The following is a 144,179-nucleotide window of genomic DNA, read 5'->3' on the forward strand; positions in this document are numbered from 1 at the left end:
TTAAGATTTGTCAACTCTTTCTATCCTATTAGGTCCGAGACCACAATTGTCGTCCCTTGATTTTCGTTGTTCACGAATATAGTCCCTAGTGTTAACAGTGGGTTACTTGCCAATAATTTTTATACCCCTTCCAAATTTATTTCTCCGAGTTTAATGCCTCAAATTGTAAGTAGGGGGGTGAAATTACACTGTAAAAAAATTTGGGTCCAGAATTTTACAGGAAAGTAGTGATTTGGTCCAGCTGAAAAAGGTTAAAAATTAGCACTTCGGAAGCTGTCAAAAGATTTCAAGACACCCTAAACACAAAATTGTCCATATTTTGAGTTAGAGGCGATGAAGTTTTCTATAATTTTGATATAATTTGTCCCAAAAGTAGTACAACACACTGTAAAAGTTTCATTGGGAAAGCGCAGGTGGGATTTTTTTTATTTTCATTTATGTTCTAAAAGAAATGCACTACGAATTAATTGTGTTCTCGGACCAGCTGACACAGGAACCGGAACCGAAACAAGTCAGCAAATAACTGAAGATCTGAGCATAGTGGAGTGATCCAGCGCTCAGTTACAGACTATGTAAGACTATGTAAGATTCATGTATTTGGATGAGCTTTTATGAATAGAATAGAATAGAATATTTTTATTTACCAAATTAGGGCCCCAGGAGGGCATATGATACAGACAATATTATTATAAACAATAACATATGCAATACACACACAGTAAAAGATATGTAACAAGTGTTATAAAAATAATAAAATAAAATAATATAACACAGAAAATACACTCAACAAATAGTAGCAATGTATTATTATTCAATGAATAGTATGTTGAAAATGACTCAAGTGCACCCGGTAAGTGCATGTATCTTCACTTTGAGAAGACAAACATGAGGCATTAGTAGTTTGTGCGGAGAAATGTCAATATATACAAAAAGAACCCAGTAAAAAACAAAGCAATTAAGCACTCCCACATTTGACTATGAGGTATACTGCAAATAACAAAGTTTATTTAATAAAGGATATTTAATATGACTTATCTGCAGAAAGCACCAAGAGTCGGTGCTTAAAGGGGAGTCCCTACTTGTACTTTATGAATGGGCTGGAAAATCACAAATATGCGGCATTTTCACAAATGAAAACCCCCCAAAATAACTCGGTTGTGTAATTATATGTTTCCTTTAAAATCGTAAGTGTTCTATGCCGTTGAAACATCATCATATATCTTTCCTTTTCTGTAATCTGTAATTGCAAATTGTTTACATTCTTCTTAAACTCTATTTTCCGCCATCTTGGATCTGTATTGGATCGGGGAAATCGACGAATCAGACGAACCGTATGGTACGGCGCGTTCCATTTCCAAGGCCGTAGGGCAGGTCTGTTTAAAGTGAGGCAATTCGCCGAGCGGAGCGACGCGAAAAATTTTTGGGCTTTTTTTCAGGGTGGTTCGGGTGCCTGACATGTACGGGAGAAGCTTTTTCCAGCATTACCATCTATAATAAAAAATAAAAAAAATATAACAGAAATGCGTTTTTTGTTATTAACTAGCCTAGTAAGTAACAAATCAAGTTTCAATATTAAAGTTAATCTCTGTTGGTCAACTAAAACTTTCCTTTTCTCCTGTGACCTCAGTGGCGGATCCAGAGGGGGGGTTCCGGGGGTCCGCACCCCCCCTTTATTTTGGCCGATCAATGCATTTGAATCGGGACATATGTTTTGCACCCCCCTGCACCCCCCCTTTGCCCTGGGCTAGCACCCCCCCTTTCGAAAATTCCTGCATCCGCCACTGGACCTGTACTGCTTCAACACACGTTCTTGACTTATGTATATATATATATATATATATATTATGTATATATATATATGTATGTCCAACATCAAGTTATAAGCTTCTATAAGACGAGCATCAATAAGAATATATTTATTATACATAATCATTAACCATAAGAATAGGTACAGAGAAAAATAGACCAAAATTGTTACTTAACCGGATTTTTGACGTTCTAATGTCACAAGTGATCACAAGTTATCTGTAAACATTCCGCTGGAAGACCTATCTGAACACATTATTCTGATGGAAGACCTTTACTTGGACACATTATTCTATCATTTTTTAAGTCATTGGTTTGACCATGGAAGTATTATATTGACAGGAACTCCAACGAAAAATTAGCACATTCGCACCCCACTGATTTCTTTAGGAAAATAAAAGGTTCCGACTCAGTATGTCAAGTATGTGATAACTCCTTTGTGGGGTATCTGCGATGCCGCCCTCGCGTGTGTAGTTTACAGAAACTGATCTTATCACGTGATCTGTTATCGAGGGTCTAATCTACCTACCAATGTAAATAAACACGGAAACTCCCGTGGCTAATTGCGAATCGCTACATGAATAACGACACCTGTTTCTATTCAATAATTAAAGACTACAGCTGAAACAATCTTAAAAATCGGTCCATATTTAACAGAATGACAAAAGAAAAATAACTGTATTTGGAAAGAAGATAAGATTATTTTTAGTTTTGTCTAATATGTTTTTATCACTAGAACTAGGAAATCGGGAAATATCGGATTATGCAGATTACATGACTCTGAAGTAGAGTGTTTGCAGAAAATAATTTGATGTCCGTGTAGTGTGCCTGATGGCGCCTGATAACTCAAATTTTAAGTTAAAGATTGTAAATTTTAATCGAGTGTAACACAAATATTAATAGTTTCTCGATCGTAAAATGTAACTTAACATATTTATAGAAATTGTTTTAAGCACTAAGAGGTGGATAATTATACGCCCGTGATTGTCTCTAGTATGTATCAAGTTAAAACACAGATTACATGTACACCTTCTTTTTTTTTTTTAAATTCAACCTGGTCCGAGATTGCTCTGGCGTCTGACGGATTTGCTTTGGGAAATTTATAAAATTTTCTTTTTGTTGAAATGAATGAAACATTTGACACCGGACTTTCAGTAAACAATTCAACAAGTGATTTGTTAGCAGTAAACCTCAATTATACATGCAGATTACAACTATTTGTTTCCTTACACAAGACATTTATTATAATTCAATATAAAAATAAGAAGATGTGATTGCCAATAAGACTACTCTCCACCAGAGATCAAATGAAACAGAAGTTTTCAACTATAGGTCACCTTACAGCCTTAAACATATTTTAGCAAATCCATTTCATATATGAAAAAAATTCTATTGGCCTGATTATGCACAAAACAAATAACAGAGAAACAAATAAGCGAATATAAAGAATAAATAGATATTTGCGATTGAAAATGATGTCCATGCAAACGATTATGTTTTTTTTTCTGTTTTGTTTTTTTTTTTGGGGGGGGGGGGGGGGGGGGATCATATGGCATCTGTTTGAAATTAATCAGTTAGTTGTCAGTAATGATTTTGTTTCACATTGGTAGCGCAAAAGGGGGATGGTTAATTTTTCACTACAACTGAATCAAATGAAGAATAGCATTACTTTTTTTTTTCAGTAAACTGATATGGCGGAACTGTGGTGGAAAAATTTTGTTTTCCAGTCGGGTCCTTCACACGGAATCATCTTTTCTATTGAACATGTTTCAGATTTACAAAAGCAATAAAACTCTTCAATTTCTTCTCCGATAATTTTGTCAAATTCTTCATCATCAAAATCGTGCATGTCCATATTGATTAGTGAAATATTTGTAAATGTTGATAGTTTATTAACATAGAAAACCTAAAAACTATAAATTGTCAACTGTCAATTATTGGCATGGTCGTTAAATGTCATATCCTTGACATTTATGTATACATCCGGTTACTTCGGTAAATTCCGTAATTACGAGTATCCCGAAAACGTCGTTGAACCCATGCATCGATACAACGAATTGAAAGATGTCAAATTAATTAACAGATACTTAACGATTTTGCGGCATCGCACTATAAACGTTTGAAGTCGGTTTGTTGGAGTTCCTGTCAATATAATACTTCCATGGTTTGACCTACCGCGGTTCGAACCCACGACCTACCGCACTAGAAGCAATGGAACACGCTTGCATACAACCAGACAATGCTGATCATAAACAGAAAAAGAAACACGAAAAAAATTATTTTCAAACAATACCAAAAATATAGCATTCCTACTTTTACTAAAGATAAATAAAAATCAAGAATTGCCTTATACATTTTTAAGACTTCCATAGAAAAGGCGCTTCATGATTTTGTTTAAATTAATTATGAATAATTATTATATTTTTGGCCAATGAATTATTTTACTGTAAAGATTAATAACTATAATCGATTTAAAAATAAACCAAGGAAAGTATTAAGCCAGCATATTTATAGGGGTGTTTTTATACTCATGAGTTACCTTTTTCATATTTTTTCTCTTTAAAATACCCATCTTCAACCAGTTTTGTAACGACATTAAGATTTGTTTCAATTTTTTTTTATTTTGATTTGTATTCGGAACACTTATTTTTTTACCGTCATCGATTCGCTATGGTAAAAGCTGCAATCGCTGCTGCAGATTGAACATATTGGATGTAGTTAAGTGTGCTGGTAGATAATTTGAAACGCGAAACTTGCATATTGATAATGTAAAATCTATAATTAAAAAAAAATGACACTTTAAAAGTTTGGTCGTCGTTTCAAAAGTGAGGCATTTGCCTCCATTACGCTACGGCCCTGATTTCAGGTTCGAGGGGTTCAGCTGGTACGTACCGCATAATGGAAAGCACCCCAGGTTCAACCCACTATTTTTTTTCTTAAAATGTCCTACACCAAGTCAGGAAAATGGCCATTTTTATCATGTTTATATTATATATATATATATATAATTCGTTTCTGTGTGTGTTACTTTTTAGCGTTGTGTTTCTGTTGTGTCAAAGTTTTCCTCTTATATTAATTTGATGTGTTTCCCTCAGTTTTAGCTTGTAACCCGGATTTGTTTTTTTCTCAATCGATTTACGAATTTCAAATAGCGGTATATTGGCTACTGTTGCCTTTATTTAAGACACGGCTAGTGGATGCATGATAGATGCAACTGAAGAGGTGATACAGCAATTGCAAAACGGGTAGATACGATCTGTAATTAAATAATTTCAAAAGTTTATTTAAAGTAACCATATGCCGGATGATCAAAAAGTGTGCCATTTATTCATTTATTGAAAAACATACAGTATGGTTTGGTAAACTGACAAGAAAACTTCTCTTGTGTTCAAAAACATTTCGTATGAATTTTCAATGCTCCACTTTACATGACTTGTTCATAGGCGGATCCAGGAGACCTGGAATGCCCGGACCCCTTTCGTGGGAAAAGTTTGGTTGATTAGATAGGGAATCACTGAAGCATGCTGGAGCACACCCCCCTCCCCCACCTTTTATGAAAATTTCTCGGGATCCGCAGAGATCTAAACCCCATCATTTGAAACCTTATTTCTCCAAATAAGATCTTTTAACTGTGGACACGATTTCATATTAACATTATTCGGTGGACACAATTTACTGTGAAATAATGTCCGGTGGACAACAATGAATCATATTACTATTAGATAATTAAATTGGTCAGAATAAATTCGGGGCAATTTTTTAAACCCTTGAAATTGAATTTTACATTTTTTCTAATATCTGTCAAAATGTTAGCATGTTGCTTATTCCGAATGCAAAGAAAATCCATCTCGAATAAAAAAATGTTTTCCTATCGGTCGGGACGTTAGTCAGGGGATTGGTCACGGCTTTACGGTCTCACTAATTAGCGACAACAAGAATTTTAGCGACAACAAGCGACAAGAAGCGACAAGAAGCGACAACAAGAATTATTTTAGCGACAACAAGCGACAAGAAACTATTTAGCGACAAGAAAACATATTTTTTTTAATTAAAGTTAATTATTGCAATAAATATTAAAAGAATGTGCAAAAGAAAATAATTTTAGCGACAAGAAAGCTAAAATTGATAGAAAAAAAATATTTTAATATGTATAACAGCCAGTATTACGTTTATTTATTGTGTTATGAGATTACTTTTCCTTGTGTTTTAGAACATATTATTTATCTTATAATTTTTTTTTAATTTTCTTTTCGTGCAATATATATTAAGCTCGCAAAATGAATTATTTGTGCATCATTGTCCTGAAAATATTGACACAAATTGTGACTGAAATCAAACAAGAGGAAAAGAAAATTGAAATGTGAATGTTTTCATCTTTTTATTTGCTTAATTATTGCCTCATTAAACGATATTTATCATGTTTATGCATATTGATTAAAGATGAAAGGAAATTAATGACAATCTTGAGTTTTCACAAATATTTAATTTCTTCATCTACCAATATACTAATATAAACTTTACAATCTCTTTCTTCCTCACAAATGTTTCCTTTCTTCGTCTATCTATATAATAAAACATTTTAATTAGACATATCTGCTCATATATTTAAAAAAAAAACATTAAATACAAATTTCTTTATATCTAATAAAAAAAATGTTTTCTTGTCGCTAAATAGTCTTCTTGTCGCTTGTTGTCGCTAAAATAATTCTTGTTGTCGCTTGTTGTCGCTTCTTGACGCTTGTTGTCGCTAATTAGTGAGACCCCGGCTTTAGGATAACCCAAATTTATTTCCCCGCCAAATTGAAACGTAAACAAGAAATTTTATCACGGACCCCGATTGTTATTTTGCGATTTTAAACAGCACACGTAAGTATTTCTTTCTCTTATGTAGTTAGGCTGTATCATTTCTTATGTGGAAGGCTTTCAAGATTTGTCCCACGGCCCCAGCTTGTCTGGCAATACAGCCGTTGGTCGTCAGAGACGGTCAGAGTACAGTGGCGGATCCAGAGGGGGGGTGGGGGGGGGGGGTTCCGTGGGTTGGAACCCCCCTTTTTTTGGCCGATCTATGCATTTGAATTGGGACATATAGTTGGAACCCCCCCCCCCCCTTTATCCTGGGTTGGGAACCCCCCCCCCCCCTTTTTTAAATGGCTGGATCCGCACCTGGAGTAATCTCTGACTAGTTTTGGCCATGTACTAGCGCACACTTGGTTGTTTCGGCCATATACATTAACATTTACATTGAATTAAAAGACTTTTTCTTATCGTATATTTTTGTATCTTTTAACAGTCGAAAAAAATTTGTTTCTAACACTTTTAGAATAGACAAATTATTATGATAGAAATGATGTTTTATTTTTTGTCGAGCCTTCGACTTTTGTCGAAAAAGCGAGACGAAGCGATCCTACATTCCGGCGGCACAATATTCCCTCCGTGGTTAAAGTTTTTGAAATTTTACTAACTTTCTTAAAATATACTGAATTACTTCCAAACGTGGACAGAAGCTTGTTTATGATCACAAGATAGTATCCAGAAGTTAATTTTGTAAAAATGAAATTCCATTTTTTCCGTATTTTACTTATAAATGGACTTAGTTTTTCTGCGTGGAAACATTACATTCACTCTGTGGTTAAAGTTTTTGAAATTTTAATAACTTTCTTAAATCATACTGGATTTTTACCAAACTTGGACAGAAGCTTGTTTATGATCATAAGATAGTATCTAGAAGTAAATTTTGTAAATATGAAATTCCATTTTTTCGGTATTTTACTTATAAATGGACTTAGTTTTCTGCGTGGAAACATTACATTCACTCTGTGGTTAAAGTTTTTGAAATTTTAATAACTTTCTTAAACCATACTGGATTTTTACCAAACTTGGACAGAAGCTTGTTTATGATCATAAGATAGTATCCAGAAGTAAATTTTGCTAAAATAAAATTCCATTTTTTCCGTATTTTACATATGAATGGACTTTGTTTTTCTACGGGGAAACATTACATTCACTCTGTGGTCAAAGTTTTTGAAATTTTAATAACTTTTAAACTATCCTGGGTTTGTACCAAACTTGGACAGAAGCTTGTTTTTGATCAAAAGCTAGTAACTAGATCAAATTTTTATTCAAATTTTGTACCGGTTTATCTGTTTTTTACTTATAAATGGACTTAGTTTTTCTTCCAGTTAACATTACATACAGTCTGCAGTTAAAGTTTTTAAAACATTTATTAGATTCATAAACTATCCTGGATGTTTAAACTTGGACAGAAGCTTCTTACAATTAAAAGATAGTATCAAGCGGAATATTTTTATTGATTTTTACCCTCATTTTTGTTGAGCCTGCAATTCACAGCAAAAGTAGGCGAGACACTGGGTTCCGCGGAACCCTTACGAATTTTTGTTTAAAATAGATTGTTATTTTTATCATTTTATAACATGAATATACATGATATATGGTCAAATCATATGATTTCGTATGAATATATGATCAAATCATATGATTTCGTATGAATATATGGTCAGATTATATATTTTTGTCCAGCCTTCGACTTTAGTCGAAAAAGCATACTAAGCGATCCTACATTCTGTCGTCGTCGGCGGTGTCCACAAATATGGACCATAATTTGCTATTTGGCTCCGTTTCCTATAACTATAGAAAAGTGATAAAATGTGAATTACTGTAAGAAAAGTTGTAACTACATCTAAAGATGCCATTATTTTTATCAACATACAAGTGTGTGCTACTCTTCCCTAGAAAAATAATTGAAATTAACAAATTTCAAAGATTATACGACCGTATTTGTGTGTCGTTTCTCGCGTTACTTTTCGCGTCCGAAGTGCATAACGCTGACTAATTTATAGATAATCGTCACCGACAAATTCGTAATTTTTGCTTTAAAATAACTAAGAACATCGACCAATAAGAATAGTGAGAAGAAAATGACGAGATTTATAAGTATTTCTGTAGCAGGTGTAAGAACACTGTCGTTATTTTGGTTTCCCATTTCGTAACGCACATTTTAGATGGTTTAATCTGCTTTGTTGTAAAAGAATTCTTTGCAACAATATGCAAATACGAACTCTCGCGAGATGTTCAAACAGGTAAATCAGAGATGATTTACATTCTTGTTTTGTCCTTCGTAATAATTAAGTTAGAAAATGACGTTATCGTTATGCGTTACATTTCACACGAAACAGAAGTCCATTTATTTATTAAAATTGTTTTTGTCGTTAAGTTCTAATCATTTCCGGTCATACGTGAAACATGTGACTAACATGTGATCACGCCCTTACAGCCGGATATACCAAATACTAGGTCTAAACATTGTATTTGTTTCCAACGGGATGTAAGCAAACATAATCTGTAGGCTTGTTTCCTCTGGTTTAAAAAAGGAAAATACAATTTTCAAAGAGATTGCGGCGGGGGTCTATTATTTTTCCTACATGTATGTGCATAATGTTACATACGATCTTGTGTGAAAATAAATGCCCAATGACTTGACAAAATCGATTTCAGATTTGACCGACGTTTTAACACACTTCGTTTCCCAATAATGATGTAAAGGGTCCTTGGAAAATTCAATCGAAATTATGTCTCCTATCATGGTGCCGATGTTCGTTGGATTGATTTAGCTTCAGCAGTAAATATTACTGGATATTTTAGGTGAATAAAGATAATTTAATAAAAAATACATGTTAATGTACCGTTACACTTGGAATGAACAAAGTTGGTATCTTTGTCACAATTTTTAATTAATTTTTTTTATTCATGTTCTGCAAACACTTATCAGAAACGCAATAAACTTGTCAAAGGAAAAGTAAACTTTTACCATGCATGACTTGAAAGGAAGTACTTTATTGATTTTAGCCCACTAAAGTAGGTTAAAATGTGGAAACCATGTAGATGGTGTACAGGTCACAAATATCACATGGTGCCTATTTTAAAGATGCTAATTCCAAGTTAAAAGTTGTTTTCTTTACTGGATTTAAAGAATTTTACATTACCAATGATTTGGAATAAATTGTATATAACTGGAATTTCAAAACCAAATATAAATACATTTTTTTGGCTAAAACATCAAGATACAACGATTATGGTATCCTGTATCAATGAAGAAAATACGGAAATTCCTGAATAAATTGTACTAATTCTTTTCAAAACAAGCACATATTTAGGAGTTTTATAATACTGTTACATTTAAGATGGATTTTAAGAAAAAGTATACTGTTCAGATCATTTTAAGCAGATTTTGCAATAAAATAAAACTAAAAAAATGCTTTCGGTTTCTTATGGTTTCCTGTCGCGTTTAAAAAAAACTTTAATTTAACATTGAAAATAGATTTTAAATATTAACATGAAGCAAGTAACACTAGTAATGGTGTTCATTTATGTCTTTTGAAATATATTGTGCAAAATAAAGAAAATATAGATTGGTTTCCTGTTTTGTTTCCTGTCACCTAAACGGTGAATCAAAATGTATTAATTTTTTCTCGAAAAACTCAATTGTTCCATTAATACTATTCTAACATCAACACAACCCACAGAATAAAAGTTAAAGTTTTAGAACTTATAAAAAAGGATAAAAAAAGAAACCAAAGGCCGAATACCAAATTATGGTCCATATTCACTCTGTGGTTAAAGTTTTTGAAATTTTAATAACTTTCTTAAACCATACTGGATTTCTACCAAACTTGGACACAAGCTTGTTTATGATCATAAGATAGTATCCAGAAGTAAATTTTGTGAAAATAAAATTCTATTTTTTCCGTATTTTACTTATAAATGGACTTAGTTTTTCTTCGGGAAAACATTACATTCACTCTGTGGTTAAAGTTTTTAGAATTTAGTAACATTCTTAAACTATCCTTGGTTTGTACCAAAGTTGGACAGAAGCTTGTTTATGATCATAAGATAGTATCCAGAAATAAATTTTGTAAAACAATAAATCCATTTTTCCGTATTCTACTTTAAATGGACTTAGATTTTCTGCCAGCAACACATTCACTCTGTGGTTATACTATTTTTAATTTGTACCAAACTTAGACAGAAGCTCAAAAGCTAGTATCTAGAAGGAAATTTTGTTAATATTTTGTACCTGTGTATCTGTATTTTACTTATAAATGGACTTAGTTTTTCTTCCAGTTAACATTTAATACATCCAGTCTGCATTTAAAGTTTTTAAAACATTTATTAGATTCTGGAAACTAGCCTGGATTTTTACCAAACTTGGACAGAAGCTTCTTACAATCAAAAGATAGTATCAAGCGGAATATTTTTATTGATTTTTTCCCTCGATTTTGTTGAGCCTGCAATTTACAGCAAAAGTAGGTGACACTGGGTTCCGCGGAACCCTTACAAATTTTTATACTAGAAAATGAATTTGTTCTATGCATGCTTTTCCAATGGAAATTGGGATGTCATGATAGTGGGTCTCATTGGGGTCTAAGCGTGAAGCGGGGTTCAGATATTTTTGTAAGCGTGACATGTGAAAGTCAAATTATTGTGCTGTGAAAACGGGAAATGAAGTATAGCGTGACACGAGAAATAACAAAAAAAAAAAGAATTGCTGACATACTTGATACTGGAATCTGACAAAACAATGTATCAACATCTACAACATAGAGCTATGTAGTCACTTGAAAAGGGTACTTCAACCTATCACTCAAGTATAAAGTTTTACTTTGACATCTTCCAACATGACAAAACTTTGTTAATAACATTTAATACAAAAAGTTCCAAATTGTGCTCATAATTTATGTACAGGTGCTGGTTAAAACATCATCTACATGTATCTTTTGATTGCGTTGGTTAGCCACTACAGAGGAGCTTGATTACAATGTACATGTAGCTTGGTCTTGAATTCCTCACTGCTCTCAATCTGTAATACATGTAGCTCGTCTGGTAGTTTATTCCAGTCTCTGATGGTCCGATAAATAAAGCTGTAAAAATCTTTGTTTGGCCTGATTTGAACATATCTTTTAGTATTTGGTTGATGGAGTCTCGAAGTTCTTCTTAGTTTTAAAATGTTTGATAGCAACCTTTTCATGGATGGCTTTGTTTTTCTGGTTTCTAAAGGTGTCAGGTTCAATTCTTCTAGAAGAGTTGTAACTGTTCCAGGCTCTCTTGAGTAGTTGCTTTAGATAAAGCTTGCTGCACAGCACTGGACCATCTGATTCTCAATCAGTAAGCAGGATCAGGGATCAGAACCCCCCAATGAGACCCCCATGTCATGCATGATGCATTTTTACAATGTAATGAACAGATTGAAAACCCATGAGACAAGGATACCCAGAACATAATTATAGTCCGCAATTCAAATTTTTTTTAAATGTCACCTGTTCAAATTGTATTTCACATTTGAGTTAAATATCATTTTCTGCGGCCCCAGAATGTTTAGAACATGTAGAAATGCACAAACATTAAATATACCCTTTTTATGGTGTGACATTGCGCTATTGTGATACCATTACATTTTTTGAAAAGAAAGGTGTAATGCAAGATATACATTTTATTTATATCTATAATTATAACGCCTTAGTCAAGCTTACAATCACAATACACAACGCAACCCAAATTAATCTACAGATGTCATCTTTAAAATTTAGAGTTATCTTTCTTTGTTCAGAATTGTAAATGAATCAACTTCAACCAATACAATACTTAATTTTACTTCTGATAAATTAAAGCAATCTTTACCCTTCAGTGCTAACATCTACAAGCACTTTGATTTTCTCAGAGAGCACTCTTAGTGCAATTGACCATGTTGGCAGCACTTGAAGAGGCATCCTTAGGTAAGATAACTCCATGTACACTTTAAACTAAAGGAGCAATTGGCAGCACTTGAAGAGGCACCCTCAGGTAAGATGACAACATGTACACTTTAAAGGTGTGATTGGCAGTACTTGAAGAGGCACCCTCAGGTAAGATGACTCCAGGTACACTTTTAAGACCTGTGATTGGCAGCACTTGAAGAGGCACTCTTAGGTTATGGTACAATGTAAGATGACTACATGTACACTTTAAAGGTACAAATGTACATGTACCTCAATAAGGCACTGCTACTGATAGTGATTTAATCGAGTTATGCATATAAATACTATTTTACATATGGATTAACAGTTTGTTTATATGTTAAATTAAGTATATGTATAATATCAGTCTGCCTTTTGCTTTCAGAATGGCAAGAAAAAGAAGAAAGCCGACTGTTTGCCAAACAAAGAAGTACTCTTACATGAACCAACAAAAGCTAGATATAATCAAAGAAAACCAACTTTCTTGCTCCAAACCAGCAGTTAATAAACATCATAAAGGGAATGAGAGGTTATCTGAGAGTGAAGGTAAAGTTGTCAACTTCCTGTTTACCGAACACTTGCATATTTTTACACTATTAATATTATCCACTTGCGGCGGGGGTATCATCCGTGAGCAGTAGCTCGCAGTTTCACTTGTTTTCTCTGTTATATGGTCGGGTTGTTGTCTCTTTGACACATTTCCCATTTTCATTCTCAATTTTATTTTTAACAATGACTTGACAAAAAAACAAAATACAATGAAAAGATAATTCACTGGCGCACAAAATAGAAAATAAAAAAGTGAAGACTAAACAAGACAATTAGTTGCTCTTTAAGGGTAAACAGATCCTGCTTTACATATGGAGATGCTTTTCGAATTTTATAACTAAAAATGGGTCAATGTATTTGTTTTAATCTTTTCGATATATGAATTTATGATTTTTAGCTCACCTGGCCCGAATGTAAAGTTGGCAATGATATAAGTGGCTTAACACCATCTGTTAATAAATGTAATACATGTATATAGTAGATAATATTCAGTATCAAGAATTTATACAAATGAACAGTCCAAATCAACATGTGCAATATGAGGTTATTAATAATGATTGATTTTCTTAGTATGTTAGTTGAGGACCTAATATAAAATTTAGAAGCTGTGAAACTGATGTCACCATATCTGTGTTCCCGCTCTTATTCCTGATATTCATTAAGGTGGCTCGGGACTATTTGACTGCGCATAATTTCAAGCATGAATTACAAAAGTATTTGTCGTAAATTCGATATAATTTTTTAAAATATTTTGATTGATTAGAAATGTTAAATCATTGTAGTTATGTGACTAATAAAATGTTTTTGTTATTATCCATATTTTTTTAAGGGTCAATATGACATTTCACCCATTTTCACCATTTTCTCGCAAAATTTGGGTTTAAAGGCAAAATATTTATTTTTCCTTATCTGTGACGTATGTTTTTTATTTGCTCATTCTTTGAAGCTATATTTGAGCTTTTTATATTGCAGTTTTGGCCCAAGTGTCATAGAAAGTTTTTTTGATATTCCGATAAAAATATGTCAACACCTCTATTTTTCCTATCATTTCATTGAAAAATGGTCCCTTTTACATACCTGTTTAAAAGTAAAATTATGTGCTTAAATGGTCCTTGACCCCTATTTTTTTTTTTTGACCAATGTAATTCACTTTGTGTAAAGAATAAAATAACAAAAAATACAGCACTTCTGATAGAAACTTCGAATAGGCCCGAGCCACCTTAATCATATTAAATGGGGAGTGTAAGTCACAGTGACTCACATGGGAGATAACTCTGTAAGGGTTAACTTCCACTTAATGTTCAGAACTTCAGAAATTAATGATTATTTGACTTTTTCAGATGAGATGCCTTTAAATTATCCAACACGTCTGATGTGCAGAGGTAAAGTCAATGATAGCGGACTCTGTAATGAGGATGGAGAATACACTTGGAAGAATGGTAGAATTATACTCCAGCTTGTAAATGGATCATGGACAATCAGCGTAGAATATGAAGCTATACAGAAATATGTAGCAGTAGGTAGATTTTATGGCTCATACTATAGATATAAGAAGATGTGTTATGAGTGGCAATGAGACAACTCTCTATTCAAGTCACTTGGCTCACATCATACAGCAAGCGTTAAAGGGCCCCCAAAAAAGACTAGTGTAAAACCATTCAAATGGGTCTAGATCTATATAAAGATAAAAACAAGTTGAGCTTTAGGTAAAGTTTTACAGTACCACCCATAGTCAACTCACTGTAATGCTACCAAACCTTCTCCCTTTTTCTGAAACAGTAGTATAACATCACAACATAGAAAGACACACTATAAAATATCAATTGGAATGACTTAACTCGTTCAAAAAACAAAGTGACACAAATAAACACACACTCATGACAATGAACGAATGAATTTTGTTTTTAAAAATAAGGGATGAATTTTTAAAGTAAAACTAGAAATATAAAAATGCTGTGAAATGTGAAACATCTTTGAAAAATATTATGTCATGCCATGCATATACATGATATAGAGTGTTATTTTCGTGGATGTAAAATTTTGCAATTTTCAGTAAATAATGTATACAAAATATTTTGGCAGTTATTATTTTGGCGAATTCAAAACTTTTATCAATACCTTTGCATGTGCCATTTTATATTGGAGGAATTTATTTTGGCGATTTTGTTCAGTACATAATCTTTACTTAATTACACTGTTCTCGTTTTAGCTATCTTCAAACATTATATGTGACCTCTCCTGTAACTCTGAACTAAAGATACAGTTACGTCCAAATGGAGGCTCTACACAACATTGTATGACCTTCAACTTTAAACCACACGCCAATAAAGGGGAAGGTGATATGAGGAAGGTGTATAAGAAACTGTTACAGATACAAAAGGGGAATGGTAGGTTCACAGATGAAGTATGAATTTATTTCTAGATCAAGCTTTACTACTTAGAAAAATAAGTGCCTGATTTATGTACAAACATTAGAAACAAACAACTAAATTATAGGCTTCTGACTTTGGACAAGTATAAGTCTCACTATTGCAATGTATTGAGAAAAATAAGTGCCTGATTTATGCACAAACAAGAAAGTAACACCAACTAAATTAAAGGGTCCTGACATTGGACAGGCACAAGCTTTACAAATGAGAAAAAACACTGCCGGATTTATGATCAAATAAGCAACAAACGGCCACTAAATAACAGAACCTGACTATGGACAAGCACAAACAGAATGCAGCGTGCTTAAACCTATTTATCAAATACTCAAATATCAGTATGGTCATATCAAATAGATTAAGCAAAAATAAAATCATAAAATGTCAGAAAAAACATGTGTAATGCCTAAAAGAAAAGATAAACAGACATATTCATAGATGTGTAGCTTAAATATTTAGTTCTGTTTTAGTTTATTTATACAAAATTATTTTGTTTTATATATATAAGGAACAGACTTAAGGTAGCACAATAAAAAGATTTTTTTACTTCCAATCTCCAATATAAAAGAGGTATATATAGATAGATAAAAGATTAAACTTTTATTGCGAAAATATACAGTCTATCAGAAATCTGAGACACTCTTTTGTAGATAATGGCTCTAGGAACAAGAATTTATAAAATCAACCCAATGCTAATATTGCATTAAATTGAAAGAGTAATCTGTTAGCTATCCATGAATACCACTTTTATAAATGTTCAAGCGTTATAAAGAAAGTTACAGGCTCTAGGAACAAGAAGTTATAAAATCAACCCTCTCAGGGTAACCATGAAGAAGCTAATTTCAATTGGAACATGTTGAAAGTGGAAATTTCTTGTAAAATTTTGTAGACATAGTTAACATTATAATTGATTACATAATTGTTGTATAATACTAATATTGCATTAAATTTATAGAGTAATCTGTTAGCTATCCATAAATACCACTTTTATAAATGTTCAAGCGTTATAAAGAAAGTTACAGCACTTTAAAACTAGGAAATGGAAGGTATAAACATTGATAAAACCTTTGTATTGTGCTACCTTAGCAAGTCTAATTTTGGAAACAATTCTAGATTTTGTGCTTTTTATGCCCCACCTACGATAGTATGGGGGCATTATGTTTTCTGGTCTGCGTCCGTTCGTTCTTTCATCCTTCTGTCTGTTCCTCCTGCCTCAGGTTAAAGTTTTTGATGAAGGTAGTTTTAGATGAAGTTGAAGTCCAATCAACTTGAAACTTAGTACACATGTTCCCTATGATATGATCTTTCTAATTTTAATGTCAAATTAAAGTATTGACCCCAATTTCATTATCCACTGAACATATAAAATAACAGTGTGAGTGGGGCATCCTTGTACTATGGACACATTGTTATTTTTTTAGGACAGCCAGATCAGAATAAAACCTTGACCAACAAACCACCATTAAAACAGACAGACTTATGCCATGGTAAACCACAAGACAATCAGAATAAAACACTGACCAACAGACCACCATTTAAACAGATTGATGAAAACCGTGATAAACTACGAGACAATCAATATAAACAACTACCATCAAGTACAAGGTAAAATGGCAAATGTACACGGGTGTTTATAGTTCTAATCGTTTTCATTTTTGTTGTCTACAAATACAGTCCCTAGTGTTGACAGAGTAGTACTTGCAAATTTTAGTTACACCACTTCACAATTTATTATATCATAAAATTGAGAGTGGAAATGGGGAATGTGTCAAAGAGACAACAACCCAACCATAGAAAAGACAACAGAAGAAAGTCACCAACAGGTCTTCAATGCAGCGAGAAATGTCTGCACCGGGAGGCGTGCTTCAGCTGGCCCCTAAACAAATATATATACTAGTTCAGTGATAATGAACGCCATACTAAACTCCAAATTGTACACAAGAAACTAAAATTAAAAATAATTCATATTCAGCCTAAAAACTGTAAGATGGGGATCAAAAAGGTAAAAATAGTATGTTTGAAGCTCTCATACTGAATTTGAGACCCTCTTTAACACAAATTTGGCCAATACGTGTTAAGAGCTCATGTATTTTTGATAGTCTTGATATGATTTGTTCCAAAAATAGTACCACACTGGAAATATTATTTAAAAAGCTATTGCACAATGGATGAATTTTAAACCATGTTTTGGCAATTATCTTGAAAACTATAATTTTAGATAGATAAAAACTTTAAAAAGTAAAAATGTTTGGCTGGACATGATTTTCTTATATAAATGTCAACATGGCTAATTGTAAGTTAGCTTTTTATAGAGTTATTGACTGTAATGATGATCATTGTGTACGATAAACACATTCTTGTTTTAGATACTAATTATAACTTTTTATGCCCCACCTACGATAGTAGAGGGGCATTATGTTTTCTGGTCTGTGCGTCCGTTCGTTCGTCCGTCCGTCCGTCTGTCCCGCTTCAGGTTAAAGTTTTTGGTCAAGGTAGTTTTTGATGAAGTTGAAGTCCAATCAACTTGAAACTTAGTACACATGTTCCTTATGATATGATCTTTCTAATTTTAAAGCCAAATTAAACTTTTGACCCCAATTTCACGGTCCACTGAACATAGAAAATGAAAGTGCATGTTTCAGGTTAAAGTTTTTGGTCAAGGTAGTTTTTGATGAAGTTGAAGTCCAATCAACATGAAACTTAGTACACATGTTCCTTATGATATGATCTTTCTAATTTTAAAGCCAAATTAAACTTTTGACCCCTATTTCACGGTCCACTGAACATAGAAAATGAAAGTGCATGTTTCAGGTTAAAGTTTTTGGTCAAGGTAGTTTTTGATGAAGTTGAAGTCCAATCAACTTGAAACTTAGTACACATGTTCCCTATGATAGTATCTTTCTAATTTTAATGCCTAATTATATTTTTATCCAATTTCGTCGTCCATTGAACATGGAAAATGATAGTGCGAGTGGGGCATCCGTGTACTTTGGACACATTCTTGTTTCTTCTTCAGCCAAATGCAAAAACCAAAAAACAATCTATCAGCATTGGCTTGTAGAGGGAAAATTAAATGTTTTAGAAGTGACCCTACCAAGTTACCATGGAGAAGTGGGTCACTCAGTGTAGAACTTTATCAAGGCAAATGGACCTTGACCTTGGACTATGACATCAGACAAAGTATCACACAAAAATGTTATGAGGTAATTTTAATATTTTGCTTTAATAGAAATATTTGCCATTAGTCATACATTAATCTGTCAACCAGTTGTTAAAATCATTCCAAATGTGAAAAAATTATGGCCTTATTAATTTACACACACAAAATATAAATAAACAACAAATATGTAATAAGCAACAAATGACGACATAGATATAGACATTGTCTAGGATAAAGATGTATCTTAAGCTGGGAAAGTGATGTAACTGTACATTATTAATCAGTTGAAAAAGGTTAACTCTTTCGATGGATACAAATAGAAATTTAATACATCTAACAAAAACACAGAGTGGCCAGGTTCCTGTACATCCCAATAATAAAAAGACATTAAGAACAGATCTGAGAGTACTTGCACTTACTGACTGCTAGTTCAAAGCCAATAACAACTAATTAAAAAAAGTATACATCTAACACTAAACTATCAATGATTATGCATCCATACATAACAATATTTAGTTTGCTTTCAATTTTCTGATAACCAAATCAAAAGGATTACCAATGAAAACAAAATTCAAAGACCTATTTACAGTGTTGGATTGATAACCTTTTAGAATAAGTTTATTTAAAGGATCCATAAGTTTAGCAGATTGTTCATGTTGTTCTAAATTTTTGGGCACGGTAAACAATACCTTAAAAAGTAGGATGTGCTATCCTGTTTGAAATAATTTTTCTACAGGTTCAACCAAATTTTGTAGCCAAATTCTTACATCTATTGAAGAAATTTGTAACGGTTTCATGTAATTTATGGTAACGAAATCCTTGATTTAATACTTGACCAGTAATACATAGATTACGTTCATTTAAATAAAAATAGCACAGAAGTCACGGGTACTATACAGTCGGATTATTACAGAAAATAACTTGAGTGTGTAGATACTTTCATGAGTTGTCTACTCTTTATTCTTGGTATATGGAACAAGTTTCCATAATCTATTGATTATTCAATTGTTTTTAAATGTTAATGCCAAATTCGCCATTTCAGACTCTAATGCATCCTGTGTAATATTTCCAAAAGCACTAAATCGTTGTGATTGGTTTAAAACGTTTTAAACAATAGTAATTCAACCAATGACGTAACGATATTTTCATTTTGGTGTACGAACAATGAGATTACCCATAGTCCTTTAGATTCTGAAAAGGTGAATTGTGTACATGATTTAACTTGAATTTAATTTAATAATATAATATGTTTACACTTATGTTATTTTTCTTCTCTTCCAGCTCAGACCAGATACTGTTAAAACAGTTGACTGTTTAACACAACTTAGGTTAACTTTAGAACTTGGCAAAAATTGTTTGTTATATTTCCATTTTATTCCAATGAAATCTGTGGAGGAAGAGAAAATGAAGAATATTTATGAAAAGTTGTTGGAAATTCAGAAGATGAACGCTGTTCCTACAGGTGAGAACTTCATTGTTTCCTTAGAAAAATAAGGATACTGTTAATTCAGAAATTATTGTGAAAAATGAGATAGGGTTATAATTGCATAAATTAAAACTGTATTTTAGTCTTTTTGATGAATTTTTATCCCCCTACTGGAGCCAAATGTTCCTTTTAACTGTCTTTCTTTCTGAATTTTGGTTCCCTGCTCAACTTTATGTTGTCTTAGGAATAGAATTTGAATTCATACACAATATTAGAACCACAACACACAGAGTGAGTTCAAATTAGTGTTACGAGTCATTTACTGTTCAAGAGTTATGCCCCTTTTAATTTAGAAAATTTCAAAGCTTGAATGGGGGCAATTATGTCCTCAGACACTTTCTTTTTAATTTTTATGTGGGAACCCCCTTAAAGACAAATCCTTCTATTTAGATCTACCAATAATATCTCCTTTAAATTTTGTCTACACTTTGGCCTATGTTAAAGCTTCAAAATAAACTAAAAAAAAAATGGGGTCACCGACCTCGTTTTCGATTTGGAACGCCATCTTTTTTAAAGAATTTGAAAATCGTGACTTGTAGTTCTTTGCCATGTAAAATTTTATAAAAAGTCCGAATCACTTGAAATTTTCTTTTTTTGTTAACCTTATTGTTTGCAGAAACTACATTATTCGTATTTTTATTTTCTGAAGAACGAATGATATCGATAATTTGCTATAACTATTTTCCCGCTTTTTTGTGGTGCAATGTTGAGGTTAAATATAGTAATTTAAAAAAAATTGACCAATGTTTTTTTCATAAAAATTCAACACAATATTCATTTTTATCTATTAAACAAAATAAAAAAATAAAAAAGTAGGGTCACCGTACTCTAAAAAAAGATATTCAGACATATTGTAAATAAAATTGAAATGGCGGGAACAAATTGCGGCAATTCTGAAAGCAGTGTTGTTTTAAACAGTTATTTGTTTGATCGTTGTTATTGATATGGTTTTACACACAGCATTAAGTTTTCTCCACAGAAGTGTTATATATATATATATATATATATTAAGGAATATGAAATTGAACCAACCCAGTGTATATATATATATATATATATATATAATACCTCAATGACAGTGTTTTTCTGTTTTTTAATTTATTTTTGGTGCTTTGTGATCATTCGTACACATCGAAAAAAAAAATCATTAAATTACTTTTGAGGGCATATCTACATCAAAAGATAGGGATTTAATAACAAGAGTTTACTATAATCACTTCTAGAGGTCACATATATATAATGATTTCCGACATCTTCTTCTTTTTACTCATAACGCATTGTTTAAAGAATTAGGTTTTATAAAAATAAAGAGATGTGGTCTTGAGTGCAAATGAAAAAAAAAAACTATTGTTTTAATTATTAAGTGTTCAAAATATTTATTTCTTTTAAGAATAAAATCTTAATGTCGATCCAACTGCTAGCAGCTTTTATATCTCTAGATAGATTATAATTGATCATTAAACAAGGAATAATTAACCAGTCAATTAATCCGAACACCTTATTTTCAAAAACTCTTCGTTCGCACAATTTTATTTTGAAAATTGGAACAGTAATTAATTTATTAACGATACTATAATTTAACATTTTACACTATTCAGGTACTTGCTTACTGTGACGTCACTGAAAGCACTCTTTTTGATGACGTCACATACAAAACGTTACATGTTCAAAATAAAATGACATTGTTGCTTATTTAAATACAGTTGTGTTTAATGTTGTTTTTAACATGTAAATATTTATACAAAGAATAAAAGTACATTTCTCGATGAAAACGATTAGAAGTGTTATCATAGATAATATTGCCTACTGCTTTACGTTTGTTGCTTCAACGGTTACATTTTATATAAGAATAAAATATAGCCACATCAAAATGTGCACGCCGTTATTTATTTTTGCAATTCTGAATTCGATGCAGAAACAATATGGTTTTATGTGAATTATATTGGATATGTTATATGTGTGTAGGCATGAACACTATAAACTTACCAATTGCAGCTTTAGAATTAATATCAAAGATGGGTCTGGTTTTAAACTTTGCAGCATCATGATGGACTTTTCCTGATTTGATAGCATTCATACTTCCACATTCGCAAAGAATATACATAATAAAACCTAAACCACAATTTATCTTAGTCACTATGTCTGTAATATGCAAGGTGCTCCCACAGTCGGTGCATCCTGCTTTCAAATCTTTTGAAACTTGGTATGGCTCAAATATCCGTCTTTCTCCTGGTAGCCAGATAGACTGGTATGTGTCCGTAGCATCTGTGTTTTTTGTATGATCGGCAACATTTCTATCGGAAACGAGTTCAGATAACTGTACACGTCTGTCTTTCTCCTGTTGTCGTACAAAGCGACCCTTAAATCGAGCCATCATGGCCGCTATAGTATATCGGCGCCGACGTCTTTTAAAATGTTTCGCGGAAAAATTGACGCACGTCATAGAAAAAAACGAAACAAAGGCGTCGCAAGGCGGAATGTGCAGAAACAATAGAGGGATTTGTCTTTAAGTAGAATTGTTTTTATTTTGGCATTATAGAGAATATGAATACCGGGTAAAACAAGTTGTGAGTTGTACATTTGAAGTCATTATGACAATGAGCAGAGACAAGGGGGAAACTTATTTGTGTAGCCAACTCCTCTACAGTTTTCTATCTTGAAACATGACAGGAAAATTGCACACATGTTGAAATTCAGATTCAGACAAGCACCTTCCATTTTGGAATAGTTTGAGGATTTATTTCTCATTTTTCCAGACTTGGGAAGTTTTTTTTAAATATTCAAATGTTCAGTACTATATACATGATATAAAGCATTCTGCATTGTTTAAGAAACAGTCTTTTAAATCTGATGTATTTGATAATTCTATGTTTTCATTTTCAGTAATAAAGAATATGTCTGATTCTGAAGATGAAAATTTTAAGGAATATGAAATTGAACCAACCCAGTGTAAAGTTCAGCCAGGGAGAATATCTCCAAGACAACCAAAGGTTACACTAATTCCAGGGAGAACATTTCCAAGACAACCAAAAGTTACAACAATGCCAGAAAGAACATCTCCAATGGAAATTACATTAAATCAGAATCTTGATAAAGAAGCACTAGAACATGTTGAAATTCCACCATATGAAACTGAAGTAACAGCTGACACAGAGAGATCTTATATCCCAACATGCCACAATCTCATTACAACGGACACAGAGATATCTTATATCCCAACATGCCAAAATCTCATTTCAACGGACACAGAGATATCTTATATCCCAACATGCCAAAATCTCATTTCAACTGACACAGAATCTAGGTATAATTTATTAATATATGTAAAGATATACATGTCTAAACATGTGACTTCTGTTAATTCAGAAACTATTGCAAGGTTTTTAATGTAGCTGAGTATCCCAATAATAAGAACTGGCATTCTGAAATCTGATATGTACATATCTGTATGCTGATTTTTAGCAATAAGTAATCTCACATTGTTATGCGTTTACTTTTTTCTACATTGGCTAGAGGTATAGGGAGAGGGTTGAGATTTCATAAACATGTTTGTTTTTCGTTCATTTTTTTACATAAATAAGGCCGTTAGTTTTCTCGTTTGAATTGTTTTACATTGTCTTATCGGGCCTATTATAGCTGACTATGCGGTATGGGCTTTGCTCATTGTTGAAGGCCATACGGTGACCTATAGTTGTTAATGTCTGTGTCATTTTGGTCTTTTGTGGATAGTTGTCTCATTGGCAATCCTACCACATCTTCTTTTTTATATTAACCGCCCGCATTTTTGCGCCTGTCCCAAGTCAGGAGCCTCTAGCCTTTGTTGGTCTTGTATTATTTTTAATTTTAGTTTCTTGTGTATACAATTTGGAGTTTAGTATGAGGTTCATTATCACTGAACTAGTATATATATTTGTTTACGGGCCAGCTGAAGGACACTTCGGTGTGGGAATTTCTCGCTGCATTGAAGACCTATTGGTGACCTTCTGCTGTTGTCTGTTCTATGGTCGGGTTGTTGTTTCTTTTGACACATTCCCCATTTCCATTCTCAATTTCATTGTCTCACTTGAAGCAGTCAAAAAGCGAGACATGGATACGCTGTTTCCAGCGTCGGCGATGGCGGCATCAACATAAACAACTTGAAAATTATTCTCAATATCGCAAAAGTCGAAATCGCATTTTAGTCTAAAATAACAAGGTATACATAGTGGCTCTCAGCTGTTATTTTTATGATATCAACATGTAGAAAATCTGAGAATTGACAATAGTAATATTATTTAAGTGTTATGAGTTACACTTTAAGAAAATTGTAGGCAATAGTAACACTAACCATGAAATTGTGGTCATCTGGCATGTTCATTACGATAAATTTGGATTTACATTGACGTTTAATTCTTCATTTGAAATTTTCATTTTCATTACTGTAGCAAGGTGCCCCTTACACAGACAACCCAACTGAAATGTAGTGGAAAGATGAAGCTGGTTGGAGAAGAGTTATGTTTGCCTAAATGGAGGGATGATGTAACGCTAAAAATGAAGTGTGTAGATGGATCATGGGAAATGGATTTAAACTACTATGTTATAGGAGATGGAATGATAACAATGAATTATAATGTAGGTGGTTCAAAAGTGTACCATGTTTTTATTCCACACCTACGATAGTAGAGGGGCATGATGTGTTCTGGTCTGTGCCTCTGTCTGTCTGTTCGTTCGTTCATCCGTCCGTCCATCCCACTTCAGGTTAAAGTTTTTGGTCAAGGTAGTTTTTGATGAAGTTGAAGCCCAATCAACTTGAAACTTAATATACATGTTCTCCATGATATGATCTTTCTAATTTTAATGCCAGGGGTCACCACACTTCAAAATGATAGAGAGAAGTCACTTCTCCCTGGCAGCCAAACAGGGAGAAGTGAAGACCCAACAGGGAGAAGTGAAGGCCCAACAGGGAGACTTCAGGGGAAATCGACAGATCGCGGTTATACTTTTTATGAATAAAATATTCTAAGAATCTACACCTTTTTGTTACTTTTCTAATCATTTTTGCATGACAATTGCTAAGGAAGTTCATTTTGTAAGTCCTTGTCTTGCCATGCTTGTAGTCTGAAATACTTTTTTATTTACATGTACATGTGTACCTATACAAATTGTCAAAAAAATCATGACATAAGGACCATAAGTTAATGGCACAAGAGCTATGTTTATTCTGGTAGGTCTAAATGAATTAAAGATTTGACATGGATCAAATTATGCTGCATTTCAAAGACTTTAACATTAAACCATGATTTCACCAAGTCCAAGAACCTTTTGAAACAAAAATAATAATCAATTAAGAAAAGTTAAAATACGGTTTCACTGTCTTTCAAAGCTAATATCATGATTCAAAAATGTATTTGTTCTTAAAATAATATTTTATAAGAATTCAGAGAGAAAACTGTTTGACATGTGTTGAAAACGTAAAGTAAAACTGTTAATTTCAAATCGTGTACATGTAATCGCACACGTTTGCGGTATTTTCATGGTAATGCTGATTTCCAAAATCAATTTGCCGTTAGAAATGTATGTAATTGATTCTAAAACACTACACGAGTGTTTACATATGACTAAATCACAAAAAGTAACATTGGAAAAGTCGTATTTTTCATAACCGGAATTGAATTGGTACTTGTAAATTAAAAACAAATACGGTGCGATCCGCGTCAAAAATTCTTACTTTATATTTTTCAAAAATATACGACTTTGAAAGTAAATATTGCCGTTCCATTAAATGCCAAATTAAAGTTTTTACCCCAATTTCACGGTCCACTAAACATAGAAAATGATAGTGCTAAGTTCAGGTTAAAGTTTTGGTTAAAGTTTTTGGTCAAGGTAGTTTTTGATGAAGTTGAAGTCCAATCAACTTGAAACTTAGTACACATGTTCTCCATTATATGATCTTTCTAATTGTAATGCCAAATTAAAGTTTTGACCCCAATTCCATGGTCAAAATGATAGTGCAAGTGGGGCATCCGTGTACTATTGACACATTCTTGTTTTATATAGATTCTACCGTTGGTTTACCTGTTTGAATGTTTTAACACTAGTCATTTTGGTACCCTTTACAACTTGCTGTTTGGTGTGAACTAGACTGTTCTTATACCTACAATGGTTAACTTTTATAAATTGTGACTTTGATGGAGAGTTGTCTCATTTGCACTCATGCCACATCTTCTTATATCTATGTATGTGTGATTTAAAAAGTAACATATATTACGGATTCGTTTTTGAGTTCATGGGTACTAATTTTTTGTGGATTAAGGAAATATTAAAATTGAGAATGGAAACGTGGACTGTGTTATATTGGAGGTCATGATTCTTCAAATCCCCAATTCAACAGTTATTGAAATTGTTCACAAATTTTTAAAATCAGGTTCTGTTAAAAATAAACAGAGAAGTGACAGACTATTATTTGTAAAACCATGCGAATACCTCAAAGGAAATCAAGTTGTAGATTGAAGTTCTTTGTGTTATATCACAAACAAGTTTTAACATGAAGAAAATAGTTATCTTTATCTATTAAAACATTCCATTTTATACCATTTACAAAAAATTGGTACCACAGTGGTATTTTTAAGAAAAAAGTTTGTCATCAGAGAGGTCAATCCTTACCAAAAGACTTTCATGGTGCAGAGAAAAAAAGGCGATAGGCTGTTAATGGCAACTGAAAAAGGTCATTTTCTCAAAAATGAGTAAACTATGATTTCAAAGGATGACAACACCTCTGTCCATTTCACTATGATGAAATTTTAGCTGAGACAATCCTTGTTTTCAAAACCGTAGATAATCTGTTATAGTAATGGAGCATTGTTTCTTTTCAGATTTCTACAGGAATTATCATTAAGGTTACATGTAAAAGTCAACTGACAGTACAGTTTAAACCTGCCGACAGCCTGCCTGTTATACTTTATCTGAGGCCTCATACAGTCAATGACAGAAATAATATGATAAAAGTGTTTCATAAACTACTGGAGATTCAGAGGAATGAGAGTGAGTTTTAGGGGGAATTTAGTGTCTGATCCAAAGAAAAAAACTGACAAATTTCAAAACAGGAGTAAGAGAAAACTCTTTATTTAGTAGAGGTGAAAGATAACAAAATCATAAGACGAAAACATGCTAACCATAGCAAAACAATGAAAAATGATGAAAAGATAATCTACCATCTCACACCATTGTAACGTAAGACTGAGCAAGACCATTATGTACTCTTAAAGGGTAAACAGATCCTGCTCCACATTTAGAGATTCTTTCTGGTAAATCAAAAAGAAAAAAAAGGGATCAATGTTCTAGTTATGATCTTTTAAATTTATGAATTTTTCTTAATTATCTCCCCTTCAAAAGCATATTCATTTATTTTCTAATTTTTTTTTGTTGATAGATTGAAAATTTATTTGACCGTTATTTAAACAAAGCTATTTCTGAGAGATAGAAATTTGATATTTTGTTCATTTGGATGTTTGGTTTTAAAACAAATTCATTTCTGCACTAAAATCTACTATCAAATCATTGTAATCCAAGATGGAAAAAAATACCTTATCATTGTTGAGAACTATTTTTTGTGATGAAATGTTTGCTACATATATATTGTACTAAAGTCCACTTTCCTGTAGTGAGTTATGTAAATAACAAGAGTGTTTTGTATTGTTTTAATGTTTTAACTATTATTCGTAGTAAACCAGCCAGCTGTGATCAGTAATAAAAGATCTGTCTCTAATCTTTCACATCAAGAATCCAGGGAGGAGGACACCAGGTAAAGTCTTAAAAATAGTTCTGACTAATAAAAGAGGATGAAATGAAAACCTCAAAATCAAATGTTAAAGAAGCAAGTATTCCTCTATCCATGAAATGGTTTCCAGGGAAAATGTTTTTAATTTTTACAAGAGGCTTTATTTTTTAAACAGAAAATAGTAATTATTTAGTTCTAATTTATATCTTAAGAAAAATGTCTTTATATTATAAATTATTAAGACATACATTGTATATTTATTTATATTCAGTGGGAAAAGAATGAAAATTTTGCCTGATTCAAGTGAGGGCCTGACAGTGATTCAAGCAGGAGGTAAACTGACACTTAAAAACTTATTTTGGGGGGATACAACATGTGTCTGTGCTTCCACGGAGTAAAAGATTAAAAGACAAAAATTGATTTATACTACTACACATTATAGCTGATAAGTTGACCTTTCGGTTGTATGAAAATTTATTTCATGTAATGATGAATCCTACCAAATATGTTTTTATACCTCTTGCAATGTTTGTGGTATATAAAAGAATAAGCCTGTGTGTCTGTTCAACAATTATTTTCATTGCACTTTACTCAGGTATAGTAGAATAACTCGCATAATAGAGTGAATTTGTAAAAGGTTATAGCTTCCAATTTCTATGTCATTTGGTCTCTTGTGGAGAGTTGTCTTTATTGGCAATCATGCCACATCTTCTTTTTTTTTATAACACTTATGATTTGAAATATCTTGAGGAAACTTTGAATTATAGGGATATGCTTAACACAACAGTGCATGCCTTTTTGTTGATATTATTGCCCTTGGACATAACATCTGAACATATGAATGCTGCACTTTTATTTGAATTAAGGTTTGCATTTAAGGAAAGTTTTAATGTCAAATAAAACTTGTGCGCTTTTGACTTTCATGGTTAAAAATAAATAGAAATAACATTCCTATAATGGTTTACTTTTACAAATTATGACTTGGATGTAGTTGTCTCATTGGCACTCATACCACATTTTTTATATCTTTATATTCCAACTTCTTTACAAATAAACCACTGTTTATTGTTACGTCACTTGGTTGCTTGTGGAGAGTTGTCTCATTGTCAATCAAACCAATCTTCTTATTTTTACACATACATAAAAAAGATGAGTTATGATTTCTAATGAGACAACTTTTACTAAAGTTCACACAAAGTAGATGGAAGCAGTTAAAGGTCACTGTATGACCTTCTACAATGAGCCAAAAAACATACATGTATATATTTAACAGCAGATATAAAAACAATGACAACCAGTCAGCTACAAACTTGGGACAGTTACATAAAGAATATGGCGGATTTGAAGCAATTTATACTCTATTTCTAATATTTTAGCAACACTGAATGAGGAATTGATCAGAGTTCTTGAAAGAGCCGCCACAAAACCAACAATAATCCAAGCTTGCAGTCAGAATGCTCAGGACTTAAATGAGAATGATATGTAAGTTTTTAATTTCCTGATGTCCAAATCATATAAAACTTGCTTAGGTTTAGACTTTACAATTCACTAATTTAGTTTTCTTAATTAGATTAATCCAATGATCAATATTTATCGCCAATTTGTAAATTTATTCTTTGATCTTACTGCCTACTATTCTCCGTTCCAATTGTTATATAAACAATTTTAAATTAACCCTGGATTATCAGGCAAACTTTTTTTTCTTTCATGATTAAAAAGAAAGATTTCAATATTTGAATTAATATTTTTAATTGAAAATGTGTCTCTTCCAAGAAAAGTTAACATTAGTTTACTCACATATGTCAAATAATTTGGAAGGGGAAAATTTTAAGTATTATAAGTAAAATTACCCACCTTCCATATATATGCTCAAGTAAACCAATATTTTGAATCAACTCAGTTTGACCCATCACAGTTGGGAATGCATTAAACAAATGGAAATTTTCTCAAGGCTCAATAGAGGTTTGACAGTACATTAAAAAAAGTTGTCATAATATCTGCAATAATTTTGAGGGTACTTACACCATACTCATTTTGTCCAAATATGTTTTTTTGATATTTACATGGTTTATATATTGTTTAATTTCAGGAAGAGCATTGCTGATTTGTGTAGAAACTGTAAACATGATAAAATACTTGTAACACATAGGACTGCTAAAGTGGCAACATTTGCTGAATTTCTTGCCAAACAGGATTTACATAAAACTATCTTACTAGTTCCAGATAACCTTAAACTTACGGCTGATTTTAATGTTGGATTCACACTTGGAGTTTTACAGTGTTTATCTGAAAGAGATATTTATATTATCAAGGATGGACAATTGATTCATTGGTCAAAAGTGTTGCATGATACAACATAAGCAAGGATATAGGTTAAAAGATGATTGTCACATGATATAGGATAAGCAAATTCATTGGTTCAAGGGAAAGTTGATTCATTGGTCAAACGTGTCACTTGATATAGCATAAGCAAGGATATAGGTTAAAAGATGATTGTCACATGATATAGGATAAGCAAATTCATTGGTCAAAAGTGTTGCATGATATAGCCTGAGCATGGCCATTGGATCAAAACTGATTGTCATATGATATAGGATAAACAAATTAGTTGGTTTCAGGCTGAAAATGGAGACTAGTCAATTATGTGTACCATAAAAAAAATTGCAAAGCCACAATAACAGCTGGTATGGAGAGAGTTATAACTTTAATATAGTGTATAGTGCTAAGAACTCACGTCTCACAATTGAAATCCCGAGTATAGTGCTTTCGTTTTGTTTTTATTTTTAGGTTTTATGATCACATTGATTAGTCAGAACTGTTCCAGCAATTTTAAGCATTACTTTTATGGTTTTATGATGACTAATTTCTGGGGTATATGTTTTTTTATGCAATCAGAAACTATTAAAATGTATCTTTAATATTAAAAAAAAATCATATTTTCATAATAATGTTGCGCAGGATGTTCCTACAACATGAAGTTACACAAAAATTCAAGGTTTTTATAGTGGTCAGTGTTTGATAATATTTTTTAAAGATTCTGTTTTAAAACCTAGGGGTAGTAGGAACAGCATGCATAATCTTATTATTTACCTGTATTCACATTTAATATTCGCACAAATGAAAGACTTTATTTTTGGCGCAATAGCAAAGATATTGATAAAAATTAATAATTGCATAATACAAACCATTTATGGTTCTCTGTTGGACATATGAGCAGACACTAAGTAGCAAAAAGTGCCACTAAATATAGATCATTGTAGATCTGTGTGTATGATTCAATGTTGAATAAAATATAACAAGGGTTATTTTCATGCAATGTGTTTTGCCATTTTTATTTCACATGCAGCTGTGCAAAAGGTTCATTATTCACTGTGTTTTGTGAAATCGTTAAAAAAATAGATGTGCAAGAATTTATTAATTGTTCGTTCATCTTGAAATGAAAATTTATTTTTGGTTTTACCATGCAGATACCCTCGTTTACGTCCCTCTATAACTTGCATGATGTGAATGGGTTTATCTATTGGCTTTAATATTATTATTACATTTATAAAATTAACAGTGTCGTGATTTCCTAGTGAAATAAAAACACATAATTTCACACTTCTGACGTCATCAAATGAAAAATAAAAAAAATTTGTCAGTGATGTTACATCGAAACAAAATGGGAACATGCAGAAAAGATAAACTTATGTTTTAATTTTTATTTCAATTTTAAAGCCCATAGCCAATTTAATAAAATGTTACTAACCATGCTAACTAAAATTTAAAAAAAAAATCCACTTGTGACTTAACACTAATAATTAATCCAAGCACTTTACACATTCATCATGTACTTGAACCAATGTGTTGCTCAGTCACTTCTTGTATATTTTTCTATATTTAGAATTTTTTTATTTAATTATTCTATAAATATGTATAAGATATGCCAGTATAGCTGAATTAAATGTGATCAAAGACAAGTAAGAGATCAGTATGTCAGTTTACTATTCTAGTCAAATTGTTAAAAACAAAGTAGTCACTGTAAACCTACTTATTTTTGAGGATACTATATTTTTTGATTAGTCAATTCTTACTGACTTCATCAAGTTCATGTAAATTTTGTTTTTTGCAATTTTCTTCTCCTGATGTACAGCTGTATTTATATAAGTTTAACATATATATTTAGATGATTCATGTCTGTGTAATTTTGCTACTCTTTGAAAGTAGCCAAAAATTCAATGTTTTTAAACAGTGACTGGCAGGACAAAATAAAAAATACAATTATAAACAAAAATGTGCAGTATTTGTCTTTGTGACAGCAACCCAACTTATAGCTTCCGAAATTTTAAAAAGTGCAAAAAGTTGTCAGCAAACCAACACATCAACAAGTAATTCAAGTAATTCAAAATTAACCCAATTGTTAGACAACTCCATATAAGAGTAATAAGACGATGTGGTATGATTGCTAATAAGATGGAGCTTGGTGGGAAGATCTGTTGCATTTTCCTCAAAACTTTGCAAGAATTATAACAAGCCAAATAGAAATTTTTTATAAAGGGTTTTACAGATCTAAAAATAGACCCCTTTTAATTCTGTAACTATCCTTAATTAAACAAAAAATGTTAAAAAAATGTACACTTGCTGAATTTTTTATACGACCTTGGATCGTATAATCATGATTATTGTCGAGCCTGCAACTTTTGTTACAGAAAGCTCGACATAGGGATAGTGATCTGGCGGCGGCGTTAGCTAACTTCTTAAAAGGTTTATATTTTAGAAGGTGAAAGATCGGGATGCTTCATACTTTGTATATAGATGCCTCATGTTACGAAGTTTCCATCAGTAACATGTCCAATGTCCTTGACCTTATTTTCATGGTTCAGTGACCACTTGAAAAAAAAGTTCAGAATTTTTGTAATGTTGAATTCTATCTTATTATAAGTAATAGGATAGCTATATTTGGTATGTGCGTACTTTGCAAGGTCCTCATGCCCGTCAGACAGTTTTCACTTGACCTCGACCTCATTTCATGGATCAGTGAACAAGGTTAAGTTTTGGTGGTCAAGTCCATATCTCAGATACTATAAGCAATAGGGCTAGTATATTTGGTGTATGGAAGGACTGGAAGGTGTACATGTCCAACTGGCAGGTGTCATCTGACCTTGACCTCATTTTCATGGTTCAGTGGTTATAGTTAAGTTTTTGTGTTTTGGTCTGTTTTTCTCATACTTTATGCAATAGGTCTACTATATTTGTTGTATGGAATTATAGTAAGGTGTACATGTCTAGTGGGCAGATGTCATCTGACCTTGACATCATTTTCATGGTTCAGTGGTCAAAGTTAAGTTTTTAAGTTTTGGTCTTTTTGTCGAGCCTTCGACTTTAGTCGAAAAAGCGAGACTAAGCGATCCTACATTCCGTCGTCGTCGGCGTCGTCGTCGTCGGCGGCGTCCACAAATATTCACACTGTGGTTAAAGTTTTTGAAATTTTAATAACTTTCTTAAACTATACTGAATTTCTACCAAACTTGGACAGAAGCTTGTTTATGATCATAAGAAAGTATCCAGAAGTAAATTTTGTAAAAATAAAATTCCATTTTTTTCTGTATTTTACTTATAAATGGACTTAGTTTTTCTGCAAGGAAGCATTACATTCACTCTGTGGTTAAAGTTTTTAAAATTTTAATAACTTTCATAAACTATCCTTGATTTGTACCAAACTTGGACAGAAGCTTGTTTATGATCATAAGATAGTATCAAGAAGAAAATTTTGTAAAAATAAATTTCCACTTTTCCGTATTTTACTTATAAATGGACTTAGTTTTTCTGCGAGGAAACATTACATTCACTCTGTGGTTAAAGTTTTTAAAATTTTAATAACTTTCATAAACTATCCTTGATTTGTACCAAACTTGGACAGAAGCTTGTTTATGATCATATGATAGTATCAAGAAGAAAATTTTGTGAAAATAAATTTCCACTTTTCCGTATTTTACTTATAAATGGACTTAGTTTTTTTGCCAGAAACAAAACATTCACTCTGTGGTTTAAGTTTTTAAAATTTTTATAATGTTCTTAAACTATCCTGGATTTCTACCAAACTTAGACAAAAGCTTGTTTCTGATCATAAGATATTATTCAGAAGTAAATTTTGTAAAAAAAAAAATTCACTTTTTCCGTATTTTACTTATAAATGGACTTAGTTTTTCTTCCAGTTAACATTACATACAGTCTGCAGTTAAAGTTTATAAAACATTTATTAGATTCATAAACTATCCTGGATTTTTTACCAAACTTGAAAGCTTCTTTCAATCAAAAGACAGTATCGAGAGGGAAACTTTTATTGATGTTTTTCCTCATTTTTGTTGAGTCTGCGATTAACAGCAAAAGTAGGCGAGACACTGGGTTCCGTGGAACCCTTACGAATTTTTATCTAATACTATATGCCAAAGGTCAACTATATTTGGTGTATGGAAATATATTATGATCTATATGTCAGTCCCGCAGGTTTTATTTGACCCTGACCTCAATTGCACGGTTCATTGCACAGTGTTAAGTTTTTGTGTTTTGGTCTATTTTTCTTAAACTATAAGTAATAGGTCAACTATATTTGTTGTATGGAAGCTTTGTTAGCTGTACATGTCTGCCTGGCATGGTTCATCTGACCTTGACCTCATTTTCCTGGTTCATTGGTCTTTGTTTAGCTATCTTGGTTAATGTTAAGTTTATGTGACAGTTGTAATAAAGCTTTATACTTAGGACTATCAACATAATATCTATGATTAGTAAAGAAGGCGAGACATTTCAGTGTGTGCACTCTTGTCATGATAATGGTATGATGTTGTCGTCTGTGTTGTCATACAAAGACGCATTTGGTTTCCGGACAATAACTTGAGTTCTCTTTGAATTTTAATAAGAAGGTTCAATACTACAAAAGAAAGGTTTGGATTGATTTTGGGGTTGATAGTCCAAACCATTTAGGATTTAGGGGCCCAAAAGAAACATTTTTCTCTACTTTTAGGATAATAACTTGTGTATAAGTAATGTAATTGCTTTGAAATTGTACCACAATGTTTAATACCACAAGTAGAATGTTTGGATAAATTTTGGGGGTTATAGTGCCAATACTGTAATTGTACTTATTTTCACGGTGTATTTATTTTCACGAATTTCCCAGTTGGTTTAAAATGGGGAAAATAAATACATGCAAATCTATATTAAATCTTTCAACTGAAAGGCAATCATTATAAAATCCTGAATATAAATACCCGCAAACTTGTTTGAAATACACAATTCGCGAAAATAAGTACCCGTGAAAAAAAGTATAAGTACAGTAGTTTAGGAGTTATGGGCCAAAAAGGGGCCAAAAACAAGCATTTTTGTAGTTTCTGGACAATAACTTGTGTGTTAGTGTATGGATCTCTCTGACATTGTACCACAAGGTTCAATGTCACAAAAGGTAGGCTGGGATTAAGTTTGGGGGTTATTGCCCTATCCATGCAAAAAAGGGCCAATAAGCAAGCATTTTTAGCTCACCTGGCCCGAAGGGCCAAGTGAGCTTTTCTCATCACTTGGCATCCGGCGTCCGGCGTCGTTAACTTTTACAAAAATATTCTCCTCTGAAACTGCAGGGCCAAATTTAACCAAACATGGCCAAAATCATTATTAGGGTATCTAGTTTAAAAATTGTGTCCGGTGACCCGCCCAACCAACCAAGATGGCTGCCATGGCTAAAAATAGAACATAGGGGTAAAATGCAGTTTTTGGCTTATAACTCAAAAACCAAAACATTTAGAGCAAATCTGACATGGGGGTAAAATTGTTTATCAGGTCAAGATCTATCTGCCCTGAAATTTTGAGATGAATCGGACAACCCGTTGATAGGTTGCTGCCCCTGAATTGGTAATTTTAAGGAAATTTTGCTGTTTTTGGTTATTATCTTGAATATTATTATAGATAGAGATAAACTGTAAACAGCAAAAATGTTCAGCAAAGTAAGATCTACAAATAAGTCAACATGACCAAAATGGTCTGTTGACCCCTTTAGGAGTTATTGCCCTTTATAGTCAATTTTTAACCATTTTTCGTAAATCTTAGTTATCTTTTACAAAAATCTTCTCCTCTGAAACTACTGGACCAAATTAAACCAAACTTGGCCACAATCTTCATTCAGGTAGCTAGTTTAAAAATTGTGTTCGGTGACCCGCCCAACCGACCAAGATGGCCGCCATGGCTTAAAATAGAACATAGGGGTAAAATGCAGTTTTTGGCTTATCACTCAAAAACAAAAGCATTTAGAGCAAATCTGACGTGTTGTAAAATTGTTTATCAGGTCAAGATCTATCCGCCCTGAAATTTTGAGATGAATCGGACAACCCGTTGATAGGTTGCTGCCCCTGAATTGGTAATTTTAAGGAAATTTTGCTGTTTTTGGTTATTATCTTGAATATTATTATAGATAGAGATAAACTGTAAACAGCAAAAATGTTCAGCAAAGTTAGATCTACAAATAAGTCAACATGACCAAAATGGTCTGTTGACCCCTTTAGGAGTTATTGCCCTTTATAGTCAATTTTTAACCATTTTTCGTAAATCTTAGTTATCTTTTACAAAAATCTTCTCCTCTGAAACTGCTGGGCAAAATTAAACCAAACTTGGCCACAATCATCATTCGGGTATCTAGTTTAAAAATTGTGTCCGGTGACCTGGCCAACCAACCAAGATGGCCGCCATGACTAAAAATAGAACTTAGGGGTAAAATGCAGTTTTTGGCTTATCACTCAAAAACCAAAGCATTTAGAGCAAATCTGACATGTGGTAAAATTGCTTATCAGGTCTAGATCTATCTGCAACAACAAAAGAGAGTTTTTCACGACCTAAGCTGGCTATACAACCCTTGCACAATCAACTGAATTTTGCAGAAATCATTAATAGGATAGATTGCCCTTATATGATAATTTTTTATTACCTTTTTGTTTTTTTTTGGCAAAGGGGGAACGGGGGGGGGGGGGGGGATGCGCAACAACAGAACAACTTCACAACTTTCTCATTACTTTGCATTTCTCGTTAGATAAATTTTACAAAATTCTCCCCTGAAACAACTCAAATTTAAACAAACTTGGTTTAAATCACCACTAGGATATCCAGGGACCACTGTGTATGATGACCCTGCCTGCCCACATGGCTGAAATAAAACATAGGTTTCAAACGCACTTTTTAGTATTATATCTCTGAAACTAAACGACAGTACAACAGTTGCATTTATCATGCATCAATTGTAAATAAAAATATCAGGTGAGCGACACAGGGTCCTTGGACCCTCTAGTTCTTGTTTCCAGACAATTACTTGTGTTTAAGTGTATGCAACTCTCTGAAATTATACTACAAGGTTTGATGCAACATAGGAAAGGCTGTGATAGAGTGTGGGGGTAATTGCTCCAAGGGGGGGATTCAAAAAGTTTGCAGGGGGTCCAATTTTTCAAACATTTTCAAATGTCAAATTTTTGACAAATTTCAAGTAGATATCTAATTGCACAGTATTGTTCAATGCATTTGTAAGCTCTTGACATTTGTTTTGTGTCAGAAGTCTATATTAAGTCAAAAATTTATTCACAATCCAAATTCAGACAGTATCAAGCTTGAATGTTGTGTCAAAATTTGCCCCAATTTTTCAGGGTTCAACCGCTGCAGTCGTATCAGGATGTGCTCAGCGAAGCATTTTATTTCTATATGTTTACAGTGCCTGCTTTGCTTGGCCAAGAAAATATTTTTTTCACAATGCCTTTTAATATTATCTTAAACAATGTTATCTTTGTTGTAAAAATCAATGAGTTATCTCATCACTTGATTTCTGCCTTTGTGGTCAATGTTATAGTTGTTAACTTTTTACTTTTTAAACTTCTTCTAGTGAACCACTTAATGGAATGAAACTGAAAATGGCATGCATATTCCTTATGAAGTGCTGACCAAGTGTTGTTACTTGGAAGCTGATCCATTATCCAAGATAGCTGCCAGCGGGGGGCTTAGTTTAACACAGGACCCTATGAGAAGTACTAGTACATACAAATGTCTTCATAGAGAACTATTGAATGAAAAAGAACCAAACATGGAATGAAGGTTCGTTATGAGGTGGTATTTTCAGCCACAATAACAGAATCCACTCCTTATTGTATATTTATCCAGAAGATAATATGAATTTTGCTAAGTATGTGCCTCTGTAATCACAAATAAAGCATGAAGACTCATTATGTTTAAAACAAATACACAGAGGACTTGTCAGTCGATCCTCTTCACCAATCAGTATCTTACTATTCTGTCCATCTTTTGATATTACTATTATTCTATCACAGTTGTAGTCTGTTGCAATAATGTTACCATATAAACTATCTGTACAAAGTCCTTCTGGTCCTGATAAATCCTGTGTATATTGCCAGATCTGTTTATACCTGATCCATCATAACAGTATACTGCTTTACCATTATAGTCACTATAGATTACTCTGTCATTACAGTAAACAAGGTTAAACAGTCCTGATTTAGTCTCAACTGGTATTGACTTCAGTGTATTTCCTTCCAAGTCTATAATACGGATTTCATTATCATCATCATCGTCATCATCAATCAAATTACACAGAATTATTGTAGAATGATAAACCATAGCATTCTTTGTCTAATGTGATAACTTTGGTAACTGTTTCATTCTCCATATTAAAGATCTTAATGACTTTCTCCTCAGGATAAGTTATGGCTATAGTGTTCTCATTGATCTGTGTAACACTCCAGGCTCCACCAGGTATAGGTAATTGTTTCTGTAGTTTACCATCTGAAGTAAGTAGGTTAACTTTACCCAATATTCGCACTACTATAGCTCTCCCATCCGTCCGACAAATCATGTCACTGATATTCTTCTTCATGTTGATATCTATCTTTGTCTCTATATTCATGGTTATGTTGTTTATGTTGGAATGATCTCGACAAGGTCCACATGGTATAGGTTTAATAGATGCCATGACCTAAACAAAAATGAAACATAATAATTTGACCTAATGGGTATATATAGATTTACTTTTATTACATGTATGTTGTCTTATTAAGGTGATAACTGGTTTAAAAAATTCGTAAGGGTTCCACGGAACCCAGTGTCTCGCCTACTTTTGCTGTTAATCGCAGACTCAACAAAAATGAGGAAAAACATCAATAAAAATGTCCCTCTCGATACTGTCTTTTGATTGAAAGAAGCTTCCAAGTTTAGTAAAAAATCCAGGATAGTTTATGAATCTAATAAATGTTTTATAAACTTTAACTGCAGACTGTATGTAATGTTAACTGGAAGAAAAACTAAGTCCATTTATAAGTAAAATACGGAAAAAGTGATTTTTTTTTTTACAAAATTTACTTCTGAATAATATTTTATGATCAGAAACAAGCTTTTGTCTAAGTTTGGTAGAAATCCAGGATAGTTTAAGAACATTATAAAAATTTTTAAAACTTTAACCACAGAGTGAATGCTTTGTTTCTGGCAAAAAAACTAAGTCCATTTATAAGTAAAATACGGAAAAGTGGAAATTTATTTTTACAAAGTTTTCTTCTTGATACTATCTTATGATCATGAACAAGCTTCTGTCCATGTTTGGTACAAATCAAGGATAGTTTATGAAAGTTATTAAAATTTTAAAAACTTTAACCACAGAGTGAATGTAATGTTTCCTCGCAGAAAAACTAAGTCCATTTATAAGTAAAATACGGAAAAGCGGAAATTTATTTTTTCAAAATTTTCTTCTTGATACTTTCTTATGATCATAAACAAGCTTCTGTCCAAGTTTGGTAGAAATTCAGTATAGTTTAAGAAAGTTATTAAAATTTCAAAAACTTTAACCACAGAGTGAATATTTGTGGACGCTGCCGACGACGACGGAATGTAGAATCGCTTAGTCTCGCTTTTTCGACTAAAGTCGAAGGCTCGACAAAAACTAAAATTGTTTGTTATGCGGACTGATATAAAAAAAAACTAAGGTCAAGGACAGTATTGACTAGTTGTTGCAGTTCATTGCACTTCATTGCTTTAACAATATATATATATAAAAAGATAAGAAAAATTGATAAGGCATAAAATGCACTAAGTACCTTTTTGGGGCCCTCAATAGCTTGCTGTTAAGTGTGACAAAGGCTCTGTGTTAAAGGCCGTGTTTGGACCTAGCTCAGTTTATTTCAATTTTTGTAAGAATAACTTTACAGTTTTTGAGTTTTGTCTCTTTATAGCATTATATGCAAGCGGGGGATTATCGGTGTCCCTATAGACACATTCCCCATTTGTTTTAACTGTTTTTTGAGGGGGTTGAAATTATGAAGTTAAATAAAATAGATTTTAATGCATACATTAGTGAGTCACAGAATAGTCAACTTTAAAAGAAACCGAATGAAAAATGTAAAACAATTTAAGTGAGAAAATGAACGACATGGTTTATACACAAAAAAATTCGTAAGGGTTCCACGGAACCCAGTGTCTCGCCTACTTTTGCTGTTAATCGCAGACTCAACAAAAATGAGGAAAAACATCAATAAAAATTTCCCTCTCGATACTGTCTTTTGATTGAAAGAAGCTTCTAAGTTTGGTAAAAAATCCAGGATAGTTTATGAATCTAATAAATGTTTTATAAACTTTAACTGCAGACTGTACGTAATGTTAACTGGAAGAAAAACTAAGTCCATTTATAAGTAAAATACAGAAAAAGTGAATTTTTTTTTACAAAATTTACTTCTGAATAATATCTTATGATCAGAAACAAGCTTTTGTCTAAGTTTGGTAGAAATCCAGGATAGTTTAAGAACATTATACAAATTTTAAAAACTTAAACCACAGTGTGAATGTTTTGTTTCTGGCAAAAAAACTAAGTCCATTTATAAGTAAAATACGGAAAAGTGAAAATTTATTTTTACAAAATTTTCTTCTTGATACTATCTTATGATCATAAACAAGCTTCTGTCCAAGTTTGGTACAAATCAAGGATAGTTTATGAAAGTTATTAAAATTTTAAAAACTTTTACCACAGAGTGAATGTAATGTTTCCTCGCAGAAAAACTAAGTCCATTTATAAGTAAAATACAGAAAAGTGGAAATTTATTTTTACAAAATTTTCTTCTTGATACTATCTTATGATCATAAACAAGCTTCTGTTCAAGTTTGGTACAAATCAAGGATAGTTTATGAAAGTTATTAAAATTTTTCAAACTTTAACCACAGAGTGAATGTTATGTTTCCTCGCAGAAAAACTAAGTCCATTTATAAGTAAAATACGGAAAAAATGGAATTTTATTTTTACAAAATTTACTCCTGGATACTTTCTTATGATCATAAACAAGCTTCTGTCCAAGTTTGGTAGAAATTCAGTATAGTTTAAGAAAGTTATTAAAATTTCAAAAACTTTAACCACAGAGTGAATATTTGTGGACGCCACCGACGACGACGACGACGGAATGTAGGATCGCTTAGTCTCGCTTTTTCGACTAAAGTCGAAGGCTCGACAAAAATGGAAGAAAGAAAACCGTGAAATATGATATACAGCAAAGAAAGAAAAACAAATATGATATATAGCAACAACTGATAACACCTTTTCAGACACCTGACTTGGAATAGATACAAGAAGATGTGGTATGAGTTTCAATGAGACATCTTTCCATCCACCCAAATCACAATTTGTAAAAGTAAACTATTATAACTCAAATTACGGTCTCCAACACGGAGCCTTGGCTCACAACAAAAAACAAGCAATAAATGGCCCCCAAAACGACAAATGTGAAACCATTAAAACAGGGAAATTAGCAGTCTAATTTATATAAAAAAAAAAACGGGAAATACTTAAGAATTGAATGCTTCTTTTTGTAATTTCATTGGGGTGTAAAAGCGTTGACCGAAGTACATTTTGTATGAAGCGTATCATTTTATTGAGGCTACGGTTACATTGCGTTATTGTTACATGAAAAAAAAACAATGTACGATGGGACTAGTAATATGTACTAAATAATAAAAGTTGAGGACATTTATTACATACATTTATAACATACAATTTATTTACTGTATTTTTTTTATTTACAATGATAATTTCTACAAATCCAGTAAGTTGTTTTTAAAGTCCGACAAATTTTTTGATGAACGAAATTACGTCCTCCACGGATACGTGTACATACAGAATTTCTTAGTATTTAAGTTACAGTTATATATATAGCAAACTTTGCTTTTGATTATCAATTTGCGTCAAGTTATAAAGCTGTATGAAATGTATGTCTTGACATTGTTTCAGTTTCGTTTAAAACGCATCCCAAGTTTTATTTTTTTCACCATAAACAAAATTGGTCCAAAGTATAATGACAGTAATAAGAGTAGGTGTGCAGTTAAATACATAAAAAAGTGAAACCATTGAACTATATTTTTCTCCTTTGACAGTCACACTCCTAATCTTGAGTAGTATCTTTAAGAACATCAAAACCATTAATACGTAGTAAAACAATTCAAGTTGTACACCATTTGTTGAATAATAATATTTTATTATTTATCAGTATTAAATTACAAGTATTGTTTAGTACATATGAAAGAATGAAGCAATACAACTTGTATAGAAGATTTAAGTTTAATCAATCTAGCGTACATTGCTGTTTTTCATGTAACAATAACGTAATGTAAAAGAGGGACGAAAGATACCAAAGGGACAGTCAAACTCATAAATCTAAAACAAACTGACAACGCCATGGCTAAAAATGAAAAAGACAAACAGAAAAACAATAGTACACATGACACAACATAGAAAACTAAAGAATAAACAACACGAACCCCACCAAAAACTAGGGTTGATCTCAGGTGCTCCGGAAGGGTAAGCAGATCCTGCTCCACATGTGGCACCCATCGTGTTGCTTATGTGATTACAAATCCGGTAAATAGTTCGGTAGGTCTCATTCATGAAAGGGAAGGGGATTGTAATTACGACGTAAGGAACATATCCGATATCATTTGTGAAACGGTTATTCCATAACGATCAACCAACTCGTGATGGCGTCCGTAAAATTTACGAAGGGATGATTTCAACTTCACCATTTGGAACTCTTGGTTTAATAGCTTCCTTGTGAGCAGTAACCCTCTATCAAGAAAATCATGATAGGAAATGCAAGCACGGGAATATCGTATCAATTGGGAGATATATACCCCGTATGCAGGTGCTGCTGGAGTGTTGCTACTTAGAAATGGAAAGTTCACAACTGTAACCGTAGCCTCAGTAATTATTGTTACATTTGTAATTAATCGGTTTCTCACCCAACTTTGCATTCCGGCAATTAGTCTCCAATGTAGCAATAATATTTTTGTTATTGTTACATTTCCATGTAACCGTAGCCAGTGCCTTTGATGAAATTGGGTTAAATGCTGTTAAAAGTTCTTTGGCAAATGATATGCATAAAGTGGCCGTGCAATTTTTATGTATTTCCATATTGTCAGGGAAATAGTGGCATTGGAGAAAAGAGGCCATATGTATACGCGTACTGTAAACTTTCCGTTGGGGGAATAATGGCAATGATCAAAAACCATAAACGCTAGTTTTTATGCCCCACCTACGATAGTAGAGGGGCATTATGTTTTCTGGTCTGTGCATCCGTTCGTCTGTCTGTCTGTTCGTTCGTTCGTCCGTCTGTCTGTCCGTTCGTTCGTCCGTCTGTTCGTCCGTCTGTCCTGCTTCAGGTTAACATTTTTGGTCAAGGTAGTTTTTGATGAATTTGAAGTCCAATCAACTTGAAACTTAGTACACATGTTCCTTATGATATGATCTTTCTAATTTTAAAGCCAAAGTTAACTTTTGACCCCAATTTCACGGTCCACTGAACATAGAAAATGAAAGTGCATGTTTCAGGTTAAAGGTTTTGGTCAAGGTAGTTTTTAATGAAGTTGAAGTCCAATCAACTTGAAACTTAGTACACATGTTCCCTATGATATTATCTTTCTAATTTTAATGCCTAATTATATTTTTTATCCAATTTTACGGTCCATTGAACATGGAAAATGATAGTGCGAGTGGGGCATTCATGTACTTTGGACACATTCTTGTTCTTTCATAATTCCTGGAAGGACTTCAATTTAATATCATGTTTTTATTATCGAATTTCATTATCATTTTTAATAACATGCAATCTTGTAATTAAGCAGTTATTATTTATATTTGCATTATTCTGACATTTGAAGTGTTAAACAATCTATTTTTTACTGGTTCACAATGTACACCATGGGAGCTGTTTGTTTCATTGTTGTTGCATTGGTTGTGAGTTGCTATGGTCATAAGACAGATTCTGGGTCGTGTACACCAAAACTTGGTATGTTGTATTCAATGCATGATATTGTTAATTGAAATTTATTTGATTTATGACAAGTACCCCAAGACGTTTGTAAGTGAAAGAAAGAAAGTAATTTATAAAATGATTGATTAACTTATTAAAATTTCATTTTAAAAATGATTTTGATAATTATTGTTAGAAACCTCTATTCAGCGATCTTAGAATAAAAAAGTTTTGCATGAACAGGTGGTATTTCATACATTTTCGCGTATTTTTTAATGAAAAGATTAAAACAACACGCTATAAATTGCGTGCTTTCGATGAAATTTTCTGGATTTACCTTCATTAGAAAACCACGTATGTTATGCAAGAACCGAAATATTCAAAAAGCTATATGGCCGGAAAATATTAATGAAGTAAGACACATTAGACTTAACACTTTCTTTGCTTCCACAAAAAAAGCTATGACTTATATAGTGAGACTCGAATCCTCAAAGTACCGTTCATATAACTCGTCTCAGTTATTTCTTGCTGTGGAGCTTCTACAATTTACATGTTGAATGCCACATGCATACATTTTGTACATGCGCATGCGAAGACAACACGATTTTTTTTTTCTCGTAAAGGTGTACTTTATAGGGATAGAAAGTTGACAAAAATCAGAATTGTTTTACTTCTCCTACCTCCACACACAAAACCACCTTAGGTTTATACGAAATTGTTGAATGCATTGCTTTTGAATTATGTGTACCATTTTTTTCAACCATGTATTTATTTCTTAAACAGAAAACGCCCTTTTCGAAGACCTTCTTAGTATGATGTTAAAGATAAAAGGTACACATAAAGGTAATGATATGGGCTGCATGTAGTTTATAATGTTTTACATAACTTTTAATGTAGATCAACTATTTGTATACCGCCATTTTGGATTGTAAAATAGCAGTTCACAATCGGCCTAATTCTTTGCTTAAATCTGCAAATTATGAGTGATGAGATTGGCCATTATGCGAGAGTGTTTAATGAAATAGAGAAGTGAAGTGAATTATTTTATTCCACTGCATGTTGATTTTGATAGCGAAATCAACATTTGATTGGTTGAAATTTTCACACGTGACGTCGAACAAAACTTCATATCTCCCTCAGGCACGGGAAATAAATGTATAGTGTTATATAACTTGCTTATCATTATTATGGTTGTTAATGCAACAGCTGAACATTATGTGTTAAGTAAAGACCTGGGTTCAATTTGTTTCATTCAATATTTTTCTGCATTTGGGACTATTGAAAGCTTGAGATATTGTTTTCACAAATATCTATGTTGACCCGAAGATGTCTTTGGTGTTTTTCAGTGGTGGTAAGTCACTATCCCGTTTCAGCCAGAAGCTCGATGTATTCATATCTTGATAAGACTGCACATAAAGTTATAATAATATCGTTATTTATTTACAGATTATGTGTTTTCAACTTAAGAGTATGTGTTTGTAATTTAATACATTTTATACATGTTTATACATGAGATTGTCACATGATATAAAAAAAAAAAAACCCATCTCACCATTTGTTATTTCTATTTGAAAACTACTTTTTGTTGAAGACAAGTATTGAGTTACTTTAACTCTTTTTCTATAATTTCTGTACAGGTACGAACCAACATGACGAAACCTTTTCAGCCTTTGCAGCTTCTCTTACTGCGTCAAAAACCCTTGGAACTGGTGAAATTGTTAAGTTTGACAAAGTTTGGACGAACGTCAATAACGATTATGACCCTAGTACTGGTGTATATACAGCTCCAAAACCAGGGGTTTACCAGTTCTTATGCACAGTAATGACGCATAATAATAAAACTCTTCGTGTCCTCCTGTGGAAAAATGACATGAAGACAGTAGCTGTTTATCCAGGCTATTCTGGTTATAATACAGGAACTATAAATATGATATTAGAACTTAAGAAAGGCGACAAGGTCTACATCAAGCAAGCACACACAGATAAATACATCTACAGTGAATCTGCTTACAACTACAGCATGTTTTCTGGGTATCTTATTCGATAAATTAGACGTGTTTCTTTCGAAGTTAAAAATAAAATAATTGTATATAAATGTTGCTTATTTTTCCTCCTTTGAATGTCGTCCATTTTCGGGTAGGCATTGCATCAAATCCTGATTACAACTTGTTGTCAGTTGGAAAGTACATTTGAGTGAACTTTGCCTGTGTATCAACCCCAAATTTTCCATTTAAGAACCACTTCCGAGGTCTGTGCCTTGTGAAAAGAACATTGTCTAGCTATTTTTTATTTTTGAGATCTCAACCCGCTATGTTTTAGTTCACCTTTTCTCATCACGTGGTGTCCGTCGTCGTTAACCTTTACAAATCTTCTCCTCTGAAATTACTGGGCCAAATTTAACCAAACTAATTCACAATCATCATTTGGTCAAGATCTATCTGCCTTGATAATTTCAGACCAATCAGACAACCGGTTGTTGGGTTGCTACCCCTGCATTGGTTATTTTAAGAAGAAAAAATCAGCTTTTTGTTATTATATCTTCAATATTATTATAGATAGAGATAAACTGTAAACAGCAATAATGTACAGCAAAGTAAGACCTACAAATTAGTCAACATGACCAAAATGGTCAATTGACCCCTTAAATATTTTCCCCTTTGACTACTCGGCCAAGTTCATTATAGATAGAGATAATTGTAAGCAGCAAGAATGTTCATTAAAGTAAGATCTACAAACACATCACCGTCACCAAAACACAATTTTGTCATGAATCCATCTGTGTTCTTTGTTTAATATGCACATACATGTAAACCAAGGTGAGCGACACAGGCTCTCAAGAGCCTCTAGTTTTTATATTAGAATTTCACTGGTACTTTATATAAGATGGAAAACTACTAAAGTGTAGAAACATTGTTACGTAATAGAATGACTCTAGTTTGTTATCTCTATCGGTGCATTGTAATTTAAGAACAAAAGGCTACCAAAGATCATACTCTAGAAATGAGTATACAGTTGAAGCAAACTGACAAGATCAACGCTTCTGCAAATTTGCAGATTAAACATTGTTGTGCTGATATTTAGGATAGTTATGAATATAAAATGTGTTTTCAGTCGTGTATCACTTTCACTGGTGGTCAAATGGATGGATCTGTCGTATAGTAGTCACTTTTTTAGATGTACGTATCAAAATGATTATTTCTGTTACTGTATCTTACGAACTTTACGATGTTAGGTTATCTGCAATAAATTTCATTTTCATGCATAATGTATCATGTACTGTGTTACAACTCTAGATTTTACTGACGAGGAAAGGTAACACTATCATATGCAACCGAAAACTGAATCTTGGCGAGGGACGAATTTGCAGATTTAACATTGTTGTGCTGAAATTTAGAGTAGTCAGTCTGTAAACAATATACTGATCAATCTATCTACTGTCAAGTCTGACCGTTCTGTTTAAGCTAAAATGAGATTAACAATGCTGATCGTTTTGTTTAAGCTAAAATGAGATTAACAAGTCATTCCCTTGAAATGTATCCAAATAGAGCGACAAATATTATATGATCAGAATGGTAAAAAATGAAAGATTTTGTAAAGTGTGTACAAACAAAAAAGTTGAAGATGAAGATTACTTCATTTGGCATTGCATTAAATATCAAAAGAAAAGATAAATCCTTGCGACAAAATTGTGTCTACCAAATAAAAAAAAAATACATAATGATAAGATAAAGACAAAACTTTTGTTGAATAGTGGGTCAGTAAAATATCAAATATATGTTCAAATTACATTTCCAAATTGTTGAAAGTTAGAAACAATGTTTTACAAAACCATTACTAATATATATATCATTGTTTAGAAAAGAGGGACGAAAGGTACCAGAGGAATAGTCAAACTCATAGATCAAAAATAAACTGACAACGCCATGGGTAAAAAAAAAAGACAAACAGACAAATAGTAATACAGAAGACACAATATAAAAACTAAAGACTAAGCAACACGATCCTCACCACAAACTGTGGGTGATCTCAGTTTTTCCGAAAGGGTAAGCAGACACTGCTCCACATGTGGGACCCGTGTTGCTTAGTTATTACAAATCCAGTAAATAGTCTAATTCGGTAGGTCACATTCGTGAAAAGGGAAGGGTAGAAAGTACTGATTCTTTAGTTCACGTTATTTTGTATTTAGTAAAACAAAACTATTTTATAATGTAAAACATATGTACTAAATGGGCCTTTTTCAAAAAATGTGGATTTTCTTGTACAATCAATATTTCTAAAAAAGTGTAAATATTTTTATCCAATTTTTAGATACACCATTTAGTTTTTGGTGTGTGTAACAAGTTCCAGCAAATTCAATATGAAATTTAGCTACAGAAATTGCTTCCAGTGGGTTTCAAAGGGTCCAAAAACCCCAAAATTGCTTGTACGAAATTGAAAAACTAGTCTTTTTTAAATCCTGGTTTTAATACCCAGCGGAAATTATTATTTTTCTTTTGTTATTATAAATATATAGGTATCACTGCAGGTATGTATACACAAATACAGGGAATTATTAGATTTTATTAGCATTTTTTTTTACTTTTCATTTCGTACTTAAAAAAAGGTCAACTACATAACACAAATGAAATAATGTTGCCAATAAACAACTGATTATATCCCTTGTAACTAAGGACATTGGTTAAAATAACACTTTTTAGAAACATATTTTAAAGTGAATTTAATTCAGCATTGTCAACTACATAACGCTTTTTGTCACCTACATAACGATTCACTGCGTTATGTAGTTGACCGTTATGTAGTTGACCTATTTGTGGTTTTTATTTGTTACTCTTCATCCTCTGATGACGTGCTTAAAGTTACAGGATGACATCATTGATTTATTTCATTATAGATTAGTTTTGGTGAGTACAAATTACTCCGTAATTTTATTCTATGTCAACTTTGTAACGGCAAAAACATTGATAAATGTTGGCATAAATATTTTTTTTTACATAAATCATTCAAAGTCTATAATACTGACTCTAATTCAATAAAACCCATTTACCTGGTAGTATTAGGGTCAAGAAAAACAAATAAAAACCACAAATAGGTCAACTACATAACGGTCAACTACATAACGCAGTGAATCGTTATGTAGGTGACAATCAAAGAGCTGAAAGCTCTGAAGAAAAATGACGCCACTGTCTCTAATATTGGGATAGTTTTTATGCAAGTCTTGATTTTCACATACCGTAATTAGTTTAACAATGCAACATGTATCGTAAGCATATAATTGATATTCGTATATGTGTGTGTGTGTGAAGTGAAGGTGACAACTGGCTGGTTTTTTAAGACAAATGAATAGGTCAAGACTAGCTGAATTGTACAAATAAATACCGTAGAAAGGCTTGTATATTTCTCACTGGTACATAGTCTGAATCTGAGTCCGTTCGCTTCCATTCACGTTTGCGCCCACTCATTTTCACCCCTTTCACTTTCACACCCTACATGTTCGCACCCAATCTTAATTGGTTTTGTGTTTAATAACTATGTAAGCAAGTGTTTTCTTATAAGTATAATTGTTGTCATTGTCTCAAAATAAAGTGAGACAGCAATTTTTTTTTTGTGTTGAATAAATCTTAATTATGTTTTGGATAAGGTATTGCTAAAAATAATAATAATCCTTTCTAAATAAAGTGGTATTTTGTCAACGTTTTATTTTGTGTTGAATAACTCTTAATCATGTTTTGGTTAGTGTATTGCTATAACTTGTTTCATTGACTTGTTTCAAAATGAAGTGAGATTCTGACTATGTTTGTTTCTGCGTGTTGAATAAATTTTATCATGTTTTGGTTATATTAGTGGATTGCTATATTTTGGTTTCTATGTTTTATTGTTTCGTTGTTTCAGATCAATGGGACCAAGCTGTTAAAAACAATTATCTTTTGTGTTTTTTCCTTTAAAATCTTCAATGTTTTACTCATACCAAGCTATAAATACATTCAGTATTTACACCAAAGCAATTTAAAACAACAACCATAATTATCCAATTATTCAACTTGAATTTGAATTAAAATTGGGCGTGAATGAGTAGAGTGTGAATGTGCGAACGTGTAGGGTGCGAAAATGTATTGGGCACAAACAGACCTGATGCCACACAGTCTGAACCCCCTTCTCCCACAAAATATTAAGTAAATAATCTTTTTGTTACTGCTATCAAAGGTCTAATTAAACTCAGATAGTTTCAAACATTTGTCAAAGAATTCTAGTCAAACTGGCACCTAGTTAAATTGGCACCTGAACGTCGTAGGAAGGCGTCCCAGAAAAATAATAAAATAGCCTTGCCAGACGTCATAATTATTTGGACTAATACATGAGATATTGTGTATTTTTCTGCATTATTTTAACCAGTTGAGCATTTTACAGGATTGTTGGTTTAATGCTGTTTAAACTTTACTGAAAAACAAACACCTTAAATTTGCTAATTATTTGGCATGAAAGTTTGATTTATTGAAAGGGACTCGTAGTTTTCCATTTTATTTTAATAACTGACTTGTTTTTACAATTACACAAATTGTCTAATTGTTAAAACAACAGCTTTGGTAAGGGCTTCGTTGTTTACCTTTATAAACTACATATCCACTTTCGTTTCGTGGTTTACCAAAATACACAACAACATATTCACTATGTACTTGGTAACAGTAATTAATTAATTGAATAGAAAATATTATATCAAATATTATTGGATGCCGAATTGACGTCGAATAGGTGCTGATTTGACTAGATGCAAATTTAACCAGGTGCCGACTTGACTTGTACGTTTCAATTCCTCTGCGATCGTTTGCGGTATTTTCTTGAGAAAACCTATTTTCCATCATCAAAGAGAAGAAGAAACTGCTTTAAAATGATTCTGGAACGCTTCATGATTGTTAAAATAAGTTTAATTCACTCAAAAACAATTTTAAAACTTGCGATTAAACAGGAAGTTTCCAAAGCACGTGTAAAAGAAGAAATTAACCGGTGAGAGTGGAAATCCGTATATGACAGATATCCCTATAGTACGACTTTGAAAGTAAAACAGTTCAATCCTTTTGTAAAACAATCTTTAATATACCTATCACATTAATGTTTGAATGGTCTTAAGCTTATTCAAACCATATAAGTCGGTATGAAACACCAAAACGGAATGAACAATAACCGAATACGTTTTGTAGTTTACAAATTCTAAAACTGGTTCCCGTCAAACTACAACACTTTGTTCGAGTGTAGTGGAATACAAGCAAAAACCAGTGTAAACTGGGTCCTGGCTGGTTTAATACTACACAATGATGCATAATGATAACACAAGCAGATTCCAGTTTGTTTGGAAAATAGGAAATACGAAACCAAGCGCGGTAGGCAGAGCAATGTAATGAAGTTCAGGTCGGCAGTTATGGAACAATGACTGCGTCATTTTCCAAAAAGCGTTATGTAGTTGACAATGCTGAATTAAATTCACTTTAAAATATGTTTCTAAAAAGTGTTATTTTAACCATGTTAACTGTTTTGAAAAAAGTGTGATGATTTTTATGGAAATATATATCAAGCAAAATGTAAATATTATTAAAAAAAAATTAGGGACCGAAACTAAATCCGTTATGTAGTTGACGTATGTCCCATACTTGTTTCTATGTTATTTTTTAAAATATTTTTGAAGTAGCATTTAAGATTGCATATTTTTATTTCAGGTTGTATTGTTGTTAAACTATTCAATTTCATATATTAAAGTTGAAAATTGAATATTTTTTTGTATTGTGTTTTCACAACTGAAATATCCACATTTTTTGAAAATGACCCAAATAAGGGGAGCCTTTTAACAATGCGTGTGTGCTTATAAATATCAAGTAAAATATATTGTCTTTTGTACAAAGTGTACAAAGTCTGTAATCATTTTACTTTAAAGTTACCACCAAGTTTGTGATGATATAACTCCAATTTCATTGTAATTTACCTGAGTACTTTTGACCTTTAACCCATGAACTTGCTACTAATTTTTATCATTTGACAGTAGTATAAACATGTAGGATAAATACACATAAATAATCGATATACTACTAAAACATAATACAGTGTGCTATGTCAGAACAAGGTGTAAATACCGATTTAGCAAAGGAAAGATTGAATGCAACATTTGATGTGGAGAACTTAACAAATTTGATCTATGGTGGACCAGAAAAGGTCGAACGTAGAAGGCAAATTCGTAAGTATCAACATTAAGTTATTAGGTCAAAATGTAGGACGATCTCATTTATTTTGTATGTATATATACAAGTAAATAATAACTAATGGCAATACGTTAAACAGCCGTATCAACAAAAAAAATCATTGATATGTCTTTTATCATAATGAACTGTATCAATTGTATCGTTTACTTTATATATAAATAAGTAAAATTAGGCCAGACTGAGTAAGATCAGACCCTCCCCCCTTTTCCTCGTCGTTTAATTCAAAATCACGTAATTCTTCAAATAAGTAAGACTGAAAAGTCAAACCACCTCTTTTCAAATATATGATATATGTAATCGTCATTTGAACAAATCACAAATGTACTTCGATCGATTAAGGCATAAATGCTCGCGAAAGCATTGCGAATCGTCTATATAAAACTGTTAAATATATCACCATGAACCAACGACAACCACGGAACTACAGGCTCCTGTCTTTGGAAAGGCAAAACAAAGATGTGGTTGGGTTAAACATGTTTGTTATTGCTTAATCCTCCCCTTACCTGGAAGAGTGGTGTAACAGCACAGCATAAGAGAGTCATGAGAACGAACTTTAATCAAAGCACCAAAGGGTGCTATAGGCAGTTAATAAAAACCCAAAGGCAAACTTGGCCAAGTTCAGATAAATAGTGTTAAGAATTAGTCAAAATATTTATCTCAGGCATTGTTCTCAGCTATTTCCAGTGGCGGATCCAGAAATTTTCCTAAGTGGGGCCCACTGACTGACCTAAGAGGGGGCCCGCTCCAGTCACTCTTCAGTGATTCCCTATAATTTTTTCCCAAAAAGGGGGGGGGGCCGGGCCCCCTGGCCCCCCCCTAAATCCGCCTCTGATTTCGAAAGTATCAAATAACATGAATAATGCTTGTACAGTAATGTTTATGTTATGCAATACTACCACTTTCAAAAGTTATTTCCAATTTATATTTCTAAAGATTCAATGTCTGAGATTATACACATACACTGTCCTATGTTAGGAGAGAGTTTTGTGCCAGTTTAGATGTTTAAGCCGCCACATTTTGTATGCACCTGTCCATAGTGAGGACCCACTAATGTGGTGATTGTTGCTGTATATCATATTTATTTTTCATAATTATTTTGTACATTTTTTTTTTAAATTTTAATTTCTTGTATATACTTCTGATTTTAGTGTATGTCCAAGTTATTGTAAATGCTCTTTTGTTCCGACGTTGGAAAGTTCCGGGCGGAAAGAACTCACTAGCCGAAAAGTTCCAGAGGAACTTATTATTATGTGTTACTTTGTTCTTCCTCTGATTTAAAAGTTCCACCGAAACAAAGTGACTAGTTGAAATGGTATACATTTTCGTTATTATGTAAAGGGGCCAGCAAACGCAATCCTTTGGGTGTAGGAGTTTCTCCTTGCATTAAAGATCCATTGGTAACCTTCGATGCCTCTGCTGGTGGACTATTAGTCCCCGAGGGTATCACCAGCACAGTAGCCAGTACTTCGGTACCAGCATGAACATACGGATTTTTTGTGTTATTAAAATTTGCTGTTACAAAATATTAGAAATTATTATAAATTAAGGAATGAATCTCCCTCATGCAAAGCTCTGATTCCTTTCACGGATTTGGCTATACTTTTTGGACCTTTTGGATTATAGCTCTTCATCTTTTATATAAGCTTTGGATTTCAAATATTTTGGCCACGAGCATCACTGAAGAGACATGTATTGTCGAAATGCGCATCTGGTGCAAGAAAATTGGTACCGTTAATTTTATTACTACCACTGGGTCGATGCCTCTGCTGGTGGACTATTAGTCCCCGAGGGTATCACCAGCCCAGTAGCCAATACTTCGGTACTGGCATGAACATACGGATTTTTTGTGTTATTAAAATTTGCTGATACAAAATATTAGAAATTATTATAAATTAAGGAATGTATCTCCCTCATGCAAAGCTCTGATTCCTTTCACGGATTTAGCTATACTTTTTGGACCTTTTGGATTATAGCTCTTCATCTTTTATATAAGCTTTGGATTTCAAATATTTTGGCCACGCGCATCACTGAAGAGACATGTATTGTCGAAATGCGCATCTGGTGCAAGAAAATTGGTACCGTTAATTTTATTCGACTGTTGTCTTCTCTTAGATCAGGTTATTGTCTATATGACACATTCCCCATTTTCATTCTCAATTTTATTAGGCACTTGCTACGGTTACATGGAAATGTAACAACAATAATAGTAATCTCAGCATTACGTTATTGTTACATGAAAAACAGCTATGTACGCTAGATTTATTAAACTTAAATCTTCTATAGTTGTATTGCTTACTTCTTTCATACATTTTGTATATACTAAACAATACTTGTATAATACTCATTGGCAGATCCATGGGGGTGGGGGGTCAGGGGTTTGCCAATCAATGCATTTGAATGGGAGCATATAGTTGGAACCCCCCCCTTTTATCAAATGACTGGATCCGCCCCTGATACTGATAAAAAATAAATATAATTATTCAACAAATGGTGTATAACTTGAATAGTTTTACATATTAATGGTTTTGATGTTCTTAAAGATACTACTCAAGATTAGGAGTGCCAAAGGCGAAAAATATAGTTCAATGGTTTCACTTTTTAAAAGTATTTAACTGCACACCTTCTCTTATTACTGTCATTATACTTTGAACCAATTTGTTTAGGGTGAAAAACATTAAAACTTGGGATGCGTTTTAAACGAAACTAAAACAATATCAAGACATAAATTTCATACAGCTATACAATTTGACGCAAATTGATACATCAAAAGCAAAGTTTGCTAACTGTCACTTAAATACTAAGACTGACTTCTGTATGTACACGTATCAGTGGAGGACGTTATTTCAACGGTTCATCAAAAATGTGTCGGACTTTAAAAAACACATACTGGATTTGTAGAAATTGTCATTGTAAATAAAAAATGACAGTAAATAAATTGTATGTAATAAGTGTATGTATTGTAAATATAAAATAAATGTCTTCAACTTTTATTATTAGTACATACTTCTAGTCCCATCGTACATTACTGTTTTTCATGTAACAATAACGCAATGTATAGCCTCAATAATTCTTGTTACATTCTAACTCGAATAATTCAAGCCCTTTCCGTGTCCGATTTTCTCCCACACGATGTAGCCTTCGTAGATCAGCGGAATATAACGACTGAATTATTCGGGTTAGTTACATTCGTAATTCAACAGGTCCTTACCCAACCATGCATTCCGGCATTTAGTCTCCAATGTAACAATAATATGTCTATTATTGTTACATTTCCATGTAACCGTAGCCAGTGCCATTTTATTAACGTCTCAAATTTAATATAACTGAATTAAAATATCTTGATTACGGTTTAACTGTCTTCCATTACTAATATCATAATAAAAAAAAACATTTATCTAAACTTTAAATAACTGTAATAGTAGGAATTAAGAAAAACTTGTTTGTAGCTTCAGCTTGATGAAAAAAACGTTTCTCTCATAGCCAGAAATTAGTAGTGGTTTTGCTAATTAATATTCATAATATGTAAATGAGAATTGTACCACGTGATAGTACTTTGAACTGGACTGGCTTGATAGGCTTGATATCATTAAAATCTTTAAAACACGGATATTATAAGTTGCCCGTCACAGAGTCCTTATTTACAATCAATTTGATATTTCCGTAAAGTTGTCAGGCGGTCAAAATCAAAACAATGATCGCGAATCTAGTGAATTTTTCGTGCTTTCGTGAGTTTATTCTTCTTGAAATAGTGACATTTTAATTTTACGTGGGAACCTAGAGTTCAACGACTACACATACAAGGTTTGGACTTGCTTATTCTTTGGAAATTCAAGTTTCATATTCCACCCCGGCAACCTGTTTTTGTAATGACCTTGTAAGCCAATTTTCAACACAAAGTTTGCAAATTTGACGTTTCAGCCATTTTAGCCTGTATTTTACACTGCAATGTTAAAAGCCTCTCGCTTCGATTTTTAAAATAGCTCGGGAACCTGTATTTTTGCAACAACAGTCATTATGTTTCGTTTAAATGGTGTATATTGTTGTGTATATTCATTTTCTGCCCCGGCAACCTGTCTATCACTTAAATTAAAATTAAAACAGAAATTTTTTCAAAATTCCCTATCATTTTAATGTAATTTCCGTGACCCGTATCCGATTTCTTTAGTATAATATTCAAATAAGCGAAGTGGCGTTGATTTCTGGATATGTGGCGAGCCTCGGTAGTCGTTATACTTTTTTATCGTATCATGCGATTTCTTTTCACATTATTTTCATGGGGAAATTGTTTACCAGCATAAAGTTGCTGAAGGAACCGCATAGAATTGATTCAAGAACACTTAACGAGTGTTTAAATGTGAAAAATTATAAAAAGAAACATTATAACAAAAAAGTCGTATTTTTCTGTATCGGAAATCAAAAAGTCCGTGTAAATCAAAAACAATTACGGTGTGATACGCGTCACAGATTCTGACTTAATATTTTACAGAATATGCGACTTTGGAAGTTAAATAATGCCGTCCTTTAGAAAACAGTTGTAAAAAGTTTTAATCTCAATATTTATTGAAGCACATTGAGGTAAATCAAAGCACGTGTAGCATTATGTTACATTGTAACACCAAAGCGGAACAATCTTAAAATGACCTTGACATCGACCAATCAGAAAACTACAATAACAACAACTTTATTAGACAAGCATGAAGGAGGTCATTTGCGAGATAACGGAATCTATACTATTAAACGAGAAGACCTCATTTTTGGTGTCGCTTCTCTTCTTTCCACAATAAATTAATCAACACGACTCTGTGTCCTATATATACAGTGCATAGTCGCAATTGTCATCCATTCATATGATTATTCAGATTGAGTTATTTTGGGAGAAAAACGAGAAAAAAGGCATCCGGATATTGTCCCGTCATTGGACGAAATTTTAAGTCAGATTATACTTCCGGTTTGCGTTTTTCTGTATACTTTCAACAAACAAATAGTACGAATAAAGTGTATTTTAATTCTGTTCAGAGTTTATTAAATGGAGAGGGTCTGTATACTATGTCAATTGACCACCATGGATCGATTACTAAACTAAGAATTGAAAGTAAATACACTTTATTTATATAGTAATATACAGATAAGCGCTAAAATTATTCATGTGAACTTTTGATACCTTTTTGAAATTCTCCATTCATTAAATATTTTACAAAATTCATTGATAACAAAAAAAAAAAAAGATGTGGTATGATTGCCATGTTGAGACAACTCTCCACAAGAGACCAAAATGACACAGAAATTTACGACTTTAGGTCACCGTACGGCCTTCAACAACGAGCAAAGCACAAACCGCATACTCAGCTTTAAAAGGCCCCGAAATGACGATGTAAAAAAATTCAAACGAGAAAACTAGCGGCCTTATTTATATACAAAAAAAGGAACGAAAAACAAATATGTAACACACAAACAAACGACAACCACTGAACTACAGGCTCCTTACTTAAATGTTCATAACATACTAAATGTATGTTCATATTGAAATTGATAGAAAACCAAATATTGGGAATTTTGGAAATGAAGGAGGAGGTATAAAACTTCTAACAACACTTTACATACTTTTAACTCCGCTCTGAATGCCCGCGATTTCGCGGGTGTGTTCTAGTAATATTGACAAGAATACAAATGAGCATACATTTAAGATTACTGAATTAAGAGGATTTAAATAATCTCAATCTGAAAAAAACGAATAAAATGATTAATAATAAAGTACCTATGTATCATCAGAATCCTCCCAATTTAAAAGGTACGTAAATTTCGTCTTCTTTATATGTAATTTGAAATTGCCGCCAACTTATATCAGCTGATTAATAGACTACTGACGTATGTAATACGTATCGATGACAAACAATATTCCTACGACTTTTGCCATTTGGGAAATGTAAACGACTCATCTTTATCTGAGATTTTCGGCGATCAAAAATTTCATACAATTGTTCTTTGACATCTTAACCAACAGCACAGGGCATAATAAACTATAGAAGGATTTCTATCGAGCACTACTTCCTATGTGCAACTTCAAAACTTTTGGGAAAATCGACGACCATTTAACGTTTTTATGGTAATATTTTTTATATTCCAGAATAAAAAGTATGAAAAAAGTGTCCAATTAGTTACAATGTATAAATAACATGAAAGCCAGCCAGATAATAAAAGTTGCACATATTTCAGCATTTATTGGGTAGAACATAAATCTAGGGTGCTCGCATAAAGCAGCTTAACTGCTTAAAAATCAGTTGAAAATGGCTTAACTTATCAGATGCCATCCATTGGATACAAATAGAAATACGTCTAACAAAAACACATAGCGGACGTCCACGGGTACTTGTACAGATATGAGTATACGAAGTTACTGACTCCTAGTTCAAAGCCAATAACATTTAATAGAAGTAAATTATCTAAGAATGAAATATGAATCAGTACACAACCAACTTAATGGATTTAGGGTAAACACGTTATTAACTGTAAATAGCAGTCAGAAAAAAAGATTTGATTACAGTAATTAACGTTTCAGAATACGTTTTTTCAAGGGATTGATAAGTAAAACAGGATCACATTTAATTTTCTGGGCTTTGTACAAGCCTTGTATCTACAAAAAAAATGATCTATGATGATTTTTTTTTGAAATATGAAAATAACGAAGAAAACAAAGTATTGTATTCATATTTCGTATTTACATTATGAAAATAAAATAGTATTGTTCAAAAGACTTTAACCTATTTTTGCAGATAAAGTTGCAAGTGAAGATCCGTTTTACAAGACACTAAAGCCATGGTCCTACTGTAGTGTAGAAGAACAATACGAAAACGGTTTAGCCAAACATAATCACATAAAGGAGAGTGTAGACAAGTTAGAGCTCAATGGCTTTGAAGATCTGTATTATTATAAATCGTAAGTTTGTACTAATTCGTTAAAACCATAGAAAGAACATTACGAGAACGGTTTAGCCAAACATAACCATATAAAGGAGAGTGTAGACAAGTTAGAGCTCAATGGCTTTGATGATCTGTTTTATTATAAATCGTAAGTTTGTACTAATTCGTGATAATCACATAAAGGAGAGTATAGACAAGTTAGAACTCAATGATTTTGAAGATCTGCATTATTATAAATCGTAAGTTTGTACGAATTTTATCCCAAAATTTCTATGATCTACGACTCCGGATGTAGTACACGTATTGGGCTTTGAACCAGTTACTGTAAATAGATACCAGGACTAAATTTAGTATATACGCCAAACATGCGTTCCGTCTACAAAAGACTCATCAGTGACGCTCGAATCCAAAAAAGTTGAAAAAGCCAAATAAAGTACGTAGTTGAAGAGCATTGAGGACCAAAATTCCTAAAAGTTTTGCCAAATACAGCTAAGGTAATCTATACCTGAGGTAGAAAAGCCTAAGTATTTCAAAAAAATCAAAATTATATATATCTTTATACACTAAGGTCAGAGATGGGTGAGATGGGTCGAGCAGTTTGTTCGTATGTTGTTTCTCGGCGCCATTGTCGGAGTTTAGGGAAAGGGTTTGACAAATGGTCACACACATATTTAACCTTGCCATATTAATATTATTGTTTGTCTATCTCAATCTAGGAGCCTGTTAGTTTAAACATTTTTATTAATAGTGGATTGGGAAACAAGTTTTGTAACTTATATTAATCCCTTTCCACTTTGCGGGTGCGAGTACTGCCTTGTAGCGGCATTAACCTGCTGTTTTTCGAAATCTACAAGGGTGTCTTTAACGTGCAAGAGATATGTCTCTCTGTTAACACGGGTCAGCCATTTATCGTCCCCTTCCGACGGACTATCATCGTTTCCTCTACAGTACTTATCGTTAATTGCTGTCTGACCTGCAACAAATTAAATTGTGTACATTTTTTAGTACACATTATTTCGCTGTGTTTTAACCTGTCCTAATCTAGGAGCCTGGGATACATTGTTTTTCGTTGATTGCTGCCGTGTTTGCTTGAATTTTTGTTTTTAAAATACAGATCAGGCTTCTGCGGTTCTCTATTTTATGTAATCGAAACATCTTGTGTGCTAATATTTATAAGCCTGATATTTTTTGACGACTTTTTAAAACATTCATTTTTATATGACAGGTGCGTGACACCACACGAACCCGGTCCACTAGACGTACATTATGGAATGTTTATACCAACTATAGAACAACAAGGAACGGCAGAACAAAAGGAAAAATGGCTGGCATCAGCATACTCTGAAGAAATCAAAGGGACATATGCTCAAACAGAAATGGGGCATGGTGGGTAATTTTATAATTAATTATTAAAAACAAACCAAAAAAAAAACGTGTCAACACAAAATCAGATCGAGCTGATGTGTATAATCCTCCCTTGAAAAAAAAGATTAGAGACAAGAATGTTTGTGTGAACCTTTTGATAAGCATAACAAATGAAACAGTAAAATGTTCATTTTATAGATATGGCTACATCAACTTCTAACGTGTTACCCATGTTTGTTTTAATGTAAAAATTATAATTTATATGCAAAATTATGATTTTATCTCTGATTACCACGGTTCACCTAATAGGGAAATTGACATTGTAATCGGGGCATGGTTTTATATAAATACATATTCTTGATTTCATTTATTTTTGATGGGGAGGAGTGCAACTCTACAACCCATTTGATCTCCGACTTTGTTCAAACAACAGTTTGTAAAAGATACACTATAAACGTTTACTAAAGCAAGATTTACAATTTGTTTTCATTATACATTTCGTTCAATTTAACAACATTTATTCACCAGGAACTCCATATTTAACTTATAAAAATTAATAGAAAGAAACAAGCCATCGATGTCAAATGTTTTTTCTCGACCGTGCAAGGGCTGTATAGCCAGTCAAGGTCGTTAAAAACTTCCATTTGTTGTTTTTCACAGCCGATGTGGTTCTAGTTAAAGATACTGGTGCACTCATGCTTTCTGTGTGAAAGGATATCATAATTTATCTTACCTCCTATACACGTCTAGGAATATAATAGGTTAAAAGCAACCGAATGGAGAACATGTAAATTTCATATTAGATTAGTAGGCGGGGCTTATTTCAATACATGTAAAGTAGTGGTGTTACATCTTTTTTAAAGATCATCATGGTTTAAATAATAAAAAAATTAGACAGACACATTAATTGATGATGAACGATTGCAATATATATATTTATGAATTATCGTTGATCATCTCAACGAGATTGATTTTCTCGCTTGAGCCGGACGGCGAAAGCGATAAAGGCAATCGAGTTATGATGACCAATGATAATCTGTTTATCGCTATTTCAACCTTGTTAATTTCATGTCAATTTCGTTAGCAACGCCACTATATAGCCTGCTTAGTTTCTAGCGATAATTTTCAATCTCAAGCGAGTAGCATGATATGTAAAATTATCACAAAACAAGATCAAAGGAAAAAAGCACAAAATAGCGATTAATATATATATATAATTATCTATAAAGTATTGGTCTTGGTTATATGGTAGTTGTTTACACCCTTGTCCTCTGGTCTGTTGTTGATAATCTTATTGACCATCATACCACATTTCTGTATTTTTAATTTATATTGTATATTCACAGGTACATTTCTCAGGGGATTAGAAACAACAGCAACATATGACCAAAAGACAAAAGAGTTCATACTGAACAGTCCAACATTAACATCTATAAAATATTGGCCAGCAGCTTGTAAGTACAATGAAAAAAATCTTATTGAAAAGTATACAAACTCAATAAAGATACAAAGCGTGGTAGTGGTAGTGCTACCTTGGGAATATATAACCTTTTTTGTTGTATTTGGCAACACTTTTAGGAATTTTGGTTCTCAATGCTCTACAACTTTGTACTTTGATATTTGGCCTTTTTATCTATTTTAGATTCGAGCGTTACTGACGAGTCTTTTGTAGACGAAAAGCGAGTCTGGCGTAACTACAAAATTCAATCCTGGTATCTATGATGAGTTTATTTATGTCGGCTAGTCATGCTTCTTGTCTACATACGACTGGTCAGTAGCACTAGAATAAAAAGTTTGAAAAGCCAAATCAAATACAAAGAGGAAGATCTTTGATCAACTACAAATTCTGAAAAGGTGTGACAAATACGTCTAAGGATACCAGATTGTTGAAGGCTGCTTTCGAATTAGCACAATGCATCATATATAATTCTAAATTGGTAACATTTTTCTAATAAAATCATTAGATGTAGTATTAATTTAAACATTTTATTTTAGTAGGAAAAACTACAAACCATTGTGTCGTAGTGGCTCAGTTGTATACTCAAGGAACATGTCATGGTATTCATACTTTTATGCTGCAGACAAGGAGTTTAGAAGACCATTCTGTTCTCCCAGGTAAGTTTTGGAACTTCGCCTGTGATTGTAGTGGCTCCGTTGTATACTCAGGGAACATGCCATGGTATCCATACTTTCATGCTGGAGATAAGAAGTTTAGAGGACCATTCTGTTCTCCCATGTAAGTTTTGGAACTTCGCCAGGTAGGATCATGAACCGTACTTACATTGCATATCTTCATGGCGAAAATCCATTGCTTAAAAGTTCCGGATTTGTTTTTCAAATTGCTTCCTGATGCATCAGTAATCGTTAAATGAACGTGCATCAGTTTTAAATTGATATTAAATAATAAGAATTTCAATTAACATATTTTTACTGAGAATGAATATATTTATAGCCTAAATACTGCTTCAATCATGAATATATATAAATTCGTATATATTTTTTTATTAAATCTAAATAATTGCACAATGTCAAGTGATATGTTCAACACTCATTAATTTAATTTCATTTCTCAGGAATAGAAGTTGGTGTCATCGGTAACAAGTTTGGATTTGGAACAAATGACAATGGATATCTTAAAATAACGAACGTTAGGATCCCAAGAGATAACATGCTAATGAGATATTCAAAGGTACCTGTATACAACATTCGGCAGCGATACTAACATGTACTCGAAAAACCTTCTAATGCAGACAGTAATTAGGAGGGTGTGGATAAGGCCGTCATTTCTTTATTTTTTAAGACCAGTTTTATTTATTATTTATCATTTTGCCCATTTTTTGTCTTGCCTTGACGGAAATGAGGGGTTTAATATCAACCGTAAACATAATAGTTCTAATTAAGCAACAGTGGTATATCACCCAATGAAACCATTGCTACGTCTGATATCATAAAGGACGAGTAGAAAGTTGGTTGATAAGAATGGATGCATTACACAGCCTACTTACTTGGATGTAATTTTGACGCGTTCAAATCTTGCCCAGAAATAGTCATATTTTGCTCAATGTTCTTAATTTTTACGCAAAAGTAATAGGAAATGTATCATGTTAGAACAAATATAAGCAAAAGGCTACTGCGATACAGATTCATTTATAAACCAATAATATGAATTTTACAATGTTATAAATGGTTTATGTTGCAAGAAAAGTGAAAATTGTGAGTTATTGACACTAGTAATATACATGTGGTATGGGTGCCTATGAGACAATTATCCACCAATGAATGCCTATGAGACAATTATCCACCAATGAATGCCTATGAGACAATTATCCACCAATGAATGCCTATGAGACAATTATCCACCAATGAATGCCTATGAGACAATTATCCACCATTGGACAAAGGACTAAGATGTTAAAAATAGTACAGCCGTCGACAATGAACACAACCCATATATATATAAAGGCAAGACCATGTGAAATATAAGGTAAGCAGATATAAATAATTCAAAAAAAAAGGGGGAAACAGCGGCAGCCTGATTTAATCTAATAAATTAAGGCTATAGTAGTATACTGGTGTTCAAAAGTCATAAATCGAGGAGAGAGAAACAAATCATGGTTACAAACTAAAAACGAGTGAAAACACATCAACTGTAAGAGGAAAGCAAAGGAACAACAGGAACATTGAAGTGCAACAAAACAAATAACCCTTTATACATAGAAACTGACTTTTAATAGCAGCACTAGGTTTTTTCTTCTGCATTTTGATAGAAATGTATTCTATCGTTGACAGGTTTTAGAAGATGGTACCTACATCAAACCTAAAAATAGTAAAGTGTCATATGGTGTAATGGTATATATCAGATCTATGATAGTCAAACAGGCATTTCAAGCTTTAGCAGAGGCATGCGTTATATCTATACGATACAGTGCCGTTCGTCGTCAGTCAGAAACAGTTCCAGGGTATGTAACAAGTAATCAGAATCGTCCAAACGTCAATTCAATAAACGTTTTCAGTGTAGGTAATGTTATATGCTGTAATGAGGTAAACATCTTATCTTAGTTGAGAAATAATTTTACTCAATGCATATGAAAGTTCGAAATTTTCTTTCAAGTTTTTAAATTTACTGGATGTGACTTTTGTCTATATGAATATATCTCTTAGAGTATGAAGTATTTTACCTTGCACCTCAATTTTAAGATTCGATAGGTATAAATTTTTATAATATGTATAAAGTAAAATCACAAAAACACTCTGAACTCCGAGGAAAATTCAAAAGGAAAGTCCCTAATAATATGGCAAAATCAAAAGCTTAAACACATTAAACGAATGGATAACAACTGTCATATTCTTGACTTGCTACCGGCATGTTCCTTATGTAGAAAATGATGGATTGAATCTGGTTGTACAGCTAGCTAAACCTCTTACTTGTATGATAGTAGCATCAAATTCAATTATATTGTCAACGATGCGTGAACAAAACTAACCGTCACAATAGGTAGAAATGTCAAAATATGGGGTACAGCAGTCCACATTTTATACACTAAAAAGACGACAGTGGATTCATTTATTATCGTAGGTTACTTAGTTTCCAGATATTTGATTTCATGGTTTTTCAGTGTCTGCATTCATCGTTGAACATTTGAATTCGTAGATGACTTATACCCACAAAATCCACAACATATTGTATCCACGAATTATTGTTAATCTACATTAATCGAAAATGACAATCAGCTGTAATTTAGTGCATTGTTAGATTAAACAAGAATCAACTACAAGGACATATAATGAAATTGAAAATGTAAATCGGGGAAAGTTGAAAATGGAAAATGGAAATCAAAGAGTCATCAACCTGACAAAATAGTAGAAAATAGCCAAAGGTCTCCAATGTGTCTTCAACGCAGTGCGAAAATCCCACACCCGGAGGCTGGACTCAGCTGGCCCCTAAAACAGATTGGTACAAGTTCAGTGAAAATGGACGTCATTCTAAACTCCAAAACATTTAAATGAACTAAAAATGAAAACAAACATACAAAACTAACAAAGGCTATATATATTTTGTTTTCAGTGGTATTGAACCTCAGATATTAGACTACCAAACACAGCAGTATAGGCTATTTCCTTTATTAGCCACATCCTACGCTCTGTACTTTGCTGGGAATTATATGTCTACTGCATACTCAGAGGGTAGTCAGAAAATAGAAAAAGGACAACTAGAGGAATTGCCACAAGTAAACTAATAGATTAATTATAATGTGCATCCATAGTGGTGGTAATATTGAATAAGAGGTCAGAAACAACATAGGGTAATAACAGATAAGGACACTGAACAACTTAATAATAAGTTAAAAAATTGCTGATCAGACGAAAAATGAAAAAGACAATACGGAGAGAATCAAAAGTGGTAAATCAATGAAAACAGACACATTCTTGACCAAAAAAGAAAAAAATTGAATAAAACAAGGAATCATAAAAAACAGAAAATTTAAAAAATTGCATGAGTTACACCTAACCTACATAGATAGGGCATGCATTTATGTGATCTGAAAAGGTAGACCGCTCCTGCAATACTAAATGCATCCGGCGTTTTACTCATTAAGCATAAACATATATTAACTGCACTGAAGAGACATGTATTGTCGAAATGCGCATCTGGTGCAAGAAAATTGGTACCGTTAATTTTATTACTACCACTGGGTCGATGCCTCTGCTGGTGGACTATTAGTCCCCGAGGGTATCACCACCCCAGTAGCCAGTACTTCGGTACTGGCATGAAAATACGGATTTTTTGTGTTATTAAAATTTACTGTTACAAAATGATAGAAATTATTATAAATTAAGGAATGTATCTCCCTCATGCAAAGCTCTGGTTCCTTTCACGGATTTGGCTATACTTTTTGGACCTTTTGGATTATAGCTCTTCATCTTTTATATAAGCTTTGGATTTCAAATATTTTGGCCACGAGCATCACTGAAGAGACATGTATTGTCGAAATGCGCATCTGGTGCAAGAAAATTGGTACCGTTAATTTTATTACTACCACTGGGTCGATGCCTCTGCTGGTGGACTATTAGTCCCCGAGGGTATCACCACCCCAGTAGCCAGTACTTAGGTACTGGCATGAAAATACGGATTTTTTGAGTTATTAAAATTTACGGTTACAAAATGATAGAAATTATTATAAATTAAGGAATGTATCTCCCTCATGCAAAGCTCTGGTTCCTTTCACGGATTTGGCTATACTTTTTGGACCTTTTGGATTATAGCTCTTCATCTTTTATATAAGCTTTGGATTTCAAATATTTTGGCCACGAGCATCACTGAAGAGACATGTATTATCGAAATGCGCATCTGGTGCAAGAAAATTGGTACCGTTAATTTTATTAACGGCAGTCAACACAATATATTTTGAAGTATAGTTGAATTGACTTTAAGAGATGTGTCGATAGAGACCTTTGAAACAATATCACAAACGAAACAAATATTTTCTCCTGAAAATGAAAAATGAAAAATACAAAAATCCGTATCTGGAATGGAGTTATGCATTGTATGCGCATACCTGTATATCATTGTACATGTATCATCGTGATTATCGTTTAACTTTATATATATTTGTAGCTTCATGCATTATCAGCAGGATTAAAAGCATTCACCTCCTATGCTGCATCTGCTGGTGTAGAGGTGTGTCGAATATGTTGTGGTGGTCACGGATATTCACATGCTAGTGGACTTCCGAAAATATACGTTAGCGTAGTACCAGCATGTACATACGAAGGTGAAAACACAGTTATGATGCTACAAGTTGCACGGTAAGGCTGTAAAAGAGAGGCGAAAGATACCAGATGGAGAGTAAAACTCCTAAATCGAAAATAAACTGACGATGTCATGACTGAAAAGAAAAAGACAGACACACAATAGTACACAAAATACAACATAAAAAAAAGACTAAGCAACACGAACCTAAACATAACTGGGGTGATCTCAGGTGCTCTGGAAGTGTAAGCAGATCCTGGTACACATGTGGCACACGTCAAATGTCTTCGATACAAGATATGTTGATTGATTCAGTACGCAAAACATGTCAACCAAGATTGAACATACTGAGTAGCTTAGAGGCTACACATTAAGAGTTAATACCGGGTCACCAAATATTTGATCATTTATTTATCCATGCCAAAATAAATTATGAAAATGATAATTTGGTTATATATATATATATAATACAACTAATAATCAGAAAAAAAGACATTTAAGTGTTAAAAAAAAATTAAACAGTTAATTTATAAAAAAATTAATTTTTCAATAGTCTGGACTTGTCAGTGTATAAATATTTTTGTCAATTTAGTTGTACCACAACTTGATTATTCTATTTATTATATGTTTAGTACAAAATACAGCAATTTTGTATATCTAATAAAGGTTCTTTTTTCCAGTCTGTATCACCTACCCTGTATCGCATACCCCGTATTGCATGGCTAAACCTGTATCGCATACCCCGTATCGCATAGCAAAACCCGTATCGCATACCTGGCATGACGTCACAATTCGAATGACGTCAACGTTTGACCTATGACGTTTAGTTCCTGTATTTCCTGGAGAAAAATGAGTTCCCACAAAAAAAAAATTGTCCTATCATTTCAACTAAAATCGATATTTTTTTTTAAATCATTACCCATAGTCTTTAACATATATTGAGAATGTAATAAGATTATAGGGGGCATTACGATGTGGATATTAAGCAAATCAGGATGTCTATAAAAAAAAAACAAGTCAGCTGGAAAAATACAGGAAAATCATAATAGAATTGAGAATGGTCATGATGGTAATGGGGAATGTGTCAAAGAGACAACAACCCGACCATAGAGCAGACAGCAGCTGATGTCCGCCACTGGGTCTTTGCTAGCTTTTAATTTCAGACGATTTAAAAAAAATGGATATCCCATAAATCTGATTCTTTTAAAATATATGATAAACAGAATAATACATGGCAAAATCCGTATCGCATGCTGTCTCACCACTCGACTGATATTGGTTTCTCGTGGTGATACAGCATGCGATACGGATTTTGCCATGTATTATTCTATATATATAAAACATACTTTTTTAATTATATACGTATAAGATACTTTTTGTACATCTTATAGTGGAATTTGATTTCCACTTTCGTTTTTAATCTAGCAACCACAAGTGCATTTTATATTTAAAGTTATATGACAACACATCACTTAGTAGAATTCTAGAATGAGACCACATCTTCTTTATACTTTTGGTATTGATTCTGTTATATATAAAACATTGTTATACTACAGGTAGTTAATGAAGTGTTATATCAAACATTGTTATACTACAGGTATTTAATGAAGTGTTACAAGGATAAACAACAGGGATCAAAACTTCCTGGATTTGTCAGTTATATTGCAGAGATACCCGAGAAAAGATCATGCATGGATGAACATTTATCATTCAACTGTTTAGTCAAAGCTTATAAACACAGGGCTGCAAGGTAATACACTATTAAAAGATTCAACTCATGATGCCTTTGGCACTTTAATACATTCGTGTGTGATGACTGGACTTTGAAGCTGTTCTACATAACATGTATTATTATAATCTTATCTCCGATGCAGCGATGCAGTAATTACTTTTTTATATTGCCATGTCATAACTGTTCCTTTAAATAAAAGAAAGGCACTTAATAATTAAACATGAATTCCAACACACGTCCAAAGCGCTTTTCTGGATTTACCTTCATCCGAAACGCTCAAAGCCGAATATACAAGTATACCGAAACAGTTGAAAAACTATATGACAATTTATTTGTTATGAAAAGAAATTAGGACTTTATTTGGAGGCTATGAATTATAATGCAATAGGTGTTGTAAAATAGGAGTGTGTTCTTAGAATTACTACACAAATTAAAGTTGACATAAAAACTAAATCTTTTGAACCGAAATTACTTGGTATTATATTTAAGTTCACTTATGTTTTTTTCAGGTTAATAAAAGAAGCAGCCAAACAGATGCAATCATTGATACAGTCTGGTAGCCCTGCACATGAAGCATGGAACAAGAGTTCAGTTCCGCTGTTTTGGGCGGCTAATGTAGGTCTGCGTTTTTGTCGAGCATGCGACTTTTGTCGCAAAAAGATCGACATAGGGATAGTGATCCGGCGACGACGACGGCGTTATCTAACTTCTTAAAAGCTTTATATTTTAGAGGGTGGAAGACCTTGATGCTTTATACTTTGGATGCCTCATGTGACGAAGTTTCCGTCAGTCACATGTCCCAAGTCCTTGACCTCATTTTCATGGTTCAGTGACTACTTGAAAAAAAGTTAAGATTTTTTGTAATGTTAAATTCTCTTTTATTATAAGTAATAGGATAACTATATTTGGTATGTGCGTACCTTGTAAGGTCCTCATGCCCTTCAGACAGTTTTCACTTGACCTCGACCTCACTTCATTGATCAGTGAACAAGGTTAAGTTTTGGTCAAGTCCATATCTCAGATACTATAAGCAATAGGTCTAGTATATTGGGTGTATATAAGGCCTGTAAGGTGTTCATGTCCAACTGGCAGGTGTCATCTGACCTTGACTTCAGTTTCATGGTTCACTGATTATAGTTAAGTTTTTGTGTTTTGCTCTGTTTTTATTGTACTGTATGCAATAGGTCTACTATATTTGTTGTATGGAATGATTGTAAGGTGTACATGTCTAGCTGACAGGTGTCATCTGACCTTGACCTCATTTTCATCGTTCAATGGTCAAAGTTAAGTTTTTGGGTTTTGGTCTTTTTTTCTAATACTATATGCAATAGGTCAACTATATTTGGAAATATTTTATGATCGATATGTCAGTCGCGCAGGTTATATTTGACCTTGAACTCATTTTCACGGTTCAATGCTCAGTGTTAAGTTTTGTGTTTTGGTCTGTTTTTCATAAGCTATAAGCAATAGGTCAACTATATTTGTTGTATGGAAGAATTGTTAGCTGAACATACCCGCCTGACATGGTTCCTCTGACTTTGACCTCATTTTCATGGTTCAGTGGTCAATGTTTGGTTTTCTTGATTAATGTTAAGTTTATGTGACAGTTGTAATAAAGCTTTATATTTAGAACTATCAACATAAGATCAATAACAATTAAAGGAGGCGAGACATTTCACTCTTGTGTGAAAAATCTACAAAATGATTAACAGATAAGGGCAATCCAAAACTCATTATCGGTGAAAGATCGACAATACATACTGCCAAATAAAAACAGGCAATCAGCAACTCACAAAAAAGGAAATTATAAACAAAATTGTTTCAGTGGCAATCATAATACCTCTTCTTTTTTGAAACACAGTTGAACAACGCTAATCTCACTAGAAATGGTGTATATACTCTGGTAACCGGAACGGTTATCATTTACCATGGAGAAAACTTCACAACAGATGCATTAAATTCTGCCTCATATCGTGACTTTATTTCCTATTATGATTTCGATTATAGAGAGTTACTACTCTCAAGGAAGCTATAAAACCAAGAGTTCCAGGTTGTGAAGTGAAAAAAAAAGTAAAATCACACAAATACTGAACTCCGAGGAAATTTCAGAACGGAAAGTCCCTAATCAAGTGGCAAAATCAAAATATAAAACATATTAAACGAATGGACAACAATTGTCATATTTTTGACTTCGTACAGGCATTTTCAAATGTAGAAAATTGTGAAAATTATTCCTTCGAAAAGATAACATTACGAGTTTGTTGACTGTTATGGAATATCTTTTTCACGGATGATGACAGGTATGTTCCAATTATCCTAACCGCAATCCCGATTGAGTCCTATCGAACTATATTTTTTACCGGGACTGCGTGTGAAGTTTTGTGAATTTGTTTGTCCTTTTGTCATCTTTGTTTTTTTACATGAAATGATCAGTTTTCATGACTAATACGATTTGATTGTATCCCTGTTATCTTTGTCTCTCTTTTCATAAAGAAACAGAATGGATCAAAGTTGCAATGAACGAAATAATTTGGCAAAAAATAAGAGGATATTATTAAATTCCCATATTATTTTGGTAAAATACAAAAGAAGGATGTCAAACAGACAAATGATAATGAATAAAGGACAAAACACATAAAACTGAGAATAATTATCAACTGGCCAATCAAAAAAATGGCTAAACTTATGTACTCTAGATAAACTCATCATAGATACTAGCTAAGGACTAAATTTTGTATATACGCCGGACGTTTTGCTACAAAAGACTCATCAGCGACGCTCGAATCCAAAAAGTTAGAAAGGCCAAATAAAGTACGAAGTTGAAGAGCATTAGGGACCAAAATTCCTAAAAGTTATGCCAAATACAGCTAAGGTAAGCTATTCCTGAGGTAGAAAAGCCTTAGTTTTTCAAAAATTCTAAATTTTGTAAACAGTTAATTTATAAATATAACCATATCAATGATAATACATGTCAGCACAAAAAGTGCCGACTACTGGGCTGGTGATACCCTCGGGTAAATAAATCTCCACCAGCAGTGGCATCGACCCAGTGGTTGTAAATAAACTCATCATAGAAGTATAGTTCGGAGATGATAATAGTAAACTAATGTGCATATCTTCTTAATACATTTAGAGATAAATATAACATAAATTGAGGTTAAAAACATAAGTAATGGAAATATCATGATTTCCGAAACAGGGCGAGAGCGGGTTCGTTAATCATGTTAATGGGGTACATATCCTGCTTTTACTATGTGATTATTATTTCAGGCTCATTGTCATCTGTTTTGCGTTCAGAATTTTGTGGAAAATGTTGAAAGAAGTAATGGCGATAGCAAAACAAACGAGGTATTGAAAGCTGTTTGTCAATTGTATAGCGTTCATGGAATTTTAGAGAATTTGGGAGAATTTATACATGTAAGTTTTATTGGCACCTTGACTTAGTATTTACTAAAATTTTCAAACTACGCTCAAGGAAATTTCAGATTGAAATTTAATGATACATATGTTAAGAGTCATTAAAATTAAGAATGAGTTAGATATACGATACTGTTTACTCATTGCATATACAGTTTTAAAACTAACACAAACAAACTAAAAACGTATATTAAATTCTTATTAGATTTTATCTGATCAGACATTTTGATAAAATTGTCGTTTTATTGATAATAATTCGTATTGATACCAGTTTATAAATTATAAAACTTTACTTCGACCAAAACTACTTATGGTTATACTGTATATTTTAAATCTTTACAAGTTGTGTCAAGCATATTGTTTGTGGGAATGAAGGAAAAAGAGGTGCACGTATGAAGAATTACTCGTAGTATTTATGAAATAGTAAATGATTGAAAAGTTTATTTGTTTTAAAGAAAAAAGGAATTGTTGAAAAACTCATATGAGTTTCGCTGTCTGCCTCTTATCTTAAACGGACAGAAAGTCACAGGACAAGAAGTCACAGGACATAAAGTCACATATTTGATAGGACAAAAAGTCACAAATAATTTGTTAACAATTCTGTAAATATATAGGAGAAAGATCTTGAAATATTTTTTTTATTACATACATTCATTTCTAAGTTTAGGAAATTGTTCATAAAGCTTGATAAATGAAAATTTATGAAATTTTAATCATGCAAAGGATATATTTCTTGGCAAAATGAAGCCGTTTAAGTAACAATCCATTTTAACATTTTGTTTTCATAACAATAAGTTGATCATTATAGATATAAATTAAATAAATTTTAATTACAAATAATAGTTCAATTAAAACACCAAAACATTATCTTCAAAATTAGTTTTTTCTTCATCAAAGAAATATATTCTCAAAACTGAATTGTGAATTTTTGTCCTGTGACTTCTTGTCCGTGACTTTTTGTCTGTGACATTTTGTCATGTGACTTTCTGTCCTACATTCTTATCTTGCATGCATTCACTTTTACATTTTCAATAGGATGGATTTTTATCTGCACAACAAGTAGATTATTTACAAAAGGCGATGTTCAAACTATTTGAAGTTATTAGACCAAATGCAGTGGCACTTGTAGATGCCTTTGACATCCCAGACCAAGTACTACAGAGTTGTCTAGGACGATATGATGGACAGGTTTACCAAGCCTTATACGACTATGCTAAGATGGCTCCAATGAACCAAACAGAGGTAAGCATAGTTCCGATGTCTAAATTGTATAAAATGATTCAATCTCAAATTCGTGGATTATCTATATATACACAAGAAATCGACGAAGTTAAGTATTCCACGAATTGTATGAATCAACGGTAAGCAGATTTTGGATTCATGTTTTCAATGATTTTTTTTTTAAATATTCTGAAATCTTGTAAAAGTATATGAAGAAGACTCTTGAGTAGTTTACCGAATAATGTAATGTGTAAAATACTATAATATTATATACACAAACCCTTGTATTGGAGGTTAAAAAACACAAGACTTATTTTGCGTTGTGGAAGATGCATGCATAGCAAAAAGAGCCTACCCTATCTATGCACTGGATCTCACTCTTTGTAGATTTTAATTATTATTTGCCGTGATTTCTCACTATTTAATCGATTTACGAGAATTGAACTGTCGCCTTTATTTAGTCAAGAGATGCGTTTTTCTTCTACACAACTTTTATCAGTTGTACACAAATCAAAAATATTTGAAGGCACATTCACAATGTGACACATGTGTAATAGACAAATACTTGGTGTTTTCTCTCAAAATGAAGTTGCACGTATTAAAAAAAAAATGACGTAATTGTATAAACTATATATATATATATATACAAATGAATAGTTTATTATCAGTACAGCGATTTTCGAATTCACGATGTAGATTAACACATTCCAAAAAAGTAGTAATAATAAATGAGTATTGGTTTATCCTTACTTCATATTTTGGAAAATAGAACTACATTGAGCGCCATTGATTGATATTTTGAATAGGAGAAATGAGAAGGCATCTGGTGTATTTACTGAAAAGCCTGATTTCGTTTGAAAGGTTTGACTGCATGTATAACTTTATTTTTTTCTAATTTCAGATTCACAGTACTTATTATACACACCTTAGACCACTGATGAATCCAGAGACATCAAATTATTCCAAACTATAAATATATATACGTGGATGCTCATAACTTTTGTGTGTACTTGTTATCCGTTACAACACTGTTATTATCGTTTTGTAACTACATTAAAGCCCTCTATGTAGTTGAACATAAGAGAAGATGTGAATTTATAGAACATTTTATTAAATAGTTTGTTTTACAACTGTCACAATGTTTATCTAGCTTTTGTTTGTTTTAGAACTGAAAGGCTCACATTGCACAACGTTGATTTTCTTCTCCTGAAACTATTTCATTGTTTGGTAGATTGATTGGTGTTTCCGGCTTCTTTAATCACTCCTGGCTATTTCGTGGCTTTGAGTTTTTATTGGTTGGAGAAGCCATAGTGCCTGGAAAGAGCCACCGATCTTTGATAGTAAAACTGATATTCTTAGTCAATTAAGATGTGCGTCGAACGCGAGGCCCACTGTATCTTTTACATTTTTCACAACATTAAGATAATTTGATTGAATAGTCACGGAATCCATCAGACAAAATGTTGGCAATCATATTTGTATTAGACTTCACCACTTCATTGTTCGTGTGGCAACTGGAATGAATATGTCATATCTTATATTTATAATTTTACCAGCTTAAAGTGAAAAATATATTGTCACTGATAAAAAAAAACATGTGATCTTTCATTAATAAAACAGACAAGGACACATAATTAAAATATGATGCTTTATCATCCAAACTCTTGTGATGACATCGCTTTTTGAAGCATAGGCTTTTCAAAAAGAGTCCGTGATTGAGCAGTTGGGTTCGCTTGAACAGAATTTCTCAAATGTATCCGCGAGGATTCGCTTGCTAACAGAATTATATTTTTCGGAATCGGACGGAAATGGCTGATTGTATAAGATGCCTCTAAAATAGAATGTAAACCCGTTGAAACTGAAAAGTCTGAAACTTTCTTCCGGCTGCTTCTACAGCATTTCCGGCAAATGAGATGGTGTAATCTTTTATGATAACTCTTGTTAAATATTGCTATTATTACTGGCGTCATAAAACAGCATATCATTGACCAAATCGTCTTAAAATTTACTAATTTTGTCGACAAACAGTCTGTAACGTGTACTTTGACCAGAAACCAAATTGCTTCCGGTATGCAAAATATTAGATACGCAAAAGCAATAAAAAATAGCGATCTCATTGCACGCAAAGTTTTAATTGGATTTTTGGGCTGAACATTAGATAGAACTATTGGTACGGTTGCTAATGCGAAAATACGATGCCGGAATCTAGCTTCTCTCACTATGATGCATAGGGCAACAATGATCACCAGAGTAGGAATAAACGTAGACATGATCGTGAGAATCAGCACGTGAAATGTCCATGACAATCCGGTAAACATGCATAAGGATTCCTGAGCGTCAAAATGATAGCTAATATGTCCCATAAACGGAATACATGCAATCAGAAAACTTATGGTCCATAAGCAAAGAATTACACTTCCGGACGAGAAAGGCGTTATAATACTGGAGTATTGAACAGGTTTATAAATAGCAATACATCTATCAATAGACAGCATCGTAAGAGATAATGTCGCAGATATTCTTCCTGTCGTCATAACATATGCTAGCACGTGACACAATGATGAGTCTGGTACCCAATTCGCATTAAGATTTGCTACAGCAACAAATGGCATTTTTAAACATCCGTGAATAAAGTCACTAACTGCAAGTGATGTCACAAACGCATTTGTACATGTATGAAGACGTTTTGTGCTTTGTATTACGAATATCAGCATAAGATTGCAAACTATTGTAAAAAAAGCCAATAATATGGCAAAAACTGCAATTGTGTAATTTGGTTTAGAACTCAAATGTTCACATGCTGTATTATTCATACCAACCCAGCTGTAAACCTCGCTGTCGCTCTGACGAAATACTTCTATAAAAACTTCTTCATTTTAGGATAATTATTTTAATTATTTTCTAAAACTTCCTTTCTTTACAGTCGAATAATTATATCGTCATTACTTCTGGTAAATCCAATCAACAAATGCATGGCTGTGCATTAGCATTTGATTAAATGATACATTGTAAAGTTCCATGCATTTCGTATTTACTGCAGTTATAGGTCAACAAACATCCTGTTATATCCTTCAGCTGAAATTACAATGATATTATTGATTATTGATAATGATACAATTTACAAAACAATATGAATGACTGAAACACAACCATTATTTAAAGAAAATGTTCATTACTTTTTATTTTCGACTTTGTGAGACACCTAATATGATTATGAGTTGCACGATACAAGCCAATAATAAAAAGATATCTTGAAAATAATATTTTTGTTATTATCGTCCATTTAAACTGTTTTGTTTAGATATGTTTGATAGTGACAGTAGTTTTATAACAAGCAGCCAAAATAGATTTTATATATGCCCGGTTTATGGGTATAAGTGTTTTCGATATGTGCGTCCGCAGTTCGTCCGTCCGTCTGTCCCGCTTCATGTTAAAGTTTATGGTCAAGGTATATTTTGATGAAGTTGAAGATCAATCAACTAGAAACTCAGTACACATGTTCCCTTTGGTATGATCGTTCTAATTGTTATGCCAAATATAAAGTTTTGACCCCAATTTTACAGTACACTGACTATAGAAAATGATAGTGCAATTTGGGTATCCGTGTACGATGGACACATTCTTTTTACAATAAAATTTGTAAACCAAAATACAGGATTTTCATGTTGCCGATATCGATTCTACGATGTGTTTATATCGCTAGACTTATTTATATTTAATCTAACCCTTTTAAAGAATCACAGTTATATTTAATAGAAAAAGAAAAACAAAGGACACCCTTCAACATTGTAGACGAGAATAGAATTCAGGCAAAAATATACAATTTGCTGTAATTCTCATCATCTAGTTTCTCTGTATCGTCCTTAGTTTTTGCTCAAAACACAAAATAGGGTAAAAAAAATCCTAATTTTAGGGCAATGACTCCAATCACTCACAAAAACTTCACACAGAAAGACAGGTACATGTACAAATGCAGACACAAAAAAAAGTCTTAGAAACGAAAATAGCCGACACAAAAATATCATAGATTGCAATAAATTCTCTGGTAATGTCACTGTGCGGTAACAAAAGTATTCTAAAGCAGATATTCTTTTATTCTTTTAGCAAAGCCTGACAATAATTTCTAAAAAAGGAAATGTGATCAATTATGGAAAATCAATGGTGTGTCTTTATTCTGTATACAATATCACTATAGAGATCGATCACGATTCAGAATAATGATCTAGGAATCAAATATCAAAAAAGGGATAATGCAATATCGTTATTTCAGTACTATGTAGTTTATATGACAATAGATCAACAAACATCCTATCGAAGAATACACCATACCGTGACATCCGAACTACGAAGTTTTTATAGTTAATATTAGAATAGATTAACAAACTCTCTTTTCCTCGAATTCAATGCACTAAGCAATCTGAATGTACACTAAGATTGGTCACCTATTTAAATTGTTAAAATAGAAGTCGCCATGATGACTTCTATTGGTTGCTTTTTTCTTGGTGTGTTGATCAGGCATTGACATACATCAGACCCCGTCACACAATAGCGTTACATCTGTACTATGAAATTATTATAGCTCATATGACAATATACCATTGAGGCCTGGACTGAGTCGGGTGTGTCTTTTCTGTATTGGTCTTTGCATTATGTATTCGTGTTTGTAATTAGTTAATACTTCAGTTTCATTATGTATATCTTTTATATTCATTTGATAAAAAATTTACTGTTTTGCAATAGCATAAATTGTTCTAAATAATATAGATGTTCTTATCCCAAGCATAAAAACATAGCCGTATTTGACACAACCTTTTTCAACTTTTGATCTTCAGTGCTGTACAACTTTGTACTTTTTTTTCACTTTCGATCTTTTATATCTGGGCGTCACTGGTGAGTCTTGTGTGGACGAGGCGCGTTTTTGGCGTATTGAATTTTAAACCTAATGCTTTTTGTTATCCATCAATCATGTGTTTCTTTATCTAATACGTTCTTCTATTTATTTGTATTGTAGTCCTGTAATATTATGTTGTCATTTCAATGTTATATTTAACATTGCCATTAAAGTTCGAGGTTTGGCATGCCACAAAACCAGGTTCAACCCACCATTTTGTCCTTTAAAAATGTCCTGTACCAAGTCAGGAATATGGCCATTGTTATAGTATTGTTCGTTTCTGTGTGTGTTACATTTTAACGTTGCGTCGTTTGTTTTCTCCTATTCTTGAGTGTAATTTCACATTGCAATAAGACGTGTCACGGTACTTGTCTATCCCAAATTCATGTATTTGGTTTTGATGTTATATTTGTTATTCTCGTGGGATTTTGTTTGATGCTTGGTCCGTTTCTGTGTGTGTTATATTTTAGTGTTGTGTCGTTGTTCTCCTCTTATATTTAATACGTTTCCCTCGGTTTTAGTTTGTTACCCCGATTTTGTTTTTTGTCCATGGATTTATCAGTTTTGAAAAGCGGTATACTACTGTTGCCTTTATTTATACGTCATATCTAAGATGTAATGTGATTTGTTGTTTGTAATGTCTTTTTATTTTTATGTGTGTAAAGTGATAATTGCAAAACAAACATTGTTTAGATTTAAGGTTTCCATTACTTGTATAGCGTCAGGATGATCAACAGCTTCACGTTATGCATAGACACTTGGTTTTTTGTTAAAAAGTGTAAGTTGTCATCTAAATAAACAAAAGTGTCAGACCACCAATTAAAAATCCCTATCTGTTCAAACAAATTTTGCAATTTTCACAGCTTTCTAAAAAAATTACCTTAAGTTTAACTTCAGCTTTCTACATGCCAATTTACAGCATACCTTTTAAGCCTTCTAACAAAATAACTGACCTTCAAACAGAGATACTCCAAAAATAACCCTGGTTTTCGGGAAATCTTTAATTAGTATACTATGGAGCGCATTAATTCTCAATTTTTAATGCAAACTCATAGACAAGTAAATTTTGGCTCAAAATGGTTTAGATAGATTTCTCTTTCACCAAAAATTTCATTTCTGCAAATTTGTTGGTTATTTTAAGTAAACAAGGACATCAAAAGCACCATTTTGTGTCAGAGTAGGGCTACTTTAAATACGTTCTAAATTGGAGGGAGTAATTAGTAGTCTGACACCTAAAGATCACCGTACGCCCTTTAACGATGGACAAAGCACATACAACATAGTTAGTTATAAAAGACTGTCCTTGTTTATGTTGATGTGACGTTGGCATATACCATACATCAAACACCATTCCGCCATACACCCATTCACGATTTATCAAAAAAAATATGATTACCACCGTTATTTTGAAAGGTTACCACGCTATTTGGTCATTAACAAAAACTCTTGCAAAAACCCTTGAGGGACAAGAAAAAGTCGAAAAGATCCGTACCTATCAAAAGTAAATCCTGAGTTTGTCCATAAATATACGAACCCACCTTAGAAGAAAGTATTGTGTTTTATTAGCCCTATAAAGTGCTACTACATATATTTAGATATATTTAGATTCCATTAATGCACCAAGCGTGTTACGGTATTTTTGCACTCGAGAAAGTAAAATTTGAAAATTTAAAACGTGCAAGACTTGTCGAGCTTTTTTGATATTTAAAATTTAACAGTTTACAGTGACAAAATGTCCCAATACACAAATGTACTGTTGGGATTTGTTTCTGTAATGATTTGTATACGATATTTAACAAAGTTTCCCTTTCCTTTCAAAGATTTTTGGAAAGTTGTGTTTTTTATATATGACGTTATCATACATAGTCACTTATTTTCCTGACGTCACCATAGCAAATTCATTAGAAGTCACGAATAAATTAAATTAACATATTACATTTGCGTCTGTAAACATTTAGGGTTTTTTTTTTTTTTTTTTTTTATTGAATTGTTTCAAATGTTGTTTTTTTATTGTTTTATATATATATAAAAAAAAAGAGAAAACATATTAAAGGAAATATTAATACGATACAAGTATACACAAGTTTTATAATCTGACAGTGATGTTAGTGAAATATATTTCACGCAATATTGTTATGTAAAATGTCGAATGTTATCATTTCAGAGACAAGACAATAATTATATGAATGTTTTCATTTATATGTGTATTTTCAAACTGTGATATGTATTATATGAAGTGTGATCATAATGAAGATAAAAAAAAAAAAAAAAAAAAAAAGAAGTCAAGAAAATCAGACGATATTATTGAATGCTTGACCAATCATTACTGAGAACAAAGTTTACTCTAGAGATGAGTAATATATTGTCGCAATCCGATCAATAAATGTGCTACTGAGAACAAAGTTTACTCTAGAGATGAGTAATAGCTTGACCAATCATTACTGAGAACAAAGTTTACTCTAGAGATGAGTAATAGCTTGACCAATCATTACTGAGAACAAAGTTTACTCTAGAGATGAGTAATATATTGTCGCAATCCGATCAATAAATGTGCAAAAAACATAAAAACGACGGGAAATGATAATAATGAGATACTGATGTTTTTAACTAGAAACACTGTCTCATACACATGTGAAAAAAGAGGTAAATAGTTATCAAAATACAGTCACATCGGATCCTAGAACAACTATAAATTACATTTTAGTATCCTTTTATTACACTTTGCTATTATTTTTTTTGCTGCTGCGCTGAGACATATTACAAAGTACTATGGAATGTCTTGATTTTTAATATTTTACAAATAAAGAATAACATGGAAATAAGTGATTGTTTTTATTACCAATAGTATTCGAACACATATGTCGTACACAGTCTGCTTTGAAATATTGTACCACCTACCTTACATTGACATATTTTATTAAGATAGAATTACATGGGGATAAGTAATTGCATTCATAACCATTTAAACACATATGACAGAATAAAAAAAGACTTCTTTTCGAGACAAAAGTGATTCTCCTACCTTTAATTTGTGTTGGAAGCGATATTTAATCCGTAATACACTTTTTCTTGAATTCTTTTTATTAGAAATAAGAAATAATGTTCAATCCATACAATTCGATAGTCATATATCCTTTTAAATACATGAAGCATTAAAACATATCTTTATAAATCATAATTTGTCGCTTTGAAAATGGCAAAATCGATGAAACATTGACTTACAACTATTAATTTGTAACAGGTAATATAATGTCTTGATGCTATATAATACAAAAGAATTCCCATGTATTGATGGTCTGTATATTTATATTGATTGAAGAATCTGTATGCATTGTACATGATGCTATTAGATTCATTCTACATAAGAGAATGTTCTACATAAGAGAATGCCTGTACTAAGTCAGGAATATTGCAGTTGTTATTCATTCGTTTGATGTGTTTCAGCATTTGATTTTGCCATTCCGTTTTGAATTTTCCATGAAGATCGGGGTTTTGTTATTTTACTTTTGAATATTTCATTATATATAACTTGCATTTAATTAAATAAGAATTGCAAAGATTTGTGTGAATATGCCATCATAGAATCGTCATACATTGCACAAGAATTTGATAGAATCATTTTGAATATGTTATTATTGAATCTCCTTTCATGATACAAAACATCATTAAGATAATTTTACAAGAATTTTAAGGAATTATTTTGATTATATCATTTTGAATTTACAATCATTGAATAATACTTTAATAAAGTTATTTTGAATATTTCCTATAAAAGCGACATATCCTTTTATACGGTTTTAATTATTTTGAATATGTCATAGAGAGTTTTTCCTCATTGTACTGGCATTTCAGAGAGTATAAACATATGGAAAAAAGTTAGCAATATCCTTTAACTTTACTTACCGCTATATAGATGATATTCCCTCACTAAATAATTCAAAAGTTGGTGACTATCTTGAACGAACCTGTCCCATCGAAATTGAGATAAAAAATACTACAGATTCAGTTAAGTCGGCCTCACCACTTGACTTTAAAAAAAAATCGAGATGGGATTGCTGCTCACAAGGAAGCTTTTAAATAAAAATGGTGGAGTTGAACTCATCCCTTCGATAATTTGACGGACACCATCATGAGTTGGTTGACAGTTATGGAAGATTCACAGATGATATCGGACTTGTTCCTTATGTCGTAACTACATTCCCCTTCCCTTTTCACGAATGTGACCTACCGAATTATACTATTGACCGGATTTATAATTACATAAGCAACACGACGGGTGCCATCTGCTTTCATTGTAAAAGAATTTGATAGAATGTCATCATTGAATCTTCTTTCATCGTGCAAGAACTTGATAGGACCTTTTATAATATGTCTTAAATATTATTCCATTAAACAAAAATCTGATAGAGTCAATTTGATTATGGCATCCTTAACTCGTCTTTAATTGTGCAAGACTATTCTCGACTTTGTACATGCATTATCTTATGTAGACAATTGTGGAATATTTTCAACATTCAACCAATCCTGGTTCATTCCGAGGGTTATTACTCTGTCCAACTTGCAGTCATGTTCATCCTCTGGTTCAGTCACTGTGGATGCAAAAATAGTAGAGAAATTCATAGAATAAATTGTTGAAAATTGGCTGCATTTTTAATGTTTTTGTTTAAACAGTTATAATAAGTAAGTGCTATCAAAAAGCTTGTTTGCTTAGTAAGCACGCAAACGATTTCACTAGCTATATATAGTGGAGCAATATCTGTGGAACCTTCCGAAGCTAATGAGTTCAACCCTTGAATTCAATTTTATTCGTATTGCTCAGTTAAAAAGACAGTTTAAAGTTTTCTGTGTTTTGTGTTGTATACAGTTGTTTATAAAAATACGAATGTGTGGTATAGTCTCTTCAAATGAATGCTTTAAAAGTAATGTAACTGTACGTGGAATCACAAAGCTAGAAAGACGTCACAATACAATGTTTAAACAAGAATGTGTCCAAAGAACACGGATGCCCCACTCGCACTATCATTTTCCATGTTCAATGGACCGTGAAAATGGGTAAAAAATATAATTAGGCATTAAAATTAAAAAGATTATATCATAGGGAACATTTGTACTAAGTTTCAAGTTGATTGGACTTCAACTTCATCAAAAACTACCTTGACCAAAAACTTTAACCTGAAACTCGCACTTTCATTTTCTATGTTCAGTGGACCGTGAAATAGGGGTCAAAAGTTTAATTTGTCTTTAAAATTAGAAAGATCATATCATAAGAAACATATGTACTAAGTTTCAAGTTGATTTGACTTCAGCTTCATCAAAAACTACTTTGACCAAAAACTTTAACCTGAAGCGGGACAGACGGACGAACGAACGGACGGACGGATAGACGAACGAACAGACGGACGGATGAACGGACGATCGGACGGACGCAGACCAGAAAACATAATGCCCCTCTACTATCGTAGGTGGGGCATACAAATCCAGCCTTCAGAGTTTATTTTTTCACACACTATTCTTTTCAGTTTCTTATTGCCATCAGCTATGTTCATCTAATTTCACCATTAAAAGAGGGACGGAAGATACCAGAGGGACAGTCAAACTCATAGATCGAAAATAAACTGACAACGCCATGGCTAAAAATTAAAAGACAAACAGACATAATAATAGTTCAGGGAACACAACATAGAAAACTAAAGACTAAGCAACACGAACCCCACCAAAAACCTTGGGGCGATCTCAGGTGATCCGGAAGGGTTAGCAGATCCTGCTCAGCATGTGGCACCTGTCGTGTTGCTTATGTTATTACAAATTCGGTAAATAGTCTAATTTCCTAGGTCACATTCATGAAAAAGAAGGGTATTGTAGTTACGACATAAGGAACATATCCGATATCATCCGTGAAACGGTAATTCCGTAACGGTCAACCAACTCGTGATGGCGTCCGTAAAATATATGAAGGGATGATTTCAACTTCACAATTTGGAACTCTTGGTTTAAAAGCTTCCTTGTGAACAGCAATTCTCTATCAAGGAAATCATGATAGGAAATCCAAGCCCGGGAATATCACGTATTAAACATACATATGTTCATAGGAATATTTTTTGATAATTTGCTGTGATAAAGTTTCGATATTTTTAGAATGTTTTACCTTAGCCTTATTTGGCACATCTTCTTGGAATTTTGGATCTTCAATGCTCTTCAATTTTTACTTGTTTTGCTAAATAACTACATGTATTTTGATATGAGCGTCTCTGACGGGTCTTAAAACGAAATGCGCGTCTGGCGTACTAAATTATAATACCTTTGATAACTAATTAAATAAAGGAAGCCATCTCACTCTTAAATATGTCTGACTCCTCCTCCGGGCCTAGCTTTACTTTTTTTTAACTTTTCGGTTGAGATTTAGGACTTTTAGTTTTGTATCGAGTATCAGTGAAGAATCTTATCTGATACAGTGAAATTGATACCGTTAATGGTATAATGGCATTAACGAAAACATGTTACATGTGAAAGAAGATAATATATGAAATAAAGTGCACTTTTATGAAAAGAATCAATTACAACTCATTTGAATATATTTTCATTATGCATGATAATTAAAGCTGAGTTGTATCATCATTTAAAGTAACATTCTTTACTAGTTTCTTTTTCAAGAGATTTTTCTGTTTCCCATTGAGAAATATCCTCATAGCTTCTCGTTCCTTTCTTGTTAAATGACCAAACTGTCGAAGATTGTCATCATTTTGTTTAATTTTATTGTTCGGACCATCAATCTCATCGTAAACTGGAATAGCCTCTAAACGTTCTCTGACTACTTGATCGAGATGGAGTAATCTCCCTTTATTGTGCCTCTCCTTTGTGATCATACGTTGTATTTCCTTCTTTTTCTTTTCTTCGAATACATATTGATAGTCTTCTGTCCTGGAGGATATTCTGCTATCTACTGAACTTGATCTTTGCAAAACTTCAATCGCTAGAAGCAGATTTGCTGTCTCATCAGATTTTTCTTTAATAGATGTAGTCGCGGTAATATGTATCAATGTCGACATCCGATGGAATAGCATACAAATGAATTGAACACATAGAAGAATTCCAAAGACAATGGTGAAAGTCACAGATATCGGTTCAATTGACATGCATTCGATCTTAATTGATAAAGTATCACTATATGCTGACGTCTGTGTCAAAGCATAAATCAAAGTAACCAAAAAGGCGTTAATTAGAAAGAAAAACAAGCAACATTTGTTTCGGAGTGCTATAAGTTCTTCTTTTATCATCTTCTCCTTTACATCATTCTTCTCTAGTGGTTTTAAATACTTTTCAATTAGCTGTTCCCAAAACCTTTCTTCTTCTTTGGTTAATGGCTTCGCGGTCTTGAAATTTACAGTTTGCGTAACTTCTTTTATTTTGTCACTATGAATTGTTATACTGACGTCAGTGATAGCTACTTTCGTTTCCTCTAAGTGTGTGGCATTTACTACTGTAAAGGGAAGGTTTTATATAAAAAAAGTTGACATTAAACATGAATCAGGTATTTTGATTGGTAAATAGATTTGTGTAATAATGTTTTTTAGCTTGATGAAACTCATATTTGGACCAGACCACATTTACGAGACTACTTTTGATCGATCTCTTTCCTTTTTTATTTATTATTATCTTCATTTATGCTTTAAGATGTTATGGGTATAGCCCTTATAAGAAAACAACGCAATTAACGTGCATTTTGCCTAGAGTTGTAACAAAACCAAAATATGTGCTTGTAGGTTAAGTGATTATTACTCAGCATATTTTTTCTCCTTTACATAAGTTGGTTGAAGAATTGAACTACGTGTAGATATTTGAGAACACAAACCCATTACTGTATTTTTTGCTGATTCACATTTTTCCGTTTTGAAAATATTTAAAGTAGTGCATGGACTTCACACTTATCTATCCCCTTATTTTGTGGGAGTATATCAAGTAGTTGGAATAGAGAAAGCAATTTACTTGGCAGACTGTATAGTCTTATTCGTAACGTGCAACTTCATCTTAGGGATTTACCACTGGACGTTAGGAAGCCATCGATTAATCAACCAATTACTCAAATGTTTTGAAAAAAATGCTTCAATTTTTGGTTATCTGTGATGTGGTTTGTTGACTTTCGTTTGTTTGATTGGTATTTTTCGGAGCGTTTGGGTGTGTGGTTTTTGATGATATGTTTTACTTTAATAGTTCAAGATGTTATGTGTTGTTATTGATTTGTTTGTTTTGGTTCCCCTCCTTTTATCTTCTTTTATCTTCTTTTTCATTTCGATCAAAACGTTAACTTCATCAAATATGAATAAAAATACCGTCTTTATCAATGTTTGATTGCAGCTTATGTTCATTAGCTGAATTCCTTTTGATTTCATGTTCAAGCGACTTTATTCTGTCTAGTATTGTCTGGTACACACTGTCCTGTTTTTGTAATCCCCCAGTTGGACACCAAATACACCTGAAAAATGAACTTCATTCTTTGTTATGTTTTAAAAAAATGAATAAATGGGGATGATGATGCGACACACATTTGTACAATAAAAATGTGTCCATAGTACACGGATGCCCAACTCGCACTATCATTTTCAATGATCATTGGATCGTGAGAATGGGATTCAAACTCTTATTTTTCATTAAAATTAGAAAGATCATATCATCAGAAAATGTGTACTAATTTTCAAGTTGATTGGACTTTAACGTCATTTAAAACAACCATGACATAAAATTTTAACCCGGAGCAGGACAGACGGACGGACAAACGAGCGAACGGACGCGCAGACCAAAATAACATAATGTCCCAAACTATCGTACGCTTGAGAACAACTCACACTCTCTCCAGATGTCAATGTCCGCACGCCACCAATATATAAATTCAATCGTTCAATCGTTTCGAATTTAATAATGTTAAGGTAAATCAAACAGAGTTTTTCAATGAAAAACAACAGGACAATATACCATTTACAAAATGGTGAAAGAAAGACCAGTGTCAAAAACAGGGAATTTGGAATAGTATATTATATCTATTTGTCTTCTTCGTTGAAATCCTAAACCAAATAGGGAATTTTGTAAATTGAGATTGTTTAATAATATCAAGATGCAACTGTTGATAAAGCGTTTAAAATAAATCATATATTAAAAAAAAAATGATAAATAGACCATGGTAGGTAAACAATATAAACATCGTCATACTGAAAAGTAGAAACAGTTGGTACTAGAACAACACTTATATAGGATACAACATCTCTTGTTTTCGCGTAAATGTACCATGGCCATTGACGTGTTAAACATGTTTTATATCTTACAATGTCGTGAAAGTGACCAGTCTTCATGACGAATGCCTATATTTATGACTCCGTATAATGCAGATCTTATCATACCTAAATATTTTCCCAAGAGACAGTGTGTATCCTGATTCTGTGTCTTTTATTTGGTTCGACGCTTTATTTTCTTGTGTCACTGGCTGTTTAACCTCTCTTGTCCCCCAAGAAACCACGTGTAGGTTGCCAAGGGAATATAGAACTAACAACATAGACATTGATGGAATGGAAACAAAATATAAAATTCCATGCATGATGCACGAGAATTCCTGAAAAAAAACAATACTAGAAATCATAAAGCATTACTTGAGATGAGGCTTTATAGATGCCACACAAAGCTTCCTAAAACAAAATGTAACAAAATATCTAATCAAACGAAGGGTAATATATGAAGAAGGAACATAGTAAATTTTATGTTCTACTAGTCTGGATTGTAATTAATATAAATATGGCATAGGTCTAACTGAATGATCAAAAAGCTATGTATGTTTTAACTATGAAGTTTAAATACTTGTATCAACTATTTTTCATTGGTGTTCATTTTGTTTTAAAAAGTAAAAACACAAAAATACTGAACTCCGAGGAAAATTCAAAAAGGAAAATCCAAAATCAAAAGGCAAAATCAACAGTCAAAACACATCAAACGAATGGATAACAACTGTCATATTCCTGACTTGGTACAGGCATTTTCTAATGTAGAAAATGGTGGATTGAACCTGGTTTTATAGCTAGCTAAACCTCTCACTTGTATGACAGTCGCATCAAATTCCATTACATTGTCAACGATGCATGAACAAAACAAACATACTCAAAGAGTAAAAATGTGAAAAATAGGGGTACAGCAGTCAATATTGTGTTATCATCTTAATATCACTATAAAAACAACAAATGTAACGAAGAAGCACAAAAAGGCATACATCAAATTTAACTCATACTCATATTGCTTTTCTTGTACGACTTAATTTATCTATGTAAAGTCTACCCGTAAAGGATTTAAATTGATCTACATTATTTTTCGTCATTTCTTCACTGTTTGATCTTTGGTTTGAATGTCAGTAGGTTACAAGTTTTTAAGATAGTTTTTGTCTATTGTTGCATCTTTATTTTGACCAATGTGTTCTAAAGATCATGTAATGTTTAAGATGATAATACCTTTGGGTGTAAAACTGCAGAGATGATAAATACTCCTGCCACGAAGCATAAGAAAACTGTAGTGACAGAACAGAATTCTTCTTCTGCCGCTTCTTTGATGATTCCTACCAATACCAGCAACATTACAATGGAGTAGATCGCTGACAAAATCCCAGCAAACAGTAACTGAAAATGATATGTTTATCTCAATACAAGTGTGGACACAGATCGGTGTGGATAGGATTTTGTTTAATTTGTGTAAAAATGTTTGACAATTTTATCAAATAATTCGTTTCTATGTTTGTTGCTGTTTGTTTTTGCATTTAACTTCAATGTTTTTGTTGTTGCATTGTTATCCTCTTATAGTTTTCTATAAATCAATAATTGACTTTTGAACAGCGGTATACTACTGTTGCCTTTATTTATCTCCACTGAATTTTTGTATTGGTCTTGCCACATAAACCGTTAGAAACATATGTAGAGTCTCTCTAGAAGATCCTCTGAATAGGAGCATGATTCAACGATTCAATAATAAAAGAATAAAATAATCAGATCAGTTAGCTCATCAAAACATGGAAACCTTAAAGTTAAGACAGGTCCCATTGATTCACACGGAAATGGATGTAAACAAGGCTATAAGGAACCCGATTCTTATTGCTGAGGAACTCTAAACTACGTTAACTCTAATGATCCATTTAGAACAGATTGGGTAAAAACAAGTCTGATTTAATCTTTAACAGCATTTTTTATACAAAAGTCTGACCATAAACACGTTAAATCTTCAGATATTTTTCTATTGTTAATTCTGTATTGTTAAGACATTGTGAGAATAGATAATCCAGTACTGTTAGTAGATTGTAGACAGTTCATTATCATATGTTGTTGTTTTTCACTGATAAACATCTACTGAATAATTTGAAGAAAGAACGCACTGATGTTTTTTTTTTACTGCAAGCAAAGTGTCTAAGCAGTATGGATTAACAGCAATGGGTGTCCGAAAAGTTACTGAAAGATCGGACATAGCTCCTTATTTATCATTCTGTTCTGTCTTTTGTCACATGTTCAGATCAAAATTACTGTTCCGGTTCAAAAACGATTTATAAGTGGTAAGAAATGAAACAAAAACCTTAACTCTAACTTCTGTAGTTTGTTTATCCTTTACCAAGCAAAAAGGCCATTTACAGTAAACACAAATGTGTTTGAATGATCAAGGTGAACTAAACTGCACCAAAATCGAATGCAAACCATACCTAACATAACAACTAAAATAATGTTGTTTTAAAGAAATATAATAAAGTGAAAGTGCCTATATGTATTAATCTATAATCGAGCGTTCCATAATGACTGGCTCTTCTTTGCAAATCATCCTTCTTTTTCGTAATTATATACGAAATTCACGTCTGCAGTAGGAAGATCAAAAGGACATTTTAAACAAAAATTTGATTATACAATCATAAGTTATAATTAACATGTTTGGTCTTGAAAATACACGACAAAAAAAAAAGTCATTTAGATTTATGCATAAACTTACTTGTGTTTCTGATTTTGTGAATATACAAGACAACATAAACAATCCAACAGGAATAAGGTTCAAAGTCAATGACAACCATGGTGGAACAGACGGAAACCCTACTATAATGGCGCCCACGATCATCAAAAATATAGTTCCGGGGGTAAGCAATGATGATATAAATAGAAACAGCTGGTAGGCCATATAAAGGGTTGAGATACTTTGATTCTGTGTCACTGTAGCGCGACAATCTGTTAACAAATCTAAGATGTTGGCCATTGTTGACGGAGTCCAGCGCCGACGTTGGTTATAAAACTCATTGAATCCTTCCGGAGCATAGGTCAGTGCATCACTTTCAGCACAGTATTCAACACGGTGTCCTTGTTTTAATAGTAATGTGCACAGCCATCGGTCTTCACCTGAAAATGATTTTTCAACACGTTTTGATTTTTAAATTGAAATTCATTTCTTGAAAAAAAAAAATTACTTTAGGTTTATAAATACAGATAGAACACTTTATACCAGAATTTAAAGAAGGAGGACAGAACAAAGTCCGCCATTTTGTCAGGTTATGTTGCGTTTGTTTTATACCTTATAGTTGGAAACACGTAAAATCACAAAAATATTGAACTCCAAGGAAGATTCAAAACAGAAAGTCTTTAAACTGCTAAGCATTTATTAATATCTTCCTGCTTCATTTTATCTTTCTTATAGAGTTAATGTAACCGTACCTTGATCGTACTGTATAAAATGCCTAGCTTCAGATGGTTCAGTTGTATACGTTCTCAAGACGTCCATTACTGCAGAGCCTCTGAACAAACTAAAGCATCCAGGACTACATAGTACACACCCAATAACATGTTCTGTCGCCTTTTGAAGCCAGTGGCTAACTGCATACTCAAACTTTTGATACCACACAAGTGGACCTACGTTGGAGAAAAATAAAATATGATGACTGTGGCCTTTTGAAGCCAGTGGCTCACTGCATACTCAAACTTTTGATACCACACAAGTGGACCTACGTTGGAGAAAAATAAAATATGATGACTGTGGCCTTTTGAAGCCAGTGGCTAACTGCATACTCAAACTTTTGATACCACACAAGTGGACCTACGTTGGAGAAAAATAAAATATGATGACTGTGGCCTTTTGAAGCCAGTGGCTCACTGCATACTCAAACTTTTGATACCACACAAGTGGACCTACGTTGGAGAAAAATAAAATATGATGACTGTGGCCTTTTGAAGCCAGTGGCTAACTGCATACTCAAACTTTTGATACCACACAAGTGGACCTACGTTGGAGAAAAATAAAATATGATGACTGTGGCCTTTTGAAGCCAGTGGCTAACTGCATACTCAAACTTTTGATACCACACAAGTGGACCTACGTTGGAGAAAAATAAAATATGATGACTGTGGCCTTTTGAAGCCAGTGGCTAACTGCATACTCAAACTTTTGATACCACACAAGTGGACCTACGTTGGAGAAAAATAAAATATGATGATAAATATTCTTACAGTATACATTCAAATGAGGTATAAGTAGGGATAGCATGTTCTTATCTAAAAAGTATTGTAAATAAAAAAAATGAATTGACAGAACTGAGTAATGTAATATACACGGGGAACTAATGTTAGGATAAAGTATTCAAAATGTAATTTGCATATACATTGAAGAAATTTGAATACTGTGGATTCTTTATTATTCGTAGATACATGTACCTATGAATTTACATAGTGAAATTTGTGGGTATACGTAAACCATGAATTTAAATATTCATTGAAGTACACATTTCTTAAACGTGCGTATAAAGACTTGGTATAAACACGAATCAAATATCCACAAACGTTTTTCTTGATCCACAAAAATTGGTATCCACAAAAACGTACATTAATCTACAGTATATAAATTATAAATCTAACCGTGGCCAATAGGATGAATTCTTCCACATGCAGCGCCAACCATTGGATTCTTTTTCATTCGACGGACAAGATGCATAACCGCTTCCGGTTGAAAATCTACATCGCCATCTAGTGCCAGTAAGAACGTGTTGTAAGAATTATCAACAATTCTGTCGATTTTATTGGGAAGCCGATGACTGAGGAAGTAGTACATATACATCACCTTTAAAATAGTAAATTACAAGTAAAGCTCAGAAAAACATAGCTAAGACAAAATTGCAAGAGCAAAGACTATATATGGGAATACTACAAAAATCACTGTGCTAAAGTGACATAATTGAACTATGAAGTGCAAGCCATTCGAAACTTTAGAAGTATCATAATTATACTATGTATATTATTATTTGTGATTTTTCATGAACAGAAATTCTGTTTTCTGAACATCAGAGAATAAAAACTGCTTTAAAATGTGTGTGTGTGTGTGTTTTTTTTTTTTTTTGTGTTTCTCTTGGACATTTACGATCGATATCACGAAATGCGCTCGTCGCATATTCAATGCCACTTATTTTTGTTATCTCTTATTGCCATTATAGTTGTGATATTTACCATATCTTTATATAATGTTATCCCTGATATATGATTTGTTGTAAGGGTCTATCTCTGCGATGTTGAGAAATTTGTTCCAAAGAGTTATACATCATGCGGACATTTTAACAATTGGTATTAAATAGGTCTCTCTATAATTATGAACTATTGCTCCTGTCAATTTAAATTTATATTCAATGAAAACAAGTAAGAGGTCGTCCATAACATTATATCAAGTGGTCTTAACTTCGTCGGACTATGGTATATGTTGTTGGGTTATCATAATGGTAAGGGAGCTACCATTTGATTTTTAGTGGGGGGGCAAGGATGAAAAATTTTGTCCTGCTTTTTTTTAGTTGTAATATCTGTCCTGCCTTTTATTTTTTACTCTAATCGGTCCTGCCTTTTTTTTTTACTAGTTTCTCATCCTGCCTTTTTGTTTTACTCAAAACTCCTGTCCTGCCTATTTTTTTCAAATTTCATCCTAGCCCCCCCCCCCCCCCATAAAAATCAAATGGTAGCTCCCTAAGCTCTTCTACAAAACATTCTTTGCTGCAATGTGACCAAATGTTTCACAAGTTACCTGACTCCATCGTTTTTTGTGTCGTATTTTCGTTTTGTCTTTCAGATGACAAACAAGAGAATTTCCTCCCAACAATTTCCATGTAAGTCTTCCTCCGTACGGCGTCCTAACCATTTCATAGTCTTCAAGCTGTATAACGGTTCGATGCACGGCACTTCAGGAAATGAAACAAAATTTTATAATTTTAAAATATGATTTGTCAAGGTCTCCATGTATATAGAAAAATGTAATATAAGAAAAGAAGATACAGACTAATCCATGAAATTACTTTAAGCTTACATCTTAACAAAAATGAACAAAGTATCCTATAGTGCATTATGATCATCGTTTTTTTTTATCATTACCTTGTAAAAAGTAAAATCACAAAAATACTGAACTTAGAGGAAAATCGATTCGGAAAGTCCATAATAACATGGCAAAATCAAATAACAAAACACATCAAAAAAGAATGGACAAGAACTGTCATATTTCTGACTTGGTACAGGCATTTTCAAATGTAGAAAATGGTGGATTAAACCTTGTTTTATAGCGCTAACCCTCTCACTTTGATGACAGTCTCATCAAATTCCGTGACTTAATGCAAATAAGGGACGCTTTTGAGGGTCAAACAAAATTGATGATACAAGTTAAATATGTATAAAACAAAAACTATCTTTAAATTTTATAAACAATTAAATTATATCACTGTTTATATAAAGTACCTTCCACATGATACCATGGGTTGATGTATAATCGATCACTAATCGTATACGAGGGTGTGGATGGGGGGGGGGGGGGGGGTCCTTCATTTCTATATTATTTTTTTTTAATTTTTTGGTCGTTTTTGTCCATTCTTTATATTTTTTCCCCATTATTCTACCTTTTAATATCATAGCATCCATCAATTCGCTGTTCTTTATTTTTGGTCCATTTTCAATATTCTTTATTTCTTTTTATCCTTATTCGGAACTTCTTGTCAATTATTCTCTATTCTGTATACCTTATCCAGATCCTCTTGTACTAATATCCAATACATTAATGACACAACCTTCATTACTTTTACCTTTGTTCATTCGTTTGGAGTGTTTTATCATTTGATTTTGTCATGTGATTAGGGACTTTCCGGAGAGAATTTTCCTCGCAGTTCAGTATTTTTGTGATTATACTTTATGCTAAATTAATAACCAATACATTAATGACGCAACCTTCATTACTTTAACCTTTGATATAATAACTTACCTCGCAGCTGTATCCATTACCTTGATCAGAATTTTCACATACTCATTTACATCCGGGAAATCTTCATCTGTCCTCGGGCTCTCAAAGGCGTCGTCAAAAAAGATATGAGCTACAAATACAATAGTGAAAAGTACACATGCATATTACAATAAGTAAGCCAGCTAGTGTAACATCTATCCCCCAGAGTTCACTGAAGTTAAATGGATGATTTACCAAAGCACATGACTATTATTCCTTGTTTTATTGAGAAGAGTAAAATATGTGGTATGATTGTCAACGAGGAAAATAAACTCTCCACTCCGCCAGAGACAAAATGATGTAGAAAATAACAAATAGGTGCTTATCCGAAATTTAGAAAAAAAACATACTAGTTATATAATTTTATTTTTTTCAACATACACGTCGTCTTGATCGTGTCTTATTGTCATATATACTAGTATTGCGCATTATTTCCTAATTTCCCTCCAAGTCGAAGTCTTTGTTGTTGTTTTTTGTATTGCCGATTTTGCTTTGATGTACAAATGTCTTCATGGTTATTATTCATTGGCCCATAGTTGGTGTTTTGGCCTTCGTGTATGCAGTTTTAATGGGTAGGGTTTTCATCTATTTCTTATTTACTAACCTTCAAAATCGTAGTCAAGTAAGTTGCTTTTTTCTACATTGGATTGTCTAGCAGTTTTTATCATGTGATGGTGTTTATCCATTCTACAATACAAATTTTATCTTAAAGGACATTTCATCAGCATATTTGAAAATAAAACACAAAATTTACCTGACATACAAATAACAACAAATATGCCTATTTGATTCGATTCGCAATATGCACCTTCGAAATATTATTTCTTGTCACACTATGTTTCAATTTAAACCTATTTTAAAATAATAGAATTTATGTAATATACATAAATTCGGTTATTCTAGTGGAAAGTTTTAATCTCGGCCGTTGCAGTGCTTTCCTTTATAAATTCATGTGAAGTCGATAAGATGTATAGTGGTGACGTCAATTTGACGTTAGCGTTCTTTTTAACTTTGAGCTGCAAGTGAACAGACGTGTATAATTACAAAGAGAAGTATTTTGAAAATACCCACCCTCCCTCCACTATATATAGTTAAACCATGTAGTTTTGGTTGGGTACTGCTCTTTTGTTCGTTTTATTTTCAGGTACATGTATATACGAGTAGTTAGAGTTCCAGTATGGAAAATTCTTCTCCATTGATGATTTGCCATGTGATGTCAAAAATTGCAGTAGTCAGTTAGATGTTGGTTGTATAGAAACATTTGATCGTTAAAAAGTGAAAAATGTGTTTGGCAACTTCGCTGCGTGTGATAAACTACAGTTACAGTTGTCTATATTTTAGTGATATTAAAAGTACATTTTGTGGATCGCTGTATCCCAGGACCATACATCTATCTATCTATATATATCTATCTAGTTATCTGTAGGTTGCCAGAGGTAACCAAAAAATGATCTATACATCTATGAATCTAGTTATCTATGAATCTATCTAGTTGAACAATATATATCGTTGAATCTATATATGTGTACATATTTAAATTTGTGTTTGATAATAAAAAGCTGTGGTCAATACTGCCAATAAATCTTAGTTTTACAAGCCATCTCGAATAACTATTCCTATAATTTCAAGTGCAGTTCAAAAGCTGAATTAAGGGTGCGGCCTCCAACAATAGAACTTGACATTACGTGCCACTCCTAACATCCCCCCGCCCTATTTCCCCATTGTTATAACCCTGGATTCGCAAATACAGGTTATTCGTCTCAAAGGGAAGGGGATACAAATAGGTAAGATTCTCTTTCTTATCCTTCTTTGATGCGTTAAAAAAGACAGGAAGATACCAAAGAAATATTCAAACTCATAAGTCGAAGACAAACTTACAATGCCATGGGAAAAAACGAAAAAAGAACAAAACACAGTCTACAAAACACAACATACAAAACTAGAGTGAGCGAAACGACCGATACTAAATCGTTGATGATCCAGTCAGGTACTCCGGAAGGATAAACAGGTCCTGCTTCACATTTAGCATCTATATCATATGTCGTGTCGGTCATTAAGTCCAACTTCGGTTATTTTATATTCGAGGTGAGAAAAAAAAAAACGGAAAGTGGTTCATACTGTTTTTATTGTCCAGAACAATACTAACCTGAATATTGATTTCAATAGTTGCGTCATTTCCATTTCAGTTTCATGCCACATTGTGGCACAAGCATAAATCTTTGAACGTTCGTCTACTTTATTGCATTTGTCATGTTTTTGGTTGGTTCTTTTTTTCTCTTTTTCAATTCTTTTGTTTCTCTCCTAAAACAGTCTTATTCTTTAAATAAATGTTTCAATTGATAGATCCTAGATATCATTCGCGTGGCATGACATATTTATAAAATGGAATTAAGAATTAAATTATAAAGAATGACTGTATTTTTTTTCTTTCTATCTATTCGAAATAACCTAACAAATGTGGTACACGCTTTTAAGTAACACGCTACTCAGGTTGTTCGGTGTGTTCCACATTTCTTAGATCATTTCATCATCATGATTAAACAGAAAAACATATTACTGTCATTTCTTAAAATAGAATACATTATTAAAGACTACTCGAGCTCATCATACCAACAAAACATATAGACACAACTGAAAGCTAGATTTAAGTCGTATTCTGATGGTTATGACAAATACAAATCCTAGTATTGAAAACCTCTTTTTTTTAGGTTTTAATTGGATGATTAAGCGTTCATCTTGAGCACATTTTTAGTATGAAGCCCGAATAAATCATCGCTTTTACATCCCAATAAAGGTATGTTTAGCGCTTAATATTGAGTAAGTGAGAACGATCTTAAAGTTTTTATAAAATATAAAAAAAAAAATAGCGTACATTTTTTAAACTAAGGCCACAATTAGAAATATTTTAGTTTGCCCAAACCCTACCCAAAGGTTGAGACAGTGGGTAGGTAGGTAGGCATTTTCTTTTTTTTTCAACAAAAAGAAATTGTAGTATCTATGGTTTATAAGTCTTCATGGCTATCTGATTAAAAAAAAACTTCTTCAAATCAGGACAATAAAAGATTTTGAGTAGGCAGCTTTTTTCTGGGTAGGCAGCGTTTGGGCAAACAAACCTATTTTTTGTTATGGCCTAAAATGACGCGATTAAATCTTTGCTATTATATCCAAGATTAAACAAAATGGGTACGAGTTTTGAACAGCGGTATACTACGGTTGCCTTTATTTATATGCATCATACATTTTTCAATGCAAAACAAATGTGTCTCTGGCATCTCCCGCTTTTACCATATACAATCTAATAAGTGATAGCAATTTTGTTAATATTAACTTGCTTGATAATGAATCGAGTTTGCTAATGGTAGTTTAATATATTATTCAACTTTTTCAATATAATTCTAAATTGGCCCCTTTACTATTATATCCATCGAATCTTGATGCACTCCAAAGCGCTCAAAATAATCATTTACTTGAATATATAACATATAAATTGTGTGTGAACAATGGGTTGAAATTGCATAAAACAATTTAATTGTTTATATTACATACCATGTCTCTGATGAAGTCGAACTCTTTGTCATTTTGACTTCTGTTCAGTAGTAACGACATGTCTGTATGTATACCACAATACATACGTATTATAAACATTCTGTGAAAATATAACGGGCTTTTAGAAAAAAATGCAGGTGTGCTGTATGATTTTTTTCACAACATCCAATACCAAATAAAATGTTATAATTAAGCCTACGTGGTTGATTAAAAATTTCAAATAGTTAAAATACACCTACACCTATATTATTTCACCGTATAAAACGCTACATGCGGATGGTTGCTATGGGTATTACGGGGTGGAGACGTCGACGCGTAGAAAAATACGATTGAGGAAGTAAAAGAATATATATCGAGTTTTTTTTATCATTAGCACCAAAAGGATTTTGCACGGAAGATACAGATCAATTATCTATTTTAAACAAAAAGTAAAATCACAAAAATACAGAACTCCGAGGAAAATTCAAAACGTGAATTCCTTAATCAAGAGGTAGCATACTTTCCGTTTTGATACATCAAATGCTAGTTTTTCGATAAAAATTTTAATTCGGTGAAATGTTTTGCAAGATTCATTTATAAACGAAATCATATCACAGATACCAAGACTAAAATAGTGTACGCAAGACGCGAGTTTGGTAAAAAAAAACTCCTCGAATAAAGAGACAAAAGTACGAAGTTGAAGATCATCGAGTATCCACCGTTTTGAAAATAATAAAGTTTAAGGCCCAGTTGAAGTTCTTGTAGTCTTACCTTTGAGTTTTTCCTAATATAAAGCCATTGGTCGTCCATATGAAGCTTGTAACAAATAGTAAAGATATATACAACAGTAACCCACCAACAACAAGAGGCCAACTATCAGACATATTCTCCATAGATTCAAGGTTCCAGCGGGAGATAAACATATCGCAGTCTTTGAAATCTAAAATATCTGGATATGATACTAGTCCTTGTAGAGCAAATGGTGTTAAGAAAGGCGCCAGTATAAGTGGTATTGAGAAACACAATATTTGACTTCCGGTCACACATGCTGTCTTTGCAGCCTTTGCGCATATGTAACCACTGCATATGTTAACAACAGCAACAACGTATGGAACATATGTCTTACATATGTCAGTCGTACCAAGAAAATGGCCGCCGAAATCATGTTTTAATTTAGTATCGCCCAAATTGAAAATAGCTTTGACACCATCTAAAGCGCTTTCAGCTTGTATTGCGTATACAACAATGATTGTTATAAAAGATATTATGGTTTTCCAGAAGCTAACAATACACATCATTTTTGTACGTCTTGTTTGGTAGATCCATTTCAAATGTGACAGCCAGTTGCTTTTGTCAGCAGACGATTTTACAAAATTTTCCCAGTACTTCAACGAAATGAATAATGCTGATACTGCGAAAATGATAACCAATATAGTGTTGTCTTCATTAAGTTTCTTCCTAAACATGTAAACACATAGTAAAGCAATGCCACCAATCTGTAGTAGCACTCCAAATACTGTTACAAAATACCTACATGTATCGCATTTTCTATCACTATTGACTGATCCACTTCTTGTACTTACTAATTCGATTAATGGTAATATAACTAATACTGCCAAATACACTACAGATGCGGCTGGGGCATTGAAGGTCGGTAAAACTATAAACACCATGCACATCAAACCGATACTGTGAAAACTCTCTAATATCAATATCTGCAAAACAGTGTATATCATTATTTTACTTAAGTGTTAATAATAGAAATGTTTTGGTTTTTAAATACCGTAGTTATAGTACGAATCTTAAAATAACTAGTCTTTTTTAAGATTTGTGCTTTTGATTAAGGAGATAGAAGTAGGTTGACTTGCAAAATGTTTTAATATACAAGACCTTGAAATAAAGGATACCACATATAGTAAAGTTTGCTTTGTATCTTGACTTATATCTATAATTTGAACTAAATTTTACGATGAAAGAAATTATACGATTTTCTCATTGTGAAATTTCCTTTTCTATGTAGGTACATTTCGGCATCATATGCAAGTGGAGTATATATCTCGAGGTTGATACAATATTCCAGGGCTTGTGTTTCCTGTGATGACGTCCTTGATTGAGGGTTATTTACTGCTGACAAGAATGGTTCTAATTGGCAAAGTTAAAGTAGTCCCTTAGAAAGTTTTACGGATGCCATGATGATCTAATTAACCGTTGTAGAATAACTGTGTCACATATTACAACGGATGTATTCCACTTGTTGTAACCACAATCCCTCCGTTTTCCCCTCGATCGGTACATTACAGAATGAAACTTATCACTACATGTCTACTTTCAATAAGCAACACAGCGGGTGTCTATACTGGAGCAGGAACTGCTTACATTTCCGAAGCACCTTAGTTCACCCTGGTTTTGGTTAAATAGGTCGGTGTTGCTCATTATTATATTTTTTCGGTGTAGTTTATTGTAATTGTAAGTTGAATATGAAAATAATGGGTTTTTTTTCTCATGTTTTATTAATGATTTACGATTTGCCATTACAGTGCTAATTAAGATTCCCTCCAATCAATAGATTCCAACACCCTACATCGTTAGATTGCAGAGGTAAGCTGAATTGGAATCCTCTGTATCTTTTGAAATGTGATTTTATACTTACCACAAACAAACTTTTATAATGAATCTTGCGAGTTTTTTTTAAACACATTGTTTTTAGAGATGAACACATAGTAAAGCCATAAGGAGTCACTAATGTGATAAGCAATGCCCATATCCAAGTTTCATCCACAACATGATAGAGAGACTGTTTAGTTTGGAACGTGGCATTGGTATCATTGTTTCGTGGCAGTTCGGGTGGCTTAATGTGCCACACAAGGATATGTATTGTTATACGTGATAATAAGGCTGTACCGAAAACGACAAGGAAAAGAAAACAAACAAAAATCACTGTCAAGATCTTTTCAGAAGTTTTCCAGAATTCTTCAGACTTCACATACTTAGCAGCGCTCCTGTTTTCTTGGAAAATATCCCAATCACTAAAACAAAAAATATCCCAATCACCCAAACAGAAAACGACAATTTTGATATTTGTTTAATTTATTGTAGTATTAATTCTCATTACACTCATTTCAACTTGGTTTATAACGTTCTTTGCCTATTAAATAGATTGTTTATATCCATTAGACCTCGCCGTTTTTGTTGTTTTTGTTGTTTTTTTTTGTAACGGAATTGTTTTCATTTGCCCAATAGGGACAAATGCTATTTTAAATGGTACTTTTTAGTTGACATTATCAAGTCGTGAAATTCGGTTTTGTTCAAGGGTTGCTGTCTATTCGACTACAGTATACCTTTCACATATTAAGACATAAGACATAAGATATAAAGCTTTATTTAAAGTCGGTATATGCAACACAAGTACAAACATAAGCTCTGAAGAGCTTTTAAAACCTATTATATTATTCCAACATATGTTAAAGTTCTTACAGTCTAAATAAAATATAGATGCTCGTAAGACGAGTACATGAGTTACGATATATATACGTATGTATCTGAATTTTAATGCGATTTGTAGCTGTAATTGTCCATCGCCGCTCTCGCCACGGGATATATATAGTAATGGTATTCGTCCGTTCGTCCAAAACACAGCAATACAGAGATTGTTTGATAGAACTAAATAATTAGACTTTTGTATTTGTATTGTGAACTCATCTGACACCTTTTGACAGAAATTAAGTATCCGTATTTGGACGAATTCTTTGCCATCATGTGCATCGGATTATATTGTTCCGTCATTTTGATTCCACCGGAGTTATGGGACTGACTGTTTGGACAATCCTATCACAATGCCACCTTGTGAACGCTACTCTTCTGAGACCTTTTGACAATCCTACCACAATGCCACCTTGTGAACGCTACTCTTCTGAGACCTTTTGACAATTCTACCACAATGCCACCTTGTGAACGCTACTCTTCACAGACCTTTTGAACAATCCTACCACAATGCCACCTTGTGAACGCTACTCTTCTGAGACCTTTTGACAATCCTACCACAATGCCACCTTGTGAACGCTACTCTTCTGAGACCTTTTGACAATCCTACCACAATGCCATCTTGTGAACGCTACTCTTCTGAGACCTCTTGGCAATCCTACCACAATGCCACCTTGTGAACGCTACTCTTCTGAGACCTTTTGACAATCCTACCACAATGCCACCTTGTGAACGCTACTCTTCTGAGACCTTTTGACAATCCTACCACAATGCCACCTTGTAAACGCTACTCTTCTGAAACCTTTTGGACAATCCTACCACAATGCCACCTTGTGAACGCTACTCTTCTGAGACCTTTTGGACAATCCTACCACAATACCACCTTGTAAACGCTACTCTTCTGAGACCTTTTGACAATCCTACCACAATGCCACCTTGTGAACGCTACTCTTCTGAGACCTTTTGACAATCCTACCACAATGCCACCTTGTGAACGCTACTCTTCTCAGACCTTTTGACAATCCTACCACAATGCCACCTTGTGAACGCTACTCTTCTGAGACCTTTTGACAATCCTACCACAATGCCACCTTGTGAACGCTACTCTTCTCAGACCTTTTGACAATCCTACCACAATGCCACCTTGTGAACGCTGCGCTACTCTTCTGAGACCTTTTGACAATCCTACCACAATGCCACCTTGTGAACGCTACTCTTCTGAGACCTTTTGACAATCCTACTACAATGCCACCTTGTGAACGCTACTCTTTTGAGACCTTTTGACAATCGTTCCACAATGCCACCTTGTGAACGCTACTCTTCTGAGACCTTTTGACAATCCTATCACAATGCCACCTTGTGAACGCTACTCTTCTGAGACCTTTTGGACAATCCTACCACAATGCCACCTTGTAAACGCTACTCTTCTGAGACCTTTTTGACAATCCTACCACAATGCCACCTTGTGAACGCTACTCTTCTCAGACCTTTTGACAATCCTATCACAATGCCACCTTGTGAACGCTACTCTTCTGAGACCTTTTGGACAATCCTACCACAATGCCACCTTGTGAACGCTACTCTTCTGAGACCTTTTGACAATCCTACTACAATGCCACCTTGTGAACGCTACTCTTCTGAGACCTTTTGAAAATCCTACCACAATGCCACCTTGTGAACGCTACTCTTCTGAAACCTTTTGGACAATCCTACCACAATGCCACCTTGTGAACGCTACTCTTCTGAGACCTTTTGACAATCCTACCACAATGCCACCTTGTGAACGCTACTCTTCTGAGACCTTTTGGACAATCCTACCACAATGCCACCTTGTGAACGCTACTCTTCTGAGACCTTTTGACAATCCTACCACAATGCCACCTTGTGAACGCTACTCTTCTGAGACCTTTTGGACAATCCTACCACAATGCCAACTTGTGAACGCTACTCTTCTGAGACCTTTTGACAATCCTACCACAATGCCACCTTGTGAACGCTACTCTTCTGAGACCTTTTGACAATCCTACCACAATGCCACCTTGTGAACGCTACTCTTCTGAGACCTTTTGACAATCCTACCACAATGCCACCTTGTGAACGCTACTCTTCTGAGACCTTTTGGACAATCCTACCACAATGCCACCTTGTGAACGCTACTCTTCTGAGACCTTTTGACAATCCTACCACAAAGCCACCTTGTGAACGCTACTCTTCTCAGACCTTTTGACAATCCTACCACAATGCCACCTTGTGAACGCTACTCTTCTCAGACCTTTTGACAATCCTACCACAATGCCACCTTGTGAACGCTACTCTTCTGAGACCTTTTGACAATCCTACCACAATGCCACCTTGTGAACGCTACTCTTCTGAGACCTTTTGACAATCCTACCACAATGCCACCGTGTGAACGCTACTCTTCTGAGACCTTTTGACAATCCTACCACAATGCCACCTTGTGAACGCTACTCTTCTGAGACCTTTTGACATTAAACCCAATGTTTTTCTCATGTTTTTTTTGCTTATTTCCTTTCTTATGTTGTATACAGAAATCAAATATAATAACTATTGTCTAACTTGCAGAAACAACACATTTACCTTGACATGACTCTTTTACATAACTTTTGATTTTATAACCCTGCATACCACCATCTCCATGTGAAATTATAATTGTTTGGATAGACATTGAACGACTAAATTTCTTTTTTGTGACGTTTGTATTTCTGACGCCCAACACGCGAAACAAGAATTTGATAGATGGTTTTTGTGTTTTTTGTATATGTTTGTTTGTCTTGAGATTGTAACACAGTGATTACTGATGTAACTATATTTTGACTATTTTACCGATTATGTCTGTTTTGTTCACGCATCGTTGTAAAAATAACGGAATTTGATGCGACTGTCATAAAAGTGAGAGGTTTAGCGCTATAAAACCAGGTTCAATCCACCATTTTCTACATTTGAAAATGCCTGTAACAAGTCAGGAATATAACAGTTGTTTTCCATTTGTTTTTGATGTGATTTGTCATTTGATTTTGCCATGTGATTAGGGACTTTCCGATTGAATTTTCCTCGGAGTTAAGTATTTTTGTGATTTTACTTTTTGGACGTTTTTTTTTTCGCTTTGACACATTCCCCATTTCCATTCTCAATTTTATGACAATATGATAACAGCAACAAATACAAAAGCTAGGAATACACTTTACAAAATTAAAAAAAGATACATTAATATTGTGAGTAATATTAAACGAGACCCATAAAAATGTGTAGGCCATTAAGATGTGAAATAAGGCACATGTCATTGAATAAGTTGTGTTTTTTAAATGTCAACCCTACCACTTTACTCACATGGTTTCGTGGTCTTGTCTTGGTTCTTCTGTTTCAGTATTACTTGATGCTATGTTGTCCTCATTGTCACGATTGAACCCTTTATTATCATATGTTGCCATCTTAACAAGCTACATCGTTGAAGAAAAATTTAAACCAAAGACTTAGAATCAAAACCGCTACTGGATATTTCTTTTAGTGTCTTTATAACTAGACTGACATTAACATATTTTTTTCTTCAGTTGTATTTGTCTATAGTAAATATTGTGTTTGTCTCTATTTAACCTTTTCGCTGTCACATTTTTCTAAAGGCAAAGCGAGGTTTTGTTTAGGGCGTTGATAAATATACTTGCCATCGTATCAAGCTACACATTATAATGTAAAAAATTAAAACCAAAGACTTAGAATTTAAAGCGCTACTGGATATTTCTTTGCGTCTCTTTATTTATTTATGTTTCGTTCATAATACATAAACTAGGTCGTTATTTTTCTCGTTTGAATTGTTTTATATTTGTCATTTCGGAGCCTATTATAGCTGACTATACGGTATGAGCTTTGCTCATTGTTGAAGGCCTTACGGTGATCTATAGTTGTTAATTTTTGTGTCATATGGTCAATTGTGGAGAGTTGTCTCATTAGCAATCATACCGCATCTTCTTTTTATAATTACTTCTGTTTTGTGTATAACTAGATGAAGCAAAATTCAACATCGCTTGTCTTGGTATAAACTATGTTTGTCTTTTTTTTTTGTAAGAAAAAAAACTTTCTCAAATAGTTTCCTTTTATAATAAAGACTAACCGTCTTTTTTTTTAACACGCGAGAGCTCGAATTAAAGTTACTTTATTTAGTTTATCACTATATAAATTTAGGAGTGAGTTTTCGTGGAAATTAACAAAAGCATTTATCAACTTAAAGAACTTAAATATAAAAGAAATAAATGGTGTTTTTAAAATAATGTGTGTTAACAAAATGACTAAAAGATGAATTGATTTCTAGACAGAACATAACTTTCCCAAATCAGTGCGAAATTTCACCGAAATTTTTATCTATTAAAAGCTACTTCACATGATTATGATCGAGTTTGTAGAATAGAGCATAAACAAAATAGATAATAGAGAAAATTGGACAAATAATAATGAATAAAGAACAATGGGGGTGGTTAAAATATAAAAAGATAAAGAATGCTGGGCCAAAAAATAGAAAATGAAAAACATTTCATTGATCCTACCTATTAGATTTATTGTTAATTTAATATTGTCTTCAATTGGCCGTTTCAGAATCTAAAGCATCATGGGTAATTTCATTGTTCGTACCCCAAAGTGAAAATAACGTTACGTCATTGGTTGAATTTCCATTGTTTATAACGTTTTAAACCAATCAAAACGCTTTGGTGTACGCTTTTGAAAATATTACCCAGGATGCATTAGATTCTGAAACGGCGAATTTGTATGAAATACTTGCCTTGTAAATTAATTAAAACACAGCAAATAATCGATAAATGTGCGGAAAGTGCAGATATACGACATCTGAACGAACCAACAATCGAATATCCTACCAAATACTAGTAGTCAAACGCAATGTGGCAATTGGTTTCAATAAAGATAACAAAACGACTAAGAAGTATTCTGATTTCTATAGACATAACATAACTTTCCCAAATACAAGAAAGTGCATGCGAGACTTCATCGAAAAGGCCATATATCACAGGATGTGGATTGGGTTTACAGAATAGAGCATAAAAGACAAACACAATTAAGAATAGAGGATGTGCTAAATTATACATGTTATATATTTCTACTTTTTTGCTCATTATTCTCTAGCAGTTCTTTGTATTTTTGCACCCCATTATTATCTTTTCCACCTTAGTTCTATATTCTGTAAATCCAATCCCGATCCTCGTATACTAAATTGGAATTTTTGAAACGACCTTAGTTTGTCTATTCTATACAGATAGATTGACCAGTCAAAATCTCCTACATAAAAAAATATAATGGAACAGGGGTAGTTGTCCATTTCACAATTGAATTGTTCTCAGATAATTTTTCTGGTATTTACTTATTAATAAGCAGAAGAAACAAACATAACAATTAAACAAAATTCAAAGGACAAGGCAGACAACACGATAGTAAAAAAGGAAAACTGACAAAATCAAAAAACAAGTCCAGAAAATCACTTTGCATGGATGCAGAAAACTTAGTTTTTAATAACAGGAGCCCCAGAAAAAAATCGGGGTTGAACACATGCGCTTTGGAAGTGTCAGCAGTTCCTGCTCCACTGATGACATCTACCGTGCATGTTACTCCTGTTAAAATACGTTGATGGACCATATCCGTTTATTTATATGAAGAACAGATAATCTAAACTAGGACACCACCATATTATTAAACAAGTAAATTGTCCCTTTAGCCAAATTTTGATGTTAGAAATAAACGCGGAACAAAGGAAATAAAAGAGTGTCACCGGCAGAAACAATAGACATATCAAACTTAGATTGGAAACATACAAATATGGAAATAAAGCAAGAACTACACTACATAAATCATCTTTAAAACTTAGTAAGGTGTAACTCCAGTGCTCCGGGAGGACCTATTATACCAGTAAAAAGTAGGTTATACGTCGAATTCAGTGATGTTACAATCAAGGAAAAGCATAGAATATATCGTATGTCGACACTTGCTTAATATTTATTTTTGAAAATGTTTCACTTTATCATGTTAATTGTGCTACAGATGTGTTTTGGTTTGATTTTGGTATGAAAAGTAAGACAAAAAAGAAACCAAGCTATATTCCAAAACATGTTTTCAAATACCTAGTGTCTCTAACTTTGATTGTCAATCAAAATAAACAATGTTTTCAAATACTTTTCTATGATATTAAAGACTTACCGACTTTGAGTTCACATACGGTTTGAATTATATTGTGTGATTCCAAATTCTGCTGTTATTAATATATAAATTACGGATAATTAGAAATAAAGGCGCGGTTTTACTTAGAAGTTTATAAAACCATTTATTCATGTGTAAATCTATTTATAACTATTGTGGATTTTTTAAAACAATCTGTTAAAACACAATGACCCAGAAGAGTATTGGTTTCACGACAAAATAAAGTATGTTGCATGACCATGACTTTGAATAGAGAAGCTACACAAATGCCTTTGTTAAAGGATTGATAGATAACTTTAGGTTCAAACATTTGATACTACTGTATGAGGGTCTAGATTTGGGAAGGGGGGGTTCTATTCTTTATCTTTATCTGTTTCCTTTATTCTGCACTTTTTGACCATTATTCTCGAATCAATTAACACCACCCAAACCCTCCTGTATACTACAAATGAATCATTTAAATGCCAGATAATAATCCAAAGTATTGTCTTGTTGTATATTGCTCATTTATTAGGTTTTATATATAAATACTTTGCAACGCAAGCGGAATGTCATACATGACGATCAGATATTAATAGAAAATTAATAATGGTAGTAATTAATTTTAAAAAAAGGAGGCGAACTCCAATAGATTCAGAACAAGAGGCTGTCACAACGACAGCAAACCGGATTTATTAATATTTATTTGTGTCCTGGCAATATCACAAGAACCATTACTGATGAATGGTGAAAGTGAAAATCGTCAATATCAAATTTGTCATCAGAATCAACATCTTAAAATTTGAAAAGCTTAGATTGCATGGTTCATGAGTAAATGCAACAAAGTGAATGGAAACGCCATTTCACAATCTTTCAAGAACCATAACTCCTGAACAATAAAAGTCAAAATCGTCATTATTGAACTTGACTTCTAATTTGCCATCAGTAACAACATATTAAAATTTGGGAAGCTTTAATAGAACAGTTCATGCGTAAATGCACGGACACGACTGGAAACACCATTTTTCAATCTTTCCAGAACCATAACTCCTGAACGGTAAGAGTCAACAGGGGCGTAGCTAGGTATCCATTCAACTGTAGGCACAAATCGGCAGGGGGTCTGGGGGCCGCTGAAGGCCTCCAGCAGGTCCAGGACAGAGCCCTGGTAGGGGGTTCAGGGGGAGGGGGGTTCGCCCCCGACGGAAAATGTATTTTAGCGTTTTGGTTGCAAAATTTTATGCACAAAAATATTAAAATTTCTGGTTATTTAATCATGATAATTATAATATACATGATGAAAAGTTCGAAGAATTATGAGTAATTTACCATGACATCTGAATGGTGAATTAAATAACGCAGTACAATTGGAAAATCAAATATTAAAAAAATATATATTTACAATATGTACTGCCCTGCATAGATCCGCGTATACCTTTAATTAAGCAGTACACCCTCTTTGGTATTTGCAAATCTATTTCGTTATGATCAATACATACGTTTAACTTAATAGACAACTTTCGAGTTCGATGCATTTCCGTCAAAAACTCTGGTTTTAGTGAACGTCATTTGTGCGTTTAGGGGCGTCGTCACTTCCATTCCAATGTTGAGCGAGTGGTTGGAAAACTATAATTCTATATTGTACGAATTATTCGGCAAATTGAATTCTCAAAATTGACAATCAGCATTGCTGTCATTAGGGAATTGTCATTAAGTAAATACAGAACAACCATTATTTCTAGTTTATCCTGCACAATGACGATCACTAAGACGCATGATGAACGTAAATAGTGCAGGGATACAGGCGACCCCCTCTATCTGGTAAATAACGTCATAAAGGCGCGTATAATTGACGAGTTTTTTCCGGTGACGGATGAACTCGAAAGTGGTCTATTGATAGTACATATTGACGATCCTTCATTAAAAAAAATAGACACGTGCACGTAAACACTGATATTACCATATAATAAATAACACTCTCCTTTTGGCTAGAAAGACATCAACCATCAATCTTTTGATTCTTAAACTTTCACCATAGCCACACATACACATACATACATAGTCGATGCCAAATGCAAATGTTCTGTTCTGTTCATACTAACGTGACAAAATTCAAGAAATTCGTATTTCTTTATATCCCGCTCTACTGTAAAATCCCTACGTGCTTATGAATTTGAATAATTGTGGTCAATACACGTAGATCTGAGAGTACTCAAAACTACTGGAAGCTAGTTGATAGATTGATTTTTAAACATCCAGTGTAAAATATTTATGCAAGTTTAGAACAACAACAAAAAATTGATTATTTACAATAAACACAACAGGGAGCTTAGTCCTGTAATAGGTGTTATACAGGACGAAGGTCTGGAAATTTGAAAATGCCATGCATGGAAAATGAGGGATTATTGGATAGGAGCAGAAACTTTGCCTTTCAGTAGACCAACTACGAACTCCTCAAAGAGTGGCATTCTCTCTACAACTATACATAAGATTAAATGTCCCCATTCTGACCAGACGTGACTACGTATTCATACATCCTGCACAGCCAAAGCGACGACCAAGCGACGACCAAGTCGGGTGAAGATAAAGTGGAAAGCTAGTTGAAAACTAACAACAACTAATTAAAAATTCATGTGTCTAAGTTGAGGTTCATTCAAGTTTTTGTTGATAGAATTGAAATGATCTAACTGACCAAAGTTCTAGTTTATAGTTTCTATATAAGGTACACACATAAAAAACATTCAATTCTATCCAACATTCCATTCGCTAAGGACGAGAGACGAGTGTACACATGACATTCGATAATTAGAGTTGTGACAACTTCACTAGTGTTCATCTACATATAACTTTGTTTATTATTTTTTTTAACAAAAAAAAACATTTGTGAAAAAATAATGTGTAGGCACGTGCCTATAGTGCCTAACGGCAGCTACGCCCCTGGTCAAAATCGTCATTATTGAACTTGACCTCCGTTTTGTCATCAGTAACAACATATTAAAATTTGGGAAGCATAGGTAGAACAGTTCATGCGTAAATGCACGGACACGACTGGAAACTCCATTTTTCAATCTTTCAAGAACCATAACTCCTGAACGGTAGAAGTCAAAATCGCCATTATTGAACTTGACCTCCATTTTGTCATCAGTAACACCATATTAAAATTTGGGAAGCTTAGGTAGAACAGTTCATGCGTAAATGCACGGACACGACTGGAAACTCCATTTTTCAATCTTTCAAGAACCATAACTCCTGAACGGTAAAAGTCAAAATCGCCATTATTGAACTTGACCTCCATTTAGTTGTCAGTAACAACATATTAAAATTTGGGAAGCTTAGGTAGAACAGTTCATGCGTAAATGCACGGACACGACTGGAAACACCATTTTTCAATCTTTCAAGAACCATAACTCCTGAACGGTAAAAGTCAAAATCGTCATTATTGAACTTGACCTCTATTTTGTCATCAGTAACAACATATTAAAATTTGGGAAGCTTTGGTAGAACAGTTCATGCGTAAATGCACGGACACGACTGGAAACACCATTTTTCAATCTTTCCAGAACCATAACTCCTGAACGGTAAAAGTCAAAATCGTCATTATTGAACTTGACCTCTATTTTGTCATCAGTAACATCATATTAAAATTTGGGAAGCATAGGTAGAACAGTTCATGCGTAAATGCACGGACACGACTGGAAACTCCATTTTTCAATCTTTCAAGAACCATAACTCCTGAACGGTAAAAGTCAAAATCGCCATTATTGAACTTGACCTCCATTTTGTCATCAGTAACACCATATTAAAATTTGGGAAGCTTAGGTAGAACAGTTCATGCGTAAATGCACGGACACGACTGGAACCTCCATTTTTCAATCTTTCAAGAACCATAACTCCTGAACGGTAAAAGTCAAAATCGCCATTATTGAACTTGACCTCCATTTTGTCATCAGTAACACCATATTAAAATTTGGGAAGCTTAGGTAGAACAGTTCATGCGTAAATGCACGGACACGACTGGAAACTCCATTTTTCAATCTTTCAAGAACCATAACTCCTGAACGGTAAAAGTCAAAATCGCCATTATTGAACTTGACCTCCATTTAGTTGTCAGTAACAACATATTAAAATTTGGGAAGCTTAGGTAGAACAGTTCATGCGTAAATGCACGGACACGACTGGAAACTCCATTTTTCAATCTTTCAAGAACCATAACTCCTGAACGGTAAAATTCAAAATCGCCATTATTGAACTTGACCTTCATTTAGTTGTCAGTAACAACATATTAAAATTTTAAAAGCTTTGGTTGAACGGTTCATGAGTTCATGCACGGACAACATTTGATTGCCGCCCGCCCGCCGTACATCCCCAAATCAATAACCGACATTTTTGTCACAAAAATCCGGTTAAAAATGTAGAATTTATAGTCTTCATATTTCAAAAAATAATTCTTGTGAATATCATTCATGTCACCACTGCAAGAGATATTTTGAATCCTGTTTTATTGTTTTCAATTCAATTTTATAATACCATTCTTACAAGCATACATCGAAATGGTCAGAATCAAACTTGCGGTATATATATATGAATTTAGAAAGAATCACGATCTACTCTAAAAACAAGTGATGTGCAGATTCGATGATATCAGATAATCTGTGTTTTTATCCAATTTCCGTTGATACTTACTATCTGTGTATGCCTCATGTGAGTAAAGTAAAATGTCGATGAAAAGAGGAGCACAGTTGGTTCTTATAGGAATGTCGTCTTTTGTTGAAAACAAGACAAATATGTTGTTAAAAATTAAATCAAGCAAGATGTGAGTTTCTCAATAGTTCTGACCCGGTAAAGATGGTTCCAAACATTTGAATGCATGCGACTCTCTATATCATTTCCTGGTCGGATTTTTTCGGAAATTCATTCATGAAGGGCAGAGTGAAATACTATGTCAAACTGTGTTTCGTAAGAAATTCACAATGCATAACTACGTAGAGGGTGACCTAGGGGTCCCTGTATAAAGGACCCCCAAAATGATGGGGTCCCTGTATAAAAGGACCCCCAAAATGACAGGGTTCATATATCATGTATATTAATTATACATACATGGAAGAGTCCAATATAGAGTATTTGGAAGAGTCCAATATAGAGTATTCTGAGCTTAAACTATGGAAGGGTCCAAAATCAAGAATGAGTCAGGCACCCTTAAAAATAAAAAAAACCTAGTATATAGACGTTATTTGGAAGTCAAGTAGGCATGACGCATAGAAGGGGGTCTATTGATATATGAAAGGTATTTTAAAAGAATGGTATGGATGAATAATTTTGAGAATTTCATAATAGCGTCATCGTTATTACATGAGGAATTGATACAAAGGACGTGTCCAATGAATACATTGTGGTACTGTGGCATCTTATGCTACATATATATAAAGTAGAATCCAAGTAAATACTAATATTTATTATACAACTCAAACGATCGAACTACAGTTACAGAATTATTATAATCCTAATAAAAGCCTTATTAAACTATGTGCAGATAATGTACCCGTGTGTGGTCGAAATGATAGATACATAGAAACTGTCACAGTATCAATTATCAGCGGATGTAACTGTTTATATTAATGTCACTAAACACCTCCATCCTTATATTTCACATAACCTTAATGTTTATAGTTCATTTATCACTGAATGAATGAAAACACAATCAGCTGTTTTTACTTTAAATTTATGAATGAAATTCTGCACATATATTTATCTATTGAATTTTAAACTGAATGAACTTTTACAATTATAGTGTATTTCCTAAATCCTACTAGAAATTGAAAATAAGCAATATGTAAATCTATTTTTGCATGCAAAACAAAGAATAGGTAGACTGCCTTATTTCTTTGCATAAAATGGTTATAAGGGATTATTCTGCCCTTTAACATTTTAACCATTGCCTTAACCAAAGTTCGTTCAATTTTAATTATACACAAAATCTCCATATCTATTTGGCGGTTTCCGTGTTCTGGTTAGTCTCGGAGTCTCAACGGTAGGTTTTACAACGGATTTTGAATTGTCACTTGTGTCACTAGAACCAGACGGTGTTTCTACATCTGCTTGATTGTCGGATACGACTGGAATCGGAATATCTGGAATCTCAGATATGTCTGGTAATTTATTGTCACTATACTGATCATATTTGTGTCTGATCTGATTCTGATGTCGTTTAATAGTTCTGCCATCGTTTAATCCAATGACAAACGAAACTGGTCCTGTTCTTTTAATTAAAGTTCCTGTAATCCATTTAGCTTCACGATTGTGACTCAAAATGTACACACTATCTCCTACATTAAAATTTCTCACTTGAGCTGTCTTATCATGAGATTCTTTTTGTCTTTGTTGTTTCTGTTGAACACGACTGTTAATGTTCGGATATGTTAAGTCTAGCAACGATCTTGGTCTCCGTCCCATTAAGATTTCAGCTGGAGCAATAGCGGTTGTGGCATGTTGTGTTAGTCTATACGTAAATAAGAATTTCGCCATTCTTGTTTCTATACTTCCCTCGGTTACCTTCTTCATCCCCTCTTTAAATGTCTGAACAGCACGCTCGGCCAACCCATTTGTGCTAGGTTGATATGGTGAAGCACGAATGTGCTTAATTCCGTTTCTTTGAACAAAATCCTGGAATTCCTGACTAGCAAACGGTGTTCCATTATCACTCACGATGCTTTCTGGTAATCCATGAATTGCAAACATAGTGCGCAATTTCTCGATAGTGTTAGCACTGGTTGCAGAGTTCACTACATGTACATCCAAATATTTTGAGTGTGCATCAACACATACTAAGAACATTTTCCCGTACAGTGGCCCTGCATAATCAATATGTATCCTTGACCATGGGTTTGACGGCCATTCCCAAGGATGCATTGGAGCTTCAGGTGGAGCACGTCGATTGACTTGACATTTGTGACATGCACGAACTGTCTGTTCAATTTCTGCGTCCATATTTGGCCACCAGACATAACCTCTAGCAAGTACTTTCATACGTGAAATTCCTTGATGACCCTCGTGTAGTTCTTGAAGAATAATGGCTCTTCCGGGGTTTGGAATAACAACTCTATTTCCCCACAATAGACAACTGTCAAAAATACACTTAACTCTGTTTTTCGACTAAAATATGGCTTCATTTCATAATTGTCTCTGTAATTTGGCCGACCTTTCAAAACATAGCTAGTTATTTGTCCCAATATCGGATCCTTGCGTGTCCATGCTTTAATTTGCTGGGCAGTAACCGGCGTAGAATCCATGTGATATAAAGTAGCATGATCATTTCTGCGGGTACTTCCGTTTTCCCTACTCGGTTTAACGGTAGACGGCTTAGTGCGTCAGGGTTAGAATTCTTCTTTCCTTTTTTGTAAAATATCTTATATTCATATGTGGACAGTGTCCAAGCCCAACGCTGAATTCTTGCGGCTGCTATTGGTGGAATACACTTATTTTCGTTAAATAATCCTATCAATGGCTTATGATCTGTATAAACGGTGAATTTTCTATCAAACAAATATTGATGAAATTTCTTTAGTGCGAATATAACGGCTAATCCCTCCTTCTCAAGAACACTATAGTTCCTCTCGGCGGGTGCTAGCGTGCGCGAAACATATCCAACCGGTCTGTCACATCCATCTTCCATTTTGTGCGACAGGACGGCCCCTATTCCATACGTTGAAGCATCACACGATAGAATAATGTCCTTGTTCGGGTCATAATGTACCAACACTTTAGAAGACTTTAGTAAAGTGTTTGATAGTTCAAATGCCTCTTGTTGTGATTTGTCCCATTCCCATTGTTTTTCCTTTTTCAACAGTTCATGCAACGGTGCTAGTTTTGAAGATAAATCCGGCAGAAATCAGTTGTAGTAGTTAAGCATTCCTAAGTACGATTTTAACTCGGTAACATTTTAAGGTTCCGGTGCCTCTGTGATCGCTTTGACTTTGCTTTCAATAGGATATATTCCATATTGATCAATTGTATGACCTAAATACACTACACCATGTGCTAGAAATACGCATTTGTCCTTGTTGAGTCTCATACCTGCTTCCTGTATCTTGGCTAATACAGTTTCTAAATTGTTTAAATGTTCACTCTTTGAACTTCCAGTGATAAGAATGTCGTCTACTCTCGCAACAACTCTCGGGATTCCTTGCAACAAATTTTCCATTGTTCTTTGAAATATTCCCGGTGCGGATGAAACTCCAAACGGCAAACAATTATACTGATACAATCCTTTATGCGTGTTGATTGTTACATATGTACGTGACTCCTCGTCGAGTACAATTTGTTGATAGGCCTGGCTCAGATCTAGCTTGGAAAAAGCTTGTCCCCCACTTAATGTTGCATAGAGATCATCGGTGTTAGGGATCGGATAATTGTCAAGTTTAGACACTTGGTTAATAGTTACTTTGTAGTCCCCACAAATCCTTACTGATTTGTCCGGTTTTACTATTGGCACTATGGGAGCAGCCCATTGGAAAATTCAACCTTTTCGATATTTCCCCCTTTTCCAATCTATCAAGTTCTTTTTCAATTTTTTCTTTGAGTGCGTACGGCACTGGCCTTGCTTTGGAATATTTAGGTGTAGCGTCTTTATCTACATAAATCCTTGCTTTAGTCCCTTTTAACGTGCCTAGTCCTTCTTTAAATACTTGAGGGTACTTACATAACAAGTCTTGTAACTCCTTGTCTCTTTCCGGTTCCTGATTGTGTGACAATTGCTCAATTTTGAATATTGATTTCCAGTTGAGTTGTAGTTTATGAAGCCAATCGCGCCCCATTAAACTCGGTCCCGTTCCCTTAGCCACGGTGATCGGTAAATTCACACTTTGTTGTATATAACGGTAACATTCCGTTTTCCTAACACATCAATTTTTTCTCCTATGTATGTACACAAACTACACGGTGATTTTTCTAATGAATGGTCACTTCCAAATACTTGTTTACATGTCTCCTGACTTATCACTGAAACTGATGCACCTGTATCGATTTCCATATTTATTTCAGTGTTGTTGAGTTTAACTGACACTAGATACGGTTTCCTTTTTGTATCTTCCAATTGATACATTGTATAGGTATCCTCCTTATCGTCACTATCCTCCTCAACAAAATGTGTTTTAGTCGGACGCTGCTTAGGGTACACTTTCCCTTGTTGTGTTTGTTGCTTAAATTTCGGTTTTTCTTTAGCATTTTGCTTCCCCTTATTTCGGCATTTTTTTCGCTAAATGTCCCTTCTTATCACACACATAACACTTTGCGTCTTTCCATTTACAATCCGTTGCATTATGAGATCCTCCACATCTGTAACATTCCTCATTACGAATTGTAACTTTGTGCACTTGCTTAGGTTCCTGAACTTGCAGATCGTGTGCGTTCTTAGCTGCCATTTCCATTGCTGTTGCAACTTCCATTGCTTTTTTTAATGTCAATCCAGGTTCAGCTAACAAACGTCTCTGAATACGGTCTTCTTTTATTCCACAGACAAGTCTATGTCTCAACAAATAATCAAGAGTAGCTTTGTAATCACAATGTTCAGATATCTGTCTAAGCTCTGCTACAAACTGGCTCACCGATTCGTTTGGCTGTCTCAATCTACTGTTAAACTTGCACCTCTGTACGATAGATGACGGTTTTGGATGTTGGTGTTCTTTTCATATAGTTGATTGAATAAAAGTGAATGTAATAATCAATTGACCATGAAAAAAAAGTATATAAGAGAAATCAAATTCATGTTGGAAATGGGTTTCTTATGTTGTACTGTTATACCACTGTCCCAGGTGAGGGGAGGGTTGGGATCCCGCTAACATGTTTAACCCCGCCACATTATTTATGTATGTGTCTGTCCCAAGTCAGGAGCCTGTAATTCAGTAGTTGTCGTTTGTTTATGGGTTACATATTTGTTTTTCGTTAATCTTTTTACATAAATAAGGCCGTTAGTTTTCTCTTTTGAATTGTTTTACATTGTCTTATCGGGGCATATTATAGCTGACTATGCGGTATGGGCTTTGCTCATTGTTGAAGGCCGTACGGTGACCTATAGTTGTTAATGACTGTGTCATTTTGGTCTTTTGTGGATATTTGTCTCATTGGCAATCATACCACATCTTCTTTTTTATATTTGATAAGGATATTGTAAAACAAGATTGTGGTTGTTACACAAAATACTGGTCCAACGATTCATACTTTTGTTAAGGCAAAAATATTTGTTGACAACAAATGACGAGGAGAGACTGGTGAAAATTGCAGATCAAAGGGAAAAGACAACAGAACTTTTATTAACACTTTACAAACCTGATTTCAATCCTTTGTCACAATTAAAATTAGCAAGTAGTTGATATCCAGTTGGGCACCTTACTATCATTACCTTCGATTTCAAGGTGTCCATGTGGACACTACGAGTAATTAAACAAATATATGATAGTGTCCATTAAATATTTATACAGTAATGTTTAACATATACAAGATCGCATACATTACAAAGTACATACAGGAAGAGTCAAATAGTCATTTTGCATAGCGGGGAGTTCGATTGATATATGAAAGGAATTTAAAAGAATGGTACGGATGAACAAAATTCACGCTGAGAATTTTATAGGATGATATATTTGTTAAAATAACACATAAATATTTGTATTTGTAAATAGAGTCACGGTTTAATAAAAAGGGAGCGTTAATGAACACATTGTTAAGTCCGATGGTGTTCTTTTGTTTTAAAAGGATTAGTAATATACAGAAAAAAACCAATGGCGTTGACCTTGTGTCCAGGAGAAAATATACCTCAGGATAAAAATGATACATTATTGAATAAACCTGGTGTTCAAGTTATGGAGGTTCACTAGAAATCACGTTGGGTTATTATAAAGCATACTGTACTAATGATGTAAAGAATTACTGATTGTGAAGATTTATATCCATCCTTTCTAAATCGACACCGTAGGAATTTAAATCTAGAATTTTAATAATGTAAAACAACAACCTTAAACTAATGTTGTCAATATGGACAAATGACAAGACAGTTGTGAGCATGATCTAATTGAGGGTTGAATGTGAAATGAAATGGACTTTTACCTTTTTACAGCGTCATAAATGTGGAATCATGCAATTGAAGTCGATATTGGATTTGATTAACGAATATCATTGTGGTTGCAATTTTTTACAGAATATATCACACACGACTACGTAAAACATGGTCATTTTTATAACGTGCGTGAAAATTAAAACACAATTTGGCTAGAGAAGCAATAACACCTCAACAGAAACAACATGATTGGAATACTTCATTAAGAAGGTAATTGGAAATTATATTTCAGAAAATAAAATTGAAATAGGATGATTCAAAATTATGGATAAAAAAGTAGGCAGATCAAAAGTAACGAATACTCAAATCATTAATAACAAAAAAGAAAAAACAGGGAAATATTAGTCACTCTTAGACTAATAAAAGTCGGATATATCATTCAACAGTCGCTTTGATTAAATATGGGCAATCGTTAATGTTGCAGTATCTGGTGAAGAGAACAAATGAAATAGAAGTAATTCGAGAATTTGTTCATGAATTTGATAAGGCCTACGTATGTGCAAAATCAAACCCATGTGAAAGTGAAAGATTTGCTTGTAAAGAATGTTATCCATTTGAAATGCAGGAAGTAGACAGTGGAGATTGGAAAAATTATGAAATCAGTCTCAATCAAATCTAAAAATAACAAGGTTTTGATAAATACTAAAAAAAATAACTATTTCTTTTTTTGCAATACACACGTATTACTATAGTGTAACACATATGTACATGCAAATAAAGATTGATTGATTGATTGATGGTTGCTTAACGTCCAGTGGCAAATATTTCATGCATATTCAGGACGAGAACAAGTTTACAATAAATACAATAGGTAGGTTGATACAATAGAGGCCATCTGGGATGATGGTCGGAGAAATTTGAACTGCCACCGGAAAAGGAGGGTATATTGGATAGGGACAGAAATTTTGCCTTGCAACAGGCCACCTACGGACCCCTCAAAGAGTTGTTGCAAGGGTTCTTAACGTGCAAAGAGCGTGGCACTCTCTTTACACGAGGCATCGGATTTAACGTCCCCCTTCTGACCGGACGTGACTGCGAACTTGATACATCCCGCACAGCCAAACGGACGCCCCACTTTGGCAAGCGTTTTACTGCCGGTCGGGAGAAGACCAAGTGACCATATTTCTATACCCCAGTCACCCTTGGGGATGCAAATAAAGAAGAAAAACATATGAGTGTGTTGTGTTATTTTGTATCATTACAATTTGAAGAAAATAGAAATACCCAGTACTTGAAGTTTTGGGGTTTTGATGTTTCTTTATTCGTCATTTGTTTTGTTTCTGTTCTTCTTATTTTTTTTACATTTCAATTTCATGTTTTTTTTTTCTTTTTTTTCTTTTTTTTTTTGTTGTACTTATTTTTTTTATGATTTACTCTTGTTTAAAAAAAATAATTATTGACATACCGTAATATTTTGTTTCTGTTGTTAATGTAACCAAAATGGTTTTGATGAATAAAAAAAAACACTGAACAATTTTGATAAAGTATCCTGAATCTGTTAAACATTCTCATATTGAGAATTAAATATATTCCTTTTCGTTTAGTTGGTATTCTTATGAATATAGTTTTGACGAAACGCTAGTAATGTATTTAAACGAATGTTCTTCACTGTTATTCTTTAAAAAGTCTAACAGTACCAATAAACTTGAATCAGTATGCTAACAAATAATGTCACATCTTATATTGTTCTGGCGTAATAAAAAAATATAAGCCTGGTACTTTTGATAAGAATTTATATTCCAAGCAAATTTTTTACGTGGGCATAACTCCTACAGTAAAACACTCATTTGATACGTTTTAAGGCAAGTTATTAAAAATTAGCACAATGTGGTATCCCGTCAGTATGATATTGTTCTATTATATGTCATTATGATATATTTCTATTATGAATTACAATATACGTTGAACCACAAACGTCAAAATCATTCAATCGCGTAGTGGAATTAACTATTTTTGGATTCTTATAAATTCTATATATAACTTTTGGACTAGTTTAAATCTCGGTCTATTTCTTAAATTTATTCTTACATACTTTTGATTTTTTAACCCTGTATGCTAACATTCCCATGAAAATTTTAAAATTGTTTGTACGCACATTGAACGACAAATTTATGTGACGTATAAAATTTTCTGACGTCAGACACTCAAATCAATAAATGTGTTCGTAGATAGTAGATGTTTTTGTGTTCTGTTAAATTGTTCCTTTTAAAATTGTTAAACGATGATGACTGATGTACCCATATTTTGACTATTATATTTATTGTGTCTGTTTATTTAACGCATCAATGTAAAAATATCGGAAATTGATGAGACTGTCATTAAAGTGAGAGGGTTAGCGCTATAGAACCAGGTTTAATCCACCATTTTCTGCATTTGAAAATGCCTGTGCCAAGTCAGGATATGACAGTTTTTGTCCATTCGTTTTTGATGCGTTTTGTTATTTGATTTTGTCATGTGATTATGGACTTTCCCAATTGATCTTCCTCTAAGTTCAGTATTTTTGTGATTTTACTTTTTAGTCATTCATTATGTTATAGTCTGGAATTATCCATAATGTTCTTGTCGGTCAAGAAAATATGAATGATTTTAAGGATTTTGTACATATTGATATTAATGATTGATATGCATGGCGCGTTTGTTCCAGTGTCATATACAATAATATGCTCGGGGTACTAATTGTGATCAACCGTATAATCATCCGTGCTTGTCCAGGCTAATGCATCTGCTAATTCTAAAAAGCGATGAGTATACATATGGCTGCTGATAATCCAACATAATTGAACTCGACCGATAACCTACAGTCGCACCATGTCTCTACGGGGATCCGTGTTTCCAATTTGTCTTAACTTTTTAGTGTTGAGTGTTTATTTCTTGTCGTTCTGAGTCTTTCCTGACCCCGGGATTCCTGACTTTGGCTTCCGTTGCATGCCCTTCCTGGTAAAATGTTTCCCCAACGAATACTGATGCATTACAATATGTGCGTTTCGTGTATGAAACAATGGCCGAAACTTTGAAAATAAATAAACTCAAAGAAATATTGATGACCAGTGACACCTTACTTAATTAAGGACCACTGTAGACAAACACAGACAAGTCCGAGCTTCACTATAGGAAATTAGTTTACTAAAACAATCTTTAAATGTTATGACAACAAAATGAATGCAACAGTAATAAACATAAACTTTTAGCCACCGCTTTACAAGCAGAGCCAAATACAATGAAAGTCCCAACTATGTATTGGCTTCCGAAGCTACACAAAAGCCCTAAAAATATAGATTATTTCGTCTTCAAGCCATTGTTCAACTACTAAATTGTCTATTCTTCTTACCAGCACACTTGGTACAATTAAAAACCTGATAATAAATTGTTCAAATAAGGCCTTCGAAAATAGTGGAATAAATTACTTTTGGAGTGTCAAGAACTCGTTGGAAGTACTTGATAAATTGCATGCTTATATTGGTGATTTTGAATCTGTTCAAAGTTTTGATTTTTCTACCCTGTATACCACATTGCCTCACATTCTCATTAAGAAAAAATTCACACACCTAATTAAATGGGCATTCAAAAAATCAGAATGTGAATATATATGTTCAAACTCTTTTAGGTCATTTTTTAGTAGCAATAAACAAAAAAAAACTATGTTAATTGGACATGCTTTGATACTATATATGCCCTTGAATTTTTACTAGATAACATTTTTGTTAGCTTTGGAGATTCCGTATATCGTCAGATTATCGGAATTCCAATGGGGACTTACTGTGCACCACTTATTGCGGACCTGTTTTTGTATTGTTATGAGTTACAATTTATGACAAAAATAAGCAAAGACCCATCGAAACAACATCTGATAAACAAATTTAATAATACTTTTAGATATTTGGATGATATTTTGGCTCTCAATAATGACGACTTCAGTATGTATATTAATGAAATTTATCCTGTTGAACTTACTTTAAATAAAGCTAATACTAACAATACCCACTGCCCTTTTCTCGATCTTGATATCTATATCACTAATGGAAAGCTGAATACTAAAATTTATGATAAAAGGGAGTATTTTTCATTTCCTATCGTTAATTACCCGTTTTTAGATGGTGACATTCCCTTGTCACCATCTTACGGTGTTTATATATCTCATCTTGTACGATTCGCTCGTGTATGTAACAATGTTTTAGATTTTAACGAGAGAAATTTATGTATTACTGAAAAATTATTACACCAGGGTTTTCGATATCACAAACTAGTCAAAACATTTACTAAATTTTATCATCGGTATAAAGACATCATTCGTAAATATAGCTCAACATGCAGACTTCTAATACGTTCAGGTATTTCACATCCAATTTTTTATGGAAATATTCTTTATAAAGCACAAAGGTGTCAGTATTCACCTCAGAAACTTACAAAACCTTTGAATAGACTTATTAAGAAGGGATATAATTACGATACTGTTGTCAAGTCATTAAAGATTGCATATTTTGGCGTTAATATTGAGTCACTGATAAGGTTTTTGCATCAGAACTAAACACATTTATTCTAAAAAACAGTTGTTGGCATGACACGGGTTATGTTCTTCTCATATATGTTATGATGGTATGATACTAAACCCCTAACGGGAAAGATTGTGCCTGATGTTCATATGATGAAATCATAATCTTTCAGTCAGTTTAATTGAAGTCTGGAGCTGGCATGTCAGTTAACTGCTAGTAGTCTGTTGTTATTTATGTATTATTGTCATTTTGTTTATTTTCTTTGGTTACATCTTCTGACATCAGACTCGGACTTCTCTTGAACTGAATTTTAATGTGCGTATTGTTATGCGTTTACTTTTCTACATTGGTTAGAGGTATAGGGGGAGGGTTGAGATCTCACAAACATGTTTAACCCCGCCGCATTTTTGCGCCTGTCCCAAGTCAGGAGCCTCTGGCCTTTGTTAGTCTTGTATTATTTTAATTTTAGTTTCTTGTGTACAATTTGGAAATTAGTATGGCGTTTATTATCACTGGACTAGTATATATTTGTTTAGGGGCCAGCTGAAGGACGCCTCCGGGTGCGGGAATTTCTCGCTACATTGAAGACCTGTTGGTGACCCTCTGCTGTTGTTTTTTATTTGGTCGGGTTGTTGTCTCTTTGACACATTCCCCATTTCCATTCTCAATTTTAAACATTCAAATCGGGTTGAAGCATATTTAACACAAGTGCAAGTATAAGTGTCAAAAGTACTAGGCTTCTATGTTGTTGATGGTGCCATTTTGAGACTTATCATCCACTTCATCGGTAATTCTAGTAAAAACTAATCCAATTGCTTTGCCGTATCGTTACCGTTACCAGTTCCATTTAGGAGATAGCGCTTATAAGACTATCATAATATATAGAACTACTGTTCCAGTCTTATATGATAAAAAAGGCCAGGATTCATATCAGAATAAAATGACTTCATACAACCTTCATACTTATATTTGATTTACTGAAATAAAAAGTGAAAAAAATGATTGAAATTACACATATCTCACAAAAATATTCTTATCAATAGTACATGTATCTATTCATTACAATCGAATTATGAAATATGCATGCTCTTTTATTTTGTAAATGAGATTGCACTTATAAAACTATCGTTATCTGGAACCGCTATTTCTGTTTTTTTATGATAAAGAATAGTAAAGGCACAAGCCCAGGATTCATTTGCGAAAACAACGTACTCAAAATACTTCATACTTGCATGTGAAAAAAAAAGGTGATAAAATTGGTCCATTCCATTCTATTTTGCTTGACCAATTGGTCATATGAACATGTGTTGTTGTGACTACGAAAAATGAGTTGTTGTGACTTCGAAAACGTTAAGAGGGGCAGTGGAAATGACAAATGTTTTGTATAAAAAAAGCCCCAAAACATCCAAAGACATATGTTGACAATCTAAAATATTTTAAAACTATACGTTTTGAGTACCGAAGAGTTGTTAAACTTGTACATATAAAAACAATATATTGTTGTTTCAAAGAAACAAAAGTTTTACTTTTTAATATACAAATTCGCAATTAAAATAAACCGTCATGTTTGAGAGTAAAACTAATAATATTGTTTTTATATGTACAAGTTTAGCAACTCCAAAAATTCAGCTATGTATTTTTATCGCTTTTTGGTACTCTAACTTTGCAATACATATTTCTTTGGATGTTTTTGTGCTTTTTTGATAAGTGTTTTTAGTACATTTTGTTCTGATACAAATCATGGGCTTTTGCCTTTACTATTATTTTTTTTTGTCATCATTGAAGACAGAAACAATTATTCTAGATTACGATAGTGTTAGAAGAGCAATCTCCTGTACCACATTGGTAACGTTAAAGCGTAGGGGGAAAATGAATTAGTTTTTAACTCCCACTACCATTAGTGGATAATTAATTTCAAAATGGTTTCATTAATATAGCGACCTAGTACATCGACACTGGCGTTACGGATTATTCTTTGAGATTTGATTTCTTATGCTATAATTTGCTGTCATAACATTTGAAGTTACCTTAGAAAACATATTTCCTATACTGAAGTTCGATCTTGTCTAAATTTGTCTATAGTGTTGGTCCTTAAATCTTTGATTTATCTTATATTCTTCCTCGGCCATAATAACCTCCCATCATTACCGGACTGAACAAAGAACTAACACGATGGGTGCCTTATTTGGTGCAGGAAATGCTTACCCTTCCGAAGCACCTGATTTCACTCTTGGTTTTTAGTGGAGTTCGTGTTGATTCTTATTTTTTTTTACTGTTGTTGTAAATGTCTTTTGGTTTTATGAGTCTTTGTTTACTTCTTGGTTTTGATTGTTATTGTCTTAATTAAGTTGACTCTGGTCATCAATGTTTCTTTGTTTTAATTTATTTTTAAATGTTCCGATGAGTCTTTCGTATATGAAACGTACATAGTGTAATGCATCAACTTTTGTTGCGCAAATATGTTACCCCGATAAAAACAAGAATCACATATCACAAAGGAGTATTAATGTATAAGTGTGTAAATAGTCTTGCACCTGATTATCTTTATCAATTTTTTAACAATAACCAAAATGTTAAAGCAAGATATTATTTGCGTTTATCGGACAACAATTGTCTTTTCATACCACGTCCAAGAACAAATTTTATGGAAAAAAAAACATTTCAATATTCCGGTACATTTCTTTGGAATAGTATACCTGTTGAAATCAAAAAGATAGAAAGGATAAAACAGTTCAAAAAAAGTTTTTATAATTTCTTGTTTCTAAACAAAAAATGTAATTATCAGATGAAATTTATCTATTATATAAAAGTCCATATATTTATCTTGTATATCTGGCATTAACAAAATATGTTCATGAACCGATTCTGTATGTTTTTCGCCTTTTGATTTGCATAAAAAGTATGTATGTAAATGTATATATTATATTATTGTATATTTTGAATTATTCAGAGGGCATCAGGGGAGATTAGTATTGTACTAACTGATTTTATTATTATTTATTATTATTGCGTTGTCAATGTAAGAAGTTCCCGCGCAAATGTCATGTGTTACCGAAACGGGAAACACAAAAAGGAATTGTAGGTGTATGTTGTCATTCGCATAACGATCAATTTACACAGTTCAATAAAATATATATGTTAACTGTATCTATATTGGTTTTGAATTTAGTTACTTCATCGGAAAAATTATTTGTTTCTCGCAGACAACGCAAAATAATATACATTAACTCCAGACTTAATCTAAACACCCCTACAACAAAATGGGACGACCAAACAGATTTCAAAACTTTGAAAAAGGCGAAATACGTAGAATAAGAATTGTGCACACTGGAATAAGATCAGAGATAAGCCCTATATAAAGTGTAAACCAAAACAAAATAATGTGTGAAATCATTGTTTATTAAATCTCCTTATAATATTGAAGTTGAAACTAACAACGATTACGTGCAACCTGTCAACCCTTGAAAAAAGTAATATTGTCTTCTTGACTACTTCAGCAAACCGTGATCTGATAAAATGATATATTCTTATAGTGTATGTTAACAACACAAAGCCACACTCATCTGTACCTTTTTTTTTCTTTTTTTTTTACTTTTTCGGATATTCTGAAACTCAATAATTTTGTAAGATGTTTGATATATTCAATTCTTCCCCCCTCAAGTGTGATCTTCGTAATGTTAAATATGGGTTTTTTTTCTGAGACCACCGCCATGAACTTGTTGATAGATATGATGTGTATTGTAAATAATATTAGTGTTCCTCTCTAACATAATATTCTTCAATTAAATTGCGATTCTGAATATAAAAAAGCAAAAAAAAAAATTGTTTCGTTAGTAACAACAACGTATAGTTTTTAAAATATTTTAGATTGTCAACATATGTCTTTGTATGTTTTGGGGCTTTTTTTACACAAAACATTTGTCATTTCCACTGCCCCTCTTAACGTTTTCGTAGTCACAACAACACATTTTCATATGACCAAATGGTCAAGCAAAATAGAATGGAATGGACCAATTTTATCACCTTTTTCTTTCACATGCAAGTATGAAGTATTTTGAGTACGTTGTTTTCGGAAATGAATCCTGGGCTTGTGCCTTTACTATTTTTTATCATAGAAAACAGGAACAGCGGTTCCAGATAACGATAGTTTTATAAGTGCAATCTCATTTACGAAATAAAAGAGCATGCGTGTTTCATGATTCGATTGTAATGAATAGATACTATTGATAAGAATATTTTTGTGATATTTGTGTAATTTCAATAAATTGTTTTCACTTTTTATTTCAGTAAATCAAATATAAGTATGAAGGTTGTACGAAGTCATTTTATTCTGATATGAATCCTGGCCTTTTTTTATCATATAAGACTGGAACAGTAGTTCTATATTATGATAGTCTTATAAGCGCAATCTCCTAAATGGAACTGGTAACGGTAACGATACGGCAAAGCAATTGGATTAGTTTTTACTAGAATTACCGATGCAAGTGGATGATAAGTCTCAAAATGGCACCATCAACAACAAAGAAGCCTAGTACTTTTGACACTTATACTTGCACTTGTGTTAAATATGCTTCAACCCGATTTGAATGTTAGCCTTCATTTTTTTGTCATAAAATTTAAAGATTGTATTAGTAAACTAATTTCCTATAGTGAAGCTCGGACTTGTCTGTGTTTGTCTACAGTGGTCCTTAATTAAGTAAGGTACCAGACTTATATTTTTTTCTACGTCAGAACAATATAAGATGTGGCATTATTTGTTAGCATAATGATTCCAGTTTATTGGTATTGTGTTAGACTTTTTAAAGAATAACAGTGAAGAACATTCGTTTAAATACATTTCTAGCGTTTCGTCAAAAATATATTTATAAGAATGCCAACTAAACGAAAAGGAATATATTTAATTCTCAATATGAGAATGTTTAACAGATTCAGGATACTTTATCAAAATTGTTCAGTGTTGTTTTTATTTATCCAAACCATTTTGGTTACATTAACAACAATATTACGGTATGTCAATAATTATTTTTTTTAAACAAGAGAATTATAAAAAAAATAAGTACAATAAAAACAAAAATGAAAAAAAGAAAAAAACCCATGAAATTGAAATGTAAAAAAAAATAAGAAGACCAGAAACAAAACAAATGACGAATAAAGAAACATCAAAACCCCAAAACTTCAAGTATTGGGTATTTCTTTTTTCTTCAAATTGTAATGATACAAAATAACACAACACACTCATATGTTTTTCTTTTTATTTGCATGTACATATGTGTTACACTAAAGTGAAACGTGTGTATTGCTTGCAAAAAAACCAGATATATGTTTTAGTATTTATCAAAACCTTGTTATTTTTAGATTTGATTGAGACTGATTTCATAATTTTTCAAATCTCCACTGTCTTCTTCCTGCATTTCAAATGGATAACATTCTTTACAAGCAAATCTTACACGTTCACTCGGGTTTGATTTTGCACATACGTAGGCCTTATCAAATTCAGGAACACATTCTCGAATAAATTCTATTTCATTTGTTCTCTTCACCAGATACTGCAACATTAACGATTGTCCATAGTTAATCAAAGCGACTGTTGAATGATATATCCGACTTTTATAAGAGTGACTAATATTTCCCTCTTTTTTCATTTTTGTTTTTAATGATTTGAGAATTCGTTATTTTTGATCTGCCTACTTTTTTATCCATAATTTTGAATCATCCTATTTCAATTTCATTTTCTAAAATATAATTTCCATTTACCTTCTTAATGAAGTATTCCAATCATGTTGTTTCTGTTGAGGTGTTATTGCTTCTCTAGACAAATTGTGTTTTAATTTCCATGCGCGTTATAAAAATGACCATGTTTTACGTAATCGTGTGTGATATATTCTGTAAAAAATTGCAACCACAAGGATATTCGTTAATCAAATCCAATAACGACTTCAATTGCATGATTCCACATTTTTGACGCTGTAAAAAGGTAAAAGTCCATTTCATTTCACATTCAACCCTCAATTAGATCATGCTCACAACTGTCTTGTCCGTTTGTCCATATTGACAACATTAGTTTAAGGTTGTTTTTTTTACATTATTTAAATTTGAGATTTAAATTCCTACGGTGTCGATTTAGAAAGGATGGATATAAATCTTCACAATCAGTAATTTTTTTGTTAAGGTACATCATTAGTACAGTATGCTTTATAATAACCCAACGTGATTCCTAGTGAACCTCCATAACTTGAACACTAGGTTTATTCAATGATATCTCATTTTTTATATTACGCTCACTTCATAACATGAACCCCTGAGGTATATTTTCTCCTGGACACAAGGTCAACGCCATTGTTTTGTTTCTGTATATTACTAATCCTTTTAAAACAAAACAACACCATCGGACTTAACAATGTGTTCATTAACGCTCCCTTTTTATTAAACCGTGACTCTATTTACAAATACAAATATTTATGTGTTATTTTAACAAATATATCATCCTGTAAAATTCTCAGCGTGAATTTTGTTCATCCGTACCATTCTTTTAAATTCCTTTCATATATCAATCGAACTCCCCGCTATGAAAAATGATTATTTGACTCTTCCTGTATGTACTCTGTAATGTATGCGATCTTTTATATGTTAAACATTACTGTATGAATATTTAATGGACACTATCATATATTTGTTTAATTACTCGTAGTGTCCATATGGACACCTTGAAATCGAAAGTTATGATAGTAAGGTGCCCAACTGGATATCAACTACTTGCTAATTTTAATTGTGGCAAAGGGTTGAAATCAAGTTTTTCAAGGGTTAATAAAAGTTCTGTTGTCTTTTCCCTTTGATCTGAAATTTTCACCAGTCTCTCCTCGCCATTTGTTGTCAACAAATATTTTTGCCTTAAGAAAGGTATGATCTTTTCTGATTTCATCTTCCCTCTCAAATCATCGGCACATCGTTCTAACGAGCTCTGCCATTCTGTAAAATTCATTTGTTAAGCGCTGTTTTGCATTTTATGTTTCAGGCAAACTGTGAAATGATCTGACTCTGAATAATTAAACAAATCGTGGGACCAGTATTTTGTATAACAAACACAATCTTCTTTTACAATATCCTTATCAAAACCCATTTCCAACATGAATAATTTGATTTCTCTTATATACTTTTTTTTCATAGTCAATTGATTATTACATAAAGGCAACAGTAGTATACCGCTGTTCAAAACTCATAAATCCATGGACAAAAAACAAAATCGGGGTAACAAACTAAAACCGAGGGAAACGCATTAAATATAAGTGGAGAACAACGACATAACACTAAAATGTAACACTCATAGACAAAATCCTACGAGAATAACAAATATAACATATATATATAACATCAAAACCAAATACATGAATTTGGGATAGACAAGTACCGTGACACGTCTTATCGCAATGTGAATTTACACTCAAAAATAAGAGAAAACAAACGACACAACGTTATAATGTAATACACACAGAAACGAACTATAATATAACAATGGCCATATTCCTGACTTGGTACAGGGCATTTTTAAAGGAAAAATGGTGGGTTGAACCTGGTTTTGTGGCATGCCAAACCTCGCACTTTTATGGCCATGTGAAATATAACATCAAAATGACAACACAGGACTACAATATAAATAAATTGGAGAACACAATTGACAAAGAATCACACGAACAACAGCCAACAAAAGGCAACAAGTTCAAAATTTTAATACGCCGGATACAAACGTTTGAAAGCCGAAACGAGTACAAAGTTGAACAGCATCGAGGACCAAAAGATCAAAAAGGTTGTGCCAAAAACGGCAAGGGTTTTCTGTTAGTTACCAGAAAATCCCTATAATTTAGAATAATTTATACTTTTGCAAACAGTAAATTTTATAAAATGAATATTCAAAAGATGTACATGATAAAACTGAAGTATTAACTAATTACAGGAAACAACTGAAATACATTTACATAACCAGACATTTACTTTTATTCTATATTGATGTTCAATCAACTAAATGAAAAGAACACGATCGTACCAGAATGTATTCATTGGACACGTCCTTTGTATCAATTCCTCATGTAATAACGGTGACGCTATTGAAAAATTCTCAAAATTATTCATCCCATATCATTCTTTTAAAATACCTTTCATATATCAATAGACCCTCCTTCTATGCGTCATGCCTACTTGACTCTTCCTGAATGTAATTTTTCATTTGATTCTTCTCTTTTCTAAACACTATGTATAAAGGACCCCGTAATGATTTTGATAAACATATATTAGATGATAAGGACACCGTCCAAATAACGTCTATATAATTTTTATTTTTTTTTATTTTTAAGGGTCCCTGACTCATTCTTGATTTTGAACCCTTCCATAGTTAAAATCAGAATACTCTATATTGGACCCTTCCAAATACTCTATATTGGACTCTTCCATGTATGTATAATTAATATATGAACCCTATCATTTTGGGGGTCCTTTTATACAGGGACCCCATCATTTTCGGGGTCCTTTATACAGGGACCCCTAGGTCACCCTCTATGTAGTGACATACATAAATATCTTTTTTTTATAGCGAACAAACTATATTGTGTGCAAAAAAACCTCTATTCTCTATTCCTTATTTTTTTTACTCATTGTTCTTTATTTCTTTTGTCCATCATTCTCTTTCCAATATATGTTTAACACCATACTTTTTCTCTTTTCTTTATTTTTCGGCCTATTTTCCTATCGTTTAAGTAAAGTAAGTATATTGAAATTCAGATAATCATGACAGGCAGAGTGTTTTCGTTTAATTTCGGCGAATTCGTTTCGTTTCGTTCCGTTCCATTTTAATTTGTTGTATTTTATTACGGTTTTTTTTATATCTCTTTCCGCACTTTACACTGAGGTAACCGGCTTAAGCCAGTCACCATTTAACATACTTGCACAAAAAAAGGTGATCATATCCAACTAAGTTAGACATCACGTGACTTTTGTGAGGTATACTAGCCGCCATTTTGTATTATATTGCCCCATATAAATGCATAGGTGCTTCAATAAAGTTTAATTTTCTCATTAATCTGACCCGTTTTCTAACTTTTGCAAATCGATCCTTGATATTCAAACATATTTCTATCAAAAAATGTCGGTCCTGACAGTTTAATTTTTTATTAAATTCTGTCACTGGCAAATCGTAAAAACATGCAATTTTCTCGTCATTTCTCTGTTTACTTTATATAGACAGGTTTTTCCAATTATCTGCCTTGGTTTATGATGCGACTCCTAGGCGTCGTCGTAATAGCGACCGCCATTACAACCGTGAAAAAAATGTAAACAAGATATACATCTATTTCCCAGACCGCATAAAATTAACGTAAACACCACATGAATTTGAAGCGTACTTGACCTCGGCAAAATTACAGAATAAATAATAAAATAATTAGATGGACATTAAAATTATAAGTCTATTGCCGGCCAGGTGATATGTCCTTAAAATATAACTCACGGTATTTGCCCGAAGAATGCCCTCAGATTTCAGGGAATCTCAAATTTCACAACTGATTACCTTCACAGTTTGAAGTCCTTGTAATTTATATATCACTCTTCCCAATAAACTGACCACAGATGTTACACATAGATTATCTGATAAGCAAGTCAACATTTTGGCATTTACTTGAAAAATAAATATTTTTACTACATGTAACATTACCTATAAAATTGAGAAAGGAAATGGTGAATATGTCAAAGCGACAACCACCCGACCATAGAGCAAACAACAGCCGAAGGCAACCAATGGGTCTTCAATGCAGCGAGAATTCCCGCACCCGTAGGTGTCCCTCAGCCGGCCCCTAAAATATGCATAATAGTACAGTGACAATGGACGCCATACTAAACTCCGAATTATACACAAGAAACCAAAATTTAAAATCATACAAGACTAACAAAGGCCAGAGGCTCCTGACTTGGGACAGGCGCAAAATTGCGGCGGGGTTAAACATGTTTATGAGATCTCAACCCTCCCCCTATACCTCTAGCCAATGTAGAAAAGTAAAAGAATAACAATACGCACATTAAAATTCAGTTCAAGAGAAGTCCGAGTCTGATGTCAAAAGATGTAACAAAAGAAAATAAATAAAATGACAATAATACATAAATAACAACAGACTACTAGCAGTTAACTGACATGCCAGCTCCAGACCTCAATTAAACTGAGGTATGAATATTCTTCATAAGATTTTGACAATCAAGTCACTGTTTTTATCAATCATGTCCAAATACAGTTAAAGGAATATACATGTGAAATAAAGTTATGAATCTTTTTTTCTTAATTTTCATTTTTTTAAAATGTTAAATAGATTGATAATTATTGTCATTTTGAAGATTAATTTTGATAAGAAATAAATATTCTTTGTAATTTTCAATTTTTTTTTATAAATTTGATTTAATGATAAAACAAAATCTCCTCAATATTTAAACATTTTTTTTTATAAAATATTCATGAAGCAAAGACAATTTGGGATAAGAACACCCCTCCCCCTTTTTATACGCCTGATTAAAGGAAGTCTTATGGTATATCTTTGTCCGTCTGTCTTTAACATGTCAGACATTAAAATTTTCAAGTATTTGGAGAAAAACTCAAAAATGCTTTCAGCAGTTCTCATGAAACTTTGGTGAATTGTTTATATCTATTTATTTAAGTTCTCTTTTAATTTGCTTTTTATAAATTTTAGATTTCACATTTCCGAGTTATGGGGTTTTATTCATAAAAAGGGGTGATTCTCCAGTTTTCTGACAATAACCTTAAAGTACTTTGACCATTTTTCAGTATTAAGATACCCCCCCCCCTCTTTTCATGACATTGAGAAGTTATTGAACTGTATTCTTGAAAACCGTTAGGCGTATCATGCGCTCTAGCTCATGGCGCAGCTGTTAATTATTAGTATGCCCCACCTACAATAGTAGAGGGGCTTTATGTTTTCTGGTTGTAGCGTCCGTTTGTCCGTTCGTTCAATGTCCGTTCGTTTGTCCGTCCTTGTGTCTGTTCCGCTTCAGGTTAAAGTTTTTGGTCAAGGTAGTTTTTGATGAAGTTGGAGTAAGATCAACTTGAAACTTAGTCATGTTCATTATGATATGATCTTTCTAATTTAAATGCCAAATTAGAATTTTTACCCCAATTTCATGGTCCACTGAACATAGAAAAATATAGTGCGAGTGGGGCATCCGTGTACTGTGGACACATTCTTGTTGTGTTTAATTTTCATTTTAAAACATCTCCAAGTGCTGGATTTTTTCCTTGTGTTGAAGGTCAATTGGTGGCCTTCATCTGTTTTCTGCTCTGTTGTCGGGTTGTTGTCTCATTGACACATTACCCATTTCCATTCTCAATTTTATTTAATATTTCAACTCATTTTCTCTTATTTTAAGCATTTGATCTCACTCATTTCAATGTGATACTATAACAATAAAAGTGGTTTACATACATATTGCCCCTCTTTTCAATGGAAAATAAAAAGGGGGGTGTCCACTCCACATTTGTACGTGAATAGAATTAGGTAATATTTTAACCTTAAAATGAAGAATATATGGCTTGGCCCAGTGGACCCGATGGATTTTAATATAGTTATTTGAATATCCCCATAAGTGAAACCAAATTGAACCATTCTAAGTATTACAAGAAGGGAAACATATAGGTTAGGGATACCTGATGAGGATAGGTCTAGGTCTAGGTCTACATGACCGTAACCAAAACACCTCCTTTAGTATTAGAAACACAGACCAGATTTTATTCTATATATACACACACGATACATATACTACAAGCTTGCAAGAGGGAATTTAAAAAAAATATCAAAATAAATGCTAAAAAAAAGTATTCCATAATAACGTTTTTAACAAGAAATATTTATCCTTCATTGAATATACCAGCTTCAAATATATGCACATGAAAAATGGAATTAATTACGAAGGACTATAATAAAATAGACTTGATTGGTCCTGAACTCGTTTGATTAAAATATAATATTACATGTAAAACATATCAAATTTGCTAAATTTAAAATATTTATCATAGCATTTCCAAATTAGCTGCAGAAATCCTAAAGAAAAATTTAATTTATATATTATTTAAATGAATTTTTGAAGTAAACATTTTTTTCATTAAAAAATACCTTGACTATCAGAATATTTTGTAGACAAGAATATAAAATGTATTTAGTGCAGAGGATATGGAAATTAAATAATCTTGACCAGCTTACAATCTGTGTTCGTTTGATAACATCAGTGGACACCAACTGTGAAAGAAGCACTTAACCTAATCATTTATATTAATTGCTTGTATAAACAATCAATTACATGGTTTCAATGTTTAATATCAGCGAAAATCCGGGCGGTTCTCTAAAGCACGTTGACTCAATGCTAAATTACCGATACCTATGTCTACTTGTATGTAACAAATAAAGAAATTCCGTAAATAAAAATCAAACTTTGCAAATCGATTAAGTATATTTAAACATCATCATCGCCTGTATGAAATATTCCACACAGAATGTACACAGAATATAGGAGGAATATTGCATTGAATTCCTACCAGAAAAGAGTGATATTCTAGTCAGACAGTAGTAGGAATCCACATGGAAAATAGCCGAAAAAATTAAATTAGCAGGAATTTCTTAGTAGGAATATTGCATATTGCATATTCCTACCAGGAATATTTAAATTAGCAGGAATGATTTGGCGGGAAAATAAAATTCCTACTAAAAAACCTGGTAGGAATTTTTCAAAATTCCACATAGAAAAAAATATTTTCTAATAGGAATCTAAAAATTTACAGAATGTAAGTGTATATTCACAAATACACAACTGGGTCAATCATTTAAGTTTGAATCTCAACAACAAACAACAAAGGAAATGCATGGAATATATTCATTTAAAAAAAGTTGACTTTTGAAATGTATGCGGGAGCTGTGATATATATCCAAGCTATAAATTGTGTTATATAAGTATATGGGCAAAAATGTTGATTACATGAAATTAAAGAGTATATAATGAACAAATATTGAGTATATTATGCACTATTGTTGAATTAACTGATTAATAAATGTATTGGCAAACATGCAAATCAAACATTTCATTTAAAAGTATAAAAATTACCTTTAATCTACATGAGCCATATACATTTTCTCATATTTCAATATTGTAGTTGTTTGACCCTTGCAGCATTGTGTTAATTCCAACACAACTTTTCGTTCTTCTATCCTCAAACTTTTGAATTTGTGAACTGAAACTTGGTTGCATTTAACACAGCAAAATGTATGTCATTAGCAAACAGGACTCCAGTTTAAGATAATTAAAAAGATTCCATGTAGAAAGATTTTCTAGTAGGAATAATATAATTCTGGTAGGAATCTAGTCTAGTAGTAGGAAAATGAACAATTTAATAAGATTTTCTGTTCAAATTCCCACTTTATATTTTCAAAACAGAAAAAAATCCATACAGACTTTTAAAATTCCAGCTGGATGGAGGGATTTTGCTAGTGAAAAAATAAAAAATCCAGTCAGAATTTTGTTCATTTTCCCTGTCCGCCTACTTTCTATATAAAATTTTTGATTCTAGGTAGATTCCTAATACATTCCTACTAGTGTCTAGGTGGAATCCTACTACTTATTTCGTATGGGTTTATCTGCATAAGAATACTACTCAAAACAGTTTACTTTCAGGGCAAATTCTGTCAAACATCGATTTAAAAAAGTGATTTTTGGTGATTTTTCAAAATGGCGGATGATGTTTATGGAAATGAAGTATTTGTATAGTAAGACTTTCCTTGATTAAATTAATTTTCTTTCATGCAGAATCTCTGATGTTTCTGTTGTTTTCTTTGGTGATATTTCGATATGAATGATTTCAAAATTTCTTGATAAAAAAATATTATTCTTAGTGTGACACGGGAACATTTATTTTGACGGATATCTAGGATATACTGTTACCAGAAAATAGTTAAATCTGTAATAAAACAATTTCTCTTCTTTTTTAAAGGTGTTTTGCCTAATTTCTGTGTAATTTATCTTTTTTTAGAAATATATTTATACATTGCTTTTAGAACAAAAAAATGTTTTCGTCCCAAGAGAAAAAAAGATAATGCCCAACAATTATTATAGATAAATATTCTATACCTGAATAGGTGAAATCTGACGAGTTATATTGTTACATAATATATTGTCAGGTAGACGTGAAAACCAGGTGACATTGAACATCCTGTGTACACATGTATTACCAGAGTTTAAATTTTGTGATATACAAAGTTTTCATAAATGTACAAATAAACATCTTCTCTTCCCCGTGTCAAATCAGAAGAAGTATGTAATAATAAACTTAAGAAAATATGAATATTATAAAAATTACTTTAAAAAAATAATGTTTGCTTAAAAAGATAATCAAATATTTATGTTTCCATAATTATTTTAAAGAAATATTCTGATTCAAATTTTAATTTATTATAAATGGATTTTTTTTTTAATTCAAAGAAAATAAAACGCGATTTCATTGCATACAATTTTATTATTCATTCTTTTAAATTCAATATTTTAAGCAAAATCCAGGCATTCAATAATTCGATATTGAAAGTCTTACGTAAAAAAAAAAATTGTTATTGTATACATTTCAACAGAGACATATAATACAATTGCTCTGATTTCAACAACATTGTAAATTCGACAATATTTAACGACAGAATTATCGGTCCTGAATAGTATAATTGATTGATTAGTGTTTAACGCAACGTTCTGCACTATTGACTATTTCGTGGTGTCAGTTTTCATTGGTGTAGGAAGCCGGACGCCCGAAGATATCCACCGAACTTCGGTCACAGTAGGAATAAAATTTAGAATGGAAATAGGGAAAGTGCCAAAGAGACAACAACCCGACCATAGAAAAAAAACAACAGCAGAAGGTCACCAACAGGTCTTCAATGTAGCGAGAAACTAGCAATCCTCAATTTTGCACGACTTGTGACTTGAAATATAGCCGCTGGGTGACCCACACTTTTTAGTTTAATTTAAAAAAAAAAAGCATTTTAAGTACTTAATTTTGTCAAGGTTCACATAATTTACATACAAATAGAAGGGGGGGGTCCAAACCCGTAACAACCCTCCGCTCTTGGATCTGTCAATGCTTTTACCGACTTGAAATTAATTTGATATGCTAGCTTTAGCTTATGGTAGTGGCATCGTTTTGGAACAAAGAACGATAACTCTCTCTACACGACCCATCTGAATTAATCATTAATTATGACACATATCTACCTTATACAGTCCCAGGAAATGGAAGCTATTTTTTTCACTCTCTAAGTTTAATCATAAAATGAGACTTGTGTCTTCAATAATTTATGGCACATATCTATCTTATACAGTCCCAGGAATCACGAGATGGAAACTTTTTTTTTCGCTCTCTTAGTTTAATCATAAAAGGAGACTTGAGTGATACATTTAGGTATATACATGTATTGTATGCTCCCATATTGTCCAAAATTGGATTTTATGGGAGGATGGATTTATGATAACCCATGATAATACCATGACTTTAGATAGGTATAGAACATGTTACTTGGAAGTATGTGGGCTACATCCTTTGAAATTCAAGCTACCGACACATTATTTGGATGCAATATAAATAATTGCCTCTCACAGTCGCCTGTATATTTATCACCAAGGAAAAATGAGGTATTTTTCCTTGGCAATAATTTTGAATAGTTTTATATAAATAAATCAATATTTTCTTTATTACTTTAAAGTCATATGAAACGAGTGAGTGGTGAAAAATAATGTTTGTCCAATTCTTGAAGCAATTCATGTATACATCATAAACTTAGTCCTCTGTGCACGATTTTATCATTATTTTCGCAAATATATCATATAATCGTCATTTTTTTTCTCTCTGTTTGTTATGATTTAACAAATATGGCTGCTCATTAAATGCCGTGTTTTTAAGCCGAGTTTTACCGATTGTCACCTTATAGTAAACAAATCACAAAAAGCATGGGTATTGAGCACGTGTTTAACATGTATAATCAGATATTTGTTTATTTCGATGACAGATCCATGCGTATTGTGGTCACCGGATTTTTACGAGGAGGGTTACGCTCGGGTCACTATGAATACGGAAAATATGTCGGCGAATTGCTTCCTGGAAGCAAGCAATTAAAAATAAGTAAACTTCTTCTAAATGTGGACAAATTAAAGAATTTCCTTAGAAAAAAGTATATGTACATAAGTTATATAATGAAAACTATCCATTTAGTTATAAAAAACATATGCATAATTTTTTTTAATTTGAGGTTTCTTATGACTTTAAGGTTGAATGAAAGTGTTAGGATATCAACATGTCAAAACTGAGTAAGGGCTTATTGCAAATATTTCACATCTTAAAGAGAATATAATTAGACTGTCTTTCTTAATTCTGGATTAGGGATTAAAGTAAACTTGAGGTAAAGCTATTGGCACCTTCAAAATATTACAATAAGACTAATTAGCTATTTCCTATTTAAGATAAAATACAATAGAAGTGTTATATTTTAGTTACATAATTTATACTTAAATCATACATTGTAATTGATAAAAAGTAGTGTTGTCAACGGTTAACCGGTTAACCGGTTAACCGTTCGAACGACCGAATACCGAATACCAAAAACGCTAACCGGTTAACCTGACTTTTTTCAATCTTGATAGAAATGATATAAATTTGTATTGGGATCATTTATAGTTAGGTTTTATTTAAAAATTGTCGTCGTGGTAATTAATTTGACCAGTAAATTGATTGCTATTGTTAATCCTAATAACATAAAATTAATTAGAACTTGTCTCTCAGCTCGGGGCATGATCTTAAAGACACATAATTAGTTTACATGTTTTTTTAACAGTAACTCTAAATCAGTAATGCAATTTAATTTTTCGACTTACTTCTGTATTTCGTTTCTGATCTATATTGTGTAAACCTACATCTAAATGTGCAAACTCCGTCGTGAAGGGCTTAGTCTTACTTTAAAACGAAATGCTAACTCAAAAATTGTAAAATGAAAACCAATGTGAATGTACACAATGTATACGTGATAGTACGAGTAACATGCAAACAAAGTAAAGAAACAGGCCGTACAGTGATCTAATAATAGTTGTTAATTTCTGTGTCATTTTGATCTCTTGTGGAGAATTGTCTCATTGGCAATCATACCACATCTTCTTTTTATTTTATGTAATTCATCATTCAAATTGAAACACTCCACATCATTCTCGGTGACAACAAGTGAAAAGGAAAGAATAACCAGTTTCAGACATATTCAATTCTACGAGATCAAGAAGTTTTTTTTATTTTTCAATCTGAAGCTGGTAGACACGCTATAGTTGATACGGTGTAGTTGATTATTAAAAGTCAAACTTCGCCAGGAACTCACACAGACAAACCTTAAAATGCCAAAGGACAAACTTCAATTCTAAAAGCGTAAATCTATGACTTGGATGAAAGATTTTCAAATTGAAACTCATACCACATCTTTTATCTATATGTAGGGTACTATTGATAAGGGCTTTCAAGCACCAATTCAAACTACCGGTTAACCGGTTAATCGGTCGAACGATTATCCGAGTAACCGGTTACTCAAAAGTGTACGATTTGACAACACTAATAAAAAGGTATCTAAGGGACCATATGTTAAAAAAGTAAGAATTAAAATAATTACCCTTCCCTTTTTGGGAGTTATGTATTTTGATTAACTATGATATACATTAAATGATTATTGAAATTTAAGGAGAATGAGTTAAGAAAGGGACTTGGATATATTAACTTTGTGTAATTTAGAGGATTGTAGAATTTCAGGTTTGGTCGCATCATGGTGACTTAATCGCAATATAATGTAAATGAAGACCATAGAGGACAAGTCTTAGGCCCTGATGCTATCAACAACAACGATACTGTTCGGTACAACTTTCCGCCGCCTATGTATAATGCTCACCAGAATACAGGACAAATGACACCTATCATCATAACCCAGATGCCATTCGTACATAATACTGCCCCACAGGAAAGACCCACTATACCATCATTGCCGCAAAAATTAACATCAATCAACAGGCCTCAGTACATACAACCGAATAATAAAAAACATGTTACGGTACAAGACCGGAGACGTAACGAGCAAAGCAGAAACAATAGTGCTAGAACCGATGTTTCTGACATAGAGTCAACTAATCTCAATCAACAAGTCTTAGTTGCCAACCCGTTAATTCCAAATCACCAACAGCATTTGTTAGGCCAACAAAGCCTCCAATGGCAGATCAGGTAGCACAACCGACAGAAGCCTCAAATACTACACTGCAAATAGTATCATTCAACTGTAAAAGTATTAAATCATGCAGTGCAACGGTTAGGGATCTGATTAGACAAAATGACTTTGTACTTATTCAAGAACATTGGCTATTTGAAGGACAATTAAATCTGATAGGAGAAATCGATGCAAATGTGAACTATGCCGCTAAAGGTGTGGATAAGTATGATCCACTCCCACCGATATATTTGCCAAGAGGTTATGGAGGAGTAGCTATAATATGGAAAATGAATCTGGATAGTATAATTAAAACATTAGATGACGGAATAGAGCGTATACAATGCGTGGAAGTCTTAGGAAAAGATAATAACAATTTGATATTAATATCTATTTATTTGCCATCAACTGGAAGTCGAGATCCTTATGAGGAATTTAAAGACACTATAGACCAACTTAATGAAATAGTGCTAAAATATCAAGATACACATTACATAATAATTGGAGGAGATCTAAACGAAGACTTAGGAAGAATCGATAGATTAAATAAGAGAAAGGACTATCTGGAAAAATTTGTGAAAGAGACTGGACTTAAATACGACAATGAAGGAAAGACATTCGTAAAGGTCAATGGAGAAGAATGCTCAGAATTGGACTACTTCCTACATAAACTTGGAAAAATCAAGCCAACACACAAGCAAGTGCTGAACAGCGTTATGAACAACACGTCGGACCATCATCCTATAAAAATGAAAACATTATATGGAATCTCGAATGATGCTGATTGCAAAAATCTAACTAAGGACTGTACAAACCGAGCTGTCAAATGGGATAAAGTTGATATTGACCTATATGTAGCCATTACAAATGAACAGTCAGATTCTATACTGAACATGCCGCTAGAAACATTAGAACAAGCTACGTCTTAGAGCAGGTACATGGATTTCTAAATGATGCTGCCTCTACATGTGCCGCAAACAAGCCTAGGTACAACGCAAAACCTAAATTGAATGTATGGTCTCCAGATATAAAGTTAGCCCTAGACGAGATGCGTAAATATTATGCGCAGTGGGTCAAGCAAGGAAAAATAAAAGACCCTGAAAATAATATATACCAACAAAGATTAAGAACTAAAAAGGAATTCAGGCGACAGGTGCGAATTGAAAATGCTAAAGTCAAAGATACTGAGAAACAACGCATAATGGAAACAAGAACAAAGGATACAAAACTTGTCCATCAACTTGTAAAGATCAATAGAAAGAACAGGGGTAATGCTATCATGGATCTGCACGTAGGAGACATATGTATGTCTGGTGAGCAAAATGTTATGGAAGGCTTCAAACAGCACTTTAGAAACCTAGCAACTCCAGAGGAATCTACAGTCTTAGAGAATAGACAATATCACCAGCAAGTAGAATATGAAATAGGATTAATTACAGAGATGGTGAAAGATAAGAATATACCACCGGCCACACTAGAAGAACTACAAAAGGCCATCAAATCAATTAATAAAGGAAAATCAGCTGATATCTATGGAATCACTGTCGAACATATATTGCATGCAGGAAAAAATTTGGAAATGTTGCTGCTGAACCTCATAAACATAATATTCAAAGAAGGCAAGGTGCCAGACATGCTAAAGGAGGGATTACTCACCCCCGTGTTTAAGAACAAAGGCGAGAAAAACATGGCAACAAATTACAGAGGAATCACTGTATTACCGGTACTAAACAAAGTGATAGAAACAATTGTGAAATTAAGGATCAACCCAGCAGTACTTACAACACAAAATGTAACTCAACGAGGATTTACAGCAGGCTCAGGACCGGCAAATGCAGCATTACCAGTCGAAGAAATATACCGTGAAGCCAAAGACAACAATCAAGAATATGAACTTGTACTGCTGGACGCAAAATCAGCCTTTGATGTAGTTATACATTCCCATCTAATGAAGCGACTCTATCATGCTGGAATTGATGATAAACACTGGACAATCATTCAGAGTATGCACACAAATGCAA

General features: G+C 33.1%; 5 protein-coding genes and 2 long non-coding RNA genes across 10 annotated transcripts; 4 read left to right on the plus strand and 3 right to left on the minus strand.

Annotated features, from left to right (window-relative positions):
* The first annotated feature begins 6,573 nt into the window (after positions 1-6,573).
* Positions 6,574-31,588, plus strand: LOC143058015 (uncharacterized). Its single transcript, XM_076231477.1, has 14 exons — positions 6,574-6,672; positions 12,979-13,139; positions 14,483-14,658; positions 15,352-15,529; positions 16,990-17,173; positions 18,585-18,771; positions 20,010-20,190; positions 23,098-23,518; positions 24,639-24,825; positions 27,066-27,234; positions 27,916-27,994; positions 28,242-28,303; positions 29,347-29,452; positions 30,060-31,588. The coding sequence occupies exons 2-14, from the start codon at positions 12,980-12,982 to the stop codon at positions 30,328-30,330; spliced, it is 2,361 nt and encodes a 786-aa protein (XP_076087592.1). The 5' UTR covers positions 6,574-6,672; position 12,979; the 3' UTR covers positions 30,331-31,588.
* Positions 31,589-44,183: 12,595 nt separating this feature from the next.
* LOC143059007 (uncharacterized) lies at positions 44,184-46,340 on the plus strand. Its single transcript, XR_012973334.1, has 3 exons — positions 44,184-44,295; positions 45,043-45,102; positions 45,897-46,340. It is a non-coding gene; the product is annotated as an uncharacterized LOC143059007 (long non-coding RNA).
* A 2,949-nt stretch (positions 46,341-49,289) lies between these two features.
* LOC143058397 (uncharacterized) lies at positions 49,290-52,022 on the plus strand. The gene is made up of 2 exons (XR_012973041.1): positions 49,290-49,396; positions 51,713-52,022. It is a non-coding gene; the product is annotated as an uncharacterized LOC143058397 (long non-coding RNA).
* A 251-nt stretch (positions 52,023-52,273) lies between these two features.
* Positions 52,274-75,048, plus strand: LOC143059501 (peroxisomal acyl-coenzyme A oxidase 1-like). Its single transcript, XM_076233010.1, has 14 exons — positions 52,274-52,477; positions 59,273-59,435; positions 60,645-60,805; positions 62,131-62,238; positions 62,780-62,899; positions 63,358-63,473; positions 64,574-64,743; positions 65,850-66,012; positions 67,401-67,591; positions 69,133-69,285; positions 69,777-69,882; positions 72,538-72,684; positions 73,720-73,926; positions 74,807-75,048. The coding sequence occupies exons 1-14, from the start codon at positions 52,354-52,356 to the stop codon at positions 74,876-74,878; spliced, it is 2,001 nt and encodes a 666-aa protein (XP_076089125.1). The 5' UTR covers positions 52,274-52,353; the 3' UTR covers positions 74,879-75,048.
* Positions 75,049-75,409: 361 nt separating this feature from the next.
* LOC143059502 (rhodopsin, GQ-coupled-like) lies at positions 75,410-77,046 on the minus strand. Its single transcript, XM_076233011.1, has one exon. It carries the CDS (start codon positions 76,716-76,718, stop codon positions 75,558-75,560), a length of 1,161 nt encoding a protein of 386 aa, XP_076089126.1. The 5' UTR covers positions 76,719-77,046; the 3' UTR covers positions 75,410-75,557.
* Positions 77,047-85,316: 8,270 nt separating this feature from the next.
* On the minus strand, positions 85,317-108,430 carry LOC143058203 (chitin synthase chs-2-like). 4 transcript variants are annotated; one of them, XM_076231665.1, is made up of 16 exons: positions 108,293-108,429; positions 105,428-105,537; positions 101,250-101,625; positions 99,371-100,314; positions 98,621-98,720; positions 97,221-97,375; positions 95,679-95,761; positions 95,057-95,165; positions 93,839-93,992; positions 92,692-92,893; positions 91,498-91,692; positions 90,788-91,185; positions 89,278-89,442; positions 88,186-88,394; positions 87,124-87,266; positions 85,317-86,270 (listed from the first exon to the last, which is right to left on the minus strand). In XM_076231665.1, exons 2-16 carry the CDS (start codon positions 105,526-105,528, stop codon positions 85,390-85,392), a joined length of 4,215 nt encoding a protein of 1,404 aa, XP_076087780.1. In that variant the 5' UTR covers positions 105,529-105,537; positions 108,293-108,429; the 3' UTR covers positions 85,317-85,389. The 4 variants fall into 4 exon arrangements, with proteins under 4 accessions (XP_076087780.1, XP_076087779.1, XP_076087781.1 ...); XM_076231664.1 differs by having other exon boundaries at positions 85,317-86,273; XM_076231666.1 differs by lacking the exon at positions 101,250-101,625 and having other exon boundaries at positions 85,317-86,273.
* A 5,796-nt stretch (positions 108,431-114,226) lies between these two features.
* LOC143059322 (uncharacterized) lies at positions 114,227-114,790 on the minus strand. Its single transcript, XM_076232803.1, has one exon. It carries the CDS (start codon positions 114,788-114,790, stop codon positions 114,227-114,229), a length of 564 nt encoding a protein of 187 aa, XP_076088918.1.
* Between the last annotated feature and the right edge of the window lie 29,389 nt (positions 114,791-144,179).

Source organism: Mytilus galloprovincialis, chromosome 14 (assembly GCF_965363235.1).
Source record: "Mytilus galloprovincialis chromosome 14, xbMytGall1.hap1.1, whole genome shotgun sequence".
NCBI lineage: Eukaryota > Metazoa > Mollusca > Bivalvia > Mytilida > Mytilidae > Mytilus > Mytilus galloprovincialis.

What these genes read in the sequence shown, in the direction of transcription:
- LOC143059501 (XM_076233010.1), top strand. Translation starts at nt 52,354, where the DNA reads ATGTCAGAACAAGGTGTAAATACCGATTTAGCAAAGGAAAGATTGAAT. An exon ending in CAGTCAGAAACAGTTCCAGG is followed by an intron (nt 64,744 to 65,849) that starts GTATGTAACAAG and finishes TTTTGTTTTCAG; the next exon opens with TGGTATTGAACCTCAGATAT. An exon ending in ATGATGCTACAAGTTGCACG is followed by an intron (nt 67,592 to 69,132) that starts GTAAGGCTGTAA and finishes GTTATACTACAG; the next exon opens with GTATTTAATGAAGTGTTACA.
- LOC143058203 (XM_076231664.1), bottom strand. Translation starts at nt 105,528, where the DNA reads ATGGCAACATATGATAATAAAGGGTTCAATCGTGACAATGAGGACAAC. An exon ending in CTATTGAAATCAATATTCAG is followed by an intron (nt 95,762 to 97,220) that starts GTTAGTATTGTT and finishes TTTGTATTGTAG; the next exon opens with AATGGATAAACACCATCACA. An exon ending in GTAATGGATACAGCTGCGAG is followed by an intron (nt 93,993 to 95,056) that starts GTAAGTTATTAT and finishes CATTTCCTGAAG; the next exon opens with TGCCGTGCATCGAACCGTTA.
- LOC143059502 (XM_076233011.1), bottom strand. Translation starts at nt 76,718, where the DNA reads ATGAATAATACAGCATGTGAACATTTGAGTTCTAAACCAAATTACACA.
- LOC143058015 (XM_076231477.1), top strand. Translation starts at nt 12,980, where the DNA reads ATGGCAAGAAAAAGAAGAAAGCCGACTGTTTGCCAAACAAAGAAGTAC. An exon ending in CTATACAGAAATATGTAGCA is followed by an intron (nt 14,659 to 15,351) that starts GTAGGTAGATTT and finishes TTCTCGTTTTAG; the next exon opens with CTATCTTCAAACATTATATG. An exon ending in TCACACAAAAATGTTATGAG is followed by an intron (nt 18,772 to 20,009) that starts GTAATTTTAATA and finishes CTTCTCTTCCAG; the next exon opens with CTCAGACCAGATACTGTTAA.
- LOC143059322 (XM_076232803.1), bottom strand. Translation starts at nt 114,790, where the DNA reads ATGGCGAAATTCTTATTTACGTATAGACTAACACAACATGCCACAACC.